This window comes from Hyperolius riggenbachi, chromosome 6 (assembly GCF_040937935.1).
Source record: "Hyperolius riggenbachi isolate aHypRig1 chromosome 6, aHypRig1.pri, whole genome shotgun sequence".
NCBI classification, from domain to species: Eukaryota; Metazoa; Chordata; class Amphibia; order Anura; family Hyperoliidae; genus Hyperolius; species Hyperolius riggenbachi.
In genome coordinates this window covers 280,197,443-280,341,621 of record NC_090651.1, presented here as the reverse complement: position 1 = coordinate 280,341,621, position 144,179 = coordinate 280,197,443, and the positions used below count along the sequence as shown (strand labels likewise).

General features: G+C 43.1%; 1 long non-coding RNA gene across 1 annotated transcript; it reads left to right on the top strand.

The window, feature by feature from the left end:
- The first annotated feature begins 94,333 nt into the window (after positions 1-94,333).
- On the top strand, positions 94,334-96,204 carry LOC137522764 (uncharacterized). The gene is made up of 2 exons (XR_011022435.1): positions 94,334-94,694; positions 96,046-96,204. It is a non-coding gene; the product is annotated as an uncharacterized lncRNA (long non-coding RNA).
- The last annotated feature ends 47,975 nt before the right edge of the window (positions 96,205-144,179 follow it).

The window sequence follows — 144,179 nt, the reverse complement described above, 5'->3', positions numbered from 1 at the left end:
AATGTTTGCGCATCTGAATCACCATTCATTTGTAAAATTGGAAAATTCAGATGCTGGGGTTCTGAGGTTTCTAGACAGGATTGCTGGGACTCGGAAACTGATGTAGTGCATCTATTGGCATCTGCTGGATCAGACAGGAGTTGAACTTTATTAACACAGGTAATTTCTGCAGAAGTGTTTGCAGAGGCAGGCAAGATTTTTCTGGTGTCTGTTTCACTGAACAAAGACTCATGAGTACTGGCTAGGCTGGACTCGGAAGTCAGCAGGACCTCTGGATTCTCTGCTGAGAAATTTGTGCAGGGCAAGGTTAAGAAAGTATCAGTGGCTTCTGTTTTACTGGGAAGTAACACTGAGTTATCCATGGTACAGGGTGGAATTGCAGGAACTTCAATTTCACACAAAAAGAGCTCCGAATCACCTGCTGAATCAGCGAAAGGTGCTGAAGCAGGCGGGTCAGAACGCCATATTTGCGAATTCGGAGTCACATAAAAATCATCCAAAATCAGTTCCCACACATCAATCAAAGGAGCCACACAGTCATACCTACACACACCATTCTCTATTAGGTTATAGGCTGACTTAATGCATGCATTCAATACCATTTCACTTTTTGCACTGTAAAATTGACAAAATGAACTTGAATCATTCTTCCATTCACAGACCAGGGCTTCCATCTCTCCCCTCTCGAATGGAGGATCCCATGCATACTTAACAGCGAAACATTTAGGCTGATCACAGTTGGCAGATATGATTGTGGCAGGCACATGTATAGGGTTAATTAGCAGGTGATTGGCAGATTCCTTATTCTTAAGAATCTCCAATACCTGTAGCAAGTGTTGAACTGTAGTGTATGCAAACTTCCCTTGGTTCACAAATAAGTTGATTTGTTCAATACTCTGTAATATCTCCTCATAATCATACTCAGATAATTCTTTTAAACAAAAATCTTTATTTTCCCTAGCCAGGGAGGAAAGTTCATTAGTAGTCTCATAAGTCCATTTAACTCCCCTGAAAGACAATTGCATTTCATTATCTGTTAATGGCAGAATCTCATTATAGGTCTCAGTCGCTAAGGATAACGACTCTGCAGATCGGACACGTTTCTTAGAACGTTTGCGTTTTGCCTTAGACCCTGCTGCCTTTGGTGATTTATTCAAAGCTGCAGGAAAATTATCAGGAACACTCTCTGCTTGCTGATCATTTTTGCAAACAATTGAAGGGGAAGCTGATTGGCCTGCTGCCAGGAGTTCATTTAGAGGAAAAGGCAATGGATCTATGCGCAACCAGTTATGGATCACAAACGCTAGAAATTCCAGCGGTCTCTCTTTCAAATCGGAATGATTGAGAACATCAAATGCCCACTGAAACAATTGCCCTTTAAACAAAATATAAACTAGCTGGAGTGCCCAGGTTGAAACAGGAGTCGCTTGGAGATCGGGATTGGCCAGGAACCTGGCACATTCAGAGAAAAACTCATTTTCTGTTTCAGAGTTAAGTTCTTCAAATTTCTTAAAAGAACAGGAACCATAATTAACAGTGTCATACTTTCTGGGAATCCCCCCCACAATGGGGATTGGTAATGGGGTTTTCATAATGTAAGGCTTGGTGGTGTATTCTCCACAGTCAGCATGCAACGCATGAGCTGACGTGGAGGAGGTACACACACTAGCACAAGGAAACAGGCTATCCCTAGTATAGTGGAGGGGAGGACTGACTCCAAAAGGAGATTGTGGCGCACAGAGCCGGTGCAGATCCGACAGCCACAAACAATACTTTTGCGATAACGTCTCAGCGCAAGGTAGCGCTGAGCGCATAAACCAGAACTGAGGAGATCAGGACAGGTAGACAGAATGAACGCTGGCTAGCTAGCCGCTACTTAGTGACAGCAAGCGTCCACAACAAGACAGACTGGAATGAGGCAGCCAATGCGTTTGCAGCGATGGCGTGCCTCACAAAGACAGGACAGGATAGTCAGGAAATAGCAGGATCAAGATAGATGAACACAGACAAAAATACAATAAGTATGTTTTCCTAGCGTATTACAATTACAGCTATCAATGAAACTATTTGTAACCTCTGACTAACATATGTATATATCGGCAATGAACCGATATATGACATAAGCAGGAACACTGACTTAGACTGGAGCAATACAGGGAACAGGACTCAGAAGGATTCGCTATCTCTTCGCAGAGATGAACGCAATCCACAAATGGTAACAGAACAGGATTCAGAAGGATTCGTTATCTCTTCGCAGAGATGAACGCAGTCCACAAACGGTAACAGAACAGGATTCAGAAGGATTCGTTATCTCTTCGCAGAGATGAACGCAATCCACAAACAGAACCAGGAGCAGGGTAACTACCTCAGCACGGGTGATCATGGTACGCGCAACCTACCAAAACGTGCTGGAAAGCTGACTAACTGCACACAGGATATAAACAGTTCGTGTACGTATACATCAGCGACACTGATGTATCAACGTAACACGAATACAAGGAAAATAATAAACGTGCTGGTATGCATATATATTGGCAATGAACCAATATATGATGCAAAGACCAGCAAAGTATCTTTAGAACAAGAAACACGATCGGGGGCTGAAGCGACAGCAAGACAGGCTTAAACTGAAGCTATGAAAACCTGAGGAGTCCTGCAGGAAGCAGATCTTTATACTGAGGTCATCCAATGGGAGCAGACATGTAGATTCCCACACAGGTGAATGATAATCAGTCACAAGCTGACAGCAGGGAAAGACAGACAAAGCTATGCAGCTTGCATGGAAAGAGATCAGAACTGCCTGAGCTGCAGCACTACTATTTCCAGCAATACCTGCTGCAGCAGCGATCATGACACTTAGTAATGCACATTTCTTTGTTTATTGTCCATTTGCACTTTTGCATCATCTATATTTAAATTACCTGGCTCACTTGCGCCATAGATTTCATGACCCCTACCTCTCCTACCTCTGCTGCTGGTAAGAGATTAAAGGGGCACTTAAGTCTGTGAAAAAAATGAGTTTTACTCACCTGGGGCTTCCAGCAGTCCTCTGCAGCTGTATTGTGCCCACGCCGACTTCATCAGATGCTCCTGGCACCGCCGGCAGCCATTTCCGGTTTCGGTGACAGGAACCGACAGGCTGGGAACGCGATTATTTGCGTTCCCGGCCACAATCGTGCCTCTGTGCTGCTATAGCATATAGCACATAGCATATAGCAGCATACAGGGCACTATTGTGGCTGGGAACGCGAAGAATTACTCGCGTTCTCGGCCTGTCGGCTCCTCTCACTGAAACCAGAAGTGGCTGCCGGCGGGGCCAGGAGCATCTGATGGAGTCGGCTTGGGCACAATACAGTTTCAGGGAGCTGCTGGAAGCCCCAGGTGAGTAAAACTTATTTTTTTTCCCAGACTTAAGTGCCCCTTTAACTCTTTGGTGTCAGCACTGCATCTACAACAGTCTCATGTCATGAATTTACTGTAGCTATAGTGCTGACCACAAAGAGTAAACCTCTAAGCAGGAAGAGGTGAGTGGTGTATGATCAGCAATGACAGCTACTTCCTAGCTAAGTACAGCCTTCTATCTGCACACTTTTGTGAATGGACTCTGGATCACATTACTGACTTTTCCAAAGGGAATGTCTCTTAAAAAAATTGCAGCAAATGCAAAAACTGTGTGAGCCAAGTGTAGCCTATTCATTGCAAAGAAAAACTAGGGAAGGCAAACTAAAGCCTTAAAGGACCACTGTCACAATTTAAAATATTTTTAAACACATTTAAATAAGAAGTACATTTCTTCCAGAGTAAAATGAGCCATACATCACTTTTCTCCTATGCTGCTGTCACTTACAGTAAGTAGTAGAATTTAGTAGTAGGAATTACCGACAAGTTTTAGGCTAGTCCATCTCTCCATAGAGGATTCTCAGCATGGCCTTTATTCTGTATAAAAACACTCCTTGAAAAAGATTTAAATAAAGATGCTGGCCACCCTCCCTGCTCACCTTACACTTGAGGAGATGGGCTAGTCCAAAACCTGTCGGTTCTGCCAGATTTCTACTACCTACTGTAAATGACAGCAACATAGGAGAAAAGTAATTTATGGCTCATTTTACTCTGGAAGAAATGTTCCTCTTATCTGTATATGGTTACATATATTTTAAATGTTAAGATTTTTGTGACAGTGTTTAACCATTTCAGCCCGCGGCGATTTTTCACCTTATGCATCAGAGCAATTTTCACCTCCCCTTCATTCGCTAATAACTTTATCACTACTTATCACAATTTATTGATCTATATCTTGTTTTTTTTTTTCTGTCACTAATTAGGCTTTCTTTGGGTGGTACATTTTGCTAAGAATAATTTTTTTATAAATGCATTTTAACAGGATTAATAAGAACAAAATGGAAAAAAATTCATTATTTCTCAGTTTTCGGCCATTATAGCTCTAAAATAATCCACGCTACCATAATTAACACCTATGTATTTTATTTGCCCGTTTGTCTCAGTTATGACACCATTTAAATTTTGTCCCTATCACAATGTATGGCGCCAATATTTTATTTGGAAATAAAGGTGCATTTTTTCCGTTTCGCGCCCATCACTATTTACAAGCTTATGATTTAAAAAAATGTTCGTAGTATACCCCCTTCAAATGCATATTTAAAAAGTTCAGACCCTTAGGTAACTATTTATGTCTTTTTTTTTTTTTAAATTGTAATTTTTTTTCCATTAAAAATTTTATTTGGGTAATATTTTGGCATGGGAAATAAACAGTTAATGTTTAATGTTATTATATGTGTAAATTGTAATGTAAAAAATATGTAGATGTAATTTTACTATTTGTCCACAAGATGAGTTTTTTTCCCTCCTTGTGCTTCTCGCTAAGTGGAAGCACAAGGGGAATGCGGACATTTTTACGTGCAGAAAGACTGAAGCCTCTTCTAAGAGCGCTTCGGTTTTTCTGCTGGGGATACGGATCGGTGATCGGGAACCATGTTCCTGTTCACTGATCCCAGGGATACCGGGGACACCATGGGGGCATGCCCGCGATCGTGCGCGGGAGCGGGCTGAAGCGCGGCACTGCAGAAGAGCAGCCGCCCGGACGTGAGCTTCACGTCCAGATGGCAGAAATAGTTAAAGAGAACCCAACGTGGGTTCTAAGAATGTTATCAGCACACAGAGGCTGGGTCTGCCTATACTGCCCAGCCTCTGATGCTATACCGATCCCCCCTAAGCCCCCCCACGCTCTGCTATGCCCCATAAATCAAATGCCGAGCTGTCGGCACACAGCGTGTCACAGCCAGCTGTTTACCTCTGTAAGTATCAGTCTCAGCTGTCTCCTCCATAGCTCCGGTCCCCGCCTGCGTCCCTTCCCTCCCTGCTGATTGGATAGCATATAATATTATTTAGTATTTATATAGCGCCGACATCTTATGCAGCACTGTACAGAGTATATATTGTCTAGTCACTTAACTGTCCCTCAGAGGGGCTCACAATCTAATTCCTACCATAGTCTTATGTCTATGTATAGTGTATGTAGTATTGCAGTCTAGGGCCAAATTAGGGGAGAAGCCAATTAACGTATCTGCATGTTTTGAGGTTGTGAGAGGAAACCGGATTGCCGATTGAAACCCATGCAGACACGGGGAGAACATACAAACTCCTTGCAGATGTTGACCTGGCTAGGAATCGAACCGGGAACCATGCCTAGCAAGGTGAGCGCACAAACCACTACGCCCATATTATATTATATACAAATGAGCCAGGCTATGGAGAATGCAGTATGTATTTTTTAAACTTCCTTAGATATTTTTCTCTTTCTTTCTTACACAAACAACTTTTCAGACAATGATTCATTTCTTGTGCTTTTAAAACCCATAAAACACACACTGCTAAATACACTTATCAGAAGGCAGTGTGAAAATCTCCCATTTTTCTTTGGTGTTTTTATCACATTGTAGTCAATGTGCAGTATTGATGCCATTAGTAGTGGAACATTTTGCTGTGCCAAAATGAAGCGCTCCAATTGATCTTTTATTGTATTTTTTTTGTTTCTGCAAGCTAATCTCTGCCCAAGGCATTACCCCTATCAATTGCACAGGACTTTAATGAGGACTATAAAAGGCAGTTGGTCAATCTAATCCCTGTAGTACTGTAGAACATTCATCACAATCCAACAAGCACTACATTTCTACAGTATAATCGTGTGCTTATTTATTTATTTATTTAGTGTGTTTTCCCCCCTATTCTATGAGTATGTTTTGCATTATTCAGAAATAACAGTTGTACAGTCACTACCCACAGGCTAACTTTCAGAATGTCATCATTGAAAATAAGAATGTCTTTTAAAATTCACGGAACACATTTGCATTCAGCCTCTCTAAAATAAAGATATTGTTTATTACAACTATGCCTGCAGGTGTGCCAGTTGTATTTCCTTTTTTACAAACAGTTAAGTACTCCTACATGAGAAACGTCTTTTTTGGAGGTAATTTTGTGGTTTCAAATAGAACTTCCAGTTAATTATAGTGCTGGTCTGGCAATGAAATTTCTTCTAACTGATCAAACTGATCACATGCTTCTTCGTGAGTTCTCCTAAGCATTGCCATCCCTATCTGCAGTGTCCTGAGATAGGAAGTGTGGCAGTGGCTCTCTACATATTAAACAGTTCCAAATAGATGCTCGTTCATTTAAAGTGTGATTAAAAGAAAAAGTTTTATACATACCTGGGTCTTCCTCCAGCCCCACCGCTCGGATCGTTCCCACGCTGCCATCCTCCACTGTCTGCAGCTCCGGTATCCGGACCCATCACTTCTGCCAGTTGACGCCAGTCTACGCAGAAGAAGTGCGCCCTCTATGTAGCTCTCCGGTGGCTGCTGGAGAGATACGCAAAGAGCACACTTCTCTTACGTCAGACTGGCCCCGACTGACAGAAGTGACTGGACCCGGATTGGTGCTGCAGACAGTGGAGAACGGTGGCGTGGGAGCGATCCGAGCGGTGGGGCTGGAGGAAGCCCCAGGTATGTATAAAACATTTTCTTTTAATTAGCTCTAGTTTCCTTTAAGCCAAGCAGTTGGGATTGGCCGGTTCTCAGGCTCCCCAACCTCATATACCGATAAGCACGCCATTATTGACTTAAAGCAAGCCTTAAATGAAAGTTAAAAGTTAATAATGATACACATGTCATACTTAACTCCCGTGTAGTCTACTCATCAATCTCTTTCTCCTCTCCTGCGTCCTGTTTGTTCACTGTGATCAATGAAATTATTATGCCACTAAAACAGCTTCTTAGTCAGCACACTGTTAAACTGTAATATCACCCATTTCAGCCATAGGGTAACATGGACATTACCTTTCTCATCAGTTGTCCTTTCAGTTGTAACTGACAGCAATTGATATATAACTGACAGCAACTGATATACCACAGTTCTTACAAAATCTTTTCACAAATGGAGGGATTCCTTGTTAGAAGAAAATGGTGAGCTTGTGAGAGGCACTGATGGCGAGGTTAGTATGTAATGTTCATTTGCAGGTACTGCATGTGTTTATTTTACATAATTTTACTTGTTTAAGGTTCACTTTAAGACAGCATCTCACTATACTAGCCACACAGCATGTGTTTTAACCTCTTGAGGACCGCGGTCTTAAACCCCCCTAGTGACCAGGCCATTTTTACTAAAATAGGCCACTGCAGCTTGAAGGCCTCGCTGCAGGGCCGCTCAACTCAGCACACAAGTGATTCCCCCCCTTTTCTGCCCACCAACAGAGCTCTCTGTTGAGGGGCTAAGAACGGTGCCAGGATGTTTGGTTGTTTTTTGTAAATATTTCTTTTATTTGTTTTTAAATAAAATGCCCTATTTTTTTATTATAATTATAATCTCCCTCCCTTCTCCCGCCAGCCAATCAGCATGATCGGCTGTCATAGGCTTCAGCCCATGACAGTGGATCACACTTTTGCCTCCTAGGGGGACAGCCGTGTCACATGGCTGTCCTCAGTACAGCGCTGCCTTAGATAGCAGCACTGTTCATGATTATTAGCGTTCTTATTAGTGGCATCTAACAGTCCCTAGCAGCAATCGCTGGCGGGAGACTGATGATGAAGTTCCACTCCGTCATTCAAGCAGGGATGCATGCGCATCAGTGTGTGTGATCCCGTGCTATCTCCAATCCCAGCCATTCACACCAATCCGTGTGGAGTGGTCCTGAGGCTGCCGCGCTGCTCATGTCAATCAGCGTGGAGCAGTCATTAGGCAGTTAAACTAGATACCCAGCATCTCCTCCCTAATTATCTCACATGTGACCTTCCTCCGGTTGCTGCTTGTAATGATACGCTCAGCTGGATGCACTGGCAGACAGCTGTTTGACCATTCCTCTAGTCTGTGGTCTGCAGGTCTCTGGAAGAGAGACCTGTCTGTCCATTACAAGTTTCTGGTCTGTTCTGCTGCTGAGGAATTTGCATACACTCGTTATGCAAATCTCCTACCTGCCTCCTTTGATGACTGGCAGTATAAAGAGCTATGTTTCCCAGAGTCCTCTGCTGGTCATAAGAGTTAGTTCCTGTGTAACACTCGCCTGGAGTGTCAGCCTTGCTCTTTGTTTGAGGATTAGCCTAGAGTAATTCCTGGAACTGCACTAGGCAGATTCCCTAGTGCAGTTAGGATTGCATATCTGTTTTGTTTGTCTGTTGTGATTGTCCTGTCCCAGCGGTGGTCGACAGGAAGTCGTTCTGATCTTTGTTCTTGGAGTATAGCTGGAGCAGCGGTTGCTACCAGCTATCTCATCTGATCTATCTTGCCAGGATCGCACTCACCTTGCGCTAGTGCTGTGGATCCTTCTGGTTTGCTACTCTCTTGCTATACTTGGATCGCTCTAGCTTCTTGCGCTAGTGCTGTGGATCCTTCTGCTCTGTCTTCCTGGATCGCACTAGCCTCTTGCGCTATTGCTGTGGATCCTATATCTCGCTTATTCCTGTTTTCGTGTATCTGTCTTGTTTGCTACGAACGCTTGCTGGAGGCTCGGTGAGGTAACCGTTAAGCAAGCGCTCGCGTCCTCTGTTTCATGTTTGTCTGTCCGTGGTTAGTTAGGCGTGCTTGTCTCTGTTGTGCTTAACACGCGGAGATCGCGCATAAACGCGTGCACTGTTGCGAATGAGTGCGGTGTTCGCGTTTAGCTAGCGTTTGTTATTTTCCTTATCTCCTTATTGTATGATTTGCTGTGCCTTTGTTACTCTCGTGCTCTGCCTTGCTGTAGCCTTGTGTCACCTCTCACAATCGCCTCTCTCGCGATTGCGTTCCTACTTCATATCTGCTGTTGTGTATGCACCGTCGCGGGTTGGCAACTAGTTTGGTGCACACACATACAATCTGTCCCTGTGCTCATTATCTTCCACAATCACTTCTCTTGCGATTGCGTTCTCACTTGGTTTCTTCTGTTGTGTGTCCACTGTCGCAGGTTGACGGCTAGATTGGTGGGCATACATACACTCCTCATCTGTGCTTATTTGGTCTTGTGTCGCTGTTAGCAATCGCCATCTCTGGCGATTGGCTTCTCACTTTGTCTTCATGTTGTGTTCATCGTCGCAGGGTGGTGACTAGTTTGGTGGACACACATACCCTCTGTCGCTTTGATCTCTCTCTTTCAGGGCTATCTTGCCTTGCGTTTCTTTCCTTCGTGCAATTCCTGTCTGGCGTGTGTGGCAGGGCAGAGGAGCTGTTCCTCTGCACTCCACAGCTCCATCTGTGTCTCCATCAGGAATTTCCCTCTACAGGTGCATTGCACCTTTGCTGGGTTCCCGCAAATTACATGCTTGTGGAGGATTTCCGCAGTGTCAGCGCACGTCTTGTGCGCTGATCACGGAGAGAATTCCACAATCGTTACACTGCTTTATCCCTTTAATGGAGCTGTGGTAGTAATGATGATCACCTCTATATGTGCTTTGAGTAGATATAGCCAGTGTTGGTGTTTAAATTTGGGTTATTGAAATTTGGAAACCATAAACATTAACAATCCATTACCATGGCCAGATTTACCATAAGGCACTGTAGGCACATGTCTACAGGCGCCTGGTGAGGGAAAGGCGACTCACTCCCCTCCCTGAGTGCCTCCCTCTCTCCTTTCTATGCAGAGTCCTGAGTGGAGTGTAAATGAGAGGTTGCTCACCCGACTCTCAGTCCATTGATGAGATCTATCTTTTTCTGGGGGCACCTCTAGCTACTTAATACTTTGGGTCACCTCTAGCTACTTAATACTGAGGGTACCTGTGGTCTACCTAATACTAGATGGCACCTGAAGCTACCTATGCAGGCAAGGGAGTAGGGGAGGTGCAGTTAGGAAGGGGTTTCTAAGTTCATGGTGGGCAAAGTCTAGGGTGCCATGACATCTGTGCCTGTAGGCTCATGTGATTTAAATCCAGGCATGTCCATTCCTTTTCATCTGCATTCCCCGATCTTGCATAGTGCTGGCCCGCATTATGCGATTATCATACGCACAGTACCGTAATGGGTAGCCTAGTGTAAAGTTTGCACTGGGGGACAGTCTCTTAAAGGGGAACTGAAGAGAGAGGTATATGGAGGCTGTCATGTTTATTTCCTTTTAGACAATACCAGTTGCCTGGCAGCCCTGCTGATCCTCTGCCTCTAATACTATTAGCCATAGCCCCTGAACAAGCATGCAGCAGATCAGGTGTTTCAGTGGTTCAGACTTATAAGTCTGATCTGACAAGACTAGCTGCATGCTTGTTTCTGGTTTTAATCAGATACTACTGCAGAGAAATAGACCAGCAGGGCTGCCAGGCAACTGGTATTGATTAAAAGGAAATAAACATGACAGCCTCCATATACCTCTCTCTTCAGTTCCCCTTTAAGCTATGCCACCGAGTCAAGGGATAGGAGTCACCCATCCTGGCAGAAAATAAATACCTATAGATAATTTAGATTGTTATTTTTATGTTTGATAACTGCACTATGGTGATGGTGTTTTCACAGCAGCTCTCCAATCTGCTCCTTTCAAGAAACTATGCATATTTTCTCCTTGAGATGACAAGGAATCATAAAAATCTCCAAGAAATGTTTCCAGCATATAACCTCTCCAGTTTGAGCAATTTATTTTTACTTTCCAAAGTAACATAACAAAAGGCTGATTACTCATTCGATAATTGAGTTCTTAAATGTCAAAAACAATACGGTATAAATATTCAACAGATCCTACTCTAAAGTAGCACGGAGCCTTAAATCACTTACCCCTATTGTTCGCTGCCTGAATTTATGTTAATCTAACTCTCTAAATGTGACGGATAAAGTATGCTTAAAAAAATATACTATACCGGCACAATAATGTAACATTTTTGTGTTAAATATGCATTTCATGGGAGTTTTCCCCAGAAATGGAATGTGACACAATGAAAAGCCATACGCTAACAAAATGAAGCTGCATTTAAAATTGTTTTTCATAAAGTCAATGAGAAATCTCTCTGTTTGCATTTAATTAGATTCATTAGAAGAATGGTAATCGCTGTGAAAGCCTTGTAGAGATTGCCGGGTAAACTGAATTGTGTCAATGCACCGTTGCAGATTCGTGGTAAAGAGCTAATTGTTGCATGTCACATTTGTTTGGTTTCCGAAGCAGAATCTGTGTGAGGTGCGCAGTAAATTAAAAGGAAAACGGCATTGCTTCAATAATGTTACATGATTGCTGTTTGCAAGCGCCCTATTATTCTGAGACCCACCGAGGATCTCTGGCTGATGAAAGTGCTTAGAACATACAGCAGAATGTAAAGGTAGCCACTTGTATTGAAGGGAAAAAAACAACATCATATAAGGGCTAAGACTGGAAAAATATACATATATATGTAAACAGAGCAAGTGGTGGACTCATTGTTTTGCATATAACTAAGCGAAGATATAAAAAAAAACAAGAATGATAACCATCCTTAAAATACCCATGAACTGAGTTCTCGGTTTACATGTTTAATAATGTTTTATGTGCGGTGCTGAAGACATATATCACAGCACCATCCTCACAGTCCTTCATGCCACAAGCCCCCTGTGGTCCCCGCACTGCTCTGTTGTATTCTACTCAGAGAAATGTTGATTATGGGTGGGAAGGAAGTGGCAGTTTTCCTTCTCTTAATCCATTACTAAGAATGAGCTCTGAACCTGTACACTATCTTTCCCAGGCTCCATGCTCAATCTCCCCAAGCCCACACATGTCACAGCTCTCCTGCACTCTATGCAGTGATACAGTAATATAGGAACGATAAATGGGGGAGAGAAAGGGGCGTACCTAGGGATAGACTAAGAGGAGGAGAACTACCACTTCCTTCCCACCCGTTATCAACATTCACAGCCCAAACACCAACCACAGGGGGCACTGGACAGCGAGGATGGTGCTGCAACAGCACCACACATAAAACATTATTATCCACTTCACCCCCAAGGGGTTTTTACCCTAAGGACCAGAGGAATTTTCACCTTTCAGTGGTCCTCCCTTTCATTTGCCAATAACTTTTTTACTGCTTATCAGAACAAAATGATCTACACCTTATTTTTTTCATCACCAATTAGGCTTTCTTTGGGCAGTACATTTTGCTAAGAATGATTTTATTTTAAATGCATTTTAACAAGAATGGTCATTGTTTCTCAGTTTAATTTTTAAATAAAACATGCTACTACCATAATTCAAACCCACATATTTTATTTGCCCATTTGTCCCGGTTATTACACCATTTAAATGTATGGCAACAGTATTTTTTTTTTTTTTGAAATATAGGTGTAAATTGTCTGTTTTTGTTTTTTATTTTTTTTTATTTTGTGTCCGTAATTACAAGACTTTACATAGTAAAATAACTGTATTATACCCTCATGACATACATATTAAAAAAGGAGTCCCTAATGTATTTTTAACTGTTTAAAAAAAAAAAAAACAAGTGTATTACACAGTGCGACTTTTTCTCAAAGTCAGCAGCTCCATTCAGCAGAAAAAGTCGCCCTGTGTAATACAATGTAACTATGGAAAGATGGATATCATTTTAAAGCTCTCTTTCTCCTCTTTCTGGCGACACCTACATCATCACCCTATGCCTTTTAGTTTTCTCTATTTTCATGATCGAAGTCGTGGTCGCATGTAATTTCAATCGCGAAAATAGCGAAAACTAAAAGGCGTAGAGTGGTGGTTTATATATCATTGGAAAGAGGAGAAAGAGAGCTTTAAAACTTTATGTATCTTTCCATAGTTTCTGCACTGCTCGGAGTCCCTTTAAAAAAACCTGGAAGAACACACAGCACAGATCTAGTAACAGGCACACAGGAACAGACTGGACAGCATCTGTATGTATAATTGAGCATGTGGCGACAGGCAGGCTGTTTTTTTTTCTTTTTGTGAACCACTCAGTATTTTCAACTATGTACCTGATTTTGAACATGCAATTACACACCCCTTCTATAACCATACTACTATAATCCTAACACAGCGAAAACTAAAAGGTGTAGGGCGGTGGTTTATACAGGATCTTCTCAAAAAATTAGCATATTGTGATAAAGTTCATTATTTTCTGTAATGTACTGATAAACATTAGACTTTAATATATTTTAGATTCAAATACACACAACTGAAGTAGTTCAAGCCTTTTATTGTTTTAATATTGATGATTTTGGCATACAGCTCATGAAAACCCAAATTTCATATCTCAAAAAACCTTCAAATAATTATGTTCAGTTATGCACTCAATACTTGGTCGGGAATCCTTTTGTAGAAAAGACTGCTTCAATGCGGCGTGGCATGGAGGCAATCAGCCTGTGGCACTGCTCAGGTGTTATGGAGGCCCAGGGTGCTTCGATAGCGGCCTTAAGCTCATCCAGAGTGTTGGGTCTTGTGTCTCTCTACTTTCTCTTAACAATATCCCACAGATTCTCTATGGGGTTCAGGTCAGGAGATTTGGCAGGCCAATTGAGCACAGTAATACCATGGTCAGTAAACCATTTACCAGTGGTTTTGGCACTGTGAGCAGGTGCCAGGTCGTGCTGAAAAATGAAATCTTCATCTCCATAAAGCTTTTTAGCAGATGGAAGCATGAAGTGCTCCAAAATCTCCTGATAGCTAGCTGCATTGACCCTGCCCTTGATAAAACACAGTGGACCAACACCAGCAGCTGGCATGGCACCCCAGACCATCACTGACTGTGGGTACTTGACACTGGACTTCAGGGTTTTTGGCATTTCCCTCTCCCCAGTCTTCCTCCAGACTCTGGCACCTTGATTTCCGAATGACATGTAAAAGTTGCTTTCATCCGAAAAAAAGTACTTTGGACCACTAAGCAACAGTTCAGTGCTGCTTCTCTGTAGCCCAGGTCAGGCGCTTCTGCCGCTGTTTCTGGTTCAAAAGTGGGTTCATGCTTCCATCTGCTGAAAAGCTTTATGGAAATGAAGATTTCATTTTTCAGCACGACCTGGCACCTGCTCACAGTGCCAAAACCACTGGTAAATGGTTTACTGACCATGGTATTACTGTGCTCAATTGGCCTGCCAACTCTCCTGACCTGACTACTTCAGTTGTGTGTATTTGAATCTAAAATATATTAAAGTTTAATGTTTATCAGTACATTACAGAAAATAATAAACTTTATCACAATATGATAATTTTTTGAGAAGATCCTGTATATCATTGGAAAGAGGAGAAAGAGAGCTTTAAAATGATATCCATCTTTCCATAGTTTCTGCACTGCTCGGAGTCCCTTTAAAGCCTTTATTGCCATATGGGTAATACACTCATATGGACATGCAGCACAGACTTTAATAAACCTGAGGAGCGCACACAAAGCACAGATTCAGTAACAGGCACACGGGGATGGGTTCTGTAATCATCCTCGTGACAGGTAGAATGGCCATTTTTTTGGGTGCCACCCTGCATGTGGACTTAATCCTTGCAATTTGTAGAGCAGAAAAAAAGGTGTGCCTATTTTTTAACAAAGTTGGAATTTCACTTGAATTAATTCAGTTAGTGGCTCATGGTAGAGAAACAGCTTAGAAAAGGGGGTAACTATAACCAAAGCAGCTATATACACATCCATGGGAACCAGAAGCAAAAAAGACCAGCATTTTTCTATAATGCTGATTCACACTTATGTTAGGAAATTGATATGTACTGAAAGATAGGGATGCACTTTGGATTTTGCAGAATTGAACTTTCCGCTTTTCTGATTGGAAATTGGCAAAAAGTCTCCTCGAAAATTGAAAAATGAAAATCAGATTTCTGTGGAAATACCGCATTACTGCAACTCGGAAATTTTAACCCAATCATAGAACTTGGAAACATTGGACTAATCAGAGATGCAGAGTCAACTGGGAAGTATTTGACCAATGAGAGAATGCATAAAATGGCAAAAAAAACCTCCTTGGAAATGTGAATAGCTGCAGAATCGTTCATCGGCCTTTCTGACCAACCCTACTGAAAGATTAAAACCTGCACAGCAGCTAAGTTTAATGGAAATCCGAGCCTGATCAGGTCCATGCTACTGCGCAGATGGCTTGCTCATGTGAAAAATCATAGACCCAGTTGGGCTTGGCTTTTAGCGAAGAACACAGAGCAGGCCTGTGCTAATGCATGCTCAAGTTGTTGACTACAGGTACACTTTAAAGGGATTCGGTAGGGGGGTCGGGGGAAAATGAGTTGAACTTACCCGGGGCTTCTAATGGTCCCCCACAGACATCCTGTGCCCGCGCAGCCACTCCCCAATGTTACGGCCCCGCCTCTGGTTCACTTTTGGAATTTCAGACTTTAAAGTCTGAAAACCACTGCGCCTGCATTGCCGTGTCCTCGATCCCACTGATGTCAACAGGAGCATACTGCGCAGGCCCAGTATGGCCTGTGCCTGCGCCGTGCGCTCCTGGTGACATCAGGGGAAGCGAAGACACGGCAACGCAGGCGCAGTGGTTTCAGACTTTAAAGTCTGAAATTCCAGAAGTGAACCGGAGGCGGGGCCGGAGCATCGGTGAGTTGCTGCGCAGGCACAGGATGTCTGTGGGGGACCATTAGAAGCCCCTGGTAACTTCAACTCATTTTCCCCCGACCCCCCTACAGTATCCCTTTAAGTCTGTTAAAGACCATATCATCTATCTGTTTAGAAGGTGATTTCCTAGGTAAAGTGCCACTACACTTCTAAATGGAATGTGTGCATGTTTTGTTGCCAGCCCTTTTTCACCACTATTTCCCTACAGAAAGTGAGCTGCTGATGCTTTTGGAAGTTTTACTATCTTTGCGTACTCACCTTTGACAGATGTCGCCCTTCGGGGATCAGGACATAATCCTCTTGGGTGACATTGCTGGGTTAGGCTGCACACACGTGCGTCAGCTGTGTAGCTGATGATGGCTGTGTTGCCATGTGGGGGAACGGAGGGAGGACGGAGGGACAATGACCCGGTCATGCATGATGTCACGTGGCGGGTGGGGGGGCAGCGCAAACAATGGGATTGGGGTCACTGGGGTGGATGGCTTGTAGGTTGTGGATCACCAGCTACCATACACACTGCCGATTATTTGCTGAGGCGGTCTTTATTGGCCACCTCAGCCGACCTAAGTCAGGCGTGTGTACAGGGCTTTAGTTTTGGACAGTAAAGTCTTTCGAGAAGAAGAATTGTGTAACTCCTCCCTTCCAATTACATTATTCCCTCACCAGTGTGTAGGGTGTATTTTATCCAGACATCTTGACTTTATTTCAAAGTAAAAACATAATGTTAATTTAAAATGTGTCCACCAAAGTTATGTGCAAGGATATTTAGCTATAGAAAGGACAATAAATTGGAGGCTTGTTCAGATGAATCAACTGTTATTAATGGTTTTATTGTTCCCTGCTAAGTGCTGCACTAAATATTGAGAAAAATAAAGAATACAATAAAAAATATTGTGTATTTTCACTCTGCATCACTCATTTGTGGGCGCTATCTATAAAATCGTAAAAGGAGTTAATAATATTGTTAACAAAGATAAGAGTAGCTAAATCAATGTCAATTCAGCTTATAAGTGCCTCTTAACGACAGCAGTGAAGTTCATCACCATTGATAAATATCCCACACAACTACATTAATTTTGACCTTTCCGATCACTTTAAGTCTATCCCTTGTGGTACTCACCGGTTTGGACAGCATGCAAATGAGAGAGCCTTTATGAATGCATAATTGCAGATCATACATCATTCCTAGTGATCATTGTGACCGCTGAATTACCTGTGACTACAATAGCTTACATAAGCTCCTTTTAAGCATCGAGACATTATACTACCTGCTTGTGAAATGTAAAGTATATGTTTAAATATTCTGTAAATTTTCATAGAAATATATTGCAGAGGAACAATCTGCAGCAGATCTAATCTTTTGGTATATTTGCATTTATTAACATACTTGGGGCTTCAGTGCTGCGTGTATTTAGTGCAGGTATAATTATGTGTAATTATATCATCACTATTAATTATGCAAGATGACAGTCAGTGGGGGTTCTTTCTTTATAAGTTTTCTTTACATGGTACATTATATATCTTAAAAAGGCAGGCTTTATTATACTTGTAAGCTGATAACGAGAAAAGCTACACTTATTGGTAAGAACAGAGGGGGAATGAACATGGTGTTTATAGATCTTTTTTGACCAACCAGGATTATGTTTTCTCTAGGCCAGGCATGGGCAAACTTGGCCCTCCAGCTGTTACGGAACTACAAGTCCCACAATGCATTGCAGGAGTCTGACAGCCACAGTCATGACTCATAAAGGCAAATGCATTGTGGCACTTGTAGTTCCGTAACAGCTGGAGGGCCAAGTTTGCCCATGCCTGCTCTAGGCAGATTGAGAATATGCAGAGGCCGGATAGGTTTCACAGCGCCCGGAGTGAAACCTGATTTTGGTAACCCCCCCATCCTCTTTGCACGTACACACACACCACACACACACCAGACACAGACAACACACACACAGAGAACACACACACACACCCATATGCAATTAACCTTTTCTCCTGAGTTACCTCCTAGGACAGTGGTTCTCAACCTTTTTGAAGTTGTGGCACATCACGCCAAACGTTCAGATCTCTGTGGTGATACATCACATATGTGTAATAGAAAATTACTAATAACCACAAAGTGGATGGAAAGAGTGCTTTATCCTGAATACACTTAAAAATGAAGGCTAGAAACTTTCAGGAATATTTCCAAATACAATCAGTGGGACAGTTAGGACCCCTCCCCCATTTTGAATGATAGCAGAGCACCGACAATTTTCACCACACGTTATAGCCGCAGTGCATGCCCCTCCCCCCAAAAAAAAAATGCCCTCAGACTCAGTATAGGTACGTAGCCAGGTATAGGTGCCCCCAGTATAGGATCTCATGTGTAGGTGCCCTCAATATAGGTAGCCAAGAATAGGTGCCCCCAGTATAGGATGTCAGGTGTAGGTCTCCCCCCATAGGTAGCCAGGCATCAGTGCCTCCAGTATTAGTAGACAGGTTTTGGTTCCCTCAGTATAGGTAGCCAGGAGTAGGTGCCCTACCTCCATTAGATAGCCAGCTCTAGGTGCCCCCTTGGAAGCCGGCACCCTGAGCGACTGCTCGGGTCGCTCAGGTCAAAGGCCGGCTATGACTTGAACAACTTTAGTCCATCAATCTAACAAAAAGACAAGACAAAAAGAAAGCTGTCATAATAGTTTTTTCTAAGCCTCTTACTGGGGGCGATACTCTATACTATCCTTGGTGTTCTCCATACAGATACTAGTTTTTATCTGGGGGACATTCTGCTGTCTGGTTACATATTTTAGGGGAAAAGGCTGCCTAACTGTTATTTGGAGATATGTTTGGCTTTTGCAACACTCCATTCTCACAGGCCTTGCTTAACTTCAAATTATACACATTTAATTTAGACTACATAAAATATTTAGAGGATGCATCCCCCCCTCCCCTTCCATGGGGGCAGATTTCAGTTTGCGATAGGTGCAGTTTTCCCTGGATACACCTCTGGACGTAGCATAGGGTGATGTGATGCTGTAAGTCTGCCTTCTGTATCACAGAGCCTCTAGACTTTGTCAGTGTCCAGTATGTAATGCAGGACCTGCATATTCAAAAGAATAAGTAGTCAGCATCCCTGCCACGTTGTTGCCCTTTGTGCAATGTGCACTAAAACGCAGGAGAAGAAATAATACTGTGGAAGATACCAATTTGAACAAACAACCCAGAAATACCAATTTATCAAAATGTATTAATCCAAAAAGTGTGCAATGTGAACTAAATTGTCACTGTTGCTATATAAGCTGGAGCTTAAGTAGGCCCTTTTACCAGAAAGCTGCATTGTAAATAGAGGTTCTGACAGGTCAGTAGCCTTTGTTCAAAATATGGCTGGTTTCTCCAAAATCATAACTGTGCGCCTCTGTGCATCCCCTAATACACCAGTGATGCCCTTTAACCCTAAACAACCGCCAATTATGTAGAGCAAGTCATAAGGGGTAAAAGGAGGAGATCTTGGGAGAGTCAGTCTCTCCTACTTTTACCAATAATAAATCATGCGCATAATATTTTTGAGAGAAATAGGGCACGAACATACAACATACAACACAGCCATATATCTGAGAGTCAGACATGTTCCTGATATCGTCAATCCCATTAGAAGATCAATAAGCATTAGGGTAGAGCCTCATTCATGCAAGCAGCTAACGGCAGTGAATTCATCGCCTGTCAACTGCTCCTGTTCAGTAGCCGGGCAATTGCTATCGCCCGTGGACAGGAAGTCCCCCCATCCCCCCATGGAGTTGCAGAAGAGCATGGCAGTTAACATCCTCAGACTAGGCGTGTCGCTAGGGGTTAGATCTGGGGCACTAACCCCAGACCTGTTATCATGGTGCTCCGTATGTTTATGCTTGGTTTTAGTGCCCTAAATGGCATCTTTGCTGAACAGCAGCAGCAGCAGCAGCAAACGGTTATGGGATATGGGCGCCATTGTTGCTCTCCGACTCTCAGCCAGCCAGCCTCACGCTTCTCCCAAGTTCCACTCACCACTGCCGCTATGCCCCCTACCAATTGCATCTGGCAGGGGGCTTATACTTAGATTATAGGCAGGTGGTTGGTGTACCTTTACACCCTGCTTGTGCACACTGTCAGTCACCATTATGTCCACCCACCAACGTCCTCCACACAGGCACCATTTTCGAAAACCTCCCCGGTGCCAAAGCTTCCCAGCAGAGTCCTGAACCAGGGCAGAAGCCAGCAAGCAGCACAAACAGACAGCCACTGGGCTTGCTCCACAAGCCAGCCAACTAGGAGGCAGCCAGGACAGCACAGCATCACCAGTCACACAAAGCTTCTCTCCCTAAAAGCTCTGCTGACATTTTATAAGCTGTCTTGAAAAAAGCCTTGCTGAAGGAGTTAAAACAGGTTTTGTTAACAGTACTGCTTGGATGGATATAATCAAAATTCTGATAACTAAAGCTTGTGGAATTCTGCTTTAGGGCCAAAATTCCACCTCTCCACTTCTTTGTCCTGCTAATAAGTAAGTTACCGATATTTTCAGCCTACAGTTAGTGACCTGCCTCCATCTATCAGTGGTTGCTGTGTTCTGATTACAAAAACTTGTCCTAGTAATGTACAGGACAAAGAGCAGGAGGTGGGAAGATGGCAGCAGTGACATATCCCTGCTCAACCACATAGAGCCAGTACAGTACAGCATCACCTGGATCGCCAGCCCGCACAGAATGGTATCGCCAAGGTGAATAGCCAGCACAGAATGGCATTACGAGGGTGAGCAGCCAGCACAAGATGTCATCACCATGGTGACCAGCCAGCACAGAACAGCATCACCAGGGTGACCAGCCAGCACAGCATTACCTGGAAGGCAGCCATGATGGTAAGTGAGGACAGCGCCACCACCAGAAGATGGCCAGCGCAGCATCACCAGGGTGGGCACCAGCACAGCACAGAATCATCATGGCGCCAGTCACGACGGTCATCCAGCACAGCAGAGAAGGCAGGTGAGTGTACTCTGCCTAGTTATGTTAAATGCAGCTCATTATCTATTTGTTTTCGTGGGGGACATGCTGCCTGCTTACGGATTACACGACATGCGCCGCAAATTCACTCCGACCTGGTGCCCTCCTAGCAATGCCTCTGGTTTAGACGTAACATGGGCTCGCTACATGATAGCCGCTGCCCAGCGGCATCCCCCCACCCACTCCACCCGCAAATCGGCCCACCAGGGCCTGAGAACTCCTCCTGCATGACATACCCCGAGCTCAGCTCGGGATTATCGCTCAGGAGGTTAAAGGGAACCTGAAGTGGGATGTTTATGGAGGCTGCCATACTTATTTCCTTTTAAACAATACCAGTTCCCTGGCAGTCCTGCTCATCTATTTGGCTGCTGTAGTGTCTGAATCACACCAGAAACAAGCATTCAGCTAATTCAGTCAGATTTTTGTCATACATCTGATTTGCATGCTTGTTCAGGGTCTATGGCCAAAAGCGTTAGAGGCAGAAGATCAGCAGCGGAATGCCAGGTTACTGGTATTGCTTAAAAGGAAATAAATATGGCAGCCTCCGTATACTTGTCACTTCAGGTGTCCTTTAACTAGTAATTTATTGCAATATATGATATGAATTATATCAGTATGAGCAACACCTTATCCTTTGCCAGTCACAGTTTGGAATAAATCCATACAGGACACCGTGTATTCTGGTACCACCGGTATTTCATCAATTTCACAACTTCCCAATTAACCTTTTGCACCATATATAAGTCTGCAGTATTTTATTGCACTGTTCAAATTAAAAAGGAAGCTTTGAATTAATATGAGCCTTGCCACTCTTGAGTATGCACCCAATAACAGCTCAAAATTCCAAAGAAAGGTCAGGAAACATGGGAATGCCAAAGCCTAGTTCGTACTTTTATGGGATCAATCTAAATATCATAACAAAGGCAAACAAACAGCAGTTCATTAAATAACCGTCCCTGATGTGCTAACATAATAAGTTATTAACCCTTAGTAAGTTAGAAATGACTTCCTAACAGTGACTTCCATTTTCACAGCTACATATTTATACTACTAGGGAAGCATAATGTGTGTTCATTAGTGGCTACTTTTGTTCCTAGACAAGGGTATGAAGTTCAGTTGTACATCATTTAGCTTATTGCTGCTCATTCACCTCAGTGTGCTGCAATGCAACACAACCTAATAATGATTCCTGCTGGATTGGTGTGCATTTTCAGATGACTTTAATACAGCATCAATTGGAGGGACCACAACATAATGCATAGCAATACGTGCTGCAAAATACTGCCAGGTGCCATGCTGTGCTGTTCACTGCATGGCCAGAAATAAGCTTTACTAACACAGCAGGTATCTTATAAGGTACATGCAGCACACTTGTTTCATAAACGCTATTTCTACTAGCCAAGCAATCTATTAAAGTTATCACAACCCCAAATGGGAAAACATGAGTTTGTGAGATTCAGGTTTTAAAGGAAGCTAAAGGAATGTAGATGTTGCAGTTATTAAGAGGACCTGTTACCTTGATGTTCTTTTGAATTCAGCAGTTTCTCATTTTATACACCAGCAATAAACATGCTGCCAGTGGTGACACCATGAAATCAAACCACCTGATCCTCATATTTCATTTGAGTTAATGATTTACAATTAGAGATGGTCAATGAAGGGCTAAGAATGTTTAACTGATGCAAATTTTATGTTAATTTTCTTGAAATGTATACATCTTGGAGCTGGACCAAAGAAGTAGCTGAGGATGAAGATGGGACACTGAATGCGGCAGAAAAAAAGCTGGGAGACACTACCTGGGAGAGAGAAAAGCTGGGACTCTACGGGTGATGGGGAAAAACTGGGACTCTTCGGATGATGGGGAAAAGCTGGAACTATAGGTGTGGTAGAGGAAAGTTGGAACTGTATGTGTTATAGAAAAAAGCTGGGACACGCTGCATGCAAAAGAATAAAGCTGGGGATGGGGAACGCTGCTTGTAACACAATTAAGCTAAATGTGATAGAGAAAAGCTGGGACACACCGCATGTGACAAAATAAAGCAGGCAGGGCCGGTTCTAGACTTTTTGCTGCCTGGGGCAAACTTGTAAAAATTCCCCCCCCCCCGTATAGGTATTAGTGTTACCCCAGTGTAGGTAGGTAGTATAGTTTCCCCAGTATAGGTAATATAGTTGCCCCCAAAATAGGTAGTGTAGTTGCCCCAGTATTGCGAGATGCCGCTCAAATGCGTCACTTGGCGTCATGGGCGGGGTGGCGCTGAAAGCTGGAACACGCTGTATTAGACAGAATAAAGTTTGGACACTCTGCATAAGACAGAATAAAGCTGGGGTGCACCATATGTGACATAATAAAGCTAAGACATGGCTCATGTGACTGACTCAAGCGAGGACAAGCTGCATGTGAGAGAATAATGAGACAGGATAAAGCTAGGACAAGCTGCATGTGAGAGAATAATGAGACAGGATAAAGCTAGGACAAGCTAGGACACATTGCTTGCGACAGGATAAAGCTGCGGTGCACTACATGTGACAGAATGAGACTGGAACAAACTGCATGTGACAGAAAAACCTGGGACACAATACATGTGATGTGACAGACTGAAGCTGGGACACACTGCACACGGGACACATATAGGTACATAACTATATAGATCCATATAGAACATGAACAAGACCTGAGAACAGTGCTTTAACTCATCAGGATAATTTAATAATAATATGTGATGACCAACATCTGCCATGGACTGGGCAAAGTGGAAACATTGCAAATGAATCTTATCATCTCAGAAATCTTCATAGGCCACATTAATAAGATTAAATGAAGTCACATTATTGTCTAAATCCCCTCTACCACCCTCTGACTGTTACAGTTTATCATATGCCTAAATGGATAACTGGAGCAAACTGTAAAATTAAATAGAAGAAACAAGGTGGATCGCTAGTCGGTGTCCTCTTCTTTACTATTTATTTAAATACAACTCAGCATCCTCTGCAAATTATGCAGAGAGCTGATTAGAATGTGTCTTAGACCATCATAGAGGAAACTAAGTATGCGTCACATTTGAAAAAAGTATGGTACCTGTTGAAAAGTGAGCAGGAAACAGCTGGTAGTAGAATATTGGTACATTTACCAATATTGTACTACTTCATTCACATAGTAAAAATATTGGTACTTAAAGGATACCCGAGGTGACATGTGACATGATGAGATAGACATGTGTATGTACAGTGCCTAGCACACAAATAACTATGCTGTGTTCCTTTTATTCTTTCTTTGCCTGAAAGAGTTAAACATCGGGTATGTTATTTGCAGTTTCTGTATGAGTGAGGACTGAGTCAGACTACAGTGTGACTCTTACTGAAATTACAACTATAAAACACTTTCATAGCAGAAAAAGGCATCTGAAAGCAGGAAAGAGATAAAAAGGGTCAATAGTTCATAGATTTTAGCTATGGCATACTTTAATGAATGTGTAAATGAGCAAAAACAATAAAACAGTAAAAACTAAAAAGTAGATTTATTTTAAATATAAAATAAAGCTGTGGAATATCTTAAAAAGTCATTTTTAGGAGAAGGAGGATCAATACAATTGTTTATTTCATTAGTTTATTTTCACCTCTGGTGTCCTTTAACTTTAGCGCTCCCCCAGGTCCTAAACTTAACTCTCCCCCCAGTGGATGCCCAACCTTATCCCCCCTTTTGAGCAACTAGCCTTAATCTTAACCCCCCTCCCCACCCCTCGTGGTTGCTTAACCTTAACCCCAAACATCCTGCTAAAAAGGGTGTCTGCTATGCAAACTGCAGTTCAGATAGTTGGCAGCCCTAGTGCCTGCTAGTATGACAGGCACATGGTAGGCGGGTCCCAATGCCCACTCATAGCATGCGCCCCTTTCAACAGGAGGCATATTGTGCCTTTTTAAACTAATCTGACTTAGTATGAATGTATGTTTACATTTGGTTTTGATATTTAAAAGGCCTATCCTTTCTAAAGATGTCCTGGAATTATCACCTAAAAGAGTAGTGTGGCATGTTGAAACTAAAAGTCATTTGTCCTCCAAGATCCATAGGGATTTTCTTAGATAGCAGTTATATTCAAGCATCACCTGAAATAAGTTTATTTTTAGCTTCTTTCTTATAGTACAAAGTCTTGAGGGTATCCTATAATAAATGTTTCATATAATCAAGTTGATATTTTTAATAACATATGGAGCAGAAAAGAATCACTCAATTTCCCTTGTATTTAACAGAACCAAATCAGGAGCCTTCACAAGCAGAGGGACAGAAAACCACCCACCTCCAGAGGTGCTCGGATACCCCCAATCATGAGTGATCATGAATTTTACTCCGCCCACTTGACTTGACTCGTGATCACGATTATGAGTAGAGAGTGATACCCGACTCGAGTGCGGTTTTTGAGTCTAATAACTGCATGTAATCATGAATCACAAGTGGTATTCATGATTAAAAACCTGCAGACTTTAACAGTTAATAGCAATGCCCCCTTACATGCTAGGAACACCAAATTAGCCAGATATGTTCAGAAGTACAACGGGAACAAGAGGACATTTTTTTTTTCAAAAAGCTACATAGGAGCTGGAAAAATACGATCACCTTCACTCCCAAGAACGTGCACACATGCACGGCAGCCACTACACACCACTACACAAAGACTGCCACTGAGAGGACTAACATTTATCTCCTGGAGGTGTCAACTAGTAAAAACAATGATTTGTCCACCTGAGGTTATCACTAAAGCTCTTAGCGGTTGTTTGTGGTCCATTTAACGTGGCGTTTTATCTGTAAGTGTGAACCGGATCTAACCCTTACACTATCTTATCGCCGTGAACTCATGCTGGACGTTTCAAAGCACTTAATTCCACACATTTAGGAATGTACTGTGATTTCTTCCCTTAAGAGATTAAAACACCACTTTTTGTGCATTCAGAACGACCTTCATGACGGATACATTGGCAGATAATTATTGTCAGCAGTGTGTAAAGAGCTATGAACAATTATTAAACAATATATCTGCAAAGTTTTTTAGAGGGGAACCAATTAACGTTTTTAATGTAAGAGTATTTAAAAGTACACAGTAAAAACCTACACACTTATAAGGGAGATATAACATATCTGTGCATATAGTGTCCTAGCCCGGATTTGAACCTATTAGCTTAGGTTTTCATAAATAATATAACATGGGAATTGTCATCCAGTTATTTAACAAATCAAACAAAATAAAGGAAACACTTTTATATTATAAAGTAGCAACACTAGTTCATCAATTAACAATTGTAATGGATCAAAAAAGGGAGTTCAAAGGATTTGTATAAGGGCCCTTTTCCACTAGCGGCGTTTGCGATGCTGAATCGCAAAATCGCAAACCGCTAGTGATTTTGAAATCGCTACGGTTTGCTTTTTAACATAGGAATCGCGGTAGGTAATTTCCACTACCGCGATTCGTTTTTGACTCAAACGTGATCGCACCGCGGAGCGATCTTTGCCGCGATTTTGCTATGCAGTGCATTGCATAGCAAAATCGTGGACGCAATCGCCGGGAAGTTTCCAGCACTTGCGATTCAGCAATCGCTAGCGTTTAGCGCGAACGCTAGCGATTGCTAGTGGAAAAGGGCCCTAAAAAGTCATTTTTTCTTAGTTGGATTGTGTTTGTGTAATATAAAACAAAACAGAGAAGAATGTAGCAAATATTATGTATACAAATTTTAAGAAAGTCTGAAGAACAAAAAAAGCAATCCATTACATCTTCCGCTCAGCAAGGTTCATTGAACTGTAATAAATCTATGCAGCAAGTTTCTACTCAGAGTAAATCTGCACAAGATAATAACCACAGGGCCATGTCCCTTAAATATATTTTAACAGTACCTGTTGTTCAAAAGTAATCTAGTTAACCAGCACAAAGTATATTCAAACCAAATAGAACTTTCTTGAAAAATATCTCCCATACATAATATGTTGCAGATCATTAAGTTTGGATTTTTCCACTAGGCCTCAGCTTTTCTGCCAAATCTTCATTCTGACTGGGCCACAGATCAATGGTGGCCTGCAGATAAGTAAAATCTACTGTAGCCTCAGAGGTGCATAAAACTAAGTTAAAAACAACGAAAATGGAAATAAAAAGGTATACCTCAAAAATGACAATGACAAATGGCATTGTGTTTTGTGGATTCATTTGAGCCCACTTCCACACACTTTATAGTCTTGTCACTCAGGCCTAGAACCTACAAGCAGTGCTTTTCTAAGCCTTTTGTTAGTGGTTGTGATTTGAAAAGCTCTTGGTCATGGAATGCAAAGGATGGGGTGTCAGGACACCCTGGAAAGAAGAGACAAAACAAAAATCGAGAGCCCAAATGGTGTAGTATGTCAGTAACACTGAAATCTTTATGATGCTAAAATGGCTACTCACAAAGGTCGGCTGCTGGGGGCAACCGACCACAGGAAGCAGGTGGAGATAATTAACCCGTCTCCACTCGAAGTGTCCCAGACTGGGACTGGTGGCGGCCGCTTCTTCTTTAAAAGACAATAAAGGCTTCAATCACAGCAGATGTGGGAGGGGTGAGTAAGCACAATGAGGGTAAAGAAGTGCCCTGGGGCTTATAAAACGGAGTTAAAAACAACAGTAAAAGTGATAAATAAAATGGCTTACCTCAATAGGGACATTCTCATAGGAAAAAAAAAGAGAATTTTATTTTTGCACAGGCAACGCGTTTTACGGGTCTAAGCCTGCTTCCTCAGGCCAATAAAAGTGCCGGAGTATGTAGAGCCAGCATGCATGGAGCGCTTCATGTATACTGGATCTGCATACTCTGTTTTTAACTCAGTTTTATAAACCCGTGGGTGTTTCTTTACCCTCATTTTGCTAATAGAATGCTATGGGTTTGACCCCACTTAAGGGATGTGATTTTTTAAAAATCCCCCATAGCATTACATTAGCAAGAGTTTTTCCAAACACAAGTACTTAAAAAAGCTCTGCTAGTGGGACCCTCATAGGGGCTCATAATCGAAATCACATATGGCCATCATACTCTAGGGCCAATTATTTTCCTTTCAGGGGTAAGCCAATTAACTTATCTGTATGTTTTTGGGATGTAAGAGGAAACCAGAGTAGTCAGAGGAAACCTACACAGACATGGGTAGAGCATGCAAACTTCTTGCAGATAGTCGATTCAAACTGGGGACCCAGTGCTGCTATTTGCTATAGTATCCACTACTACTTCTTATCACTTGGAATTGCATATGGCCCTTTGTGTATTTAAAACTGCAAGCTCTCAGGCTCCAGTCTCTTCACCACTGCACTGTTCACACTTAAAAAATAATCAGCCACCACTAGCACTGTTCTGGTGACTCTGATGGTGGCCAATAAGATCTTACATAGTTACATAGTTAGTTTGGTTGAAAAAAAGACATCCACCCAGAATTTTTTTTAATTAAATAAATAATAATAATCAATACATAAATAAAAGCAAACACTATGAACCTGCATATATCCCAGTTGATCCAGGGGAAGGTGAAAAAACTTTACAAGCCTAGGCCAATTAGTCATACAGTGAGATGCGAAAGTTTGGGCAACCTTGTTAATTATCATGATTTTCCTGTATAAATCGTTGGTTGTTACGATAAAAAAATGTCTGTTAAATATATAATATAGGAGACACACACACAGTGATATTTGAGAAGTGAAATTAAGTTTATTGTATTTAGAGAACATGTGCAATAATTGTTTAAAAAAAATTATGCAGGTGCATACATTTGGGCACTGATGTAATTTTATTGATCCCAAAACCTTTAGAACTAATTATTGGAACTCAAATTGGCTTGGTAACCTCAGTGACCCCTGACCTACATACAGAGGGGAATCCAATTATGAGAAAGAGTATTTAGGGGTCAATTGTAAGTTTCTCTCCTCTTTTAATTTTCTCTGAAGAGTAGCAACATGGGGGTCTCAAAACAACTCTCAAATGAGCAGAAGACAAAGATTGTTCACCATCATGGTTTAGGGGAAGGATTCAGAAAGCTGTCTCAGACATTTCAGCTGTCTGTTTCCACAGTTAGGAAGTAGGAACATACTGAGGCAATGGAGGACCACAGGCTCAGTTCAAGTTAAGGCTCCAAGTGACACACACAAAAAAATCTCGGCTAGACAGAAGCGACGAATGGTTAGAACAGTCAGAGTTAACCCACAGACCAGCACCAAAGACCTACAACATCATCTTGCTGCAGATGGAATCACTGTGCATCATTCAACCATTCAGCGCACTTTATACAAGGAGATGCTGTATGCAGAGGAAGCCTTTTTTCCACCCATAGCACAAACAGAGCCACTTGAGGTATGCTAAAGCACATTTGGACAAGCCAGCTTAATTTTGGAATAAGATGCTGTGGACTGATTAAACTAAAATTAAGTTATTTGTGCATAACAAGGGGAGTTATGCATGGAGGAAAAAGAACACAGCATTCCAAGAAAAACACCTGCTACCTAAAGTAAAAAATGGTGGTGTTTCCATAATTCTGTGGGGCTGTGTGGCCAGTGCAAGGACTGGGAATCTTGTCAAAGTTGAGGGATGCATGGATTCCACTCAGTATCAGCAGATTCTGGAGACCAATGTCCAGTAATCATTGACAAAGCTGAAGCTGTGCCGGGGCTGGATCTTTCAACAAGACAGCGATCCTAAACAATGCTCAAAATCCACTAAGGCGTTCATGCAGAGGAACAAGTACAATGGTCTGAAATGGCCACCTCAATCTCCAGACCTGAATTTAATTGAAAATCTGTGACGTGAGTTAAAGAGAGCTGTCCATGCTCGGAAGCTATCAAACCTGAATGAACTAGAAATGTTTTGTAAAGAGGAATGGTCCAAAATACCTTCAACTAAAATCCAGACTCTCATTGGAACCTATAGAAAGTGTTTAGAGGCTGTAATTTCTGCAAAAGGAGGATCTACTAAATATTGATTTCATTTCATCTTTGTGGTGCCCAAATGTATGCACCTGCCTAATTTCGTTTAAACAATTATAGTACACTTTCTGTACATCCAATAAACTTTTAACTTCTCAAATATCACTGTGTGTGTCTCCGATAAGATATATTTAACTGACATTTTTTATCGTAACAACTGATTTATACAGGAAAATCATGACAATTAACAAGGTTGCCCAAACTTTCGCATCCCACTGTAAAAGGGAAAATTCCTTCCTGACTCCAGATGGCAATCAGATAAATTGCTATATCCACTCCTGGGATTTACCTAAAAATATACCCTTGGGTGCCCATCAATGCAAGGAAAGCATCCATGCCCTCTTCAAATGCAGTTTGCCATAACTACTTCCTGAGGTAAGATGTTCTAGATTTTATCCACTCTCACTGTGAAGGACCCCTTTCTAAATAGATGGCAAAAAATGTTTTCCTCCAAATGCATATCATGTCCCCTTGTCTATCGTACATCCCTAGGGATAAAAAGCTCATCTGCCAAGCTTTTGTATTGACCTCTGATGTATTTATACATTTATTTATTTATTTACTTATTGTATTTATAAAGCGCCAACATATTACGCAGCGCTGGATACATGTTAGTTCCATTTATACAAGGAGTTCCATAACATAGGAGTTGCATGACAGAAGGCTCTGGGACCAAAAATTGGTATATGACTGGGTATGACTAGATTATTAGAACCTGTGGATCGGGGATTGCAGGGATTGCTGCACAGCTGTAACATTTCTTTCATGTATCCAGGCCCAAATTATGTAGTGATTTAAATGTCTGTAGGTCGATCTTGAATAGGATCCTCCATTTTACAAGTGGCCAGTGAATGGACTGCAGGACTGGTTTTATGTGGCAGTGATAGGGTTAGTTAGCAGTCTGGCAGCAGTATTCTGTTCAGCTGTAGGTGGTACAAGTCATGAACTAAGGTTAGCAGATCTTCTGGGAGGATGAGGTGCTTGATTTTTGTGATGTTCTTCAGGTGAAAATAGGATGATTTCACCACAGCATAATATATGTGAGTTCTGAAGCTTAAATCCCCATCAATTAGAACTCCCAGGCTACACACATGATCAGAGCTGCGTAGATCTGTGCCTCCTATTCCCAGTGGTAAAGACTGCAAGTGAAGTTGTGTTGTTGTCATGCACTGCCCACCAAGAAGGACTTCCGTGTTGTCTGCATTTAGTTTCAGCCAGTTGTCACTCATCCACTGCTGTAGTTCACCTAAGCAGGCGTTTATAGTTGGAGTTGGGTCTGTCACACCAGGCTTGAAGGAAAGATATTGTTGCATCAGCATAGCAGTGGTATGTCAGGTCGAGTTTTTGTATTCATTTCCCAAGCGGTAACATGTAAATTGTAAAAAGCAGGGGAGAGAGCCCTGTGGCACCCCATACTTAAAGAGACACTGAAGCGAAAAAAAATATATGATATAATGAATTGGTTGTGTACTATGAATAATTACTAGAAGATTAGCAGCAAAGAAAATATTCTCATATTTTTATTTTCAGGTATATAGTGTTTTTTCTAACATTACATCATTCTCTAATATGTGCAGATTACACAACACTCAGCATTCAAAATGATTCTTTCAGAGCAGTCTGTGAACTAATGACCTCTCCTCTGCCAGAGAAAAAGTAAATAGTTAACTAACAGTTGAGATGATAAAAGTCAGAAAACAGCCCTCTCCACGACTTTGAAAGTCGTAGAGATAATGGCTTTTTTGCTTAGAGATAACAACTGGAGTTTCTTAACTCTTCCTGTACTGGAAACAATTAGACTGATGTATCTGATCTTAATGTTTTATTTCTTAGCTGTACTACACATACAAATCATAATATCATAGTTTTTTTTTTGCTTCAGTGTCTCTTTAAGTGGTACTAATGTACCTTTTTTTATAAGACAGCATAGAGGAACATACTGTACATATAAAGGTTAATAAAGTGAGTCCTAACAAAAACTAGGATATTTTGGCATCTAATATTTTGCCATAATGTATCTGCTTGATAAGTGTTAAAAAAGACTGTAAGAGCGTTAGTCATCAACATATCAAAAAAAAAAAAAAAAAATAGTAGATGAGAACGCTCGCTTGGCAGTCATCAAAATAGGTAGACAAGGTGGCGTACACAGCAAACAATATCTTATTCAAAACACAAATTATCTTATGCAAACTCATTGTATCTAATGAAAACAGGATCTAAAATTAGAGTACAATGGGTTTGGTTTGTGTAGGTAGGGATTGAATAACAAATAGTGAAAACTGAAATAATCTCATAGCTCAGTCGAATTAGTCAACAACAATAGAAATCATAAAAAGTCTATGATCACTTCACTATAAATAACTGCAAATAACAAAAGAGGTAGAGAATCAAAACAGGTGGTGGCGGGGAGGGAGAGAAAGGGTCCATTACACTGAACATTGCTGGCACCATCATCTTATTGGTTAATTGCAGTGTGAAGGACTACCAAAATCCAAGTAAAGATGTCCCTTTGAAATTATTGGGACTCTCCCTCCCTTGAAGAACATTTATCTGAGCACATTTTTCAGAAGTACCAGAGGCCTTTACATTTCTCAGTAGAGTTATTACAGCCTCAGTAGAAGCACAGCCTTGTGCGAAACAACCGGCAGGCTCCTCCTGTACCCTGCACCCACCGCACCAACACGTGTTCCTGATCATCAATATGGTATGGTTTTGTTTCTATGTCACCATGGTTCCACCGCACTTTTGATGCACCTATGTATCCAATAAATGTTTGCAACTTTCAGCAGTGCCAGCTTTCCTCCTTCTACCAGGGATGAGCAGAAACTACGCCAGTGCGAATTTACGCATCATAGTTCACATCTACGCATCGCAGTTTGTAGGTGAAGTTTCAAAACTACGCTTACGAATTTACGCCTAGAGAAGTACCGCTATGCGTAGCTTACGTCCACTATGTGTAATTAACATGTGTATTGCATAGTGAACTATGAATGTGTTACTTGCGTCTAATTTTCCGCGTGCGATTGTATGCTTACAAATTTACGCATTGGAAAGGGGAATGTATGCATTTCTGGTATAAGCATTTAAATAGGTATTAATGCGTAACATTTTCTGCATATGGGCATAAGCATCCGCATACGTATTTTAACGCATAGTCTACAAAATGCATACGAAGCAAATATTTGAGTTTGAAGCCGTAGTTTTGCATAAAACTATGCGTAGTTCCAGCATAGCGAAGTTGGCTGACTACGACCATCCCTGCTTTCTACTGATGCTTGCCTACTGGTTTTCTTCTGCTAGAGCACGCTGTTGGCAATCATCATAGAAGACACGTGGTAAAACCTGTTTATTGTGCACAGCTCAACATGCAAGTCTTTCAACTGTAGTGCCAACCTGGTGCTACCTTCTGAGTTATTTATTCTAATTGTGAGATCTACAGTACTTACACCCATTATACATTGAACAGCAATATTTAAGCTATCCAGCACCTATGAAGTTTGGTATATGATAGATAAATGTAGTATGAGGTTCTATACACACACCATAAACTCTGTATTAATGTTGAAATACAGCAGTTAAAAACAAATGATGACAAATGAAGTCAATGTTAATGTAAAACAGTTTTATTTTTGTATAACATACTGTAAAAATTACTTTGTACATCCTGGAAGACCAGAATTGTTTTCTGGTTACTTGAGAGTTCTGGTTAGCTAGGTTCTAAAGATTTTTCTGTACCAGCATATTTTTGTCATTGGGTGTGAGGATCTCCATACCGATGCTATGTCCCTTTTAGCAGCTTATATAATGTATGATGTAAGTTTCTCGGCTTAGTGTAAAAAAGGGGCATGGCCATTTCTAGGAGTGGGAATGGCCATTTCTACGATCAGGCAGGGTGGGACATCGCTTGGGCACAGTGGCAGAATCAGGGGTGCTTGCAGAGTGTGCATCAGGAGCAGTTATGTTCATTCACCTCTCCAGGATCCACATGTGTTACCTCTCCTTCCTAGTACAAGGCGTCCCATCTCAAACATAACAGTGCACAGGTGATGACATCCACCCTAAACTTTGATCTGAAGTGGATGGTGCTGCAACACCTAGCAGTGCCCACTTTATTTTATATATGACTATTTCCGACCTTGGACCTATAGAGAAAAAAGTCAGTGTCGGACATACAGTGGTGTGAAAAACTATGTGCCCCCTTCCTGATTTCTTATTCTTTTGCATGTTTGTCACACTTAAATGTTTCTGCTCATCAAAAACCGTTAACTATTAGTCAAAGATAACATAATTGAACACAAAATGCAGTTTTAAATGATGGTTTTTATTATTTAGTGAGAAAAAAACCTCAAAACCTACATGGCCCTGTGTGAAAAAGAAATTGCCCCCTGAACCTAATAACTGGTTGGGCCACCCTTAGCAGCAATAACTGCAATCAAGCGTTTGCGATAACTTGCAAGTTGCAACGAGTCTTTTACAGCACTCTGGAGGAATTTTGGCCCACTCATCTTTGCAGAATTGTTGTAATTCAGCTTTATTTGGGGGTTTTCTAGCATGAACCGCCTTTTTAAGGTCATGCCACAACATCTCAATAGGATTCAGGGTCAGGACTTTGACTAGGCCACTCCAAAGTCTTCATTTTGTTTTTCTTCAGCCATTCAGAGGTGGATTTGCTGATGTGTTTTGGGTCATTGTCCTGCTGCAGCACCCAAGATCGCTTCAGCTTGAGTTGACGAACAGATGGCCGGACATTCTCCTTTAGCATTTTTTGGTAGGCAGTAGAAATCATGGTTCCATCTATCACAGCAAGCCTTCCAGGTCCTGAGGTCCTGAAGCAGCAAAACAACCCCAGACCATCACACTACCACCACCATATTTTACTGTTGGTATGATGTTCTTTTGCTGAAATGCTGTGTTACTTCTACGTCAGATGTAACGGGATACGCACCTTTCAAAAAGTTCAACTTTTGTCTCGTCGGTCCACAAGGTATTTTCCCAAAAGTCTTGGCAATCATTGAGATGTTTTTTAGCAAAGTTGAGACGAGCCTTAATGTTCTTTTTGCTTAAAAGTGGTTTGCGCCTTGGATATCTGCCATGCAGGCCGTTTTTGCCCAGTCTCTTTCTTATGGTGGAGTCGTGAACACTGACCTTAATTGAGGCAAGTGAGGCCTGCAGTTCTTTAGATGTTGTCCTGGGGTCTTTTGTGGCCTCTCGGATGAGTTTTCTCTGCGCTCTAGGGGTAATTTTGGTCAGCCGGCTGGCCACTCCTGGGAAGGTTCATCACTGTTCCATGTTTTTGCCATTTGTGGATAATGGCTCTCACTGTGATTCGCTGGAGTCCCAAAGCTTTAGAAATGGCTTTATAACCTTTACCAGGCTCATAGATCTCAATTACAGTACTTTTGTTCTCATTTGTTCCTGAATTTCTTTGGATCTTGTCATGATGTCTAGCTTTTGAGGTACTTTTGGTCTACTTCTCTGTGTCAGATAGCTCCTATTTAAGGGAGTTCTTGATTGAAACAGGTGTGGCAGAAATCAGGCCTGGGGGTGACTACAGAAATTGAACTCAAGTAGTGTGATAAACCACAGTTAAGTTATTTTTTAACAAGGGGGGCAAACACTTTTTCACACAGGGCCATGTAGATTTGGAGTTTTTTTTCTCACTAAATAATAAAAACCATCATTTAAAACTGCATTTTGTGTTCAATGATGTTATCTTTGACTAATAGTTAACGTTTTTTTGATGAGCAGAAACATTTAAGTGTGACAAACATGAAAAAGAATAAGAAATCAGGAAGGGGGCAAATAGTTTTTCACACCACTGTATTCCGACGTATCATTGGAATAGGTTACAATACCAAAGAAACTGACTGGAATAAGTACTAGTAAGTAGTAATCACACTGTGGGCTAGATTCACTAATCCATGATAACTCATATCACGGCCATTTTTGCGCGCATTTTTGCGTTTGCACGCAATCACGAATTTCTGTGCGAAAAGGATATCGTTTTTGCGTGAAAATTTGTGATTGCGCGTGATAATTCGCAATTGTGCGCAAACACAAAAATGCACACGAAAACGGCTGTGATATGAGTTATCATGGTTTAATGAATCAAGCCCTGTATGTGAGAGACCCTTTTGTGTGTGATGTGAAATAAAGAATCATTAAACCAAGTTTAAAACAACAATAATAATAATCAGCAACATTGTATGTTTGTCCAAATGGGGATGGTGTATGGTCTATGTATAGATAAGGTGGATAACAGTCCTGCTGTTACTCTCACATGTCCATCACCAAGCTCTGTGGACAGTGAAAGTAGTTGCTGTGAAGTTGTGGGAATTTTAGAAGACAAATCCACCCAATCTTTTTGAAAAGATCTGCCATATTTTTGTAAAGATGACAAGGTGAGACGAGGTGAGACCTACATTTACCAATAATGCATTTGCTTCCATTAGGTTTATTATAGAATGTAGTGTTGCTTCTTTATGGATATTAATTTTTTTTATGGAAACCACCAAAAATATGTTATTTTGTGTTTCTGCAATAAGGAGGTTACAGGCATGAATCTTTGGCCAGCAGATGGTGCAGGTATGTCACAGTAGTGCAATAGCTGCCATCAACTGGCCCAAGACAGATGCCAAAATAGAGGCCGACTTCTCTGGTTAAATAAAGGTTGTAGGAAGGGAAAGATGATATTATAATCTGCTGCTTGTGTAACATGGTAATCTGCAGCTAATATACACCTGTGGTTAGTTTTTCCACTTTAACTGCATTAATTTTACCTCCAGAATATTTATGGCTTTAGCATTTTTTTAACTCATGAATAAGGTCTGTATCAATAATTTTTTCACCATTTGTATAGTACAATACAAAAGAAAAAATATTTGTGCGTATTGTCAAATTAAAGATTACAAAGCATAAGAGCCTGTTTTCCAGCACAATATGTAATTAGCTGGAAAGATAAAAATGGTAAAAAACTGATAAATCCAGTGTGACTGTTTTTCTAAAAGCACAAGCAGCTGTCTATTATTCAGTAGTAAGTAACTGATACGCAAACTGTAGAAAATTAATTCAGTAACACCTGGTTTACAAAAAAAAAAATTACTGTACATTTTGCTACTTTACAATACAACATTGGCAATTATTTCAGACATTTTAAAGGACACCTGAAGTGAGATGGATGTGGAGGCTGTCATTATTATTACAATGCACAGTTGATCCTCAGACTTTAACCACTTCATCCATCACTGCAGTATATCTATGTCCTCTGTAACATTATCTAAGCCACAAGGGCGTAGATATAAGTTGTACCTGAAGCACAGCTGTGCATGGTTGGGCATTGTTCCTGTGCACACCTCTGGCACTATCTAATGAAGCACTTATTAGTGAAAAGGAATATATGTTCTGAGCCAATAAGATTGATTTTTACCATTAAAAATGCTTTTATATTCTTAATTCATAGTGAAAAATACACACTGTAGCATTATAATCTAAGTGTTGTGGTAACTGGTAGAAATAGCCAAACAGCCAAAGTTTTTTTTTCTCTGTTTTCAATTAAAATGCATAGAAAAGAAAATAGATCTAATGAAAAAATGCGCTACAATGAAAGCCTACTTTGTCTTGAAATAAGCAATATACATTTCATTTTGGTGTCATAAGTATGGATAAAGTTATTGCTGATTAAATAGGGACATAGCTAAAATGTCAAAACTTCTGTGGTCAATAAGGGGGAAACAAGATCTGGATGCAAAGTGGTTAATTCTTTTAGCCATTGACCCTGAATAGGCAGAGAGATGAAATGTTTCTGACAAGGATTAGCCACATGCTTGTTTCAGGTGTTTGATTCAGACACTACTGATGCCAAAATGGCAGGGCATTACACTTATTCATAGTGTGATTTAAATCATAGAAATGATCATTCATGGAATAGGAATAAGCATGCTTTCTAAGTGGTATAAGTTGAAAAGGACACCAGAGCCGACTGTGTAAAAGTGGTACCAGGGATGCTCGAATGTACCCAAATTCTACTCAAGTACATTGAAATTCAGATTCGGCCAGTTCGAATGGACTCGAATTTCGGTTCGGGTGGATTTGAATCCGGGTCAGGGGAAAATTCGGTCGTGATTCAAAACCCGCTGATTTTAAGGGTTAATTGCAAAGTCCCCTTAAATACCAGAATCGCCAAATTTGCAGGTTATGTTAAGAAGAAAAGTGGGAGCAACCGATCACCTGCCCAGACCCTCGATTGCCCTCAGACCCCCCTCCTGATTACATCCCCTGCGCATTGTTTACATCTGTCCTCCCCAGCAATCACTAACTGATCTTTGATCAGTAACCCGCTGTGTCTGCCTCTCATCAGATCAGGACTCAGTCTGCCCCGTGCGGGCTCCTGATCAACCCTCAACCCCCTCAAATCGCTCTCAGACCTCCCCCTAATCATCTTCCGAGTGCATTGTATTTGACTGTGCTGTGATTGTATTTGATTGTGCTGCGATTGTATTCGATTGTGCTGCAATTGTATTTGATTGTCCCGTGATCTGCTTTGATTGTACCGTGATTGTTTGATTGCCTCTGAGACCCCACTTCCCGCCACCCCAACCCCACCCTCCCCCCCACCACCTCCAACCACCACCTTCCGAGTGCATCAGATTTGCTTGTGCTGTGATTGGATTCGATTGTGCTGTAATTGTATTTGATTGTCCAGTGATCGGCTTTGATTGTCCCGTGATTGTTTGATTGCCTCTGAGACCCCACTTCCCACCACTCCCAACCCCACCCTCCCCCCCACCACCTCCAACCACCACCTTCCGAGTGCATCAGATTTGCTTGTGCTGTGATTTGATTCGATTGTGCTGTAATTGTATTTGATCGTCCCGTGATCGGCTTTGATTGTCCCATGATTGTTTGATTGCCTCTGAGACCCCACTTCCCGCCACCGCAACCCCCCTCCCCCCCCCCCCCCCCCCCCCCACCACCACCTCCAACCACCACCTTCCGAGTGCATCAGATTTGCTTGTGCTGTGATTGGATTCGATTGTGCTGTAATTGTATTTGATTGTCCCGTGATCGGCTTTGATTGTCCCGTGATTGTTTGATTGCCTCTGAGACCCCACTTGCCACCACCCCCAAACCCCCACCACCCCCAAACCCCCCCCCCCCCCCCCACCCCACCCCCAGATCATCCCCCTGTTACTATCCTAGTGATCTAAAAACAGTGATCAGTGAAAACTGACACTTTTTTAGTATCACTAGTGTTAGCAGTTAGGCCAGTTAGCTAGGCCCCTTTGTTAGGGTCAGTTAGTGCCCAGCCCACTGCACCGCATTCACCGATTAGTCGCCGATTAGCGCCATCACTGTCGCTAATCAGCATTGGTACTATATAGTATCTAGTGATCATTCCTGATCGGACAGATCTATAGCAGTACATTAGGGTCACCTTAGTGTAGGCTCCACTAAAAACGCAGTGTTTACCCGATCAGGCCTGATCGTTCGCCCGCACTTGCGTTCAGCCGCCCCACTGTAGTGACAGATTTTTTTTTCTGATCACTGCAAAAAACACTGTACACTAGCTGTGGCGCTGTAAAGATCAGTTTTGATTTTTTTTTTTATCAAAACTCAGTGACCACAGCTTTCTACCTCTCAAATACTCCCTTTTGCTAGGTAGGTGCTCTTTTTTTCTGGGTAGTCTCAGAGGAAAACCCCATAAATTTAACAGTCCACAATGGCAAGAAGGGGGATTTCCGATGAGGAGGTATACAGGTACATGGACCAGTCGGATGAGAGCGTTTGGGAAGACTCAGCCGACGAATCATCTGGGTCCAAATTTGAACCTGTGGAAAGCAGTGGTTCTCTGACCGAAAGTGATGACGAGGTTTTGGTCCCAGCTAGAGCCAGGCGTACCAGACCCCATGTTGTTAGACCGCAGGTGGCGCAGGATCCGCCTCAAGGGCAGCAGGGTGGTGCTAGCACTGATGAGAGTTTTCTTGGTGAGGCAGGCACCAGCAGCGCAGCATCTCCTGGACTTAGTACCAGTACTTCCGTAGACCCTGGTGAAGTGGTGAGCGCCAGCATGGAAGTTGAAACTGGTACGGTGGCACGTGCAGTAGTACCCCCGTCGCAGCCACCAAGAAGAAGACGGGCCCGTAGTACCCATAGACTCCCAGAGGTGCTGGCACATCCAGATTGGCAATCCCCTGATTCCGCCGCACCCGTAGTGCCCCCTTTCACCGCCCAGTCTGGAGTCCAGGTGGCGACAGCTCATCTAGGAATGGCCCTAGACTTTTTGCAGCTGTTCATCAACCAGGTTCTCTTGGACTTAATTGTGGTTGAGACCAACCGTAAAGCCACACAATTCATCACCGAGCACCCGGAGAGCAGCCTTTCCGGTGGAAACCAGTCCAAGTTTCCGAACTTAAAATCTTTTTGGCCCTTATGCTTCACTTGGGACTAATGAAACAGAATGTATTGCGGTCGTATTGGTCTACGAACCCAGTAAATCATGTTCCCTTGTACCCTGCTGCCATGTCCAGGACACGATTTGAGTCCATCCTGCGCTTCCTGCACTTCAATGACGACAGAACCTGTCATGAAAAGGACCATCCTGCTTATGACCGGCTCCACAAAATTTGGCCCCTCATAGACCACCTGTCATCAACATTTACAGATGCTTATACCCCTGAACAGAACATCTGCGTACACGAGTCCCTCTTACACTTTACCGGGCGCCTTGGCATCAAACAGTACATCCCAAGCAAGCGCGCCCAGTATGGGGTGAAACTGTATAAGCTCTGTGAAAGGGCCACAGGCTATACATGTCGTTTTAGGGTCTATGAGGGAAAAGACTCAAAATTGGAGCTGGTCGGATGCCCTGACTACCTGGGGAGCAGTGGAAAGGTTGTGTGGGACTTGGTGCCACCCTTGTTCCAGAAGGGGTACCATCTTTATGTGGACAACTATTACACAAGTGTGGCCCTCTTTCAGCACTTAAAGTTAGAAGGAATCTGATGCTGTGGCACTGCGCGGCCTAGTCGCCAGGGATTCCCCCCAATGGCTCGTTACCACCAGACTTGAACGGGGGCAGGAGGGCCGCCTTGCGTACTGACGACCTGCTCGTGGTGAAAATGGAGGGACAAGAGGGACGTTTACTTTCTGTCCACCATTCACACAGACACGGACAGTCCAAATTCAACGGGCAACTGAGGTCATTGAAAAGCCCCTTGTCGTCCACGAATATAATGTCAACATGGGAGGGGGTGGACTTCAATGACCAGAGGTTAGCGCCCTATTTAATTTCCCGGAAAACAAGACGCTGGTATAAGAAAGTGTCTTTTTATCTGATTCAATTGGCAGTTTACAACAGCTTTGTTCTCTACAGTAAGGCTGGGAGAAACTGGATCTTTCCTTCAATTTCAGGAACAGATTGATCTGAACCTCCTGTATCCAGGAGGTGCCAGCCCCCCCCCCCCCCCCCCCCCCCCCAGATGCAACTAGCCGACTGCATGGAAGGAATCACGGCCTATCAGCTTCCCAGTACCCCCAGGTCAACGCATCCGAAGAAAACGTTGTCGTGTCTGCAGCAGTGCTAGAAGAAGGACTGACGCCAGTTTTTACTGTCCCAAATGTCCTGACCAGCCTGGCCTATGCCTAGGGGAGTGTTTTGAGAGGTACCACGAGCAGGTACACTATTAGAACCTAGGGAACTCCAGACACAGGAGTAGGCACACACTCAGTGGTATTTCGCACATTGTCCCAGGGGGAGGAGCGGTAAGCTTGAAAACCAAACAAACAGGTAAGCATAAAAGTCGGAAGAAGGATCGGTTTCCATGCTTGATATTGCTGATCTGTGCTGGGTTGGCGATATAAGACGGCATGTTTGAATTTCCCTTGAGTGTGGACACCCCCGGTTTATATGTGATTTACTTTGGGCCTATGATGATACTTTAATGCCACACAGAGTCATCTATATTGGCAGGCATATTGCTGTATACTACAGGCATAATGCTGTATACTAAAGTTCTGAGGCCCAGTCACATAAGTTGGTGGCTCACCCTGAGTGCAGGGTGGCACGGTGTGTCTCTCTCCTGCGGTTATCACTGCCATTGATGTGGAGGAAGATCTGCCATTGATGTGGAGCAAGGTATGTTTGCAGTTCATTTTTCCTTTCAGCCCAGAGTGCATTACCCGTATACCCAATATAAGGAGTATAGCAGAAACTCCTAATACTGGCCATACATGTAATGATTGCAGAGACCCTAAAATGCCAGGACAGATTCCACAAATGACCCCATTTTGGAAAGAGGACACCCTAAAGTATTCTGTGAGGTGCATGGTGAGTTCATAGAAGATTTTAGTTTTTGTCACAAGTTAGCAGAATTTTTTTTTTCTTTTACAAGGTGTCATTTTCCGTTAACTTGTGACAAAAAATAAAATTTTCAATGACCTCACCATTCCCCTCATGGAATACCTTGTTGTGTATTCTTTCCAAAATGGGGTCATTTGTGGGGTTTGTTAACTGTCCTGGCAAGTGGGCGGGGTGCTAAATTTTGAGCACCCCTGTAAAGCCTAAAGGTACTCATTGGACTCTGGGCCCCTTAGCGCAGTTAGGGTGCAAAAAAGTGCCACACATGTGGTATCGCCGTACTCAGAAGTGGTATAATGTATTTAAAGGTGTATTTTTATATATACCCATGATGGGTGGGAGAAATACCTCTGTAAATGACAATCTTTTAATTTTTTTACACACAATTGTCCATTTACAGAGATATTTCTCCCACCCAGCATGGGTATGTGTAAAAATACACCTCAAAACACATTGTACTACTTCTCCCGAGTACGGCGATACCACATGTGTGGCACTTTTTTGCACCCTAACTGCGCTAAGGGGCCCAAAGTCCAATGAGTACCTTTAGGATTTCACAGGTCATTTTGCGACATTAGGTTTCCAGACTACTCCTCACGGTTTAGGGCCCCTAAAATGCCAGGGCAGTATAGGAACCCCACAAATGACCCCATTTTAGAAAGAAGACACCCCAAGGTATTCTGTTAGGACTATGGTAAGTTCATAGAAGATTTTATTTTTTGTCACAAGTTAACGGAAAGTGACACTTTGTGAAAAAAAACAATTAAAATCAATTTCCGCTAACTTGTGACAAAAAATAAAATCTTCTATGAACTCACCATACTCCTAACGGAATACCTTGGGGTGTCTTCTTTCTAAAATGGGGTCATGTGTGGGGTTCCTATACTGTCCTGGCATTTTAGGGGCCCTAAACCGTGAGCAGTAGTCTGGAAATCAAATGCCGCAAAATGACCCTTGAAATCCTAAAGGTACTCATTGGCCCCTTAGCGCAGTTAGGGTGCAAAAAAGTGCCACACATGTGGTATCGAAGGACGCACTTCGAATGCGTCCTGCCATCGCACAGCGCCAGCTCCCACTGTTCTCCCCGCCTCCTCACCTGTCACCCTCACCATGGGTGCACCGGGTGCCAGCCTAGGTGAGGGTGACAGGTGCAGCCAAGTGGGGAGAGACAGCGGGAGCCGGCAGCTATTGAATGAAATGAATCGGTTCAGAGCTGATTCATTCAATTCAATACAAAAAGAGCCGGTACTAAGCTATTGTAACCGGCTCATGAATGAGCCGGTTCTTTTTGTATTGAATTGAATGCACCGGCACTATGCATTGACAGGAAACATTCTAAGACAGTGTTCCCCAACCCTGTCCTCAAGGCCCACCAACAGTGCATGTTTGTGGAAATCCCCAGAGGTAGTTAATCAGCTCTGCTGCAACACTAATTACCCCACCTGTGAATGTTTGCGGTTTTCTACAAAACATGTACTGTTGGTGGGCCTTGAGGACAGGGTTGGGGAACTCTGTTCTAAGGTATAGTGTATAGCTAATTGCTGTGGGAGATCTTCAATCAAGGTAATTGAAGATGGCAAGATTGGAGCATACTGTATTGATGGGATCATTACCGAGGATACTGGTGTGGGAACATTTTTTTAAAGGTACAGGTAAGTATTTCTGGTTAATTAAGATTATTAAAGGACTTTTTTCATCGTCGTGTTTTTATTTCATTTAACCCTTTGTGGAAATGGGTAAGGGGTACTTTGTACCCCTATACTAATTTCTCCTGGGAGGGGGTGGGCATCTGGGGTCCCCTTCTTAAAGGGACTCCCAGATGCCACCATGATCCCCCCCAGGGAGTCATCGCCCCCACCTAATCCTGGGGCACTGCAGGTGGGGAAGAGCCCCTTGTCTATGGATTGGACAAGAGCTCAGGGGGAGAGGGGAAGGCTTGGCCACCCCTCTCCCCCGGAGCCCCCCATACCATGGACCATGCGGGCTGGTATAGCTCAGGGTGCAAAGCCCCAGTCAGCCGGGGCTCCGCATTGTGGCTATCCCAGCCTGCATGGGGGACAAGGGGTTACAGAGACTCGGGAAGGGAGACCCCAAGCCATTTTTTTTTCAGATTTACCACACTCAGAACATTCCCCGAAAATAAAAAATTTGATTTTTTTTTTAAATATTGTTTCCCACTATCTTTTTAACATATCCTGCAAATTTGGTGTTGCTAGGATGTAAGGGGCCTTTGCTATTAACTGCTGGGAAATATTTCCCACGATCTGTCATTGACCGGCATTTAAATGTATCTTTTTTTTCTTTGAACTTTTCAAATCGATTTTCTCAAAAAGTATAAGGTCTTTTTTGAAAAAAAAAAATGTCCCCTTGCTCCCACTTTTCTTCTTAACGTAACCTGCAAATTTGGTGATTCTGGCATTTAAGGGGGCTTTGCTATTAACCCTTAAATTCGGCGGGTTTTGGGCGACGGTAGCTGAATCCAAATTAGTGATCATGGGTTTAGCACCCGTGATCATGGCCGAATTTGAGTGTAAAATTCGGATACAATCAAATTCGAATTCGTGATCGGTATCGATCTTCAAATTCAAATTTGACTTCTGTATTCATAAAAAACTACCCGTGATCACGGGTAAATTTGATTTTGAGATCACTGGCGAGCACCCCTGAGTGGTACCATAGGGGGGGTTAGGATTAGGTGCCACCATGGCGGGTTAAGGTTAGGGTTATATTGTAATAGCGGCTACATTTGGCGCCTTCTGTAAATGAAATCACAACAGATGCTTTTTTATAAATTAACTGCTTGAGGACCACAGTGACAGAGCTGTCCCCCATACAGCGCTGCACTAGATCGCAGCACTGTACAACCACTTTCTGCATTTTTCTTATCTTAGTCTGCCAGTCTCAGCTAGCACTTGTAAAACAAAAACAGAGACCGAGAGCCAAATATAGTAATGTAACGTTTGTGATCCACAGTGGTGTAGTATAAGCAGTAGTAAATATACTCACAAATGTGGGTTACCAAACAGGTAACCACTCAAACGGCAGGTGGGGAGAATTATGACCTGACCCCCACCCAGGTTTTAAGAAGTTGTTCTCTGTAGGCAGGAATAATCAGGGATAACACTCTTCCACAAAGGATGGACTAGACGGAGTATAAAAGTTTGAACAGAGGCACCAGAATAGAATAAAAATGTCTAAAAACGTTTTAAAAGGGGGAAGTTGGTGGACTTACCTCCTTCGAAGAAAAACAGACAAAGATTTGTTATTTTTATCAGAGCTACAAATAAATGTTATTTTTTTGTGATTAAAAATAACGAATCTTTGTCTGTTTTTCCTCGAGGGAAGTAAGTCCACCAATTTCCCCCTTTTAAACTGTGTTTTTTATTCTATTCTGGCGCCTCTGTCAAACTTTTATATGCAGTCTCAACTGGCAGGTTCTTTATGGAGCTCCGCTCCATAAGTCAGTGGGGATGTGCAATCCCTGCTTATCTCCTCCCCAGGACTTGATGCCTATCGGCGTTAGGCAGTCCTGGGGGAGCCATCGTTCCGACGCCTATTGGCGTTAGGTGGTCAGGGAGGGCTTAAACCATGTTTATCGGCTACATCTGGCACCCTTTCATTAAAGAGAAAATGTTTATCTACATTTGGCATCCTTTTCCAGGCACCTTTTTTTACACGTACATTTTTAAGTACCTAGCGTTATTGCTTTGCAGCACTACGGTCATATCTGCTTTAATGAAGAGGGAAGGAAAGACAATGGAGCAGCTTCCTGAGGGCAAGGTGAGGAGGGGAACAATGTGCTTGGATGTTGTTGTCGTAATAGGTCTGAAATGCTGGATCTTAGGTGACCTTAAGGGATATCCATACACAGTAGATTTTCAGTCACTTTGGCAGAGTGTCATCTAGTGTTTGTGCCCAGCTTCCACAAACAACTGAATAAATGTCTTGTAATATGCTATCTATGTGAAGCTTGTTGCCATAGCTGCCGCAGATTAGAGGAAAACTTGCTTATTTATATAAGATCTTATCTGAGTGTGTCTGCATAATGTTTTATGAACACGATGAGCATTCAGTAATTTGTCAGCAGTCTTTTCTCAGCCTGATAAAAGTGTTTTGTCTTCTACTCATTTTTTTGGACCTCAGGCTGTATTCTACAAGCTGCTCAATAAGCTCAATTGGATAGATAAAAACTGTAGTTTCTTTAATATTGCAATGCAGGAAAATAGACAAGGGCCCATATGCAATTAACTTTTTATCTTAAGTTTTCTCTTAGGAGATAATTTTCATATTTTCTTTAAAATAACTTTTAAGCATTTTACAATTGAAAGAATACCTAACAGTAGGTGAAAAAAAAGCACTATCAAAATTATTTTGAGTACTTTTTTGCTTGCTGGTGGTTTAAAAGGCATTTTGGAACATATGCAATTCACTTTTTCTCCTGTGTTTTCTCCAAGGTGATATTTTTATACCTTGGAAATAAAACCCGCTTTAAGCCACCAGCAAGCATGACAAGGCTTTTTTTACCTACTTTTCATATTTGTTCAACAGTTGAATGCTAAAAAGTTATTTTAAACAAAAGATACAAACATTATCTCCTAGGAGAAAACTTGAAAAAAATGAAATAGGGAATTGCATATGGGTCAAGGACTTCAATCAGACAATGGCCCAGCCATATGCAATTCACTTTTTCTCCTAGGTGATCTTTTCACACCTTTTCACACCTAAAATGCATTTTAAACCATCAGAAAGCAAGAAAATACTCAAAATAATTTTGTTTATACCCTTTTACTTAGTTTTAGGAACTTTTACAACTGTAGAATGCTTAAATGTTATTTTAAAGTGAATCTGAAAATTATATCCAAGGAGATAACGCAGGAGAAAAAAATAATTGTATATGGGCCAATGTCTTAGCAGAACTAGTATTATTTGTACCTATGTTTATCTCATCATGTTACATGTCAGTTCAGGTACTATTTAAAGATAGAGTAAGGGCAGAAATTACATTGAAGACACTTCACATCAACAGTTATCTCTTTAGAACAGAGGAAAGGTCAAAGAATCACCGTACTTACAGAGACAGAGAACATTTTGAAAACATTACATTAATCATCATGGTATAAAGTCCAGTTCATTTTACTTACGTTATACTTTACTGGTAAAATGCAATCGGTATTAATAATGAAGCAAATTTGAAAGTGGACAGGGGTTTTGCTCTTTAAACAATATAAATATCTAATAATTGCTCTCTTTAACTGAAACATAATTTATCAGCAGATACGGTTCAATATGTTATGTTAAAATGTCTCTAACCAAGTTCTGTTTAAATACAATTTATTCAATATTATTCAGCTGATTCAAATTGTAATTTGGAAGGTTCTTTTGTCTGTCAGCTAAAAGTATTATGTGACTATAAATGTTTTTATTGTGAACAAAATATTTGGCTGGAAAAAAAAAGACTGTGATTTGTCATAAAAACTAGAACAGAAAATAAAAATCGATAAGCTTTCTTTATGACAAAAATGACTTTATACATATCATAAATACCAGCGGAGCAATAAAATGATGGTTAGCTGGCAGTTGACAGTGTGTCGTCTGCTTCTTTATCATTTATTTTTTCTTTTAAACCGTGAAGCCAAAATCATTTTACTGAGTTATTACTTTGTAAATACAAGCATTAAAAAAATATTACTAAAAACTGGGCTGTGATCTGGAAATTTCAGTACAAGTTTGAGTAGCTTGTGTTGTCTATAAGATAATATGAGGATCTGGTGGTCAGTCTGAATATCTTAATAGAAATATGTATATTTTGTTAAAGGACATCTGAGGTGAAAATAAACTAATGAGATAAAGTATCTGTATATGTCCCCCTCCTTCTTAAAATGACTTTTTAATTATCCCACAGTTTTATTTTCTTTTTAAATCTACTTTTTAAGTGTTTCCTGTCTCATGCCCTCTTTTCAATGACACATTTGTTCAACTATGCCAGAGCTAAAATCTATGAACTATTGACCCTTTTAATTATTTCCTGCTTTCAGAAGCTATTTACTGCCAGGAAAGTTTTATCTTTTTTTTTTGGGGGGGGGGGTGCAAAGTCCGGCACACCTGTGGCCCTCCCATTTCCCATACAGTATGCCTAGTCTGAAAAGAGAGATGGTTATTCATTTATTAATCAATTAGTTAACTATTTATTTGGATATTAATGGTTTGTTTTGGGGACTAATACCCTATACTTGAGCTCCCATCAATATGTGCTCATTATACATATTTCATCATTACGGGAATGTAATGTGTAAATGCATACATCTCTCTATATATTTGCTTACCTAGCTATTTCTATGCACATACGCATTGAAATACGTGGATGTGCATTATCATTTGCACAAGTTTTCTGTGTCCGAATACATTGCATTGAAATATATTCCTCTCGTCAACTACGAGATTTAGTAGCGCTTTTATTTGAGTGACCATTTGTCATAACTTTTTGTTTAAATACCCCCTGTGATGTATGCTTTTTATTCTTGCAAAATGTATTATTTTCCTGCATAGAGTGCTTGCTGTGATCTGCATGTTGTCTTGTGTTGATTTTAGCTTGCTGGGTTGAGGTGGAGTTTCTATTGTTCTATTGTCTGCTAGCAGACTTGTCCTTATCTGCTCATGTTTACCAATAGACAATGGTCTGACTCCTTTCTGCTGGACCACACAGCTCCTGGAGGAGGGGATTATCTGTATCTACTGAATAGTCTGAGAGCAAGGTGGCCACAGGTAGACAGGATCCTGGATCTGCAATATAAGGTCAGGTACTTGGGGCTGTTGGAGTGAGTCAGTGATGGAAACAGCAAGCTGTGGCACTAGTTCTCTAAACCCTTGGAACCAGTAGTTATGGGATTGAAGACGCTTCCTGAAGCATTGCATTGCCTGCATATGGAATACTGGACTAATTGCCTGGACTTTCTCCTTGGACTACTTGTAATGTATGGAGTTATCTGTGGACCCTACATATGCCTGTAGTTCTGCTTATGCTGCTGTTTTTTCAGTTCTGTTTTGCTGGAATATCGAGGTTGCAGAAATCCAAGTCGTTTTGGTGGAATAATAAAACACCTGAATCCTTTCCATATTAGCCTTTGCCAGTGTCCTATGTTACATATCATCACATCTGGTGGCAAGTGGTGGGAACTAGGACGCTGGTACTGCTAGAATATGGAGGATACACTACTTGAACTATGCTTGGGAACACTTCGTAAACTATGCAGGAATCGTGGACTGAACCCTGATGGATTGAAGAAAGCAGCCATGGTTCAGCTGTTACTGGAATCGGCTCAGAACCTCAATGAAAACCAGGATATTGTGAGTTTTTTGGCAGAGACAGTTGATGGAATTGATCGTTTAGCACAAAGTCCAGAAGTCCAGCAGGAGGCACAGCCAAGAGACCCTGCCACCTCTGAAAGGTATGAAAACCTCTTGCGACTAGTCAGTGACTTGGCAATGTGTCAACAAGGAGCATCGGGTCAGAGATTAATATCGGAACAGTATTTGGATATTATTAAGCTGTATACATTGTTTCCCATGTTCGATGAAAGTAAGGAGGAGATTGATGCATATTTACAAACCTTTGAACTAATATGTGAAACCCATGCTGTGCCAGTCCTGGAGTGGCATCGCATCCTCTTGGGAAAACTTACTGGCCGGGCCAGTGAAACATTTAGGTCACTGCCGCTTTCTGAAAGGATTAATTATCCTGAAGTGAAACGAGCCCTTCTTACTCGTTATGCTAAGACTCCAGAGATGTATCGTCAGTCCTTTCACCATTTAACTAAATTACCACAGGATTCCCACACAGAATTTGGAATGAAACTAGACCACGTTTTTAATCAATGGATTCAAGGTAGTGGAGTGCAATCTATGGAGAACTTAAAGGAACTGTTTCTTAAGGAGCAATTTCTAAATACCTGTGCCCCTGACATAAAATGTTGGGTTTTGGATCGTAATCCTAAGTCTATGAAGGAGGCTACACATTTGGCTGACCAGTTTCTAGAGATTCAAGCACAGATTCCAATAGTCGTTCCTTCCTTCCCCAGAGCAAGACCTACGGAACCCTCAAGAACTGCGGTAAGTGGGGGTCAATATCATCCGGTTTCCACCTCAAGATCTCCCAGTCAAAAATTGTGTTTTGGCTGTGGATCACGTGCACACCTGGTGGCCGCATGTCCTCAAATCACCACAGACAAGAAAGCTGCCAAATATGCTCAGCATGCTAGTGGGAGAAATGTCATGGTCGTTTCCTCAGATATTTCCCCAAACTTCAGTACCACCGTGGAGAGAGAGGATGCCTTGGGGATTAATTGCATTAGTTTGTCAAGTGGTGCATTGACTGGTGCCATGTCTGGAATGGAAAGGTCTGATAAAGTTCACAGGGCAGGATCCAAGGTCTATGTTGGAAACTTAGGAAACTGGGGCAACGAGCGGGAGTTGGGACAGGCGTTTGGCCGCTATGGACCTATACATCATGTTTGGGTTGCAAGAAGTCCACCTGGATTTGGTTTTGTAGACTTTGAGAATCCAGCAGATGCAGAAAGGGCCGTAGCTGGGCTGAGTGGACAGATCTTGTGCGGACGTCGTGTAAAAGTTAAACTGGCACGAACAAGGACCAGAAAAGTGAACTATGAACTCCCACCTAGACTAAGGAGTAATTATGCACATTTAACATGTACCTGTACCCCAGCTTCACCCAATTAAGGGTTCACCTGGGGGTACATGGAAGTATGGGGGGAGGAATGTGATGTATGCTTTTTATTCTTGCAAAATGTATTATTTTCCTGCATAGAGTGCTTGCTGTGATCTGCATGTTGTCTTGTGTTGATTTTAGCTTGCTGGGTTGAGGTGGAGTTTCTATTGTTCTATTGTCTGCTAGCAGACTTGTCCTTATCTGCTCATGTTTACCAATAGACAATGGTCTGACTCCTTTCTGCTGGACCACACAGCTCCTGGAGGAGGGGATTATCTGTATCTACTGAATAGTCTGAGAGCAAGGTGGCCACAGGTAGACAGGATCCTGGATCTGCAATATAAGGTCAGGTACTTGGGGCTGTTGGAGTGAGTCAGTGATGGAAACAGCAAGCTGTGGCACTAGTTCTCTAAACCCTTGGAACCAGTAGTTATGGGATTGAAGACGCTTCCTGAAGCATTGCATTGCCTGCATATGGAATACTGGACTAATTGCCTGGACTTTCTCCTTGGACTACTTGTAATGTATGGAGTTATCTGTGGACCCTACATATGCCTGTAGTTCTGCTTATGCTGCTGTTTTTTCAGTTCTGTTTTGCTGGAATATCGAAGTTGCAGAAATCCAAGTCGTTTTGGTGGAATAATAAAACACCTGAATCCTTTCCATATTAGCCTTTGCCAGTGTCCTATGTTACATATCCCCTGCAAACCAGTTCATAGCAATTCTACGAACTATATATCAGCTACTTTTTGATCGCATAGACTTGTGTGCATCCATTGTATCCTCATGTTTTATTGTCACATTAATTTTTCTACTTGCAATTTTTGTTTTTTATTTATATATTATATACGTATTTATTAACCTATATGTTTGTTATAATGCTAAACTGTAGCACTAAGCGCCTCTCTTGATGGTTTTAGAAACTTTATTTGGCCTGTGGAAGAGGGCAAGTTCCCACGAAACGCGTTGCATGTGCTTTTTTTTACCAATAAATATCCAATCATATATGGGTGTGTCATCATTGAGGTAAGCTATCTCAATTATTTTTATTTTAGTTGCTTTTAATGTATTTTATTCACTTTGGGTGCCTCTTTACCCCTTTTTCCTGTCTCACGCCATCCGTGGGGAGCTCCTACACCTGACCACTGGTGGTTTTTTCAAGAGAGCGACCATCGCAAGGTCTCCTGGTATTCCTAGTGGAGTTGGGTTTGTGCATCTCCACCTGCCTGCAGTGGTCGGTTGCCATTCTGCAACCCACCTTTGTGAGTATTACAATTTAATTTAATTTATTCATCAATCTCTGTGACGTACTGCACCATCTGGGCTCCTGTTGTCTCTGTGTTTCTTTCCATAGGGTGCATATACTCACCCTCAACCTCCTAGTATAGTGATGACATCACCGGAGTAGCAATAGCCCCGTGCAACCCCTGCAGTCACAGGGTGACCAGGAGAGGGGGTGGTTCAATGCATAATTAAAGCAGAGCAGTCAGTGCAACGGAGCATTAAACATATACCATAATGCACATCTCCACTTCCTGTTTAGTTTGCCTATGCCACCAGTCAATCACCATGCGGCTTCAGCTCCCACATTGTGATTGGCTGGCTGCACGGCACTTGCAAAATAAACAGGAAGTGGAGGAGATATGTATTACACCAGGAGCAGGTATGTATATTGCTCCGTTGTGCTGCCTGCTCTGCACTTATTATGTACAGGACTGGGCTACCCTAACTCCTGGCCTTTTGGGATGCTGATATTCATGGGCTGATATTCACGGGCTGAAGTCCTCACATATTTTTGGAACAGCTCAAATTAATTGATGGGACTGAATCAGGAAAGGTGTGGTTCATCAAGTAGAACACATTTCTCCATTTCTCTGTTTATCTTAAACACTGGCATGGATCTGGCCCTGGAGCTGAACATCCCTGCTCTAAACAGGAATGTGTCCCGTTTGTGTAACTGAAATGCTATGGAAAACCTTGGTTTCATTACTATACAAAAACAAAATGTATTTTTTTTCCGCTCATCAAATGACAGACTGTTGTCATGTTTTGAAAGATTTGCAAGGTAACTTTTAGGACATGTCTAGAAAATCATAGCTAGAGGTACAATGAAATAGAAAGGTAATTTTGAACAATATTTAAGAATTTCCATTAAGTTTTATTGGACTGGGCAAGTAAGGTATGGTCCAGTGATAGTCCTGAAACAGATATGTCAAATCAAACCAATAAATGTGCAGGTACAGGCCATTTGGAGTCCAACACTGCTACACAGGAGATCAGGGCTCCACTGAGGTAGGAAGACAGTGCGCTGATCGGGAAACATTTGGCCTCGCTGGATGCCAGCTCCGCCCATTCATCTATTCATCCATCAGCTGCTGCTGCGCCACCACAGCAGGGACCCCTCTGGCTCAGCCCCTCCATGATGTCAACCACTAAACCAGAAGTAAAGTCTGCCAGAGCCAGATGCTTCTGTGACAAGCAGATTATTTTGACTAGCCCTGCTAAATGCTGCCCAGGAATCGGGACCCATCACAGAAATAAACACTACTGCAACTTCTGAACTGGAACACCTTGGCCAGCACTGCTAGATGTCAGCAATCAGGATCCTTAGCATTATCAGCCATGATGAACCGACTCATCACTGCTGAACCTTTGCATCCCTCCCCCCATGTCTCCTTAGGGATGACAGATGATTGCCAAGTCTGAATGGTGGCACTGTAGTATGGCAGCTTTGGCTTTTGGCTTTTGGATATTATCCCTCCTTATCCTTCCAGAACCTGTATGAGCAAAAACCAATTCCATTTACAATCCCCCATTTGTACTTGGCGAAATAATTGATTTTGATTCGAAATCTAAAATGTTGATTCAGGTAACAGCTTTAATGACTAACTTTACTTAGTTTTCTTGCCAATTTTTAAAACAATTCTTCTTCAGGCATGGTACAGAACTGGATAAGAACTGTACAGAAAAGACTGTAATATTGTCTCCATCATTTGCAGGTTAACATCAGATGAAATTGTTGTGTGTGACAATCAGTGTTGCTTGCGAATTTTCACCAAAGTCATTTTCGCATCGAAAATCCTCTTTTCGAATTCAGCGAATTTTCACAAAAATCTTCAGAAATATTCGCATTTTTTTCAACCAGCATCGAAAATTGAAGGAACTTCACTATATACGGATGCTTATGCCTTTATGTGGAAAAATGTCCGCATTAATACGCAAGAAACTTCGTTGTATGCGGACGCTTATGCCCTTATGCAGAAAAATGTCCACAATAATCTGCAAGAAACGTCACTGTATGCGGATGCTTATGCCCTTATGTGGAAAAATGTCCACAATAATCTGCGAATACATACGTATAGACGCGTTACCACACGCGTACGGTACTATGACTACACGGAAATACGTATGCGATGAACTACGAATTTAACGTGAAAATAACAGGCATTAGGCGAAAATTAACGTGAACATATTTGATCGAAAATTCGCCTGTCGAAATGAAATTAGGCGAAAATTCTGTAAAAATTCGGCTAAAAGAATTTTTGCGTTTTCGCTCATCACTGGTGACAATGAACCTTAAGACAGGTATCAATGATCTGGTGAAGATCTGTAGTTTCTTAGCCACCATACCCTGGGAATATAAAACAGCCAACATGAATCCTACTGGGGAGGAAACCCACTTTGAACAGCTTTGTACCCTGGCATCCACACTTAGAAATACCGACCAGGCCCAGCATGAGATTCACCAAGTAGAGGAAAACCTTCAGAATTTGCAAGCACCTCTTGCTCCTGTTTCCTCATTAGCCCCAGAATCTGCCTCTGTACCAGAATCTAGGATGCCTCTCCTAGACCATTTCCCTGATAGCTACAGTAACTTTAGAGCATTCAAGAGTGCCCGTTTCACTGGCGTAACAATAGGGGATGCGACCCCTGCCCCCGGGGCTGGAGGGGTCGCAGCATGAGGGGAAAGCCATGCTCACAGTCGGCGGGGAGGGGGGATGGTCCCCCCTCCCTCACCTCGGGGCTCTCCCCTTTGCGCTCCCCGCCAGCTTAATGAGTGTCCGGGCAGCGGCGGGCAGCGGCAGGCAGCAGCTGATACATACCTTCCATCTCCCATGCGCTCCAACATGCGTTCCTTACTCTAGTCCCTGACATGACTTCCTGTATAAAACAGGACACTCATTAAGCTGGAGGGGAGCGCAGAGGGGAGAGCCCCGAGGTGAGGGTGGGGGGCGTCCGCCCTCCCCGCCGACTGTGGGCATGGCTTTCCCCTCATGCTGCGACCCCTAAAGCCCCCCAAAACGGCCCTGAACAGGCCCAGGGGTGCCCCGATCAGAATTTCTGGGGGGGGCCCACTCAGAATTCTGCAGGGGGCACGGTGGGGCCTAGTTACGCCCCTGGCCCCAATTCCATATATTTTTTTATGTTAAAGGCTTTAAGCAATTAATTATCACAATTATAGATACTTTTCAAGCTCTTTTTAAGCTCTTCTAAAAATTATTCTTTCAAAATATAGTCATTTTAAAAGGTAAGCTGTTAACCTCCCTGGCGGTTTGTTAAAATCCGCCAGGGGGCAGCAAATACCTTTTTTTTTATTATTTTTTTTCATGTAGCGAGACAATGTCTCGCTACATGATAGCCGCTGCTGAGCGGCATCCCCCCAGCCCCTCCGATCGCCGCCGGCGAATGGAGATCAAGAGATCCCGTTCAAAGAACGGGATCTCTTGGAGGGCTTCCCCCGTCGCCATGGCGACGGGGCGGGATGACGTCACCGACGTCATCGACGTCGTGACGTCAAAGGGGAATCCGATCCACCCCACAGCGCTGCCTGGCACTGATTTGCCAGGCAGCGCACGGGGTCTGGGGGGGGCGACTGCGGCGACGGGTATAGCGGCGGATCGGCGGGTAGCGGCGGCGATCGGAGGTTACACGCAGCTAGCAAAGTGCTAGCTGCGTGTAACAAAAAAAAATTATGCAAATCGGCCCAGTGGGGCCTGAGTGGTGCCTCCCGGCGGCATAGCCCGAGCTCAGCTCGGGCTTACCGCCAGGGAGGTTAAAGTGTACCTGAGATAAAAGAAAGGCAAGCATTTATACATACCCGAGGTTTCCTTCAGTCCCCTGTGGGCCATGGGTTTCCTCTACATCCTCCCGCACTGCTCCGTTGTCCCATAGTCAGCTCTGTAAAATTTCCCAGTCGCCTTCAGTCATGTTACACAGCACATGCACAATTCACTTGACCTAGTTCTGGTTTAGAACCCTGATGATGCTCAAGGTGAACTTTTGTAAAATAATACCTTTTAACATTGAACTGTACATCTGTCCAAATGAAACAGACTATTGAATATTTTACGTACACATTAATGTATGAGTGACAGAGCACACACAGAGATCATATGGTCTGAATTCCAAAAGTGACACGACATCAAAGTCTATCATTAACTCATAGAAAAGTTTCCCCTTGGTTTTAAAAACAATCAATCAGAGTGCGAAATGACTTTTAAAATTGAGTTTAGAATAATCTGTGTTTTATTCAGCGTTAACAGCTTGGATTTGGCATGTTAAGCTTAAATAAGAAATATAGGCAAATGTGTTTACATGAAATAACAGCACTAAAAATATTAGCAAATGGTACAATTTGGCAAAGTAAACATTGTTTTGAGAGAGACGCCTGATGACACCGACAGACTACAGCAGATTTTTTAATTTGCTAAAAAGAAATAAATACATTCAGAACCTTGTTCAAACCTAATTTATCAGTGAGTTTAGAATGTAGCTTTTATTAAAGTGATGGAAAAACCTAAATAGAGGAATTAAAAAAAATAAATGTTGACAGATGCAATTTTTAGTTTTTCCTATTTTTTTTATATAATTTCATAAATTTACAAAGTGCTTATAGTTTTTTCAGCAGTTTCATACAAAGAAATGGATTGAAAATCATTTAGTGTCCTTTTATGGGACTGACAATCTAAAACTTACACGCTTTAGAAATAAGTAGAAAACCAATTAATATATTAATAAGTCTTAGGCATGTATGAGAAGACAGGAGTGTCTTCAAGAGGCTGTGGTACATGGAAAGCACATACAAGCACGCGTGCATGGGGATTTTGGGTGCCATGGAAAATCAGGCACTGGATCAGTGGTGATAGTAGAATATTGGTATACTTACAGATACTCTACTATTTAAAGTGTTACTTTTCATTAGTAAAATATCAGTAATTATCTATATATATAATAGGGTAAGTGCCTCAACCTTCAAGCAAGAAGAAGAAGTAGCGCCCTGCCCCCAGGGCCGGTCCAAGCAAGAAGAACGGGCTGGTCCAAGCAAGAAGAAGTAGTGTCATATCAAACCAAGGGCAAAGAGGGATAATTTGCATATTCAGTAGCAGTGAAAAAATTACACCAAACTTTGTTTTTTTTAGTAGGAGGGCTTTTTGGTCTTTTTTATCCTCCTATACATTCTTAGTAGTTTGGGTCACCCTGAGCTGCTAGGTTACTCTGTTGTACTGGTCCAAGCCCTATCTCATACAGCCTTATCAATCCCTGTTATGTACTAATGAGGACCAAATGGCTGAAATAGGCTGTCACATGTAGGATTGATATGACTGTGTAAAACTTATTTGACTTACCAAGGGTGAAAAGGAATAATTTGCATATTCAGTAGCAGTGCATTGTGGGTAATCACAAATGTTCACTTATAGCTGAATTATTGCAGATTTCCTTCTGTTTTGAGAAGGCAAATTACACCAAGCTTTGATTTTTTTTTAGTAGAAGGTCTTTTTGGTCCCTTTTATCCACCTATGCATTCCGAGTGGTTTGGGTCACCCTGAGCTGATTGGTTACTCTGTTGTACTGATCCAAGCCCTATCTCATACAGCCATATCAATCCTTGCCATTTACAGATGAGGACCAAAAGTCTGAAACAGGCTGTCACATGTGGGTTTGATCTGGCTGTGTAAAATTTAAAGCTATAGGCTTGCTATACACCAGTGGTTCTGGATGCTTGCTTGGCTTACTAAGGGTGAAAAGGAATTATTTGCATATTTAGTAGCAGTGCATTGTGGGTAACCACAAATGTTCACTTATAGCTGAATTATTGCATATTTCCTTCTGTTTTAGGAAGGCAAATTACACCAAGCTTTGCTTTTTTTTAGTAGGAGGTCTTTTTGGTCCCTTTTATCCCCCTATACATTCCGAGTGGTTTGGGTCACCCTGAGCTGCTTGGTTACTCTGTTGTACTGGTCCAAGCCCTATCTCATACAGCTGTATCAATCCCTGCCATGTACTGATGAGGACCAAAAGTCTGCAACAGGCTGTCTACATGTGGGTTTGATATGATTGTGTAAAATTGAAAGCTATATGCTTGCTGTACACCAGTGGTTCTGGATGCTTGCTTGGCTTACCAAGGGGGGAAAGGGGCAAGTTGCATATTTAGTACCAGTGCATTGTGGGTAGCCACAAATGTTCAATTATAGCTGAATTATTGCAGATTTCCTTTTGTTTTAAAAAGGCAAATTACACCAATACAGTGTGCGGCATTGCAGGAAATGACGATAGTGGAACGCACGATGGAACACGGAAGAGGTGAGTAATCCCTGCCCGCTGCCTCTTACTAATAGTGGTGGCTGCTACTGTGCTTAAGCAGGAGGGGGAGGGGGGGGTGTCCTGCTGAGCTTAAGCTGCAGGGGGAGTGCACATGGGGGACCCAGGTGAGGGGGGGTTCCTGCTCAGCTTAAGCTGGAGGTAGAGCACACATGAGGGACCCAGTTGAGGGGGGGTCCAAGCCCCCTCCCCGCCTCTGTGCCCAATACCTAGAGTTGAGCTGAAATTTTCGTAATTTCGCATTACTATAATTACGCATGCGAAATTTGCGATTACGATGCGAAATTAGCGTAGCGAAATTGCCATTAAAATCGTAATTGAAAATACCGTAAGCGTAATTTTCAACGCGAAATTTCGCGTTTCGTTCATGCCGTAATTTCGCATTAAATGCTACCGTAATTTCGCGTTAAACCGTAACGCTCCGTATAATATAAAAAAGCCGCCGACTTTAAGGGTTAATAGCAAAGCCCCCTTACATGCTAAGAGCCTCAAATTTGGAGAATATATTTAGGAGATCAGGAGGAATAAGAGGAAAATTTTTTTTTCAAAAAGACCTTATAGTTTTTGAGAAAATCGATGTTAAAGTTTCAAAGGAAAAATGTAAACATTTAAAAAACCGCCAACTTTAACGGTTAATAGCAAAGCCTGCTTAAAGTTTAGGAACACCAAATTCCCAGGGTATATTAAGGGGATCAGTGGGAATAAGAGGAAAAAAATTTTTTTCAAAAAGACCTTATAGTTTTTGAGAAAATCGATTTTTAAGTTTCAAGGGCGAAAATGTCTTTTAAATGCGGAAAATGTCAGTTTTTTTTGCACAGGTAACAATAGTGTATTATTTTCATAGATTCCCCCAAGTGGGAAGAGTTTTACTTACTTCGTTCTGAGTGTGGGAAATATAAAAAAAAAAATGACGTGGGGTCCCCCCTCCCAGACCTCTTTAACCCCTTGTCCCCCATGCAGGCTGGGATAGCCAGAATGCGGAGCACCGGCCGCGTGGGGCTCCGCACCCTGACTATACCAGCCCGCATGGTCCATGGATTGGGGGGTCTCGGAAGGGGAGGGGCAGCCAAGCTTTCCCCTCCCCCTCCGAGCCCTTGTCCAATCCAAGGACAAGGGGCTCTTCTCCACCTCCGATGGGCGGTGGAGGTGGAGGCCGCGATTTCCTGGGTGGGGGGTTCATGGTGGAATCTGGGAGTCCCCTTTAAAAAGGGGTCCCCCAGATGCCCACCCCCCTCCCAGGAGAAATGAGTATAGAGGTACTTGTAGTACCCCTTACCCATTTCCTTTAAGAGTTAAAAGTAAATAAACACACAAACACATAGAAAAAGTATTTTAATTGAACAAAAAACATAACCACGAAAAAAGTCCTTTAATATTCTTAATTAACCATTAATACTTACCTGTCCCTTTAAATAAATGATCCCACGCAATATCCTCGGAAATGTTCTATCAGTTACAATGTAACAAAGTTATTATGTAACAACTTTGTTACATTGTAACTACGCCGCACCCGACGCCACTCGCCGCTCAGCCGCCGCATACGCGTCCGTGCAGGACGCTAAGTCCCCGCAGCTCCCGCTGTCCACCCCGCCCACATCTGTCACCCACATGTCACCCACATGTGGGTGACATGTGGGTGACATGTGGGAGAGGCGGGGAGGGCAGCGGAGCCGGCGGGGACTTAGCGTCCTGCACGGACCCGACAGAGCTCTGAGCTATATAGCTCAGAGCTCTGAGAAGCATCTTTGTATTTGGGCTCCAAGGAGCCCCATTGGTCCTTAGCAGACCAATGGGGTTCCTTCAAATCAGAAGGAACCCAATTGGTCTGCTAAGGACCAATGGGGCTCCTTGGAGCCCAAATACAAAGATGCTTTCGAGAGCTCTGAGCTATAGCTCAGAGCTCTGTCGGGTCCTGCAGCGCAGACGCGGCGGCGGCGGCGGTGAGTGACGTCGGGTGCGGCGTAGTTACAATGTAACAAAGTTGTTATATTGTAATAACTTTGTTACATTGTAACTGATAGAACATTTCCGAGGATATTGCGTGGGATCATTTATTTAAAGGGACAGGTAAGTATTAATGGTTAATTAAGAATATTAAAGGACTTTTTTCGTGGTTATGTTTTTTGTTCAATTAAAATACTTTTTCTATGTGTTTGTGTGTTTATTTACTTTTAACTCTTAAAGGAAATGGGTAAGGGGTACTACAAGTACCTCTATACTCATTTCTCCTGGGAGGGGGGTGGGCATCTGGGGGACCCCTTTTTAAAGGGGACTCCCAGATTCCACCATGAACCCCCCACCCAGGAAATCGCGGCCTCCACCTCCACCGCCCATCGGAGGTGGAGAAGAGCCCCTTGTCCTTGGATTGGACAAGGGCTCGGAGGGGGAGGGGAAAGCTTGGCTGCCCCTCCCCTTCCGAGACCCCCCAATCCATGGACCATGCGGGCTGGTATAGTCAGGGTGCGGAGCCCCACGCGGCCGGTGCTCCGCATTCTGGCTATCCCAGCCTGCATGGGGGACAAGGGGTTAAAGAGGTCTGGGAGGGGGGACCCCACGTCGTTTTTTTTTTTATATTTCCCACACTCAGAACGAAGTAAGTAAAACTCTTCCCACTTGGGGGAATCTATGAAAATAATACACTATTGTTACCTGTGCAAAAAAACCTGACATTTTCCGCATTTAAAAGACATTTTCGCCCTTGAAACTTAAAAATCGATTTTCTCAAAAACTATAAGGTCTTTTTGAAAAAAAAAATTTTTCCTCTTATTCCCACTAATCCCCTTAATATACCCTGGGAATTTGGTGTTCCTAAACTTTAAGCAGGCTTTGCTATTAACCGTTAAAGTCGGCGGGTTTTTAAATGTTTACATTTTTCCTTTGAAACTTTAACATCGATTTTCTCAAAAACTATAAGGTCTTTTTGAAAAAAAAATGTTTCCTCTTATTCCTCCTGATCTCCTTAATATATTCTCCAAATTTGAGGCTCTTAGCATTTAAGGGGGCTTTGCTATTAACCCTTAAAGTCGGCGGCTTTTTTATATTATACGGAGCGTTACGGTTTAACGCGAAATTACGGTAGCGTTTAATGCGAAATTACGGCATGATACGACTGTAATGCGAAAATTACGCGAAAATTACGCTTACGCGAAATTTCGCGAAATCCTTCTTCATTACGATTATGTACTTACGGCCATAATCGTAATTACACTAATTACGCGAAATTTCGCAAAATCGTAATTAGGTCATTACGCTCATCTCTACCAATACCCCCTTCCTGCCCTCTACCCTCTTATGCGGCGTATGGTACGCCGCGGGTCGGCTAGTTACCAATATTTTACTATAGCTAAACCTAACCCTACTCTTACATTGAACCCTCCACTACCGATGCCTAACCACAAGACGGTGGTGCCTAACCCTAAGATTCCCCCTGGTGGTGCCTAACAGCTCACCTGCAAAAAAGACCCTACCTGACGCCTATTCCCAACCAACATACAGTTATTAAGTTACATTAGTTATGTTAATTAAAATAGAGTCTTACCCACCCTGTTTTAAAACAACAGGCAAATGTTTGTGATTTCATAAGGGCAGACATCTTTTTGGTTTAAAGGAGGTGTCAGGGAGCATGAGACACAGTTCTAACTGTCCTGTGTCCTGATCACTTCTCCCAGCTGCGCACCCTTGGCTTCAAATCTCAAATTCAAAATTTGAACAAAAAATGGGCACCAGTGCAGCGAAAAATGAGGCTTGTGTAAGAAAAACAAAGTTCTGAAACTATTAGTATTAAAGGAATTCTATCAAAGATGACATTTTTGAGAAAACATCTTTAATCAATGTAAAATAAATGTAAATAAAGAAGACAGCATATATTTTTTGTGTGCTGTATGTTTTTTCAACATGTGTGTGTAAGACAGTGTGCCCTGAGGACACACTGACGGCGATGGGGCACTGAAATAGTTCATGTTGATAGGGGTCGCTAATTGTAAAACCGAGCATTGCAGGCCATTTCCCTAGCTCCCCCACCCCTGGCCGCCGCAGTAACGAGCCATCCGTTCTGCTCAGTTTATCCCCGGACAATAGTATGTGAGGGCGCACTTCTATATGCGCATTGATCAGTGTCCCCGTCCGGGCGAGTCAGTGGATGTTTGTTATTGAGGCAAAGGAGGGCGGAAGTGTTCCGTTCTGACAGAGCGCTATAATACAAATGTATTATGTATTACAGTGCTCTGTCAGAACGGAACACTTCCGCCCTCCTTTGCCTCAATAACAAACATCCACTGACTCGCCCGGACGGGGACACTGATCAATGCGCATATGGAAGTGCGCCCTCACATACTATTGTCCGGGGATAAACTGAGCAGAACGGATGGCTCGTTACTGCGGCGGCCACGGGTGGGGGAGCTAGGGAAACGGCCTGCAATGCTCGGTTTTACAATTAGCAACCCCTATCAACATGGACTATTCCAGTGCCCTGTCGCCGTCAGTGTGTCCTCAGGGCACACTGTCTTACACACACATGTTGAAAAAATATACAGGACACAAAAATATATGCTGACTTCTTTTTTTACATGTATTTTACATTGATTAAAGATGTTTTCTCAAAAATGTCATCTTTGATAGAATTCCTTTAAAGAAACACCAAGCCATTTCAGTGCTGCTGAGTAGATTTTTATTCTGGAGGTTCCCTTTAATCTGAACCCATTCTTAAAGTGAACCTAAACCATAGTCAATAAAAAGAGTTTCACCTGGGGTTTCTACCAGAAAACCGCAACTGTCCTATGCCTGCGCTGGTCCTCAATGATCCTCCATTTTCCTGACTAATTAGTCTACTGCGCCAGCTAGGGGGTTGGTAGAAACCCTAAGGTAAGTGAAACTCTTTTTATTGACTACAGTTTAGGTTCAGAACACTGGGCCCTCTCTGTTCCACGTGCCTCCAGTGTCCCCCTCTGTGTCATCTCTGCCCTCGTCTGTGCCTCCTAACGTCCCCCTTCTGCCTCCTATGTTCCCCTACAGAGGCGGGGCAAGGTTCTCCAGCACCCAAGGCTAAGACACCAAAGTGTGCCCTTCTATCCCTCCCACCCAAGCCATCACACACTGATTGCTATTAGAGTTAGAGGAGCTCCAGCCCACCCCCCCTCACCCCCCGCCTTGGCCCGGCCCTGTTCCCCTGTGCCTCCGATGTCCCCCTTGTGCCTTGTATGTCCCCCTTGTGCTTCATGTTCCACAGCGCCTCATGTCCCCCTTGTACCCCTATAACTGTTATGCCCTCAAGCTTCTTGTTATGCCCTATGCTCCTAGTGTCATCTTCTCTGGATCGGGTCTTTACACGAAGCAAGAGAAACAGGCATAGGGAACAGTGAAGAGAGAGAGGACATTACTGATCTTTGCAGCCACCCATGGAGCAGGTGAGACACACACTGCTGCTTCCACTGCACCCGTTATGATAAAGGAATGGGGCTGATGGAGCACAGGAGAGGTAGTCCCTGAGTTTGTGATGTCACCCCAACTCATCTGCAGGCATTCTTATCGGCAGGTAATTCATATGCCAGGTGTTTGTAAGTCGGGGACGCCCTGTAAACATCAGAAATGTCAATGTAGTACACTTTTCAAACGCAGAATACCAAACAACATATGCAGGAACTAACAATGCTTAGAAAAAAATACAATAGAGGTGCTCATGCTTGCTACACAGCCATAGCAGTTAATGCATAACTGCAAGATGATAAATTCTTGAAGTCTATAAATACATATTGAAAGAAAAAGCGTAATCTGCTGGTCTGTGCTGGGTCAGCCAGACAATCTGGTGAGAAGCTTGAATTCGTTTTTTGGTGGAGGTTGGTGGATAGTGTGCTGGTTAAGCCACCGCCTTTGACTTGGGAGACCAGGGTTCAAATCCTGCCTAGTGTCAGTACCTATCCAGTAAGAAGTCCTTAGGCAAGACTTCCTAACACTGCAGGGTGGCCTCTTGAGCATGTCCCAGTGGCTGCAGCTCTTGAGTGCTTTGAATCTAACAGCAGAAAAGCGCAATATAAATGTTTGAATTATTAATATTAATTATTCATTAATTATTAATATATGCGGGAGCACTGTAGGTGATTGCAACCTGTGTGAACATACTACATCATAGATGTTTATTTTCCTTTTTCCATTGCGAGTCTATGAAGATTCCAGATTCCTGATTGAAGGGAGGATCAGACTGGCTGGGCCAAATGTGTACTTGCTAATCTGTATATGGTTAGCCTGGAACTCTGGTGAGCTCAATCTGTTTATATGAACTGTTGGATTGGTGATTGAAGATTAAGGTTATTGGAAATGGTTCAGTGGGAGGATATGTATAGAATTTTGAAGTAAAATACTGACGGACATTTGTGTTGAGCGCCAGACTATCCTGAGATTATTGAAGAAAAAAAATAAACTCCATACATTCCCAATGGTGCATTCCAAGGCAGACTTCCCTAGTGCAGAAACTGTCAGCACATGTGCAATCACCTCACAGTGCATGAGTCATACTAATTCAGTGAACATGATCATTATTCAGTCACTGAAGATATATATATATATATATATATATATATATATATATATATATATATATATATATATATCAGCCAAAACATTAAAATTACTGATGGATCCCTAGCAGGTGATGTGAATAACATTGATAATCTCAAATTAGACAGCAAGTGTACAGTTACTTTTTGCAGTCAATATGTTGGAAGCAAGAAAGATGTTCAAGCATGAGTGAATTGACAAGAGAGAAATTGTGATGGCTAGATGACTGAGTCAGAGAATCTCTGAAAATATCAGCACTTAAAAAATTTAAAATACATGTAAACACATATACTGTAGATAAGAATTATGTTTCTTCCAGAGTAAAATGAGCCATAAATCACTTTTCTCCTATGTTGCTGTCACTTACAGTAGGTAGTAGAAATCTGACAGAACCGACAGGTTTTGGACTAGTCCATCTTTTTCATGTTGGATTCTCAGCATGGCCTTTATTCTTTATAAAGACACTGTAATGATCTGCTCAGCTGGCTGTACAGGCAGACAGCTGTTTGACCATTCCTCTAGTCTGTGGGCTGCAGGTCTCTGGAAGAGAGACCTGTCTTTCCTTTGCAAGTTTCTGACCTGCACTGCTGCTGAGGAATTTGCATACATTTGTTATGCAAATCACCTAGTTGCCTCCTTCACAGAATCCTTTGCTGGTCATCCTTTCATGGTTTGTTACTGAGAAACACTCCTTGAGTGTCAGCCTTCCCTGTTGGTTTGTTAAAGTTATCTTAGAGTAATTCTTGGGACTGCACTAGGCAGCATCTCTAGTGCAGTTAGGTTGCTTATCTGTTTTGTCAGTGTTGCCTCTCTGCTGCGATTGTCCTGTCGCCAGCGGTGGTCGTCAGGAAATCGTTCTGTCTGTCTGGGGTGCTAACCAGAGCAGCGGTTGCTACTGGTAGCCCCTTCTGTTCATCTGTCTGTCTTGTTTGGATCGCACTAGCCTCTAGCGATAGCGACTGTGGATCCTTCTGATCTATGTTCCTGGAGTGTAAGCTGGAGCAGCGGTTGTTACTGGCTACCTCATCTGTCTGTTTGTTTGGATCGCACTAGCCTCTAGCGGTAGCGGCTGTGGATCCTTCTGATCTGTCTTCCTGTTCCTGAACCCGGATAGCACTCGCTCTGGCGGAAAGAGCAGTGGATCTTTCCCATTCTGTCCCTGAACCCGGATCGCACTCGCTCTGGCGGAAAGAGCAGTGGATTTTTCCTATCCTGTTCCTGAACCCGGATCACACTCGCTCTGGCGGGAAGAGCAGTGGATCTTTCCTATCCTGTTCCTGAACTCGGATCGCACTCGCTCTGGCAGAAGAGCGGTGGATCTTATCTCTCGTATTCCCGTTTTCCGCTTGTCTGTCTTGTCTGATTCGAACGCTTGCTGTAGGCTCGGTGAGGTAACCGTTTAGCAAGCGTTCACGTTCTCTCTTTTCGTGTTTGTCTGTCATTGGTTAGTCAGGGTGGCGTGCTTGTCTCTGTTGCACTTTTTGTGCGGAGACTGCGCCATAAACGCGTTCGCTGTTGCGAATGAGTGCGGTGTTCGCGATTAGCTAGCGTTTGTTGTTTTCATTATCTTCTTATTGTTTTGCCGTGCCTTTGCTATTCTCGTGCTCTGTTCTGCTCTGCCTTTCTGTCACTTTTGGCAATTGCATCTCTTGCGATTGCGTTCTTGACACTGCGTTACAGACACTACCCAAAAAGGATTTATATAAAGATGTAGACCGCTCCCTACCTGTTTGCACACTTTGTTGGCAGTAGGGTGGAGCATCTGCCATTCACTAAGTGCTTTTGAAAATAAAGAAAACCCAGAGAATCCCCCATAAGGAGCTGGGCTAGTCCAAAATTTGTCATTTCTGTCAGATTTATACTACCTACTGTAAGTGACAGCAACATAGGAGAAAAGTCATTTATGGCTCATTTTACTCTGGAAGAAACTACTTATTTGTATGTGTTTACGTTATTCAAAATTTTTACTATTTTTGTGATAGTGGTCCTTTAAAGCACACCTAACTCGACGCAACACTACTTACATTACAGAATTTCTGAGGTGAGAAAATATGTACAGGTATTGCATATATACCTTTCATCCTCAAGCCATCCAGATGCCAACTGCGTCCTTGGTTCCCCCTTGCACTGCTTTTTTTAGCTGCAATATGGCCCGTATTAGGCTGCCCACCATCGGGTCGGGACTTGTGTAGTTCTCTTCATGCTTGCACAGATCGCTGCAAATATGAACTGCGCATGCGCAGTATGGATGGCTTGACACTGTGGCCATGCTCCCGGCAACCTCCTGAGTGTGCATTCATGTTGTGAACGGGGAGAACTTATTCCGGGTCCCAAGTCCCGACCCAATGGGGGTTGGGCTAGTACAGGCCATATTACAGCTAAAAAGAGCAGCGCGGAGGGGATACGTGGACACAGTCGGCATCAGGATGGCATTAGGATGACAGGTATATGCAATACCTGTATATATTTTCTCAACCTCGGAGGTCCTTTAATGTAGGTGGTGTTGCCTCAGGTCAGGTGTGCTTTAAGTCCTGTTATTTCAGAGATGCTCTGACTCATCTGTCTAGCCATCACAATTTCTCTTTTGTCAAATTTAAAGAGGAACTTAAATCCAGGATTGAACTTCATCCCAATTAGTAGCTGATACCCCCTTTCCCACAAGAAATGTTTTCTTTTTCTCAAATAGATCATCAGGGGGATCTGTGTGGCTGATATTGTGATGAAACTCCTCCCACACTGTGATGTCATGACCATGGTCTTGACAGTTTGTTGTCTGTGAACTTCATTGCACTCTTGGATATAACAGATTTTTCCAACTGCCAAGCAAGCAATAACTCCCTCTGTGCATAGAACTCTCAGTAAAGAACATTCCGTACAGATTACCTGGCAGGACTAAAGATGTCACCCACAGTGATACATGTCAGAATGTAAATCAGGGAGAAGAAAGATTTTACAATGAGCAAACACTGACTAAATAATCTATAAATTAATATTGTAAAAAATAAGCAATTTTATTAATTATGTTATTTTCACTACTGTTCCTCTTTAAAGAGAAACCATAACCAAGAACTGAACTTCATCCCAATCAGTAGCTGATACCCCCTTTCCCATGAGAAATCTATGCTTTTTCTGAAACGGATCATCAGGGGGCTTTGTATGACTGATTTTGTGGTGAACCCCCTCCCACAGTGTGATGTCAGCTCCTCACAGCACTGAGGTATTGACATCAAACTGTGGGAGCCTTGTTGCATTGTGGGAAATAGCAGCTGTTTACAACTGCCAAAAAAGCAAGCAGCATCTCCTTCAAGTGACATCACCTGCCAGCAGTAAAAATGTCACCACCATGTGATAAATGTCAGAAGGTGAATCTAATTGTGTGGTAATTTGGCAGTGAGGTTAAGGGGTCCCTCACTGCAATTAAGGAAGCAGCAGGTGGAAGGATTGTCTTTATACAAATATAAATATTAATAGAACTAAGTCAAGCAGCGCCATCTAGTATATTATATGCCATTCACTAAGTGTATTTAAAAATAAAGAAAACCTTGAGAACCCCCCATGAGAAGACGGGCTAGTCCAAAATCTGTCGGTAATGTCAGATTTCTACTACTTACTGTAAGTGACAGCAACATAGGAGAAAAGTAATTTATGGTTCATTTTACTCTGGAAGAAATGGACTTCTTATTTTTATGTGTTTACAAGTATTTTAAATGTTACGATTTTCACAACAGAGGTCCGTTAAGAAGAGGAAACGATAGGGTAATAGGAGCAAGCCGGCCTCTTCTTGACGGAAAATTTGTCCGTAATAATAATAAGCCAAAAGTGAAACATTTCAAGGAGTGATTAGATCACAGAAAATAAATATAAAAATTGGTTTGAAAAAATATTTGTACATGGGGTGGATTATTTCCGATTGTTAAAATCGAGTTACACTTTAATGAACTAGACTGATGTGGGTTGGACCTAGGAAAAATCTGTGCTGGAAACCATTTAAGATAATTTCTGTATCCCATCCATTTCTCTATCCCATTTTTTTTTTTGGGGGGGGGGTTGTTTGTTTGTTTCTTGTGTTTTTGCATTATGTTGGATAGATCATCATGTTTATCCCAATAGTTTTACAAAGCACATCTTATTATGTTTATTAACAGCATGTTGAAGTCCTATTGGGTTTGGCTGACATGCCCAAACCTACACTTCTTACGCAAACAGGAGAGAATAAAAAAAAAAAAAAAAGAAGAAGAAGTTCTAGCAGCACAATATTACCCGTAATTTCCAATCTTAGCATATGAATAGGGGCTTTCTTTCTACCGAGGAATTAATTAGCGAATATGTCTGAGAATGATTCAGACCATAATTGTAAGCCGGTGTGATAAATTTGTTGTGAGCACTGACTAGTAAGAACACGTCATGATGATAATTGTATTGTGATACGCTCTGAAACATGACAAAAAAAATTATTTAAAGGAGGATCTGCAGTGTCACTATGTATTACTGCGCCCTTTGATAGTGCCATAAGATGGAGTATGAACATCTTCATAATATTGATTGAAGGGAAGTGCTGTGTTGAGTTAATAAACAGAAATGAGCGTTACATGATTAGGTCTTCGTGAATCAATAGGGGAAGTTTGCATTTTCAAAGCAGCTGTGAAATAAATTGCTCTCCTTTCTCAGAGGAAGGTTTGTCCTTGAGTGCACGGTCGGCAAAGTTATTGAGTTGTCCATGGAGGAATCTTAATAGTAATTCTTGAGTTCCGGATCTCTGAGTTATTTTAACCTGTCAGTAATAAGTAATTTCCATAAAAAAAAGCTTTAAATGATTACCATGGTTAGTATATCTTTTCTCAGTGTGAGTTCTCATTTAGATATTAGACCATAATTCTTAGGTCATTATTTAAAGCTTAGCAGGCTGTGCAAGTTATTCTAGAATATTTTTTTTTCAGTGAAATCCAAAAACGCAATGTAAATAACTCAGAGGCAAAGTACAGCTCTTTTTTTAATATGGATTTGTATTTGTTTATTATGTTTAGTAGGAAAAATATATGTTTTTAACTTTTTAATTAGGGAAACAGGAAACATTATCTGTAAATATCTGACATTTACTACTTGCAGTCAGCAGCAGAATCTTCAGTGTTAGGAGCTCGAAACAGTCTGTGCTTTGCATGGTGTTGCTCAGTAATCAGATTATACGGACTCAACACTGAGTCACACAAGATTGACATATCACTCCTACTCTACACCTCACACAATTCAATATGCCTGATATACGAATGAATCTCCAGAAAGCTCTGAGCATCTCTACTGAGGCTATCATAAGTGATTCAGCAAACCTGGAGTGGACTGATAAAAAAATGACTCCTTAAAGGACCACTATTACGAAAAAGTGTAAAATGTAACCAGTTTACGCAGAGCCGGTCCGCCCATAAGGTGAGGCGGGTTCTTCAGGCAGCAGATACGGGGGCGGCACCTGCCTGGCCATGGGTGGAGGGACTGCCGAGCTGGAGGAGGTAGCAAGCAGGAAGGGGGTATTGGGCACAGTGGCGGACTGTACTGTAAGTGGACAGCATTGCAGAAAGAGACGAGAGTGGAACGCATGCTGTAACGCGGAAGAGGTGAGTGAATCCCTGCCCTCTGCCTGACAATATAAGCTTGCTGCTGCATTTAATAGCCATAGGGGGAGTGCAGATCTGGCTACTCAGGTGAGGGAGGTGGGATCCAACACCTCTCCCCACCACTGTGCCTAATACCCCCTTCCTGCTCGCTACCCCATCCAGGCTACCTATTTGGGGGAGGGGTTATTATACTGGGGGGTGGCTTTTTTTCACAAGTTTAGCACAGGCAGCAATAAGTCTAGAATCGTCCCTGAGTTCACCACTGAGGGGTTTTTCCCCTTATGGACCAGAACAATTTTCACATTTCAGCGCTCCTCCTTTTCATTCGCCAATAACTTTACAGCTACTTATCACTACAAAATGATCTATACCTTGTTTTTTTCTCCACCAATTAGGCTTTCTTTTAGTGGTACATTTTGCTAAGAATTGTTTTATTCTAAAGGCATTTTAATAGCATTAAAAGGAAAACATTGAAAAAAAATGATTATTTCTCAGTTTTCGGCCATTAGATTCTTAAAATAATATGTGCTACCTTCATTAAAACCCATGTGTTGTATTTGCCCATTTGTCCCGGTTATTGCAATGTTTAAATTATGTCCCTAGGCTATCACAATGTATGGCACCAATATTTTATTTGGAAATTAAGGTACATTTTTTCAGTTTTATGCCTGTCACAAATTACAAGCCCTTTTTTTGCAAAGCTAACAGTAATATACCCGAATGACATACATATTAAAAAAGTTGAGTCCCTAAGGTAACTATTTATGTATGTTTTATGTATTTTTTTTAATTAAAGTGTTTTATTTTGCTAACTATGAGAGGGGAGGTAAGGGGTTAATAAATGTGTATTTTATTTAATGAGATGTGTATGAGATGTGTCCCTTCTGCCAAAATTGTGAGCAAAAAGGTAGGGGGCATCCTGCAACTTTGTGTACATCCTTTCCAGGAAGTGCTTTTATAATGAATAAACTAAATATTGAGAATCCCCTATGAAGAGATGGACTAGTCAAAAATCTGTCAGTTCTGTCAGATTTCTACTAAATACTGTAAGTGCCAGCAACATAGGAGAAAAGTAATTTATAGTTCATTTTACTCTGAAAGAAACATACTTCTTATTTGTATACGTTTACATGTAATTTAAGTTTACAATGTTTTTCTATGGTGGTCCTGGGTGGTGACTGGGATTTTTCAGTATCATATAAGAATATAATTAGCGTTCATAATGAATTTGGGAATTAGTAGCATAGGGCCTGATACAGTAACTTGTTGTAATATTGCCATACACAGACAGCACACTGCAATATTACCTAGTACTGGAAGTTACCAAATCAATTGATTGAATCAATAGCAGTGCCTAATAGTGCTTGCAGCCACAAATAATGTGACTCTTGTCTTGCGGCTATTTGGCCTGAGGAAGTGGGTATGCACCCACAAAATGCGTTGCCAGTGCAATAAAATTCTATTAATACATGAATTTGTCTTCATTGTCTTCATTGAGGTAAGCCACCTCACTTTTTTTCATTTGATTTGTTTTTAACATATTTTATCTTCTCTGGGCGCCTCTTTTCCCCATATCCTGTGCCTTCACCCTCCCTTTGGAGGGGAATCAACCCTCTTTGACCAATTTAGGTCATTTGAGGTTTGCTTTTTATTAAGAGTGCGACCATCACCAACTCCGTCTGGTCACCCGAGTGGAGTCGGGGTTATACATCTCCACCTGCTTCTAGTGGTCGGTTGCCGTTCTGCAACCCACCTTTGTGAGTATAATCCATACGCATATTTTACATACTTTTGGTACTGTGACATACTGCACCATTTGGGCTCCTATTGTCTCTGTGTTTTCTTTCTGCAGGGTGCAATTTTTATTATCCCTACTTTTTGCCCTCAGTTCATAGCTTCTGGTGCATTCAGATTGCAGCATAGTCAAATTATTTTTGGGGATTTAAATCAGCAAAGCAGAGGTTATTAAAATTGGCAAAAAGTCACAAGTGCGGAAAAGGTCTGATTGATGAGTAAGAAATGGAGTGGTAGAAAGCCATCACACAAATATGTTAGAGCCAAATCAACTCCATCAAAGGAAATTACTGGGACATGTATATTAACCACTTGAGGACCACAGTCTTTTCGCCCCTTAAGGACCAGAGCCTTTTTTTCCATTCAGACCACTGCAGCTTTCACGGTTTATTGCTCGGTCATACAACCTACCACCTAAATTAATTTTACCTCCTTTTCTTGTCACTAATACAGCTTTCTTTGGGTGCTATTTAATTGCTGCTGCGAGTTTTACTTTTTATTATATTCATCAAAAAAGACATGAATTTTGTCAAAAAAATGATTTTTTTTTTTACTTTCTGTGCTGACATTTTTCAAATAAAGTAAAATTTCTGTATACATGCAGCACGGAAAATGTGGACAAACATGTTTTTGATAAAAAAAAAACCATTCAGTGTATATTTATTGGATTGGGTAAAAGTTATAGCGTTTACAAACTATGGTGCAAAAAGTGAATTTTCCCATTTGGAAGCATCTCTGACTTTTCTGAGCACCTATCATGTTTCATGAGGGGCTAAAATTCCAGGATAGTATAGATACCCCCCAAATGACAACATTTTGGAAAGAAGACATCCCAAAGTATTCACTGAGAGGCATGGTGAGTTCATAGAAGATTTTATTTTTTGTCACAAGTTAGCGGAAAATGACACTTTGTGACAAAAAAAACCCAAAAAGTTTCCATTTCTTCTAACGTGCGACAAAAAAAAAAAGAAATCTGCCACGGACTCGCTATGCTCCCCTCTGAATACCTTGAAGTGTCTACTTTCCAAAATGGGGTCATTTGTGGGGTGTGTTCACTGTCCTGGCATTTTGGGGGTGCCTAATTGTAAGCACCCCTGTAAAACCTAAAGATGCTCATTGGACTTTGGGCCCCTTAGCGCAGTTAGGCTGCAAAAAAGTGCCACACATGTGGTATTGCCGTACTCAGGAGAAGTAGTATAATGTGTTTTGGGGTGTATTTTTACACATACCCATGCTGGGTGGGAGAAATATCTCCATAAATGACAATTTTTTGATTTTTTTTTTACACACAATTGTCCATTTACAGAGATCTTTCTCCCACTCAGCATGGGTATGTGTAAAAATACACCCCAAAACACATTATACTACTTCTCCTGAGTACGGCGATACCACATGTGTGGCACTTTTTTGCACCCTAACTGCGCTAAGGGGCCCAAAGTCCAATGAGCACCTTTAGGATTTCACGGGTCATTTTGCGACATTTGGTTTCAAGACTACTCCTCATGGTTTAGGGCCCCTAAAATGCCAGGGCAGTATAGGAACCCCACAAATGACCCCATTTTAGAAAGAAGACACCCCAAGGTATTCCGTTAGGAGTATGGTGAGTTCATAGAAGATTTTCTTTTTTGTCACAAGTTAGCGGGAAATTGATTTTAATTGTTTTTTTTTCACAAAGTGTCATTTTTCACTAACTTGTGACATAAAATAAAATCTTCTATGAACTCACCATACTCCTAACGGAATACCTTTGGGTGTCTTCTTTCTAAAATGGGGTCATTTGTGGGGTTCCTATACTGCCCTGGCATTTTAGGGGCCCTAAACCGTGAGGAGTAGTCTTGAAACCAAATATCACAAAATGACCTGTGAAATCCTAAAGGTACTCATTGGACTTTGGGCCCCTTAGCGCACTTAGGGTGCAAAAAAGTGCCACACATGTGGTACCGCCGTACTCAGGAGAAGTAGTATAATGTGTTTTGTGGTGTATTTTTACACATACAGATGCTGGGGGGGAGAAATATCTCTGTAAATGACAATTATTTGATTGTTTTTACACACAATTGTCCATGTACAGAGAGATTTCTCCCACCCAGCATGGGTATGTATAAAAATACACCCCAAAACACATTATACTACTTCTTCTGAGTACGGCGATACCACGTGTGACACTTTTTTGCAACCTAGGTGCGCTAAGGGGCCTAACGTCCTATTCACAGGTCATTTTGAGGCATTTGGATTCTAGACTACTCATCACGGTTTAGGGCCCCTAAAATGCCAGGGCAGTATAGGAACCCCACAAGTGACCCCATTTTAGAAAGAAGACACCCAAAGGTATTCCGTTAGGAGTATGGTGAGTTCAAATAAGATTTTATTTTTTGTCACAAGTTAGCGGAAAATGACACTTTGTGAAAAAAACAATTGAAATCAATTTCCGCTAACTTGTGACAAATAAAAATCTTGTATGAACTCACCATACTCCTAACGGAATACCTTGGGGTGTCTTCTTTCTAAAATGGGGTCATTTGTGGGGTTCCTATACTGCCCTGGCGTTTTAGGGGCCCTAAACCGTGAGTAGTCGTCTTGAAACCAAATGTCGCAAAATGACCTGTGAAATCCTAAAGGTACTCATTGGACTTTGGGCCCCTTAGCGCACTTAGGGTGCAAAAAAATGCCACACATGTGGTACTGCCGTACTCAGGAGACATAGTATAATGTGTTTCGTGGTGTATTTTTACACATACAGATGCTGGGTGGGAGAAATATCTCTGTAAATGACAATTATTTGATTTTTTTTACACACAATTGTCCATGTACAGAGAGATTTCTCCCACCCAGCATGGGTATGTGTAAAAATACACCACAAAACACATTATACTACTTCTCCTGAGTACGGCGATACCACATGTGTGACACTTTTTTGCAGCCTAGATGCGCTAAGGGGCCCAACGTCCTATTCACAGGTCATTTTGAGGCATTTGTTTTCTAGACTACTCCTCACTGTTTAGGGCCCCTAAAATGCCAGGGCAGTATAGGAACCCCACAAGTGACCCCATTTTAGAAAGAAGACACCACAAGGTATTCTGTTAGGTGTATGGTGAGTTCATAGAAGATTTTATTTTTTGTCACAAGTTAGTGAAAAATGACACTTGGTGAAAAAAACAATAAACATCAATTTCCGCTAACTTTTGACAAAAAAATAAAATCTTCTATGAACTCGTCATACACCTAACAGAATACCTTAGGGTGTCTTTTTTCTAAAATGGGGTCACTTGTGGGGTTCCTATACTGCCCTGGCATTTTACGGGCCCTAAACCGTGAGTAGTCTGGAAACCAAATTTCTCAAAATGACTCTTCAGGGGTATAAGCATCTGCAAATTTTGATGACAGGTGGTCTATGAGGGGGCAAATTTTGTGGAACCGGTCATAAGCAGGGTGGCCTCTTAGATGACAGGTTGTATTGGGCCTGATCTGATGGATAGGAGTGCTAGGGGGGTGACAGGAGGTGATTGATGGGTGTCTCAGGGGGTGGTTAGAGGGGAAAATAGATGCAATCAATGCACTGGGGAGGTGATCAGAAGGGGGTCTGAGGGGGATCTGAGGGTTTGGCCGAGTGATCAGGAGCCCACACGGGGCAAATTAGGGCCTGGTCTGATGAGCAGGTGTGCTAGGGGGTGACAGGTGGTGACAGGAGGTGATTGATGGGTGTCTCAAGGTGTGATAAGAGGGGGAAATAGATGCAAGCAATGCACTGGCGAGGTGATCAGGGCTGGGGTCTGAGGGCGTTCTGAGGGTGTGGGCAGGTGATTGGGTGCCCTAGGGGCAGATTAGGGTCTAATCTGATGGGTAACAGTGACAGGTGGTGATAGGGGGTGATTGATGGGTGATTAATGGGTAATTAGTGGGTGTTTAGGGTAGAGAACAGATGTAAACACTGCACTTGGGAGGTGATCTGATGTCGGATCTGCGGGCGATCTATTGGTGTGGGTGGATGATCAGATTGCCCGCAAGGGGCAGGTTAGGGGCAGATTGATGGGTGGCAGTGACAGGGGTTGATTGATGGGTGGCAGTGACAGGGGGTGATTGATGGGTGATTGACAGGTGATCAGTGGGTTATTACAGGGAAGAACAGTTGTAAATATTGCACTGGCGAATTGATAAGGGGGGGGGGTCTGAGGGCAATCTGAGCGTGTAGGCGGGTGATTGGGTGCCCGCAAGGGGCAGATTAGGGTCTGATCTGATGGGTAACAGTGACAGGTGGTGATAGGGGGTGATTGATGGGTGATTGATGGGTAATTAGTGGGTGTTTAGGGTAGAGAACAGATGTAAACACTGCACTTGGGAGGTGATCTGACGTCGGATCTGCGGGCAATCTATTGGTGTGGGTGGGTGATCAGATTGCCCGCAAGGGGCAGGTTAGGGGCTGATTGATGGGTGGCAGTGACAGGGGGTGATTGATGGGTGGCAGTGACAGGGGGTGATTGATGGGTGATTGACAGGTGATCAGTGAGTTATTACAGGGAAGAACAGATGTAAATATTGCACTGGTGAATTGATAAGGGGGGGGTCTGAGGGCAATCTGAGCGTGTAGGTGGGTGATTGGGTGCCCGCAAGGGGCAGATTAGGGTCTGATCTGATGGGTAACAGTGACAGGTGGTGATAGGGGGTGATTGATGGGTGATTGATGGGTAATTAGTGGGTGTTTAGGGTAGAGAACAGATGTAAACACTGCACTTGGGAGGTGATCTGACGTCGGATCTGCGGGCAATCTATTGGTGTGGGTGGGTAATCAGATTGCCCGCAAGGGGCAGCTTAGGGGCTGATTGATGGGTGGCAGTGACAGGGGGTGATTGATGGGTGGCAGTGACAGGGGGTGATTGATGGGTGATTGACAGGTGATCAGTGAGTTATTACAGGGAAGAACAGATGTAAATATTGCACTGGCGAATTGATAAGGGGGGGTCTGAGGGCAATCTGAGCGTGTAGGCGGGTGATTGGGTGCCCGCAAAGGGCAGATTAGGGTCTGATCCTATGGGTAACAGTGACAGGTGGTGATAGGGGGTGATTGATGGGTGATTGATGGGTAATTAGTGGGTGTTTAGGGTAGAGAACAGATGTAAACACTGCACTTGGGAGGTGATCTGACGTCGGATCTGCGGGCGATCTATTGGTGTGGGTGGGTGATCAGATTGCCTGCAAGGGGAAGGTTAGGGGCTGATTGATGGGTGGCAGTGACAGGGGGTGATTGATGGGTGATTGACAGGTGATTGACAGGTGATCAGTGGGTTATTACAGGGGGGATAGAGGTATACAGTACACAGAGGGGGGTCTGGGGGGGGGGGTCTGGGGAGAATCTGAGGGGTGGGGGGTGATCAGGAGGGAGCAGGGGGCAGTTTGGGGTTAAAAAAAATAGCGTTGACAGATAGTGACAGGGAGTGATTGATGGGTGATTACAGGGGTGATTGGGTGTAAACATGGGTCTGGGAGGTGGGCAGGGGGGGGTCTGAGGGGTGCTGAGGGTGATCAGGGGGCAGGGGGGGGGGAATCAGTGTGCTTGGGTGCAGACTAGGGTGGCTGCAGCCTGCCCTGGTGGTCCCTCGGACACTGGGACCACCAGGGCAGGAGGCAGGCTGTATAATAGGCTTTGTATACATTACAAAGCCTATTATACACTTTCTGTGCGGCGATCGGGGTGCTAGAATGGCCGACGGGTTACAGCGTGGGGGGGCGGAGCCAGTTGCCGGCGGCTGATCGCGTCACGAATTACGCGATCGCCGCATAACCACGCCCGCCGCCGCCACCGCTGATGGGCGTATTGCGGTCGTTTGGGCCCAGCCCTTGCCGCCGCCCATCGGCTTAAGGCGGTCGGCAAGTGGTTAAATGGAAAACAAAAAGTTAATGTTTTTGTTTTTCATTCTGATTGGCATTTGTATTATGCCAAATTTATCAAAGGGCAATCAGATTTATTATAGCGTTGTTCAATGCTTTGGTTGCTGTACCATAATTAACCTAAATTGGCAATCAGCAGCTTCATTCACTTGAAATTAGTAAATGATCTCCAAAAGGTACAGTTACTTTTTCCCAAAAAGGAAAGTAGCAGAGCCCACTAACTGGCATTGCAGTCATGCGCTTAAAGTGGAAAACTGCTGCAAACTGGTACACAGGGTGTTTGCAAGAAACGTCATTGATTTCCATTGTAGCCCAGGGCATTCTCTAGATTCAAAGTGGAGTATAAATCTGATGATCTATAAAGTGGCAGTTAGACTGATAAACATTTTATGTTGATAATAAGTTTACCCATGAACTTTTGCAGAAAAATGCAAAATATGCAAAAGTATGGCTGAAGCTCAAGTGGTGATCTTTTCTCTTTTTTTTTTTTTAAATCTGCCTTTTTTTAACTGATGATCTGTAGATGCAATTATTTCTGCAGAAATAATAGCACTTTTCTGGTAAATTTCCTGTTTGTCCTTCATACAAACATGTCCATTTGCCTATACAGTAGATCTGGCATAAGACAAATGTATATAGTATTAGAGTAAAGTGTGCACTACTTACTTGTGCAGCTTCAGCTACCCTTACAAGAGTAAACATGAATGACTGGCCAAGCCCAATGTTCTTGTTTATTTTTGGAGCCATTTTCCACTCAGTGCATGATCTCAAAATGTTAAGTACACTATGAACATTATTATTTAGTATTTATATAATGCCAACATCCTGCACAGTGCTGTACAATGTATATAGTCTTGCAGAGCAGGGACAAGGTCCTCCAGCACCCAAGGCTGAGACAGCAAAGTGCGCCCCTCCATCCCTCCCACCCCAGCCATCACACACTGATTGCTATTAGACTAAGAGGGCCACAGGGCCCACAACCTCCCCAACACCTTAATATCTAGTTATCTGGCTTGCAGTCACTGCTATGTATCCCCTTTTCTTATTTCTTTCTGCTTCATACACAATTAGGAATGACAGCTGAATGAATTGTGCACCCCCTCCTACACTGCACCCTGAGGCTGGAGCCTCTCCAGCCTATGCCTCGGCCCTCGCCCTGTAGTCTGGGAGGTGGGCAGGGGGGGGTCTGAGGGGTGCTGAGGGTGATCAGGGGGCAGGGGGGGGGGGAATCAGTGTGCTTGGGTGCAGACTAGGGTGGCTGCAGCCTGCCCTGGTGGTCCCTCGGACACTGGGACCACCAGGGCAGGAGGCAGCCTGTATAATAGGCTTTGTATACATTACAAAGCCTATTATACACTTTCTGTGCGGCGATCGGGGTGCTAGAATGGCCGACGGGTTACAGCGTGGGGGGGGCGGAGCCAGTTGCCGGCGGCTGATCGCGTCACGAATTACGCGATCGCCGCATAACCACGCCCGCCGCCGCCACCGCTGATGGGCGTATTGCGGTCGTTTGGACCCAGCCCTTGCCGCCGCCCATCGGCTTAAGGCGGTCGGCAAGTGGTTAAATGGAAAACAAAAAGTTAATGTTTTTGTTTTTCATTCTGATTGGCATTTGTATTATGCCAAATTTATCAAAGGGCAATCAGATTTATTATAGCGTTGTTCAATGCTTTGGTTGCTGTACCATAATTAACCTAAATTGGCAATCAGCAGCTTCATTCACTTGAAATTAGTAAATGATCTCCAAAAGGTACAGTTACTTTTTCCCAAAAAGGAAAGTAGCAGAGCCCACTAACTGGCATTGCAGTCATGCGCTTAAAGTGGAAAACTGCTGCAAACTGGTACACAGGGTGTTTGCAAGAAACGTCATTGATTTCCATTGTAGCCCAGGGCATTCTCTAGATTCAAAGTGGAGTATAAATCTGATGATCTATAAAGTGGCAGTTAGACTGATAACCATTTTATGTTAATAAGTTTACTCATGAACTTTTGCAGAAAAATGCAAATTACGCAAAAGTATGGCTGAAGCTAAAGTGGTGATCTTTTCTCTTTTTTTTTTTTCAAATCTGCCTTTTTTTAACTGATGATCTGTAGATGCAATTATTTCTGCAGAAATAATAGCACTTTTCTGGTAAATTTCCTGTTTGTCCTTCATACAAACATGTCCATTTGCATATACAGTAGATCTGGCATAAGACAAATGTATATAGTATTAGAGTAAAGTGTGCACTACTTACTTGTGCAGCTTCAGCTACCCTTACAAGAGTAAACATGAATGACTGGTCAAGCCCAATTTTCTTGTTTATTTTTGGAGCCATTTTCCACTCAGTGCATGATCTCAAAATGCTAAGTACACTATGGACATTATTATTTAGTATTTGTATAATGCCAACATCCTGCACAGTGCTGTACAATGTACATAGTCTTGTCACACACTTAACTTTCCCTCAGAGGGGCTCACAATCTAATCCCTACCATAGTCATATGTATGTATCATATAGTGCATGAAATAATCTACAGTCAATTTAGGAGGAAAACAACTTATCTGTATGTTTTTGGGATGTGGAAGGTAAGCAGAGGGCCCAGAGGAAACTCACACAGACAGGGGGAGAACATACAAACTCTGTGTAGATAGTACCCTGGCTGGCATTGTAACCAGGGAATTAGCGTTGCAAGGTGAGAGTGCTAACCACTATGCCACCATGCTGCCCTGACATGGACATTAGACATTAAACTTAGACATGTTTCCTTTAGTGCACTGCATTTGCAATGCATTTTTTCCTGATCAAAATTGTCATGACTGCTGCATTTTTCATGTGATTGGCCCTTTATACAAAGTATAGGGAGTGCAGGAAAATCACAGAGCTATTGCACCACTTAGCATTTTTTCCATGTATCAGCAATTTCCACACCCTTTTTTTTCTCCCATTGCAAATTAGAACTGCACCACAATCGCACCAACACACCCATCCAATGAGGCCAGAATCAAATTGCAATTACTTTAGGGGAAAATGTGAGAAGCGCTTGTGATCCCGTTTCTCAGTGGAAAACAGCCCTTAGTTAGCTTCTGAGATGCTCCAAGGACAGTTCTCACTTTCCAGTTTTAGTTTTTTTTTTTATTAAATGTCAAAAATAGAAAATACAAATTTTGTGCTTTAATATATTTTATATATGGACTGAGTATAAGTTAGTCTTAAGATCCGTACACACGCCGGACTGGAGTCAACGACGGGTCCGTCGTCACCTCCCGCTGGGTGGGCGTTCCAGAGACAGTCTGGCGTGTGTACAGTCTGTCTGCAGACTGATACAGCTGTTTCTGAGCGATCCGCCGGACTGTCGCTGGAACGCCCACCCAGCGGGAGGTGACGATGAACCCGTTGTTGCCTCCAGTCCGGCGTGTGTACGGACCTTTAGCTTGTCTGACATAGCAAGTCAGAGTTAAGAGTTTACTATGGAACGACAGTGAACAGTGAATGCAACCTTTGTTTACACATCCAACCACATACAGAGTCATTTAAAAACATAGATCTTTTCCCTGCACATGACCGAATGCTTGACTAAAACACAGCTTCATCTCATTGCACTTTCCTACATTTTCCCTAAACCAAGTCTTCTGGAAAGGTAGTAGTTATTTAAAGGCAACTAGACATGAGTGTGAGGCATCATTATTTGCTATGACCTTCTGAAAGAATTCCAGCTGCCTATGCCTAGCTGTCGTACTGATCTTTTCCTCTTTTAACAGTTTCTGAGTTACACACTTGCAATAAGCTTATAGTCAATATTATGAGAATGGAGTCAGTTGACCTGATCTGCAAACTCATTCTGATTCAGTGGCTCTCGATTTTTGGCAATTAGCACAACAGCCAAGCCAGCAGTAGCTTAAAAAGTATGGTAATGGTTCCCTCTATATTCCTCTCATTTAAGGTTTCCGGTAACTTGAATGTGTCCTTTGCAAGACTTGACCCTGAAAAGGGCAGGATTCTTGTTTTTGTTTTGTTTTTTTGCTTTTTTTTTTAGAGTGGGAAACAAAATTCTCTATTACAATCAGATTCTTTTCATTGGGCAATCAATCACTATGCAAAGGGATGATAAGAATTACAGCTGGAGATGCAATTAATTGTACATAAAGCCTTCAATCCATTTTAATTAAGTTAATGGATCTGCCATGACAACTTCCCTTAGGACAGAATTCCAAACTGACAGGTCCACCTGCATATGTCACTTTGAAAGGCCTGTTGAATCAATTATTTTACTCCGCATGTATATTAATATATACTGAACTGACCGGAAATTTCCATTTTCACATAGCAACCATTTCATAGCTGCTAAAAAGTGTTCATTGTCCATTTTCTATGAAACACAGAGAGTAAAAACCAAACTATTGTTTTTTTTTTATCTATTTGCTATATGCAACAAGCAAAGCTGTTGTGGGCTAAGCTGATTCATACATTCCATTAGTGTTACCTTCTTGTCAGTTGCCCATCCATTGAGATTATGCTGAGCATCACAACCTTTGGGGATGGAGAATAAAGTGTGGCTAAATATGAGAAGGGGAGTTTACTGTGTACTTTATAAATAAACAGCAAATAACTCACATATAAAGAGAAACAAAATTTTATTTGTGTAAAGAATTTATATTAATACATGGTTCTCACTGTGAAGTCTCTTAACCTGCTGGGCGGTCTGGACGAGCTCAGCTCATCCAGTACCACCGGAGCCTGCCCCTTAGGCCCTGCTGGGCCGATTTGGCTCAAATAAAAAGCAGCACACGCAGCCGGCACTTTGCCAGCCGCGTGTGCTGCCTGATCGCCGCCGCGGCGCGGCGATCCGCCGCGAGCAGCGGCGAAAGAGGGTCCCCCCAGCCGCCTGAGCCCAGCGTAGCCGTAACAAAAAGTTCCGGCCAGCGCTAAGGGCTGGATCGAAGGCGGCTGACGTCAGGACGTCGGCTGACGTCGATGACGTCACTCCGCTCGTCGCTATGGCGACGATGTAAGCAAAACAAGGAAGGCTGCTCATTGCGGCCTTCCTTGTTTATTCTGGGCGCCGGAGGCGATCGGAAGAACGCCTCCGGAGCGCCCTCTAGTGGGCTTTCATGCAGCCAACTTTCAGTTGGCTGCATGAAATAGTTTTTTTTTTATTAAAAAAAACCCTCCCGCAGCCTGCCTGGCGATCTTAATAGAACGCCAGGCAGGTTAAGGGCCCTTTCACACTGGTGCGGTGTGTATTGGGATTTTGCAGCAGCCTAAAGCTAGGGCAATGAACGTCTATGGGGTAGTTCATATTGCATGCAGTGCGGTGCTCCAGAAGTACCCTATTGAACGTGAGCGCATACCTACATTACCGGTTGTCTCCTGTGGTGACCTGCGGTGATGTGCAGTGGACCGTAAGTCATGTAAGTTTATGGTGATGCACGTGTTTTTAAACAACCACCGCAAGTTTTACATGTCGCTCATGCGGGGAAGCATATTTTAGCAATAAGCTTCCGCATACGCCATTGATTCAGCCACACGAAGTTAGCATCACTTCCTGTTTGGCCTGCTGCAAGACGGGGATTACCGCATACTAACACGGGAATCCCCGATGGCCTGCTTTTTGGTGGTGCACACCGCTACCGCCAATATTCAGTGTGAAACTGGCCTAAAGAGGCACTGTAGTGGCATATAGTAGAATGTAGTAAATTATTTAGGATACCCACTTTTACTTTAAATATTCTGGTTTCAGCATCAGAAACCATTCTATAGCTATATATTGCTATATAGTGGTATGTAGCCCACCCTCGAACTGAGGCTTAGCCTAAGCTGTTTATTATGCGGAATTCCCACCCCCAAGCGTTCTGGGAGACAAGAGATATTTTCTTGTGGCTTTAGAACTCTCAGTAAATTGATATTTTCCAGAGATCACCTGCCAGTACTAAATATATTACTGTTTGTGATAAATTTTGGAATATAAATCAGGGAGAGGAAAGATTTTACAATGGGAAAACACCTACTAAATAATTTATAAATTAATACTGTAAAAAAAAAAAAATAAGCAATTTTATGTATTATGTTATTTTGATTTCCTGTTCCTCTTTAATGTTCTAACTAGATAGATTTGGAACATTATTTTCATTATTTCACCAATGCTGAGTTTACTCATCCCTAGCACTTGTTTTGTAACTGATAGAGGAACTGATAATTACTCATAAAGGAAAATGGAAAGTTAGTACACTTAACAGAAACACACTGCCATAGTTGCAAGGGAGTACCATTTGAACCTATGGTTTTGGAATACGGGGGTGTGCATGCCGGCCCGCACATGTGCAATGAAGGACAACTGAGCCAAGTTACCGGTCAGTAAGTGGATGAACTGAGTGGCCCAGGGAGATAGTGAGGGAGCTCACAGCCTGGGCTGTAGGAAGGCCCAGGTAAGTATCAATTATTTTACTAGGTTTGTCTCACGTTTCCCTTTTTTCAGCAAGACCCGTACTGTTAGTTATCAAAAGAACATCCCAGAGAGGCTGAATATCTCAGAAACAAAGATGGGCATGAGTATATATCAGGGATGAGCAGAAAGTACGCCAGTGCGAATTTACGCATCATAGTTCGCATCTACGCATTGTAGTTCGTAGGTGAAGTTTCAAAACTATGCTTACGAATTTACACGTAGCGAAGTACCGCTATGCCTAGCTTACGCCAACTATGCGTAGTTAACATGTGTATTGCGTAGTGAAGTACGAATGTGTTACTCGTGTCTAATTTTCCACGTGCGATTTTATGCTTACAAATTTACGCATTGGAAAGGGGAATGTGCGCATAGAAGAGTTCCCAGCATAAGCAATAAAGAGAAATTAATGCGTAACATTTTTTCTGCATACGGGCATGAGTATCGGCATACATTGCATATTTTAACGCGTAGTCTACGAAATGTATACACAGCAAATATTTGATTTCAAAGCCGTAGTTACTTTGGTGAAGCGTAATTGCGTAAAACTACGCGTAGTTCCAGTGCAGCGAAGTTGGCTGACTACGATCATCCCTGGTATATATGAGTGGGGGACAGACCAGGGGGATAGACCCTCGTTTCTTCTCTTTTTCTTTTTTAGTTTACTCTCCCTTCTACTTGAGCTCATCAATATAGGTATTGTGTCCCTAGAATAGCTCCATGGGTTTGCTTTCTGACTTTGGTTTTATTTGGGCCTGGATCACCCATGCTTTCCTTTCTTCACTGATGTGATTATCGTTCTAACATGATGTTACATCGGAAGCTATACATTTGCATTTTTTAGTATTGTAAGTGACTGTTTGCATAAACTTTTTTTATTTTTTGGATTTATTTGCTGCTCTTTTATATGGTGCTCTTTCCTTGATTTCTATTTCTGTATGAGCAAAATTTTTCACTTTGATAAAAACTGTGTTACCAGAAAAAAAAAATGGGCATGAGTACAACACTTGTAACCGGTTTATCCATTAGCACTGGGCTCCGGCTGAGAGGAACCACCAGACACTGACTCAGTTGAAATTATCAAAGATTTATTTGCGACCTAACGGTGGTCACTGGTAGCTGTAAGATCCTTAGAGGGTCTTGCAAGGTATGGCCCTTATTTTAGTCAAGCTGAACATTGTTTCAGTCAAAGATTGTATGCAGAGTTCTCTCTCAATACAGATTCTAGGAGGCCCGGATGTTGAATATAATAGGGAACATTACAGGGAACATCAAAGGTCAGAATGCAGCATTATCTATTCTATTTGATGTGCAGACTGGCTGTCTAATGCTTAAAATACACGGGTCGATCCGGCGGCCAATTAGCCACCAGATCTACTACCGCCGCGTCCCCGCTCGTCCGCGCGTGCGCGTGGATCGATTACCGCTTGTCCCCGCCGGCGCTCCTTATCAGCTGCTCGATTCAGTGCCATTGTCCGCCGGCGGGGATCGAGCGGGCAGGGGTCGAGCAGCGTGATCGGACCAGCTGAATATTATCAGCTGGCCGGATCAGCTGCTCGATACATGGTACAGAAATGTACCGTGTATCCCCAGCATTAGCCTGGGATGGCCAAGTCCAAACAATGACTTGTGTTCCTAAACAAAGGCTTCTAGGTATTTGGAGTACAGGGCATAGGTTTCGCTCCTGCGCACTAGACGGATGTCAATCACAGGGTTCTATAAGTCAATAGCAAGTGTTTAATAGGGGTGACACCTGGAACCCACCAATATCCCACCTTCGGGGGCATGTGGTTAGTTAACACTTGTGGATCTGGAGGTTTTGCCATATATAAGGTTGATCCCTAAATGTCTGTGCTAGTGCACTCATATTAATCTTAGCTTTGCTCAATATCCGTATTGTTACATTCTGATGCTTGTTTTGCTTCGTGTGTTTTGAGCTAATGTAATGCCATATTCAAGATAAGCTTTGTAATCAAGATTGCACCGAGTATCCCTGTTGGATACAATAAAAACTCTTAACTGCTCTGGTGTTCCAATTCTGTGGAAATCTGCTAACGGCTGTATACTTTTCGAAGGTGATAAGGACAAGCACTGATGCTGAAAGGTAGTCACACACAGAGACTAAATATAAGATTCTTACAGTAGCTTCAATCAACCTGTAACGCTTCAACAACACAATACCCCTCCCTTGCACATCACCGGTCAAAATACACAATCTCTTAGTCTTCACAGCCGGTGCACTGGTACTACATATACACATTATATATGAAATGTAAAACAAAAGTTTGCTTTCCTAAAACAGAAAGAATTTGCGATAATTCAGGTTGGAGTGAGCTCGAGATGTCTCCCAGGCACCACTGCTGAATATATGCAAATTAACCATTGTATGAAATGTGAGCTACCAAGGTCTTCTTGTACAACAATCAATCACTTTACAGCATGTTTACATCACAGTACCGTTGTTGGGGTGTGGGCTGGGGAAGGGGATGGTCTACTGAGCAATTCAGTTCCTAAACAGTGCTCAGTCCCTTGCAACCAAATACAAGCTATATTTCTCAGCAAAACTTTGGGGGAACTCATGACAGTTCTCAGAAGATCTCTTAAACTCTTTACCCTTGGTAATATCTCACCAAGCCCACTTTACACTTAGCACCACCTGTCTGGATAGGGCCTCCTCCCAAAATAACAAATGAAATAAAATATAAATCAAATAATCAAAAAGAGTTAGAAAAATAAAAGTAAACAAAATAAAATATAAAAGTGACCATTGCACCTAGCTATACCACCAGAATCACCCTCCCACGATATAACTCTCTTTTTGTGCACTTTGACTTTTAGGCTGAATGAGCTCTAATTTAGAGTTGTTGCAAAACTTGTACTCCAAGTAAGTGGACTCTGTATCTTGGTCAGAGGTCAGTTCACTCCTCACTGTAGCACAATTTTAGTATCACAAAACACAATGCAACTCCTTCTCTTTCACTTATCTTCTTTTATACTGACAGGTTCTCTTTACCCTCATGGGCTCAGTTATCTCCTCTTTCTTTAGGACCGTTTATTTAAGTAATATGCATAAATCACACTTTGGTTCACTTCTTGTATCACTCTCTTAGCAACACTTCAGAACATAGCACAGAAGAACACATGACCTTTAACTCTTCTTGACTTGAAATGGACTTGACAGAAACAATGTCTCTAGGTCAGGACCTAAGCAAGCAGGGGCTGTGTCAGCTCTGCGGGGTACTCATGGAGGCTGTTAATGTCTCTTAGTGACAGCAAGGCCTGTACACTCAATAAACTTCGAACAGTCAGCAGTAGATTACTTTATCTTAATTAGGTAGTTCTGTCTTTAAGCTTCGCATACAAACAATATCTAGTAACAGCACTTTGGAACAGAATTGGCCACTTCAGGTTCTAGGTTGCTATATTTCTATCTCAGCAAGCCTCCGCTGAACACCGGCTACTAACTGAACACACACTGTAACTTGTAGTTGGCTCTAGGGCCTATACTCATCTGGCTGCCTGGGTTTCTTGCTGTCCGGGCTGGCTCGGATGTACTTTGTGCACACTGCCTCTGGCCTCTGGTCACTGTCTGGCCAGGTTGCTGCTGCCTTTCTTGCTCTCTGTAGTCTCTGCATGGCCGCCGGGTCCCCTTCTAACCTCCGGGGTGACAGCTGTGGCCTTCCTCTCTCGTAGCCTCCTCTCCCGCTCCCAACTGCCGCCTCCTGTCTTCTCCTAAGTTCCACTCTCTCTGCCTCTCTGGCCCGCTCTGACTGGTTCCAGCCAGTTCCCTCCGGCTAAACCCTTCTAGCTCTGCCCCTCCGCGCCTGCGCTGTTGCTTCCGACAGGCTGCGCAGGGCCTCTGGAAAGTTCCACTGCTCTGTGTGCTTTGGTCACCTAGCAACAGTCTATGCGACCATTACAGCGCCTCCACTCCTCTCCCATTAGCCGTTTTAGTTCCACAGGGGAACATCTAAGGCGAAATTTTGCCTTAGATGCTAAAGTTACCTTGCACATAGAAATGTATTGGCAAAAACTTGGGACCCTCTTTTACAGGGTTACACACTCTGTACAATACTGCATGGGATAACATTTTTAGAATGAGGGACAGAGAATTTCATCAATCACAGTGGACAAAAAGGACACGGGAGAGATTGAAGAGGTAATTATGATGTGCGTATGTTTATTTTGACTTCCTACGTGGCAGTGGCAGACGTAAATGAATGGATAGAAACTTTACTTTAGTTCATATAAATGTAAGACAACACAGAGCAATGCGCTGTGATAAAGGAAACTTCTTAACATAGATGCAACGTGCATGGGAAATGTGAACTCTTCTTGATAATTTACAAACCTTTTAAGCTGTTTCCAATATTTTCCTCTGACTATATCTGATTGTCCTCTCTGACAAACGCTGATCTTGATATCTGTCTGGATTGATGGATAAAGTTAGGAAAGAGCAATCACTGATCATGTCTCTTTCTTGAACACCACGTTCAGAGCAGCATCACACTTTATATAAATCATACCATTAAGTGTGCTCTGCTACTCAGTCTGAAGGAGGTGACATAAAGATATGGGAGTCAAGGAAGCAGCAGTTTAAAATTTGTGTAGACATTTTGAACACAAATACTTTTTGCAATGATTTGAAGGAAACCGACGTAAGAGGAATGTGGGGGCTGCCAGCTCTCCTGTCTGAAAAGTGTGACTTGCCTAGTTTTTATTTTGCTTTTCCAGCTTTAAAAATTACAAAACTGAAATGAGAGGACAATGGAAGGCAAGGGCAAATTCCCCACATATTGTACTGTATATGTATTCTACTACTTATTTCACATTAACAGAATACCCAAGCAGCTTGGGGTGACCCCAAACCACTAGGAAAGTGTAGGGGACTTAACCTCCTTGCCGGTTATCCCAAGCTAAGCTCGGGGTAACCTGCGCAGGAGGATTACTCAGGCCCGCTGGTCCGATTTTCACAATTTTTTTTATTGCACGCAACTAGCACTTTGCTAGCTGCCTGCATAACTCGATCGCCGCTGCTTGCCGCCGATTTGCCGCTACCCGTCGCGCCGCGCCGCCCCAGACCCCTTGCGCAGCCTGGCCAATCAGTGCCAGGCAGCGCTGAGGGGTGGATCGGGACTCCTTCTGACGTCCCAACGTCCGTGACGTCATCCCGCCCCGTCGCCATGGCGACGGGGAGGCCATGCAGGACATCCCATTCTGAACGGGATTTCCTCCCTGCGCAGATCGCTGGAGGCGATCGGAGTGGGTGGGGGATGCCGCTGCTCAGCGGCTATCATGTAGCTAGCACTAGGCTAGCTACATGATTTAAATTTTTTTTTTTAAAGTGCTGCGCTGCCCCCTTGCCACAGTAATTGGAATGGCAAGGGGGTTAAAGAGACCGAAAGCTCCTCCTACTAAAAAAGCCATGCGTATTGGGATATCATATGCCTTCTTAAAACAGAAGTTATTTGCGATAATTCAGCTTTAAGTGAACAACTGTGGTTACCCACAATGCAATGCTACTGAATATGCACAATACCTCCCCTGAAGCCAGGCTTACATCCCGAAACAGTCCGTCTGCATGTTGGGTTGATGTGGCTCTGTAAAATATATAAGCTATAGGCTTGCTATACACCAGCAGTTCTGGATGTAAGCCTGGCTCCAGGGGCATAAAGAGATAATTTGCATATTCATTAGCGGTGCATTGTGAGTACTCACAGTTGTTCACTTAAAGCTGAATTAGCACAAATACCTTCTGTTTTAAGAAGGCAAATCACAATAATTATTTCACATTATTTCACATTAATTGTTATGCCTGCTTAGAATCTCCCAATTTGTCAGAGATATCAGCACTAAGCATGCAATATAGTTACATAGTTACATAGTTATTTTGGTTGAAAAAAGACATACGTCCATCGAGTTCAACCATTACAAAGTACAACTCCAGCCCGTCCTCCACATACCCCTGTTGATCCAGAGGAAGGCGAAAAAACCCCCACAAGGCATGGTCCAATTAGCCCCAAAAGGGAAAAATTGCTTCCCGACTCCAGATGGCAATCAGATAAAATCCCTGGATCAGCATCATTAGGCATAACCTAGTAATTGTAGCCATGGATGTCTTTCAACGCAAGGAAAGCATCTAAGCCCCCTTTAAATGCAGGTATAGAGTTTGCCATAACGACTTCCTGTGGCAATGCATTCCACATCTTAATCACTCTTACTGTAAAGAACCCTTTCCTAAATAAATGGCTAAAACGTTTTTCCTCCATGCACAGATCATGTCCTCTAGTCCTTTGAGAAGGCCTAGGGACAAAAAGCTCATCCGCCAAGCTATTATATTGCCCTCTGATGTATTTATACATGTTAATTAGATCTCCTCTAAGGCGTCTTTTCTCTAGACTAAATAAACCCAGTTTATCTAATCTTTCTTGGTAAGCGAGACCTTCCATCCCACGTATCAATTTTGTTGCTCGTCTCGGCACCTGCTCTAAAACTGCAATATCTTTTTTGTAATGTGGTGCCCAGAACTGAATTACATATTCCAGATGTGGCCTTACTAGAGAGTTAAACAGGGGCAATATTATGCTAGCATCTCGAGTTTTTATTTCCCTTTTAATGCATCCCAAAATTTTGTTAGCTTTAGCTGCAGCGGCTTGGCATTGAGTACGATTATTTAACTTGTTGTCGATGAGTACTCCTAAGTCCTTCTCCAAGTTTGATGTTACCAACTGTATCCCATTTATTTTGTATGGTGCTAGACCATTGGTACGACCAAAATGCATGACTTTACATTTGTCAACATTGAACGTCATCTGCCATGTATGTGCCCATATAGCCATCCTATCCAGATCCTGTTGCAATATGACACTATCTTCCTGAGAGTTGATGATTCTGCACAATTTTGTATCATCTGGAAAATGATCTGTGGATTGAGCTTGTTGTGCACAATTGCCATATTTTTCAGACTGTAAGACACTCAGGACCATAAGACGCACCTAGGTTTAGAGGACAAAAACCAGGGATTTTAAAAATATACTAAACCCGGGTGCATACATAGTGAAAGGGTGTCTTGCGGAGCTATTCCCTCCAAGATGTCTCTATCTAAGCTACTCTACCCAGCTACACTGACCCCTGCTGCCCCACCAGCTAGAATATGCACACTACACACATTTGACGGGGTCATGAGAAGGAACCACTAAACAAGGAAGTACAGAGGCATCAGGACTCATTACAGTGCCTGCTGATAGTGCTGGGATCACCCCTTTTCTTCCCCGCTGCAAGTAACAAGGAAGTTCAAAAGGCTCATTACAGTATTACAGCTGCCAATGGGATGCTGGCATTGCACTGCTGCTATCCCACTGCAGAGTCACCATGGATTCTGCACCAAGAAACAGAACAAAGGTAACAATGGCCTGATGACCTTGGTGGACATCTGTTCTAGCACTACCCTCTCGACTGATATCGGCCCGTTAGGGCCGGTTCTAGACTTTTTGCTGCCTGAGGCAAACTTGTGAGGAAGCACCCCCTGCCCCCCTCCCACCCTCCGAATTGGAATGATCGCACAGCACCCGACAATTTACTCTGCTTCATTTAATGTTCTCACATGACATGCTGCAGCTCAACACAATAGCACACTGGCTGGCTGTGAGTCTGTTACAAACAAGCTGCTCACCCTCGACTACTCCATTCCTCCTCAGTCAGGACAGCATTGCCACCTCCTCCCTTCTACTGTGCAAGTCAAATGAAACACTGCTGCTCTTCTGCCTCCTCACTCACTGTCAGACTCCTCACACAGCACAACAAGCTTTTTTTCCCCAATGATGACCTCTTCACTTCGCTCGCTCTCCTCTCATTTCTCCTCCTACTCTGACTGCATGCTGTTAGTGTAAACACATTATAAACAAGCTGCTCCTGTAATCTCTGTGCCTGATGCAAATGGATCACCTTGCATCATTAGAGAACCGGCCCTTCGGCCCATTCTCATCCAATAAAAAGCAAAGAGTTCAGTCAAAGGCTCAAAGCACTTTTTATCCTTTTCTGTTGTGATTCAATGCCTTAGAAATTAACATTAAGATCTTGATATTAGATGTATGTCCACTCCATGGAGAGGGCTTTAGTGTAGTTTATTAAAAGATAAAAAAGAAGCCAGATTCATTTCATATTATACAATTCTTAGTGAACCTTAAAGAAAATCTGTAACAAAAAAAACTCCCCTGGGGGTACTCACCTCGGGTGGGGGAAGCCTCCAGATCCTATTGAGGCTTCCCCCGTCCTCATCGGTCCCACGGCGGCGGAGAAAATCCTTCCAGAGCGGCGGCAACGTAAATATTTACCTTTTGGCTCCAGCACAGGCGCAGTACCCGCTCCTTCCCATGGAGATAGGCAGAAATAGCCGATCTCCGTCGGGCCGCTCTACTGCACAGGCGCAAGTCTCCTGTGCCTGCGCAGTAGAGTGGACCCGACGGAGATCGGCTATTTCCGCCTATCTCTGTCAGAAGAGCTGCAACAGCGCCCCCGCTGGAGCCTGGAAAGGTAAATATTGAACAGGCAGTCGGGTCTGTCGGGCCGCTGTTCGGAGGGCTCCAGCGAGACCCCTGTGGGACAGAGGAGGAAGGGGGAAACCTCATTAGGATCCGGAGGCTTCCCCCTCCCGAGGTGAGTACTCCCCAGGGGACGTTTTTGGTTTTACAGTGTCTCTTTAAGTGAAAGTAAACTGATGATATACACAAATATATATATCCTCCAACTCCTAAAAATAACTTTTTTTTTAGATATCTAGAGTTTTATGTTGTTTTTGAAACTTAAAATAAAGTAGATGTATTTTTTTTGTTTCTGTTCAATGAAACAGTGTTTCTAAAATATATGAACTATTGACCTTTTGTATCTATCCTCTGCCAGAAAATTTGCTGTCCCATTTCTGTGCCAGAAAATTGTTTTATGGCAGTAATTCCTTATCATTGAGGGTTAATCTATAGTCCAACTGGGTCCCAAAAGGGAGAGAAACTGTCCATGCCATGATTGAATATGAATTCTCTCAGACCGAAAAAAATAAAAGGAACACAGCATAGTTATTTGTATGATTGCCACTGTACATACACATTTCTATTTTATCATGTCACATTGTCACTTAAGGTTCCTTTTAAAGGGAACCTAAACTGAGAAGGATATGGATTTGTCCTTTTGGATAATCTCCTACTCCATGTCATACCAATCAATGAAGAGTGAATTGTATATAAATCCATCTCACTTGTAAAAATATTTTAGCCTGATGAAAGAGGGTTTAGCCCTCTGAAACGCATTGCTTAGATACAATAAAAGTTTCACTTTTGTCCATACAGCAGCAGCTGTTTTTTTCCTACTTGCAGACACTTGCACTGGCAAATTGCTTAACTGCTCCCGCTGGCTGTGCCCTGCTTGTTTAGGTTCCACAGACTAGTGCAGAGCCTCCTCTGACAGTTACATCACCAAGGAGCATCTCAGCTCCTGCTCCAGCCATCTGTGATCTGATTATCTCACCTCAGCAGAGTGACGTGGAGCCAAGAGCAGCTTTAGCCATCATACACACTCTTCCCACCCACGACTGCCTGACAGTGAAGCCGCCTATAGCAGCATCACAGCACTCTGGCTAGGTGGATAATATACCAAAGCAGCAGCCTGCCAGTACAGCTCTGAAGGAAGCTATCGTCTGCATGCCTTGTGGAGGAGGACTTCTGCCAAGACTTGGTCCCGGGTCCAAGTGGGTCAATGCCTTTCTGCTTGCCACCCCATATGGGACAGTCAGCCACAGATCCAGGTGAGAATATTCCTCGGCCGGCTAGCCATTTTTATTGAATGACAACCTGAGTGTGCTCTCCCTCCACCCCTTGTTTTTCCACCCATTCCCCACATCCCACTGTCTACTGCAGATTGTATACCACCTAGAGTGGCACCCAAGAGAGCAGCACCATATGAGAACAACTACACAGACGTACACAGTATTGTCCAGATCGCTTCCTCTATCCAGCACAGGAGTTTAGGCTCCTTTCCTTTTCACAACACACACACACACACACACACACACACACACACACACACACACACACACACACACACACACACAAACACACACGGGCGCACGCACACACACACACACACACACACACACACACACACACACACACACACACACACACACACACACACACACACACACACACACACACACACACACACACACACACCTTTCCCTGCCTCCCTTTTGATTAGATTAGTGTATTGTTCTAGGTCATGATTAGAGTGCAGGATGGTTATATTACTCCTCAGACTATACTTACTATGCAATTTTACTCTTTGGGGAAAAAAAAAAAGATTATACAAATTACAGAATTTGTCTGATTTAAAATCAGCAATTGAGCTAAATTTCTCTATGCATGAAAAGCCTCCATCACAAAGTGCCTGCTAGGCTTATTTTACTCTTAAAGGTTTGTCTCAGGCCAAGTATTTATGCTCCTGTATTTTAGATCTCCGTATTTTAATCCGTCCTTTATTATTAACTAAATTGATTTTATTATGTGTTTAATGTAATTACATTCTTTTTAATATTACCAGAGAGTCATGGAAAATGACTTCAGCAGGATACCGAAAGTTGTTACTTTGAAGACAAAATGAAACATATCCACTACATGCATTTTCACTAGCACTAGCCCTCATAATCCATCAATTGGTTGATTAAACAATGTCAGCAATAGCTAATTATGCTCACAGCCGCAAAACAAGTATCGGTGAGTTTTCTTTAGCTGGCAAAGGCCAAAAGTAGGCATAAAGCACAGATGTTCCAGCCAAGGCCACATGCAAAAATCAGAACAAATTCACAGGTCAAATCAACTTTAGCGTTGAATTACAATTTTAACTTTGTTTCAGAAAAATCTATATTTTTTTTAGGCTAGCTCCAAACAATGAACAAGCTGACACACACCACAATATAAAAGATTGTTGATTACATATATCTTTTGATACCAATCTCATTATGGGTTCCATACAATTACAACAAGAAATGCACCCACAATGGGATATATATCTGGGTGGATAAACCTTGTGTAGAATCAGCAATCACTGTATGCTTTGGTGTTGTCCTTTTATTTCACCTTATTTTTTTTAATTTCCAGATCAGGAGATTCCAGGCAACAATGTAGCCCAGGGATCACCAGTGGAGTCTTCAAATTACTGGGAGTCAGGTCTTGGCAACATTTATCAACAAGGCAGAAGAAGAACCTTGTGACTCCTTGCTGCAGACGATCAGATAAAGCCAAAATATTATGAATGTACATTATGGCATGGGACACTTTGTACTTAGGTTTAAGTATTTTTATTAGTTTGAATAAGTGAGAGGCATGTAAAAGATTTCTGCCAAACATGTTGCTAATCAGATTTCAGCAATGCAGCTCAGTGTGTGATACACAGCGACATCAAAGAGCACATAGTCTTGCAGCTGCATTCCGACAACTGGAAAATAAATTCCAAGAACTCAGGCCTTGCCTCTTAAAGATGCAGATAAACGCTGTATGCAAATTTATGCATCTTAAAATCCACCAATTGAATCCTGCCAAGGCGGAATTGGATTGGTCCATTTTCAAGCTGCTTGAATTTGCATACAGCATTTGCATAATCTTGCATGAACTCTATTTCATCTCATTGACCATCTCTACTCAAGACAGATTAATGATTGTTGAAGCTAGCATATTTATAGACCTGAAATCTTGCTTGCATGACTTACAGTATATATCTCACATCTCATGAAATAGTGCTACATCTGATCTCTGTCACTGGTCTCAGAAAACGTTAAAACATTACTTGTAGGATTTTTTCATATCCTAAAAAAACCTTATTAGTTACAGACTAAGAATCTATATAGAGTCTTGGTCATTCAATCAAGAAACAGCGCTTTAAGATTTTGATCATTTGTTATAACAACTGATTTTGAATGCCCTTATCTAAAAAAAGTACTTTTTCAGCCTTTATCAAAGATACATTAAGAAGCCATTTCATCCTGAAAGTTTAAGAAAAACAGGTCCTGATCCAATTACCTTTTTCACCAAAAGTTGTCTCCTAGGCGACAGTTTACATCTTATCAATAAAAATGCCTTTTAAGCCACCAGCAAGCAGGAAAATACTCCGAATAATTGCGAGGGGACTTTTTCACCTACTTTTTGTACTTTTTTAATAGCAGAATGCAAAAGTTATTTTAAACAGAAGATAAAACTAATCTCCTAGAAGTCTCTTAAATCTAAACTCACATCGCAAATTAACACAACACACTGTTGCTTTCATTTCTGTGTGTACTACTACCACTGTGCTGTCCAATTTACGTTTAATGAATGAGGTCAGTACTGAAACATAGGGGCTGTGCATTTCTGTTACATGCAAGGCCACCCACATTGTGCAGCAACACAAGTATGTGCCTGGACCATAAGACTATTTGGTCTCCCACATTATGGGGTACACCAGTGCCGGTTGCTAGTCTGCATTTTGTACTATTGCATTACAAAAGTGAAGGATCTTCTGACTTCCTCTTTCAATGTAACCCTTATGTGGGATGGCATGGTTTCATGGGGCAAAGGATAGGGATAGGGAATGCTTACTTCCATTTTGTTCTGATTCTATGCTGATCATCAATGTGTATGGCCATGGGGTTGGTTGGAATCCCGGATATTTTTTTAACTTCAAAAATAATAGAAACGTATTATCTATAAAAATATTAAATCATTAAGTAGAAATGTACTGTTGTACTCAATTCAAAATTGAGATTGCTCATATTATAAGAATGGGGTTTGGTGCTGATTACTACTGCAATAGTGCACTTATTTCTCATGACTACCAAGCACTTGCTTTCATAGATTACTTGGCCATTTTTTGACACATTTCTCATAAAGAGTTGAACTACTAAATCACTGTTTGATTATGTCTCATCTAAACTGGCAGATCTGTGGTACCATGCAGGTGTCTATCACCATAAAATAAATTCATGACACCGCCAGACCATAAAGGTCGATTCACACCCAGTACATATTTTCAGTTTACACAGTTCTTTAACTACTGTAAATCAGAAAATGTTTCACCAAAGCCCATCCATTACACATTTTATCTAAAAACTAGCCGACCCGCGGCGTAGCATACGCTGCATAAGAGGGTAGAGGGCAGGAAGGGGGTCTTGGGCACAGCGGCAGGAGGGGGGTTGGACCCCCCCTTCAACTGGGTCCCCCATGTGTGCTCTACCTCCAGCTTAAGCTCAGCAGGAAACCCCCACCCCTCACCTGGCTCCCCCATGTGCGCTCCCCCTCATGCTTAAGCACAGTAGCAGCCGCCACTATTAGTAAGAGGCAGCGGGCGGGGATGACTCACCTCTTCCGTGTTCCATCGTGCGTTCCACTGTCGTCACTTCCTGCAATGCTGCACACTGTATTGGTGTAATTTGCCTTTTTAAAACAGAAGGAAATCTGCAATAATTCAGCTATAAGTGAACATATGTGGTTACCCACAATGCACTGCTACTAAATATACAAATGACTCCTTTTCCCCCTTGATAAGCCAAGCAAGCATCCAGAGCCACTGGTGTATAGCAAGCATACAGCTTTAAATTTCACACAGTCGTATCAAACCCACATGTGGACAGCCTGTTTCAGACTTTAGTCCTCATCTGTACATGGCAAGGATTGATATGGCTGTATGAGATAGGGCTTGGACCAGTACAACAGAGTAACCAAGCAGCTCAGGGTGACCCAAACCACTCAGAATGTATAGGGGGATAAAGGGGACCAAAAAGACCTCCTACTAAAAAAAAGCAAAGCTTGGTGTACTTTGCCTTTTTAAAACAGAAGGAAATCTGCAATAATTCAGCTATAAGTGAACATTTGTGGTTACCCACAATGCACTGCTACTAAATATGCAAATAATTCCTTTTCATCCTTAGTAAGCCAAGCAAGCATCCAGAATCACTGGTGTATAGCAAGCCTATAGCTTTAAATTTTACACAGCCATATTAAACCCACATGTGACAGCCTGTTTCAGACTTTTGGTCCTCATCTGTACATGGCAAGGATTGATATGGCTGTATGAGATAGGGCTTGGACCAGTACAACAGAGTAACCAAGCAGCTCAGGTTGACCCATATGGGGCCTCAGTGTAGTTAGCCAGGTATATGGGCCCTCAGTGTAGTTAGCCAGGTATATGGGCCCCCAGTGTTGGTTAGCCAGGTATATGGGCCCCCAGTGTAAGTTAGCCAGGTATATGGGCCCTCCAGGTATATGTACCTGCAGCGTAGGTTAGCAGGCAGGCAGAGGAGAAGAGGCGGCGAGGAGAAACTCTGGCAGGCCAATGGGATGCAGGAGAGAAGCGGCGGCGAAGAGAGAGGCAGCGCGGCCACTACGTCATGGCTGGGGGCGGCGCCGGGCACGTTACAAGAACGCACGTTGCATGGCTGCCCGTCACCACCCCCAGCCATGAAGTAGCGGCCACGCCGCCTCTCTCCTCCCTCCCTCCTCGCCTGCATCGTTATTGGCCAGCAGCTAAACACGATGAGCTGCTGGCCGCAACAAACTTTTACAAGACACGGCCGAGAGGCGCGATCTACCGGTAGATCGCAATCGACTTATTGGGCAGCCCTGGTATAGGTGGATAAAAGGGACCAAAAAGACCCTCTACTAAAAAAAATCAAAGCTTGGTGTAATTTGCCTTCTTAAAACAGAAGAAAATCTGCAATAATTCAGCTATAAGTGAAGATTTGTGATTACCCACAATACACTGCTACTAAATATGCAAATTATTCCTTTTCACCCTTGGTAAGTCAAGCAAGCCTATAGCATTAAGTTTTACACAGTCATATCAAACCCATATGTGACAGCCTATTTCAGCCATTTGGTCCTCATCAAAACATAGCAGGGATTGCTAATGCTGTATGAGATAGGGCTTGGACCAGTACAACAGAGTAACCAAGCAGCTCAGGGTGACCCAAACTACTAAGAATGTATAGGAGGATAAAAGAGACCAAACAGCCCTCCTACTAAAAAAAGCAAAGCTTGGTGTAATGTTCCTTCTTAAAACAGAAGCAAATCTGCAATAATTCAGCTATAAGTGAACAGTTGTGGTTACTCACAATGCACTGCTACTGAATATGCAAATTATCCCTCTTTGCCCTTGGTTTGATATGACACTACTTCTTCTTCTTCTTGCTTGGACCAGCCCCTTCTTCTTGCTTGGACCGGCCCTGGGGGTAGGGCACTACTTCTTCTTCTTGTTTGAAGGTTGAGGCACTTACTCTATTGTATATATTGATAAGAGTAACTGGGTTCAGATAGTGTAGTTTACAGTAAAAAACATGGCACCATTACCTATTTAAGGTGATAAGTAGCTTGCAGATGCGATCTACTTATCACCTTGCCATTGCACAAGGATTATCGCAAATCCTATTGCCAGTTTACTTTACGTGATATCTGATTGTTAATGTGCATTACTCAGGCAAAAGCCTGAGCGATGCACCCATATCCCAGGTGATGGAGAGTAAGGTTTTACGCTGTGGTGCTGTCCTTCAGCACCACGGCACTGCTGCTTCACTCCCCAGAGATGCGCACTCACCCACCAAACATCCGCCGCCATCTTCCGCCGCTGCATCTTCCGGGGCTCCCCATTGATCCACTGTCTGGAGCAATGAAAATGCTTATTTACTAAGGGGTAACGGAGGCAGCTGTGTGGGGCTTCAGCGATGTGCGGCAGCCCAACAGAGAGCTCTGAGGGTCTCCTTATTAAAGGAGACCCCCAGATGAAGTGACAACAACGTGTGTTAGCTGGTTAAGATCTGCTCTTTGCCGGTCTAAGCTGACGTTCATGTCTGATGAGAAGCATCACTTTCTGGCAGCATGAAATCACTACCAGAATAAATGGAAAGAGCTCGCTGAGCAATGCTATTGCCCAAGTGAGTTCTTTACCACCCGGGATGGTGTTAAGTTTCATTGGATTAGGCGATGTTCCCATTGCCTAATTTAAGAACTTCCCACCCCAGCTGGCGGGTTGGGCAAAAGTACTAACAAACAGAAGATAGATGTACTTGCACACATGCAGTAAAGGTGCACGTAAAAATGAGCGCCATGAAATACCAATAGTAGAATCACTCATTCACTAATTTGGGCGCCATCAAAAAATGGAGCTCATATCACTATAAAAACAGTGCAATACAACCCCCAGCATCAACTGGCAGAAAAATTACAACTTACCTCAGCGTCCACGGTGGCCTGGAAGAGGGTGATCAGTTTTTCAGCTTTACCCTGGGCCCAAATTTCCTAGTGCCTCAAAACTTTTCTGCACTTTATTGTTGCCCTACTGCTGTTTGTGTCATAGTTGGTAATACTTTTGGTACAATTTAGAAGTTTGCTGCACTTTCAGACCAAGATTTTTCACTTTCTTCACTTCATAAACATGGGAAAGTACCATATATACTCGAGCATAAGCCGACCCGAGTATAAGCCAACACCCTAACTTTCACCTTAAAAAATCTGGAAAAATGATTGACTCGAGTATAAGCTGGGAGCTACAGGTGATTGTTAATCGTCAAAATGAATGTCAGAAGGATAAGCACAGAATGTACCAACCCGTACTGGCCAGCTGCTGTTTACAGTTGTGTGGGTGGTATCCATCTTCCCCTGCCAGAGGCGAAGCAGCATGTATACGTAACGGGCTGCCCCCTCCTTCCCAAGTTTACTGTGACTCCTGTCCAGCATATTCAGAGAAGATTAATAAATATGTGACGCTTTAATAAGTGAAACTGTACACAACCTGTGCTGACATGTGTACCAATAAAAGTTAAAATGTGATGGAGACATGTTGATTGTGGAAGTAAGCTGAAAGTAAACCTGAATTCTTGCACAGGACAGAAGGAAAACAGAGAAATGTCCCCTGTATGTATTAAAAGAATTTAGCTTGTCTAATTCCTCCTCATCTGTGTCTAATCACAAATTGTAATTTGATTTCTCCTCTCTGTCGCCTGACTGCCAAAGCAGATTAGTTCATTTGAAAGCACAGGATGTTAACAATATGTCTGCTCCCATGTATCAGGAAGTAGAAACACTAAAGATTTATTTTAGGGTTTGTATCAGCTGCAACAAAGCTGCTTTTCTTTAGAGGTTATTATGCTGTTGACTATTCAGAAAGTGTGGCAGTGGCAGAAAATATTTTTCTTTCAGGCAGGGCGTACACTCCCAGACAATCACCAGAAACAACTATTGATTGTGATAATCGTATCAAAATTTATTAATCCAAAACATATTCCTATGTATAGTGAAATACTAAAAAACACATGGGATGGCCACCCCGTCACGCTACATCCACCTCACTCACCACTCATCTCAGCATGCACACGCCGGCATCTAGAGCTAGATAGAATAAGCATTGATGCACTCCAGCAGTGTTAGTAGAAGCTTGGATATAAATGTTGCAATTGCCATGCAGCAAGCAGGTCACCATTAAGAGAGCAATGTAGCACAGAGCATAGCACAGAGGCAGGGAAAACAGTCCAGCGATCCACGTCTCACATTGATTCCACTGGTAAATACTGTTAACTGTTTTTTTAGACAGCCTGATTATCACACGCACACTACTGCCTTCGAATCAGCTTGAAAATCTCACCCAAATGCTACCAACAGTGACTGCATGGATATCTCATCTCCATCACATTGTCCCTCAAAGGGTATATTCAACATAGCGCAGTTCATCTCACCATGCCTCTGGGTAAAGGGTGAAGTGCTGGTCCTGGCTGGTCCTGGCGTCAGGCTGTCCTGCAAATTCCACAGTGTATGTCCTGCGTGAGTCTCCTGTGCATGCTGGGGCTTCCCCAAAGATCTCCTTCCCCTGCTCCCTGTGTGAAGTGGCAGGCGGTGCCGCTGGAGGAGACTGATGGCAAAAAGTCTCAGAGTGATGCCTGGGTGGAGAGCGGGGAGGCGTGGCGTCCCATGCAGGCGGGTAGTTTCCCCGACGTTTCGCCGGCTTCCGGCTTTCTTATGCTGTTGCTTATCTTTTAGAGAAGAGAGGACATTCTGAGTTCAGGTCCACTTTCTGATTGAAAGCATGCTGTGTGTAGTGAGGTGCACCCCCACCGCCAGCTGAGCAGTGACTGCTTTTGTGAATAAAGATTGATTTTCTGTGTGCCGCCGTCCAGTCCAAGCAGAGCAGAGCAGCATGTATAAATGCTATGTTGAGCAGCTCTCGGCATGTACTGAGCTGAAGCCTATCCGCATTGCCCTCACCTGCTGACTGCTGCCAGAGCCTCGGTAAGTATGGTGAGTGCTTCCTCCGCTCTTCCTCTGCCCCTCATGCCGCTCTCCTCTTCAGTCAGTGGTTTGGAGTTCAAGACACACAACACGCGGCAAGGAATCCCCTATAACTGCTGGTCATAACGTAGTCTTATTGCTATGGTGCCCTCTAGTGCCCTCTAAAGAGCAAATGCCAATACAGAATATGAATACACATTCCTAAACTTTATAAGCATGCCTCATATCCTAATAAGAAAATATTTTAGGTACATTTCAATAAGGCACAAAAAGACATGCACCTAAACAATCCAACTAAGGCTAACTAGTTTTGTTATCTCGAAGTCAGAGTATTTTTCAGTCACTGTGCGTTAGAGAGTGAATGTGTGTGTATATATATGTGTGTGTGTGTATACTGTATGTGTGTGTGTGTGTGTGTGCGTGTGTGTGTGTGTGTGTGTGTGTGTGCGTGCGTGCGTGCGCGCGCACACAGTCATCTGTGCATCAGGAGAGTTAAAATAACGCTGTACAGGAAAGAAGATTTTCACTTGCTCGTAAATATAATGTAATTACAACTAAGCTAAACAGTTTATTTCCCACATGTTCCCTTTCCCGTGTTATGATATATTAAATCACACCTTAGCTCTCCTCATTACAGGCATAATAGAAGTGCAACACAGTAAAGCACTGGCAATTGGGGGTGACTGGAATCACTCCAAAACTTGCCTTTTTATCCTTTCCAGGATTAAAGTGATATAGGGCCAGAATTACTAAGCTATCTTCAGAATAGTGTATCTCCAGTTATAATACAATAAGTGAATAAGCAGGCTTGGGCACCACTAATTGGAAAAATACCTGCTACTAAGTGTTTTCTACTCTTTTGATTTTCTACCCTCGTCTGGATCATATGAGATCATAGCCTTGGTTCCTGAGGAGCTTGCCAATTAGTAGTTGTGTAATTCCTGTTGTATACTACATTTGCAATGTAAGGTTTTTAATTATTATTTTTCCTTAATTGCTAATCTGCTAATTTATTCCTCTAGGCAAGAGCAGTATTCTTTCATCACATAACAGCAGACATGTTTTGTATTTCTGCACCAGTTTATGACATTATATGATATTTTCACTGGAGAGGCTTTGACAATGCTTCATTGCTTATTAAATCCTACATAGGGCCCTATGCAATTCACACACTCACCAGCAATAAGCGCTGGTGAGTTCTAAAATTAGCCGACAATTCCATTGCATTTAGCACCCGACTGGGTGGTAATGAACTCGTTTGGGCAATGTAATCGCCTAGTGGGTTCTTTTCCTCCTATGCACTTAAAGATATCACCCTCCTGAAAGGGATGCTTCCTGTCAAACATGGGTGAGAACTTTTCACCTCCTTAATCCCTTCTCACCCATGAAGGTTGGTGTAATCAGGATGGCTGAGTTAGTCTGCATGGGGCTCCACCATTCTAGCCATACCAGCCTGCATGGTACATAATATGGGGGCTCCTTAAGAAAGGGGTGGTAGAGGCCTTGTCTAAATCATGCATCAGTCCTGGGTGCTTATGCTGGAATCTGGGGGCCTCATTTAATAATGGGATGCCCAATATCTGGGCTCCTTCCAGGTAAATAAGTATAGAGGGTCACTTTTGAGCCTATATGTAAGGCTTGGTGGTGTATTCTCCACAGTCAGCATGCAACGCATGAGCTGACGTGGAGGAGGTACACACACTAGCACAAGGAAACAGGCTATCCCTAGTATAGTGGAGGGGAGGACTGACTCCAATAGGAGATTGTGGCGCACAGAGCCGGTGCAGATCTGACAGCCACAAACAATGCTTTCGTTATAACGTCTCAGTGCAAAGTAGCGCTGAGCGCATAAACCAGAACTGAGGAGATCAGGACAGGTAAACAGAATGAACGCTTGCTAAACTAGCCACTACTTAGTGACAGCAAGCGTCCACAATAACACAGACTGGAATGAGGCAGCCAATGCGTTGCGGCGATGGCGTGCCTCACAAAGACAGGACAGGATAGTCAGGAAATAGCAGGATCAAGATAGATGAACGTAACACAGACAAATATACAAAAGTATGTTTTCCTAGCGTATTACAATTACAGCTATCAATGAAACTATTTGTAACGTCTGACTAACATATGTATATATCGGCAATGAACCGATATATGACATAAGCAGGAACGCTGACAAGGACTGGAGTAATACAGGGAACAGGACTCAGAAGGATTCGCTATCTCTTCGCAGAGATGAACGCAATTCACAAACTGTAACAGAACAGGATTCAGAAGGATTCGTTATCTCTTCGCAGAGATGAACGCAATCCACAAACAGTAACAGAACAGGATTCAGAAGGATTCGTTATCTCTTCGCAGAGATGAACGCAATCCACAAACGGAACAGGATTCAGAAGGATTCGTTATCTCTTCGCAGAGATGAACGCAATCCACAAACAGAACCAGGAGCAGGGTAACTACCTCAGCACGAGTGATCACGGTACGCGCAAACTACCAAAACGTGCTGGAAAACTGACTAACTGAACACAGGATATAAACAGTTCGTGTACGTATATATCAGCGACACTGATGTATCAACGTAACACGAATACAAGGAAAATAATAAACGTGCTGGTATGCATATATATTGGCAATGAACCAATATATGATGCAAAGACCAGCAAAGTATCTTTAGAACAAGAAACACGATCGGGGGCCAAAGCGACAGCAAGACAGGCTTAAACTGAAGCTATGAAAACCCAAGGAAACCCTGCAGGAAGCAGATCTTTATACTGAGGTCATCCAATGGGAGCAGACATGCAGATTCCCACACAGGTGAATGATAATCAGTCACAAGCTGACAGCAGGGAAAGGCAGACAAAGCTATGCAGCTTGCATGGAAAGAGATCAGAACTGCCTGAGCTGCAGCACTACTACTTCCAGCAACACCTGCTGCAGCAGCGATCATTACAGTACCCCCGCCCTTAAAAGCAGATTCCAGACGCTTTTCAAAACTGAAATTCCCAACAAAACAGTCTGACTGATAATTCATGATGACCGGGACAGCCCGGCAAGACCGAATTCCAGAATCAGTCCCCACAAGACTGGACCCATCAGAACCAGAACCTACAGAACCATGCCCATCAGTACTACAAGGCCCAGTGTGACACCCATCAGAACCATGATTTCCAGAAGAAAGCCCTCCGAAACTCCCTGAGCGATACCCACCGCCTTCCAGGAACCGTTCAAAAACGCCAAAGCCTTTGCAATGCCCACCGGGACTGTCTTTACCAACACAAAACCCACTGTTGAACCAGTCCAAGGCACCAGGACAAGTTTTCTCAGAGACCTCCCAGAACACCTTGAAGCTCCAAAGAGATCCCCATAGGTCAGAACGCCCCTTAGGCTCACATGGAGAACTATCAAGAACCCCTATGGAACCTAGGGCAATTCCCGAGTCAGGGCCACAAGGACAAACATCAAGATCAGGGCTTTCAGGGACCAGAACCATCTCTGGGCATGCAGGCAGACTGGCAACATCAGAACATGTTCCCACTAAGGAAGCATCAGAGCACGCTAACACCTTAGACACACTTGGGCATTCTGGCACACAAAGAACATCTGGGCACACTGGCACAAGAGAAACCTCTGGGCATGTCAAGGAACTGTGAGCCTCAGGGTCAGCCAAGACAGGACCAAAACCAGGACTGGCCAAAAAAAAATCATCATGACTAGACTTCGCAACTACTGGACTTTTACACGAGAATGCAGGATCAGACTTAGATGTCGCTGATTCCAGCAAAGTCAGTAACAAATCAGATTCAGGGGCACTAACAAGACAGGACAAATCTTCTGATGTATGCACTGAACCAGATAGGGACTCCACAACTACCTCTGGACTGGACAGAGACTCATCTAATACACTGGATTGGAGCTCATGAGGTGCTGCAGAACAAGTCAGTATTGCAGCAGCCCCCACTGGACTAGGCAAAACTGAGGAATTCCCTGGACAGGAAGGGGACTCTGGAACCTCTGCCACAGCGGCCAGAGAACCAGAATCTTTCAGGATACAGGGCTGGGTTTCAGGAACACTCATCAGACCGGACTGAAATTCTGAGATTTCTATTATTTTGACCAGAGAATCAGAATTATCCATGTTACAGGGCAAGACTTCTGAAACATTCAGAGGACAGGGCTGGAGTTCCTCGGCTGTTACAACACTGGAGAGGGACTCAACAACATTGGTTAAATCAGACTGTATACAGGGCAAGGCATCTAACACACTTGCTGACGAGGACAGTATTTTAATGGCTTCTGCTTTGCTGGGCAGAAATTCATCAAGTTTTATTAGAGCAGACTGTAATTCCAAAACAGCTGCTAGACAAGTGAATATTACTGCAACACCAACTGAGGTAAGCAGTGCCTCAGACTCCTCTGCTAGAGGGTTTGAAGTATCCAAAGTACTGGATGAAGCATAAGACTCTGCGACCACAGCTTCACTGGACAGGATCACTGAACAGTCCATATTGCAGGGCAAAACCATGGAAGCACCTGCTGGACAGCATAATGATTCTGTGACCTGAGTTTCATTTGAGAGATCTACTGCACAATTCATGGTACAGGGCAAATTTACTGGAACATTTTCTGAACAAGGTAATAATTCTGCGATTTCAGGTTCACATAGCAGATGCTCTGAGCTATTCACTGAACTAGAGCGAGGTGTAGAAACAGGAAGATCAAGACACAATGTTTGCGCATCTGAATCACCATTCATTTGTAAAATTGGAAAATTCAGATGCTGGGGTTCTGAGGTTTCTAGACAGGATTGCTGGGACTCGGAAACTGATGTAGTGCATCTATTGGCATCTGCTGGATCAGACAGGAGTTGAACTTTATTAACACAGGTAATTTCTGCAGAAGTGTTTGCAGAGGCAGGCAAGATTTTTCTGGTGTCTGTTTCACTGAACAAAGAGTCATGAGTACTGGCTAGGCTGGACTCAGAAGTCAGCAGGACCTCTGGATTCTCTGCTGAGAAATTTGCGCAGGGCAAGGTTAAGAATGTATCAGTGGCTTCTGTTTTACTGGTAAGTAACACTGAGTTATCCATGGTACAGGGTGGAATTGCAGGAACTTCAATTTCACACAAAAAGAGCTCCGAATCACCTGCTGAATCAGCCAAAGGTGCTGAAGCAGGCGGGTCAGAACGCCAAATTTGCGAATTCGGAGTCACATAAAAATCATCCAAAATCAGTTCCCACACATCAATCAATGGAGCCACAAAGTCATACCCACACACACCAGTTTTTATTAGGTTATAGGCAGACTTAATGCATGCATTCAATACTAATTCACTTTTTGCACTGTAAAATTGACAAAATGAACTTGAATCATTCTTCCATTAATTGACCAGAGCTTCCATCTCTCCTTTCTCAAATGGAGGATTCCAAGCATACTTAACAGGCAGATCATGGTTTGCAGATATGATTGTAGCAGGGACATATATTGGGTTAATTAGCAGGTGATTGGCAGATTCCTTATTCCTAAGAATCTCCAATACCTGTAGCAAGTGCTGAACTGTAGTGTATGCAAACTTTCCTTGCTTCACAAATAAGTTGATTTGTTCAATACTCTGTAATATCTCCTCATAATCATACTCAGATAATTCTTTTAAACAAAAATCTTTATTTTCCCTAGCCAGGGAGGAAAGTTCATTAGTAGTTTCATAAGTCCATTTAACTCCCCTGAAAGACAATTGCATTTCATTATCTGTTAATGGCAGAATCTCATTATAGGTCTCAGTCGCTAAGGATAACGACTCTGCAGATCAGACACGTTTCTTAGAACGTTTGCGTTTGGCCTTAGACCCTGCTGTTTTTGGTGATTTATTCAAGGCTGCAGGAAAATTATCAGTAACACTTTCTGCTTGCTGAACATTTTTGCAAGCAATTGAAGGAGTAGCTGATTGGCCTGCTGCCAGGAGTTCATTAAGAGGAAAAGGCAATGGATCTATGCGCAACCAGTTATGGATCACAAATGCTAGAAATTCCAGCGGTCTCTCTTTCAAATCGGAATGATTGAGAACATCAAATGCCCACTGGAATAATTCCCCTTTAAACAAAATATAACTTAGTTGGAGTGCCCAGGTTGAAACAGGAGTCGCTTGGAGATCAGGATTGGCCAGGAACCTGGCACATTCAGAGAAAAACTCATTTTCAGAGCTAAGTTCTTCAAATTTCTTAAAGGAACAGGAACCATAATTAACAGTGTCATACTTTCTGGGAATCCCCCCCACAATGGGGATTGGTAATGGGGTTTTCATAATGTAAGGCTTGGTGGTGTATTCTCCACAGTCAGCATGCAACGCATGAGCTGACGTGGAGGAGGTACACACACTAGCACAAGGAAACAGGCTATCCCTAGTATAGTGGAGGGGAGGACTGACTCCAATAGGAGATTGTGGCGCACAGAGCCAGTGCAGATCTGACAGCCACAAACAATGCTTTCGTTATAACGTCTCAGTGCAAAGTAGCGCTGAGCGCATAAACCAGAACTGAGGAGATCAGGACAGGTAAACAGAATGAACGCTTGCTAAACTAGCCACTACTTAGTGACAGCAAGCGTCCACAATAACACAGACTGGAATGAGGCAGCCAATGCGTTGCGGCGATGGCGTGCCTCACAAAGACAGGACAGGATAGTCAGGAAATAGCAGGATCAAGATAGATGAACGTAACACAGACAAATATACAAAAGTATGTTTTCCTAGCGTATTACAATTACAGCTATCAATGAAACTATTTGTAACGTCTGACTAACATATGTATATATCGGCAATGAACCGATATATGACATAAGCAGGAACGCTGACAAGGACTGGAGTAATACAGGGAACAGGACTCAGAAGGATTCGCTATCTCTTCGCAGAGATGAACGCAATCCACAAACGGTAACAGAACAGGATTCAGAAGGATTCGTTATCTCTTCGCAGAGATGAACGCAATCCACAAACAGTAACAGAACAGGATTCAGAAGGATTCGTTATCTCTTCGCAGAGATGAACGCAATCCACAAACGGAACAGGATTCAGAAGGATTCGTTATCTCTTCGCAGAGATGAACGCAATCCACAAACAGAACCAGGAGCAGGGTAACTACCTCAGCACGGGTGATCACGGTACGCGCAAACTACCAAAACGTGCTGGAAAACTGACTAACTGAACACAGGATATAAACAGTTCGTGTACGTATATATCAGCGACACTGATGTATCATTGTAACACGAATACAAGGAAAATAATAAACGTGCTGGTATGCATATATATTGGCAATGAACCAATATATGATGCAAAGACCAGCAAAGTATCTTTAGAACAAGAAACACGATCGGGGGCCGAAGCGACAGCAAGACAGGCTTAAACTGAAGCTATGAAAACCCAAGGAAACCCTGCAGGAAGAAGATCTTTATACTGAGGTCATCCAATGGGAGCAGACATGCAGATTCCCACACAGGTGAATGATAATCAGTCACAAGCTGACAGCAGGGAAAGGCAGACAAAGCTATGCAGCTTGCATGGAAAGAGATCAGAACTGCCTGAGCTGCAGCACTACTACTTCCAGCAACACCTGCTGCAGCAGCGATCATTACACTATACCTATTTATTGTTAAGAAATGCGAGGAAAGCCTGGACATTTGGTGCATGTGCATCTCCCAGCCAAACGAGGCAGCAGTGCTGTGGTGCTGAAGGACAGCTCCTTGGCACAAATACCTCTCTCCCCATCATTCAGCATCAAACAAGACACAGAAGCATTGCTCAGGTGAATAGCTACTATTTGCATGTTTCTTTACAGTATGCTCTTTATGTCCGGGCATCACTCAGATGAAGCCAGCAATTGAATTTGCTGGAAAATCCTGATTGATGTTAGGTGATAAGAAGCTTGCATGTTTTTAGCTTTTTATTACCTCAGATTGCATACTGCTCATGAGGCCTTATTCAATAAAAATTTTCTTTTGGGTTTTCTATTGAGATACTTTTTAATTTTGTCTTTGAAAAGGTACTAAAAAGCGGGTTAAAGAGTACTATTAATAGTTTTCAGTATGTTCTTGCTTGCTGGTGGGTTAAAGAGCATTTTATTTACAAGATGTGAAAATATCCCCAATCAGAAAACTTAGGAGGAAAACTGAATTGAATAATGGCCATAAGATTCCATCTGGACTTCCTTTTCCGGGGTGTCATTAGTCCTGGTGTGGTAGGGTAAATATTCTGCATATCACTGAAAGAAGAAAGGTTACTGGAGAGTAACTGTGCCTGTTTAGGTAATCAGGGCAGGAAAGAAAACCTGGGGAATCAAGTTAAAATATGTTGAAACCGGAGTCAATGATGCATAGTAGATTTTAGTGGGGATTTAACGCTTACATTTTCCATAACTGTAATATCAGTTTTTCTTTTTTTTTCTTTTTAAGTAAATCAAAAGTCCATCTTTGTGGCACACTATAAAGCAACACAACTGTACACCAATAATAAAAAAGACACAATTAGGTTACATGATAAGCATACTTTTGAAAAACTTTTTTATATATACTTTCTATTTTGGAAAAATCAGTCTTAAAAATAAGCCTTTTAATGTTTCCATATTTTTACAAAAACATATGTAGTACAGTATATCTTTAAAACATCTGTAGACGTCCACAGTGCTGGGTTCTCACTGATGCACTGGATACTCCGTATACCCTTCCTATACCCTCCTCACCCAGCCCCCCATACTGTCACTTTATATACTCCACACCCTTTTGGACTGTAAACCCCAACCCCCTTTGCCCTTCCCTTATACCCACAACCACCCCCTCCCATGCTAATACTAATGTTTTGCTTTGGCAGTGCTAAATGTATTTGGTCCTGCCAATAGAACTTTTTTGGATTTGGATTTTGCAAACACCCTGCTATGTTGTGATCTCTATCTCCTGACATTGTGATCTTGTAATTTAACTGATCATTTTATAAATTACTCAGCTCATCTACGGGGGTTTAAAAACATCTGGCATTTTGGTGTATTAGAATATTAAATGACAGAGCCATGCAGTGATCTAATGTAGCTCTGCCTCTTTCTGAGTAAGTTTTGATGACCCTGTTTACATTCCAATCTTTATATTGGAGATGCACAAGGTCATTGAAGCATTTGGTGGCCCGTCAACAGCCCAAATAACAATGATCTGGATTCTGGGTGGGTAGGGAATTAATAAAGAATTACCCAAAAGAGCTAAAGGAAAATATGTTGACTCCTGGGCCCATATGCAATTACGTTTTTTCCTGAGTCATCTCCTAGGAGATAATTTTCATATTCTCTTTAAAATAACTTTTACGCATTTTACAATTGAAAAAGTACCTAAAAGTTGGTGAAAAAGTACTATTAAAATATTTTGAGTATTTTCTTATTTGTTGGGGGTTTAAAAAGAACCCGAGGTGGCTCTTCGGGGGGAAGATGGGACATTGAGCTATGTTCTCAGCCCTGCGGATCAGGTAGCCTACTTTTTTTTATTTTTTGTGCTAATAGTAGGAAAATAAAGCATGGAGTTGGGCCATAAGGCTAAGTAGCCACAATGCAATTTTTGCATCAGATCAATGGAAATTTCCCCTCGTTTAATAATTTCCAACATGTCCGATCTCCGTCCGATCAAGAAAGGGATTGGTTTTGAGATCAGTACTGTTCACTATCTTTTCTATATCCAAAGCTAATCGTTGGAATTTATTAAGCAATGGGAAATTTTCAGTCGATTTGATGGAGAAATTGCATGATGATGTGTACCTAGCCTAAAGCATAAAATAAGCCACCACATACAGTAAAAATTCATTAGAAAGAACTTGTAACGATAGATGTCAGCTGAACAGATTTTCTGATTATTCGTGATCTGCAGAATCACCAATAATACAAGTATAGCAAAGCACAAGCTAATGTAGTATAAAGTTTGGTGTAACAGTAATAAGGATGAGCGGGTTTACCCGAGGAGCGGGTGACCCAGACAGTACTGTAGTACTATTGGGCAGGGGAGTCAGACCGTGCTGCAGCCGAGAGTGTTGGAAGCACCAACGCAAGTGGAAGATAATACAACCAGAGCTTGAACTACTGATAACCTGTGGAGCAGGTGATTCAGGTAGTACTGCAGCCTAGTAGTGTTGGCAATACAGACAGTACTGCAGCGTAGGAGTAGGTGATACAGACAGTACTGCAGCCTAGGAGTTGGTGATACAGACAGCAATTTCCCTCACCAGTGGCTAAGCCCACTGGTGCGGGTAGCGAGGTCAGACAGGCAGAGTGGGCAACGAGCGGACAGGTACAGTACAGAAACGGAAGACTGATTCAGCATCAATAACAAGCAGGGTTGGCAACGTGAATCAGATGGCTGAGGCACAGAATCGACACACAGGAGGATAGTCAGAGGAAGCAGAAAGTCATAACAAATAAACGATAGCATTTGCAACAGCAGACGAGGAGCTACTGACAGGCCTGTCCTATATATACCCAACCATGCTCCACAGCGCCGCCCCAGTCACTCAGCCAATCTGAACACTGGCTGGAATCAGCTGACCGCGTGTCAGCTGACTCCCCTCCTAGATGCATAAAGGTCCTGTCGCTCGGCTCGTGCGCGTGTAGCCCTTAACCTGTGAGCAATAGAAGGACCAGGCAAAGTCTCAGCATGTAACCGCACAGCAGAGGCCGCTGGCTGATACGCGGAGATAGCCGCCATGCCGCTTGTCTCTGCGGCGGTATCTCCGCTATTTATTACAGAACTCAAAGGAGACCATGTACAAAAACATTCAGAGCACTACTGCTACACCCTAACCTCCCACACCCTTCCCTTATCCCCCCCTCCCCCCATGTTAATGCTAATGTTTTTCTTTGGCAATTCTAAATGTAGGCTGGCGGCCTGCTACTTTTATTTCCTTTTAAACAATACCAGTTGCCTGGCAGCCCTGATGATCTATTTGAACAACACTAGAAACAACCATGTGGCTATACTCATCAGATCTGATAATAATGTTAGAAACACCTGATTTGCTGCATGCTTATTCAGAGTCTATGGCTAAAGGTGTTAGGACTCAGGAGGCAGAGGAGCAGCTGGATAGCCAGGCAACTGGTATTGTTTAAAAGGAAATACATGTGGTAGCCTCCATATCCCTCTCATTACAGTTATCTCTTAAGAGAATGTATTGGTGTTCACGCTTATAGATGCATTTTTCTCTATCCAAATGCATTTCAAAATGCTACACAATGTTTCTACTCAGTGGAAAGGTAAGGATAATGTCCAGTTCATGATCTGAACTGCATTGATGCTGTGGTCTATTAGCTCTATAACATAGCGGTAGCCAGTATTTTTCTTTCTTTTTTTAAAGGTACCATTTAGTTTATCTCTGTTGTCAACCCTAGATACAGCCTTTCCATTTAAAAAATAAATAAAAGGGTCTGGGGGAAAAACAAAACAAAACAACAAAATACTACCTTTGTGGCGCCTAGCAACAGAGAAAGGCACAGCTCCAATTCTGTGCATAGTAATTCTGCATACTACCTTCAGTCTGTTCATAGCTGAAGCCTGTGGAGTGTCTGCACCTTAAACTGCCATAAAAGCAATAAACCACTAGCAGACCGAGCATATGAAGACGACTGGCCTTTTTTTCCATTTTTTAATTACAGAAAGTTAATCAATCATAAAAGAATGTAAATCTGTATAAAGCCTTTGATGAGTAGGAGCTGTGACTTTAATCGAAGTTTATGTTGCGAAAACAGTATAAGATGCAAACACTATGATGAGCTACGCAGAGATTCTAATATTTGTTTCCTACATGTGGCTACCTGCTGCAGAGTCCCTGTTCTGACCCCCTGAATTACTTCTAGAGAGAAGTGCGTCCTGGCTGCAGTTTCTCACTTACCTGTGAGCAGATTGATGGGCACTGTGTGATCTGCTTCTATTAACATTTAAAAGCAATTAGACTCTGGGAGAGCCAGCTTGCGCCAACACTGAGAGCTGTCATTATACAGCAGAGTGAGAAAATAAGGCTATTAAGCTTGCAAGATAACGAGTGTATTTGTAATGTTCTTAAATGATTTTCCTTTTTGGCTAATGTCTTTCACCTGTAGTGCTGAAACTTAAGTTGCACTCCTTGGGCCATCCAAAAATGTTATTCCCTCTGTGCATCTTGGCTAAACAAATATGATTTTAATGGTTTAGTTAGAAATGAATGTAGGAAAACTCCCTGATCCATTTTGAAATCTCAGTGGGGGTGATATACTAAAGGACAAGTGCAGTGAAGTGTAGTCGAGTTCAAGATAAAAAAAAGGAAATTCTCACCCTGTGATTAGATATATGAAGCAAACAGGATGGCACACTGAACACACACATTACAATTATTTTGACCATTGAAGATTCTCTGCTGCAGTACAGAAGTTCTTGTTTATTTATAGCCACTTCCTGTTTACATTAGGGTGGGCTGGACCATGGGAGGGCAAGTGTAACGATTGGTGTCAACACGCAGAGAGAATCTGATTATTGGCGATCTGCAGTATCACCAAGAATGCAGATATATACCCGATTATTGATGATCTGCAGTATCACCGATAATCCGATATATTGCTAACCTCTGGACACCAGCAAAGAACACAATAAAGACAGTAATATATCACGGAAGTGTGGAAATATACACCACACGGCAATTCCTCAGAGGCGTTGTTACCTCTGAATGGGAACCCCATGAGTGAGATCCTCTATCCAGGCAGAGTGAGGAATCTCGACCCCTAGCAGTAATCGTCTGCTTGGGGCAGGTGTCTCGGAGAGGCAAGCCTCAGAGATAACCCTCCAGTGGGAGACGTTCCACTGAAGGGAGAAAGGTCAGACAGGCAAGGGTTCAGCAACAGAGATGACGGCAGTAGTACAGGAATGGAAGGCAGAAGAGTAATCGGGAATCAGGCAGAGGTCGGCAACAAGAATCAGATAGGCAAAGGTACAATAACGTAGAGCGAGAGAGTGGTCAAGGATAGCTGAACTTAAAACACAGATACAATATCAAAATACAATCCTAACTAAGGTGTGAAATCCTTAGTATCAACACCAGGGCACTGAGCTAAGGTCTGAGCGCTAACACAACAGTGTATTCACGACAGCAGACAAGGAGCAACTGACAGACAGCTCCTTTTATGCTGGGGAACGCTCTAGCAGCGTCCCCCAGCCACCCAGCCAATCCTCAGCACTGTTGGAGTCAGCTGACCAGCCTGGTCAGCTGACTCCCCTTCGGGAACGATAAAGTTCCTGTCTCCTTGCGCGCTCGCGTGTTACCCGGAGACACTGAGCCGGCGAGAGGGCGGGGAACCTTCTGGGCAGCAAGCGTGCGGCGGTGTCCGTCGGACTTACGGACTCCGCCGCCTGCCCCATTGCCCCGCCGGCAGCAGAGCGGAATCCCCCTGGGATGCGGAGTCCGATGCCACGTGTGTTCCGGCGGCGGCTCCATCATCTCTTACAGCAAGTGCATACAATGTGTGATTATACCTTAACCACATGCAAACGAATAAATAAAACACTGACACCTTTCTTTGGATAAAATAGGCCGCGGGTGGTTTATTGGTGGATTTAAATATTTAAATTGAAAACCTTTAATAATGATAAATAAATAATTACATAAATAACCAAAATTCAGAATCTTTATTGAATAATAATATTTTTTAATAAGCACAACACAAAGCCAACCCACATTAGTGGGTGACTTTTACCCAAACAACATGGTCATAGACACATGCCGAATAACCGTAAGGAAAAGAAGACAGAAGGAATGACTTACAGAACCAGGCCCGGGTAACACCGACTTTTCCTAGAACCTCCAAAAACTCTTACCCATGACAAGTGGGGAGGGGGGGCGAGAGAGACACAATCTTCAGGCTGTCCTGAGGTGAGTGACAGGACAGCCCCTTCTACAGTCTTTTTATAGAAACAGTGTCTCTAATGATTGGCTAGCTGCTTCCCGCACATTTTGGCCCACAGCCAATCAACACTTGGGGCAGAATACAATGTCCAGGTAACAGGTACTACATACTATCACACAACATTTTTTTTTATTTTCTTCTCCTTCACAGCAGCACCTGCAAAAAACACAAATAAAGCAGCAGAACCACAGCAGAGGAACATTTTATACAGACACATTCCACATATTTTTAATAAAGTTCATCTAGCCTGCCTACATAAACAGAACCCATTTTAGTTGGACCAATTGATGCTCTGCCCACCCATGCAGGGCCGCCATCAGAAATTTTGGGGCCCCTCACACAACATCAAGCCTGGGCCCCCCTACAGACTGCTGTGCACGCCCAGTACAGTGCCCCAGTATAGCCAGTACAGTGCCCCAGTATAGCCAGTACAGTGCCCCAGTATAGCCAGTATAGTGCCCCAGTATAGCCAGTATAGTGCCCCAGTATAGCTAGTATAGTGCCCCAGTATAGCTAGTATAGTTGCCCCCACTATTGTGCCCCAGTATAGCTAGTACAGTGCCCCAGTATAGCCAGTACAGTGCCCCAGTATAGCCAGTATAGTGCCCCAGTATAGCCAGTATAGTGCCCCAGTATAGCTAGTATAGTTGCCCCCACTATTGTGCCCCAGTATAGCTAGTATAGTGCCCCAGTATAGCTAGTACAGGGCCCCAGTATAGCCAGTATAGTGCCCCAGTATAGCCAGTATAGTGCCCCAGTATAGCCAGTATAGTGCCCCAGTATAGCCAGTATAGTGCCCCAGTATAGTTAGTACAGTGCCCCAGTATAGCCAGTACAGTACCCCAGTATAGCCAGTACAGTGCCCCAGTATAGCCAGTACAGTGCCCCAGTATAGCCAGTACAGTTCCCCAGTATAGCCAGTATAGTGCCCCAGTATAGCTAGTATAGTTGCCCCCACTATTGTGCCCCAGTATAGCTAGTATAGTGCCCCAGTATAGCTAGTACAGGGCCCCAGTATAGCCAGTATAGTGCCCCAGTATAGCCAGTATAGTGCCCCAGTATAGCCAGTATAGTGCCCCAGTATAGCCAGTATAGTGCCCCAGTATAGCTAGTACAGTGCCCCAGTATAGCCAGTACAGTACCCCAGTATAGCCAGTACAGTGCCCCAGTATAGCCAGTACAGTTCCCCAGTATAGCCAGTATAGTGCCCCAGTATAGCCATTATAGTGCCCCAGTATAGCTAGTATAGGGCCCCAGTATAGCTAGTATAGTTGCCCCCAGTATAGCTAGTATAGTGCCCCAGTATAGCTAGTATAGTACCCCAGTATAGCCAGTATAGTGCCCCAGTATAGCTAGTATAGGGCCCCAGTATAGCTAGTATAGTTGCCCCCACTATTGTGCCCCAGTATAGCCAGTACAGTGCCCCAGTATAGCGCCCCAGTATAGCCAGTGTAGTGCCCCAGTATAGCCAGTATAGTGCCCCAGTATAGTTCCCCAGTATGGGTAGGTGGTGCCCCCCGCTCGCCCCCGCCGCTGTTACCTTCACAGCGGCCGCTCTCCCCTCTCCGGCGCCTGTACTTTCCAGCAGCATCTCTCGGCTGCTGTGTGTGATGATGCAGCAGGAAGCAGAGCAGCGGCTTCCTGTAACGGCGATGTGTATCGCCGTTACTATGGGAACCGAGCCATGCTTCCTGTCGCATCATCACACACACAGCAGCCGAGAGATGCTGCTGGAAAGTACAGGCGCCGGAGAGGGGAGAGCGGCCGCTGTGAAGGTATTAACAGCGACGGCCGCTGGGGGAGGGGGGGCCAGAAGAGACAGCAGGTTGATGCCTGGCGGGGGGGCCCGAGGCTGCGGGCCCTGGGCCCGGCCCGGGCCCGTGACGGAAGTCACGGTTGTACCCCCCTGATGGCCGGCCTGCACCCATGTAGCCACATTTTTATTAATGTGGCTTTCCATGGGAGGGCAAGTGCATACAATGTGTGATTATACCTTAACCACATGCAAACGAATAAATAAAATACTGACACCTTTCTTTGGATAAAATAGGCCGCGGGTGGTTTATTGGTGGATTTAAATATTTAAATTGAAAACCTTTAATAACGATAAATAAATAATTGCATAAATAACCAAAATGCAGAATCTTTATTGAATAATAATATTTTTCAATAAGCACAACACAAAGCCCACCCACATTAGTGGGTGACTTTTACCCAACAGCCGGGCGTAGCTCGGCCCCACCCCACCCGCATCCTAACTCAATTGCTGACTGGAAACCGTTGTTAAAGATGTCTACACCTATATCTGAAAGGTGGACCCAATCCCTTCTATATAATCCGGCAATGCCGCCCTCCAAGTCAACGTGGCGAAAGGAGAAGCCTTGCACCACATGTATGAATTTTGAGATTTCAAAATTCACCCTTTTCCTGATAGACTCCATAAAACGCAAATCGGCATTTCTCAGCCACACTAAGCGAGGGATAATTTCAGAAAATATGATCACCGCATTGGGCATAATTTTGGTGAAGCTGAATAATGTCCTCCTTTATGCGGTGCATCAAAAACCTGGCATTACGTTTTCCTATATCGTTCCCCCCCAAATGTAGGATCAATATGTTGGCCAGGAAGAAATGCTTTTTGAAACTTTCTCTATTAAATTAAACTATGACATACCCCTCTGTCCTAGCCATGGAATAAATCTACATCCATTCCTAGATTCAAAGTATAAGGGCGGATGGCTGCCCTGTGCTTGGCCCAGTGTATAAAGGAAAGTCCTATCAACCAAACAATCCTCTTCTGGCCTAGAAATACATACAAATGAAGTTATTAAACAGACAAGTTTTGGCGAATGTATAACTTAAAACGCCCAGAGTCCCATCTACCAATCCGTTTAATTATATCTTGCGACAGGCCAAGGCGGGCCGCCTCCGTTGCAGCCCCAATGCGGAAAGAATGTGAAGTGATCCTGAGCCCCTGTAAACCCAACTTCGCTAAACATTGCTTCAAAACAGCCTGGAAATGAAAAACCGACAAAGCCGATCCATCCCCATGGCATAAAAACGAGACAGAATGGGACCTATCTTGCTTAAATTGGCGCACATTAAGAACTGGGCAGGAAGCTGCACCTGGCAGGCTAGAAAGATGAACCCAGACACCCTTCCCGGACCGATCGGTTTTCGAATGCCGAAGCAAAAAGTACACCTCGTTGTCGCCTAGAACAACATCCTGGTCCAATAAGCCAGTATCCACTGATTTCTTTTGCAACACTAGCTCCGAAATCCGCAGCGCCCCATAGAGTGCCAGAGCAAAAGCAGCCCGGAATAACCTGATCTCGTAATTGGAAGTACAGATACAACCCGAGATCCCAGCTAAATCCTCTAACATATGAAAACTAATTGGTCTACGCTGATCCCAAGAAGGTGACTTTTTTAGTAAGCCCTTCATGAACTAATTCACTACAAATGAATTTCTGCAGGTACTACCACCATGTAATTTTTTGAAGAACGACACCCCAGCCAGCGCTTTTTGGACAGAAGCCATCAACCTGCCCTCCTGGATCATGTCGCAAATAAAAATTAGCACTAGTTCCTCAGACTCGTCAATCGCTGAGACTCCCAGCTTCAACATAAAATGCACCCAACTCTCCCATGCAGCCGAGTAGTCGGCCCACGTTCTAGCGGACAGAGAATGCTGAATGTAATTGGTAATCAAAGTGTTATAATTTGCCACAAGTGTTCTGGGCAATCCAGCCCGGCTACATCCGCCTCTGGTGCTGCCTCCCTGAAAAGGTTGAAGCGCTGTCGGGACAAGGCATCAGCTATAATTTTTTTGTTCACCAGGCAGATGCACAGCTTTTAGCCAAATATTATAACACAAACAATGCAGCACTAAATGTCACAATAAAGACACTACCAAGCCTGACTTTGAAGACAAGCAATTGACTGCGAAAAGAACACCTTTGTTATCCGTCTGGAGCAGTATCCGTTTGTTCCTAAAGTGTTCGCCCCATAACACCACCGCAGTGAGTACCGGAAACAGCTCCAGCAGGACGATGTTCAAACCATTAAGGACCCAAGAAGACAGCCAGACCCCCGCACACCACTGGCCATTAAAATAGGCACCGTAACCAATCGAACCCGAAGCGTTCGTTAAAAATTGCAAATCGGATGAAGCAACGAAGTCAGATCGCCAAAACGAACAACCAATATAAACCTGCAGAAAACGGTACCATACCAGCAAATCCTCCTTCATCTCCCTAGTGATGCGTATATGTAACCTAGGAGCTGGTTTTCCTGCAATCGCCATGGCAATTCTCCTAGAGAACACGCGTCCCATCGACATAACACGACCTGCAAAGGCTAGTAAGCACAACAGGGACTGAATCTCACCCACGGTAGCTTTTGCATTACCCAGTAATTCGTTCAAAGAATACTTCAACTTATCAATTTTGTCTCGCGGAAGTCGAAATTCCATTGCTATGGAATCGATCTCAATGCCCAAAAAGGTCAGTGATGTGCAAGGGGCGACCGTCTTCTCCGGTGCCAGAGGAACCCCAAAATGCTCCATTAATTGAACAAAAGACTTTAAAATGGTTGCACACTCAGAGGTATCAGGCTTTCCTACAAATAAGAAATCATCTAGATAGTGACCCACCATACCTACTGTACAAATGGATCTGGTGGCCCATTCAAGAAAGGACGCAAATGTTTCAAAATAAAAACAAGACAAAGCAAAACCCATTGGCAAAGCCTTGTCAAAATAATAAGAACCCCTAAATTGAAAACCCAGTGAGTTGAAACCCACTGGGTTAACCTGCAATAGACGAAACGCCGCCTTGATATCAGACTTCATCAATAGGGCGCCCCGCCCGCACAATCTGATCATTTGCAATGCCTGATCAAACATTAAATACTTAACCGAACACAGATCAGCATTTATCGATTCATTCAGAGAACCTCCCTTGGGGAAGGAGAGGTGATGGACTAGTCTATACTCATTCGGTTCTCTTTTAGGAACTACCCCAAGGGGAGATAATCTGAAGTTCTCAAAGGGGGCACCGAAAAGGGGCCCTCGACCCTGCCTGCAGCAACTTCCTTTAACCTCCTTGCCGGTTATCCCGAGCTCAGCTCGGGGTAACCTGCGTAGGAGGATTTCTCAGGCCCCACTGGGCCGATTTTCAATATTTTTTTCCCTACACGCTGCGTGTCGTACGCGATCGCCGCCGCTACCCGTAGATTCGCCGCTACCCGCTGCACCGAGCCGCCCCCCCCCCAGATCCCTGCGAAGCCTGGCCAATCAGTGCCAGGCAGCGCTGAGGGGTGGATCGGGATTCCCTTTGACATCCCGACGTCCATGATGTCGGTGACGTCATCCCGCCCCATCGCCATGGCGACCGGGGAAGCCCAGCAGGAAATCCCATTCTGTACGGGATTGCCTGCTCACTCTGATTGCCGGAGGCGATCGGAGTGGGTGAGGAGATGCCGCTGCTCAGCGGCTACCATGTAGCGAGCCCTGGGCTCGTTACATGATTTAAAAAAAAAAAGTGCTCTGCTGCCCCCTTGCCGTGGGTATTGGACCGGCAAGGGAGTTAAAATCTTTTGTTCTGCTACCCATGGTAACAATGAAACCGATCGTAGGTTATCGACCCAGTTGCAACCCACCCCTTCAAACGGGGGAATATAAAAACCATTGACAAAACCTTCAATTAGCAAGTCCCTGATCTCCGCCCTTGGCAGAAGGTCTAGCCATGGCTGCATGTTTTGCAGCTTCACTGGCGTCCGTGCCTTTAAGAAAAATCTCCCAAGTAGAAGACTGAACCTGGGAGCTAGCTTTTTTGAAACGAGATGCTGAGTGCGTGCCTGAGCAAAAGGAGCACTCGTGTTTGTAGCAACAGTTTGCGAGAAATTTACAGGTTGACTCAGTGTACGCAAAACAAATACCCTTCTTGAAAGGCACTGATGCTTGTGAAGTGCCTGCCTGTGGCCTAGCGGACTGAACCCCTTGAGGTAACATCAAAGCTAACCAAAGACCCACATCCTTGGAGCTCCACTTTAAGGATGGTTAAACTGATAACTTCTGACGAAATTCCTCATCATAATTACACCAGGCGTAACTGCCAAACTGCCTGTGAGCTTCAAGGATGGTGTCCTGATAGCGAAACAAACTGACTGCCAACTCTGGGGATTTCTCACACAAAACACTGGTAAAAATGCCAAACGCTTGCAACCAGTTGTTAATGGTTTTAGAAACCGGCCTGCGCCTATCTTCCTCAGCGTCCTTTTCTTTTTTTTTCTTTTTGCAAATACTCCTTTTTAAAAGGCAGTAGAGAAAGAATGTCAGCAAATTATTTTCTCCAAATATTTTCCTTCACTGCCATTGGCAGATGGTAGCCAGAGGAGAAAACTCACATGTCAAAGCCTCTTTATAGGAGTGTTCAGAGACACCCTGTTTAATAATGGGTGCAGCTAAATTGCTATCTGAAAAAAGATTACTCAACAAGGGTGCATTAGGAACAGTTGAAGCAGCTGCCGCCGGGAGATTCCAGACCGCAGCTGGTGACAAAGCAGTAATAGAAGAAGCTGAAGAAAACGGAGTAAGGAGAGCAGAAGGGGAAATAGGATTAGTGGCTGCAGAGGGGGGAGAAACAACTGTAGCAGGAAAGGGGGGGAAAACTGTAGCAGGAGAGGGGGAAACAACTGCAGCAGGAGAAGGAGAAGCCATTGCAGTATGAGAGGGAGAAGGAGCAGCTGGCATCCTAGCTAAAAAATCCTTCATGCAATCAAATAACATGGACATCCTATCTAAAATAACATCCCCCCTGGCACCCCCCTTGCTCACCCATGACGGTGTGAAGGTCCTCCGGATCCCTCCTGGAACTCCTGGCACCTGGCACCTGGATCCTGGTCACCCGAAGGGGCACCATTCGCCGCTGCAGAGCTCGGACGCTGCTGCAGATCCCATCTTGCCTGTTGGCTGGTGCTCGGCCTCTCGTCCTCCCAGCCGGGCACATCACTGGAGGGTCCTCCTTGGCTGCCACCGGCACATCCTGTGAGAAGATCCCCTGGGCCAGGCCAATCAGCAACAGCAGCAACATTCCAGGCAGACCTCAGACCATCTTGGCTTCCCGGAGCGCCGATTGTGCCCCATCCCATCACTTCCTGGATCCGAAGCGCAGACCTCACTTCCGGTTCCGGCGGCGTCACATCCGGTTGTGGAGAGTGCAGGCGCGCGGCATCCGAAGGAAGGGGTGGCGTCTAAGGCCTCTTATTGCGCCTGGCCCTCTTAGCAGGCAAAGTCTTGAGCCCAGCATCCTCGCGCGAGACTTGGAGGTACTGGTCCCCGGAACGGGATGAAGTGCCTGATCCTTTCTTCTTCTGCAGGGCCTCTTCGATTTACTCCCGGCCGGCTCCGCAACTCCCGAGGGGATCCAGTCACCAAACCCACCCCATCAGATGGCAAGCAATGGGCAGAAGCCCCCGAGGCAACTCCAGGCATCACAGCTGCAGAGCGCACAGCCGCAGCTTTCCTCAAGCACTCCTGGATGAGCTCTGGGCCACCGTCAGAGGCAGCCAGAGCCATTATTTGATCAGCCAATTGATCCATGAAGAACAGCAGAGGTGACAAGAGACACAATCTTCAGGCTGTCCTGAGGTGAGTGACAGGACAGCCCCTTTTACAGTCTTTTTATAGAAACAGTGTCTCTAATGATTGTCTAGCTGCATCCCGCACATTTTGGCCCACAGCCAATCAACTCTTGGGGCAGAATACAATGTCCAGGTAACAGGTACTACATACTATCACACAACATTTTTTTTTCTTTTCTTCTCCTTCACAGCAGCACCTGCAAAAAACACAAATAAAGCAGCAGAACCACAGCAGAGGAACATTTTATACAGACACATTACACATATTTTTAATAAAGTTCATCTATCCTCCCTACATAAACAGAACCCATTTTAGTTGGACCAATTGATGCTCTGCCCACCCATATAGCCACATTTTATTAATGTGGCTTTCCAGAGAGCCATCAAACAACAGCTTGGGGCCTGACCCTCTGCAGGGGCTTTCCATGCTGGGCTGCCCTGTGCTGTGCCCCACCATCACTCACAGATTGTGTGTGATGGGGGGGCACAAGCAAATTACAGGGCAGCCCAGCACAGGAGTAACTGTCAGACCTAAAGATCAGCAGTGATGGGAAGAACTGCAAGTACTTCAGATGCGGAAGTGACACTGGCCATTTTCTGTATTTGAAGTGTTGCGCAGCTACTGTGCACCGCTCTCCCCTTGGGTCGCAGTTGATCTTGAGGTTTGATACAGTAAGTAATGGGGACTCAGAGGAGTACTAGAAAAAGGAGAGACAACTCTGGCTACCTATAGTGGGAGAACACCTTTCACTGCCTGGGGGAGTGCATACCTAAACAGGGACAGACCTTTGGCTATCTATGGGGGGGGGGCACACACCTAAGGCACATGCCTATTGGGGGGCTACATATATTGGGGGACCCCTTTTGCTACATATGGGGGGACTATCTATACTGGAGGACACCTTTGGTTATCTATTGGTGGAAACTACCTACACTGAGGGACACATTTGGCTGCCTAGGGGGTACCTATACTGGGGGACACCTTTGGCTACATATTGGCGAGGGGAACTATCTATACGGGGGAACACCTTTGGCTACCTATGGGTGAGGGCTATTTATACTGGCTACCCATAGGTGGCTGGCTACCTACACTGGAGGAAGACACCTCTGTCTACCTTATATTGGTGGACAACTTTGGATACCTACACTGGGGGGACTATCTACACTGTGGGGGGCATATTTGGCCAGGGCCGGAGCTACCATAGGAAAAAATGGGCAATTGCCCCAGGGCCCCAAAGCCTGTAGGGGCCCCCAAGGTGTCCCTCCCTATCTTAACTGTTGCTCCCCAGGGACTCTGCAGAGTCTGTTAAGTTGGGAGGTGATTGGGGGAGGGTCAGCAGCCAGCTCAGGGGCCCAGGAGGGAAATTTGGCTACAACAAAGGGCCTCCAATGACGCTTTTTGGTTCGGGGGGTATCTGTTGGGGGGCCCCCAGGCTAATTTTGCCCTAGGGCCCAATTGTTAATTGAACCGGCCCTGTATTTGGCTACCGATACTGGGGAGGCTACCTATACTTGAGAGACACATTTGGCTCCATATACCTATGCAGGAAAAAGGTTGCCACATTTTATATGAAAAGTAATGTTTGCCACATTTGTATATAGGGTAAAGGTATCCACATTTGATCTGTAGGGTAAGGTTTGCCACATTTTATTTGTAGGGTAATGTTTGCAACATTTTATATGTAGGGTAACATTTGACGCATTTCATGTGTGGGGTAACATATACTGCATTTCATAACTGGGGTAATGTTTGCTGCATTTTATATGTAACGTCATTTCCTGTACACATTGTTTGTTATCGGTGCGGTTTGACATACAGTGAAGCATTGAGTACATACAATGTGTGCTTCACTGCAAATGTTAACGTGCACTTTATGCAGTACCGCACCCCATGCATCTTGTTATGCACCATTATGAATATACTATTACCATAGAATTACCATATTCTGGTAGAAAATGGTTATCATCATTGGGGGCTGTTCACACTTGTCCATGCGTTTAATGCATGAGATTTTATGCATGCACATTAGCATAACTGCTTTCTCGTTTTTTGTATTTTTTTCTGAATGAACATTTGTGTACGTTTGTTTCCAAATTTAAATACATTTGTATGCAAAAGATTTTTAAGTGAATACCAATTTAGTTAATTTACATCAAAGATACATCTGATTAGTTTTCACATCGCATTTGATTTTTTTGTGTAAAATGCCAAATTTCTGCAATTTTTCCCATTGATTTACATTGAAACAAGATTTGAACATTGCATACAAAAATAAGTAGACCTGCCATCTGAACCTTAAATACAGGAAAAATGTGAATGCAAATTCGTATGCAAACACAAAAAAATGCAATACCATTAAAATACATGACATATGCAGCAATCACATTTTTGAAAAATGGCAATGTGAATTTTATGTGTGAGCCCTGCCTAATAGAGCAAAATGTGTAAAACGCCAAGTAAAATTGTTGCCTTTTAAAAGACATCTGAAGTTTAGGGATACGGAGGTTCCCATATTTATTTCCTTTTAAACAATGCAAGTTGCATGGCTTTCCTGTTGATTATCTTCTGCCTGATGTTTGACTGACATTTGAAGGGATTTACTGCATGCATGTTTCAGGTGGGTGATTCAGACACTACTGATGAAAGAAAGATCAAAAGAATACCAGGCAACTAGCATTTTTTAAAAGAAAACAAATATTTTTAAACAATAGTGATTTTAAAAAGCTCTTGATAATGCAATGCTTTAAAACACATCAATACACTATTGCACAATAACCAGTAAAGTGCCAAGTGCTGAGAAAGTCACCAGACTGTATTTCAGAGAATGCCCGTTCTCCTTCTTGACCAGGTTTCGGCCTTCTGCCGTCATCAGTTTATTGATGCGTTTTAAAGCAAAAGGGTCCAGTGTGCATGGACCCACAATGTGAGTTTGTGTTTTATTTTATTGACTGAGTTGTTGCAATAAAGTGTACTCCCATGTATGAACTTAGCCCTGACTCCTGCATATATATGTTTTGGGGTGACGGTCACTGTCTACAGTATTGAGCACAGGCTTCACAGTGTGCCAGCGTGCAATAGAGAGCGCTGATGTTTATTGTTTATCATTGACATACTGTTCCATGGTGGATTGGATTACCTCTGGGCTCTGGCTGCTGATTGTTTATATCAATACACTGCCCTTATATTACATCTACATACTCCTAGGATAACTTAAGCAAGAGCTTTTAAAATCACGAAGAGCTTAGAAAAGCTCTTGAGGTGTAAACAAACCATTAAAGCTGATCATAAGCAAAAAAAAGATATTCAGAAGTGAGGGCTGGTGCACACCTAAAAGCGCTAGAAGAATCACAAACGCTAAGCGTTTTTGCAAGCGATTTTTCAGAGCAATTTCAGGCATGTGCTTAGCGATTTTCTAGGTATGCCTAGGGATTTTTCGCGCGTTTTGGTGTAGCAATTTTTAATTTTTTGTACAGTTTGAGGAGCAGGAAGTGAACAGCTTTTCCAAAAATAAACTTGGAAAATCGCTCTTCTAGCAATTGTTAGCGCGATTTTCCACCTTTCCTGTACTTAACATTGAGGCTGAATTGCCTAGAAAATGCTGCGGGACCCGCGTTTGCATTTGGGAAAAATCACATCGCTCTGGTGTGATCGATCCCATTCTAATACTTTAGCCAAGCACTTTTCAAAGTGCTAGCCTTTTTAAAATTGCTCAGAAGCGCTCCTGGTGCGCACCAGCCCTAAGTTGCAAAAATGTTATCACTAGGGGATGCATTTAATGAACACATTGAGGAGTTTAATTTCAACTATGAGGGCCCTTTCACACCAGAGGACTTTTTCGGCGTTTTAACGCCACAGCTGAAGTTGGCGTTTTCTAAGGGGTCTTTCACACTAGAGGCTGCGGTAGAAAAGGCTGAAAGTCAGCCTTTTGCTTAATGCCAATACATAGCGTTTTCAAAGCGTTTTCAAAGCATTTTGAAAGCGTTTTACAGCTCATATGAAAACATCCTTTTTTTTTTTCTTCTATAAAAATAAGTGAACAAGTCAGCTGTAAAACGGTTTGAAAACGCTTTGAAAACGCTGAAGTTGGCGTTTTCCATTGACTATCATTGAAACGCCAACAGCCAACTTCGGCTGTAAACAGCCCTGAAAAAGCTCCTGGGAGCATTGAAACGCAACGCTCCAAAACGCCGAGTTAGATGTGAAAGGTAAAACGAAAGTCTATGGACTTTCATTTTACCTTAGAAAACGCCAACTTCGGCTGTGGCGTTAAAACGCCGATAAAGTCCTCTGGTGTGAAAGGGCCCTAAGGTAAAATGAAAGTCCAAATGCATTGCATTGCATGCAGCTTTAATAAAAAAAAAGTCAGAAATTTTATTTGAAAAAAAATCTTTGTAAAATTGCAAACAGGAAAAAATACTATGTAAAAAAAACGACTTTGATGAACAGATTCCCTTAACTTGGTGCTCTGCTGCTGTAAAATAAAATGGAGAACTTGGAAAGAATGAAACTCTATATTTAGGATGAGTTTCAGAAACGCTTGCAGGATAATATCAGGGACTGCAGGTTCTGAGGAATTGGGAAGTTCTGTCAATTGTAAACTAGGTGAGCAGCAAAATGGCTGAAACCATTTCAAAGATTTTAGTCTACAAGCATTAAAATGAGCGACTCTTTTGAATTCTCAGTCGGCAACAAACTAAAAGCAAAAAGCAAAAAAAAAAAGGGAGACAAAATAAAAGGGACCACATGAAACTGTCTGGATTCAACAAAAAAGATAATGCATACCCCTTTCTGGGAAGCAGGATTGCAGTGTTAACTCTTAGCAATTTTCAATTGTTCGACTGTTACAAAAGAATGTGTGCTGCTCGATGACATTCAAAGGATGAAATATAAATTGACCAGGTGTTTGCCAGATTCAAAAAAGACTTAGTAAACATTATTCTCTTTTTTCCATTAATATAAATACGTGTGCAGAACAAAGATAAGATGAAAAGGAAAAAAAAATTCTGCAAAGAATATTTTGGTACTTTAACATAACCCCGAGTCAGAAGTCTTTCATTTGGATGTTAAAGCCAAACCTAAAGTAAAAAGAATTGTTCTGGCTCTTTGCCCCGCCCTTACCTTATATGCACATCCAAACATATTTATCAAAGGCTCAAGACTTAGTATTTCCAGATGTGAGTTTCCTACAGAGCAATTTCTGGTACATTGTTATGTTGTTATTTGCTACAAACAAGGTAAATCTTTGTATATGGAAATCTTTTTTTAAAGCGTAAAATAAATGAAATGGGAAAATGGTTTCAAGTAAGATGAAAAGACAATAAAAGCAAATGATTCAGTTTATCCTATCTATTAGAAAGGCTTAAAAAACAATTGTGAAGGTGATTCTTTGGGGGGTTGATAATGCTGTGATCGAATCCTCAAAAGTCACCAATCGAGCTTGTCATTGGCTGTATTTTGTACACAATCTTTTACATGCCAATATATATAAAAAATAGTAAATGGCATTTCATTGTTCCCATATATTTTTTAATCCCTAGAATATACAGTATATTTTTGACAGGCGGATGGAACTGCAAAGAGGTTATTTGCTGAAATATTCCTCTGACCTCCCTTCAATAGTTATTTATGTGTAGGGAAGAATAATGCAGATCAGTTCATTTCGGCGCAGGTCTGAGAGCCGAGCGCCAAAACTGGGCACCGTCATAGCAGCAATGCTATGATGCGAGCCCCACATAGCAGTAATTCGGGGCTCTGGCAGCTGCCAGACCCCGAATTACATCTCCCTCCGAGTTGCGACAACTCGGAGGGGGAATAGTATTTAACGCCGCCTCGGAGTTTAGCGGAAGTGGGGAAAGCCGTCTTTTGGCTCTCCCAGCGCCGAACTGAGCGGTGCCGACATAATATGCACCCGAATTATGTTTCATAGAATATTAGTAGACAGAAACAATATGTTAACCACTTTCAGACCGCTCTGATTAAAATTTATGCCCTGTTTGGCACCTGTTATCTTTGCCTGGGTGTAAATTTCAATCATCCCGCCGCACGCTTACCAATGTCACACCTCACTGACACACCGCTACCACCGAACATGCCGATCTCCAATGGTCACAGGCGATGACGGCATTGCTATGATGGCCGATTTCATTGGCTCCTGACCCCGTGATCAGTCAATGTGATCCAATCCCATCACAGTAATTTCAGGCATAGAAACAAAATCAAAACTATCTCCTGACATAATTCCTTTTAGAACATACCGTATATACTTGCATATAAGCCAAATTTTTCAGCACAAAAATTGTACTGAAAAGTCACCCCCTCACTTATATGCAAGGCACTGTGTGTACTCTGCAGTCAAACGTGGCAGAATGTGCTGTAGTGTGGTAGTGTGTGTAATTAGGCTGTGGCCCCCTATGCCTTTGCTGTCCGCATGTGCCTGCATCCCACTCGCAATAGATAGAGTGGTAGTTTGTGTAATTAGGCAGCCTGTGAACCTGGATGCCTTTGTTGTCGGCGTGTGCCCGTGTCCCAGGGGAGGACTGGGACCTTTTGGCCTGGGGGGGGGGGAAACACAACCCAGAGGCCCTTGGGGGGGGGGGGGGTTTACAACAGCGAGGCGAACAACAAAAATGGGATTGACCGTGACATGATGTGGGCGGAGCTAACTGCATGACACTATCATGTCAGTATGGACCAAAAATCTCTGAGGAATGCCTTAAAGAATTAAGGCAGTTCTGATGGCAAAAAAAATCATATTCAGTACTAGCAAAACATACCTAATAAAGTGGCTAACGAAATACAGGTAGTCTCTGGTTAATGAAGGAGATAGAGAATGTGGGTTCATTCTTAATCTGAATCCATTCTTAAGTCAGAACACTCATTTCTGTGCCTCTTCTTTTCCCCTCTATGTCATCTGTTCCCCGTGCCTTTTTTGTCCCCCTCTGTGTTACCCGTGTGTCTCTTGTCTCCCTCTGTGTCACCTCATGTCCCGTTCCTTTTTTCCTCAGTGTCAACTTTGCTCCCCTGTGCCTTTTTTGTCCCTGTGTCACCTCTGTTCCCCTTCTCTTTTGTCCCCCCATGTTACATCTGTTCCACGTGTCACCTCTGTTCCACCCTCTGTTACCTCATGTCCCCCTGTGCCTTTTTTGTCCCCCAATCTCTTTTGTTCCCTCGTGTTACATCTCTTCTTCCCCCTCTGTTCTCACTGTGCCTCTTTTGTCCTCGTGTGTCACCTCATGTCCCTGTGTCACCTGTCCTGTCTCTGAGATGTGGTGTATTTATACTTACCCGGGGTTTCCTCCAGCTCCATGAGGTGCGTAGGCTCCCTCGCCACCCTCTCTGTTGTGTTGTAGTCCCCCATGGTAATCTGGCTGACCGCATTCTTCTGCCCAGGTACGGCTCAAATGCATGTTCACCCCCATCATGCTCACACAGCTGAGAGCATTCTGTGCCTGTGCACTGTGCAGGTGCAGAGTACTTGTGCGTGGCAGGGCATTGTAGAAGCGCATGACTGGCTGCTACTGGCCAGATTACTGGGAGGGGTTGTGTAATATTACAACAAAGTGGGCAGAGAGGACAGCAAGGGAGCACCTCATGGGGCTGGAGGAAGCCACGGGTAAGTATAAATACACCAGTACACAACTCAGGTAGACTTTAACGTTTCCTTTAAAGGACTTCCGATGCATCATCCAGTTGTACTAATACCTTGTACTTAATAAAGCCTTAACCTATTTTAGTTCCTGGACGTAGAAACTACATCCAGGAACCATGAGTGCTACCGCGTGCTCCCGCGGCCGATCGAGCGCGTGCACGCGCGCTCCTGGCCCGTGGTTCGTTAGCCAGGCAATCAGTGAATTGGGCTATCGTGCCCAATCACTGATTCCACTCCCCCGCTGAAAAAGCGACAGCTTCTCTCGGAAGCTTCGCTTTTTCTGGCTGTAACGTACCCCATGCATCGCTCTAAGCGTGTGTTATGCTTAGAGTGATGTCATGTAAACAAACTCTTGGCCGCCATCTTGTGGCCAAAAAGTAAAACTACAACTAAAAGTAAAAAAAATTAAATTCAAACACACATTTACATTATAAATCACTTGTTTACATCCCACCCTCCCAAAACTACTCAAATAAAATGTTTAATATAAAAAAAAAAAAAATTACAATAAAAAAAAAAACGTAAATATTTACCTAAGGGTCTAAACTTTTTAAATATCAATGTAAAGATGCACCTTTATTTCCAAATAAAATATTGTCGCCATACATTGTGATAAGGACATAATTTTAACGCTGTAATAACCGGGACATATGGGCAAATACAATACGTGAGTTTTAATTATGGAGGCATGTATTATTTTAAAACTATAATGGCTGAAAACTGATAAATAATGATTTTTTTTCCGTATTTTTCTTATTCTTCCTGTTAAAATATATTTACAGTAAAGTGGCTCTTAGAAAAATGTACCCCCCAAAGAAAGCCTAATTGGTGGCGGAAAAAACAAGATATAGATCAGTTCATTGTGATAAGTAGTGATAAAGTTATAGGCTAATGAATGGGAGGTGAACATTTCTCAAGTGAAAACGACGGAACGCGAATGGGTTTATAAAGGACTTACGATGCAAAGTAAAAAAATCTATTTTTTACTCACCTGGGGCTTCTTCCATCCCCGAGCAGCCATCTCAGCCCCTCGCTGCAGCCCCGGTCCTCCTTGGTGTCCCCTCTGGCTGTCCGCAATAATGGCGACTCGCTGGTGGGGTCGGCTCTTCTGTGGCTGCACATTTATGTAATCTCACGCATACTGCACTTGCGCAAAACTACTGCACAGGCACAATATGCGCCAGATGATGTGGACACGCAGGCGCAGAAGAGCTGACTCCAGCAGCGGGTCGCCATCATTGCGGACAGCAAGCGGGGACACGAAAGAGGACCAGGGCTGCGGCGAGGGACTGAGACAGTTGCTCAGGGATGGAAGAAGCCCCAGGTGAGTAAAAAATAGATTTTCTACTTCACATCAGAAGTCCTTTAAGTCAAGAGGTAAGTGCATTGAGGTAGTACAATATATCAGTATGCAGCCAAAATAGTATATATAAGTATGCATGACTTAAATAGAAAGTGCTTCAAAAAGCTATTTCAGCTAATACCAGCAGGCAGCAGCGAAAGGGTTACATGAATACATCAGACAGAGGGATGCCTGGCTAGTGTGTTCCGAACTGGCCTGTTCAAAGCATAACAAACAAAGAGCAGAGGAGGTGTCGGCTTACAAAGTGTCTGGTCTGTAGCAGATGTCTGCTGCCGTCAGTGTCCTTGTCCATCCCTTCCAGCTACAAGACGCAGGTGGCTGGAATTGAGGGAGACACTCGGCAGGGAGACATCAGGCAGCACTGGAATACTCGAGCTGTCTCTGCCTTCTCAAATGACGCGCTGGAGGCGCGGCTGCTCTCTTCTCTTCACTGGCTGGCTGTGTCTGCAGGCAAGGGGTGGGATCTCTGTTGCCTAGCAGCCACACTTAGCAGCATTCGGAATAGGTAGCAGGAGGCAAGTGCAGCTGCAAGACAGACAGCGGGGGTGGATGGTAACTCTGCGTTTGGGAGAAGGGCCACCCGCTTCAGCAAATGTACAATCCTGGCCCTGGGCGGCCCTGATGCAAGGACAGGAGGCAGCCCGGGGGGGGGGGGGGGAATCGCCCCCCCCCTCCCCGGGCCAGTCCGCCACTGCTGTGCCCTCCCTGCAATAGTTAGAGTGGCAGTGTCTGTAATTAGGCTGCCTGTGACCCCCGATGCCTTTGTTGTCCGCATCCCCCTGCAAAGTTTACTCTGGTAGTGTGTATTATAAAGCTTCCTGTGACCCCCAGGCTTGAGACGCGCTCCATGTAGCAGTTTGTCAGTGCCAGTCTTCATCTGGGATTCCTTCTAGCCACTCTGTACTACTCGCTGTTTCATATCCATGATGTCATCCAGTGGCGTCTTGAAACACAGCAAGCTGTACAGAGCAGCTAGAAGAAATCCCCGATGAAGACCGGCACTGACAAACTGCTGCACGGCGTGCGTCTCAAGTCTGGGGGTCACAGGTAACCTTATAATACACACTTCCACAATTGCAGTGAGGACGTGAGCACAGCAGTAAAACAAATGCATCGGGGGTCCCAGGCAGCCTAATTACACACACCGCCTGCCACTCTAACTATTGCGGGGGACACAGACACATGCGGAAAGCAAAGACATCAGGGGTCCCAGGCAGCCTAATTACACACACCGCCTGCCACTCTAACTATTGCGGGGGACACAGGCACAGCAGACAGCAAAGACATGGGGGGGGGGGTCACAGGAAGCCTGATTACAGACACTGCCCCTCTAACTATTGCGGGGGACACAGGCTGCAGCACAGCAGACACCACTATGGGGAGAGGGGCTATCTAACACCTTGGGACACATCTGGCTTTAGGGAGGAGGGGCTGCCTCAAACTAAGGAACACAACTGTCTAATAATACTGGGTATGGAGATGCCTCATACTGTAGGGGCACATCTGGCTATTTACCGTATACCATGGAGGTCAATATACTGGGGAGGGGGCTTATATGCAAGTCAATCACGTTTTCCTGGTTTGTGGGGGAAAAGTGGGTACCTCGGCTTGTATGCGAGTATATATACAGTAATATAATTAATATACAGGTTCACATATTTGCACATAGCCTTCTTATACTTCTACATACATCTATATATGACCCATCACTCTATGAGTGACCATAATAGGGGATTTTATTAATATAGAATTGATAAAAGATAGGCTGCATGACAAACAAAATACTAATGTTGATTAAATGGTGGTTATTGATTTTTTTGTGCTATAATGACATAATTGATTAAGCGTGCTGTGATTATGTGTGGTACACTTACATAATAGGGATGTTTTAATGTATCTACTTGATTACTCATCATGTGTTAAGCATGTTTTAATGTTGGAAATTACAGTGGCCCTGAGTATTTATTTAAGTTTTTAAAAGCACGTTTAATGACCTGATGAAGCAGTTTTTACTGCGAAACATGTTGTCCTAAGTGCAAATAAGGAGAAAAGTATTTTTATACGTTTGCTGTGAAGCTCTTTCTTTAAGGAAGGCGCTATTTACCATTATATCATATATAGAGTAATATGTTGGAACATCTTTTTTTTTCATTTTGGGAGCCTCCAGCTATCTCCTAGTTTGCCATAGTAACCCTATAGAGGGAACTCACCTCAAAAGCACATTGTGGAGTAAAACATTTTAGTGGAGCTGCAACCACCATATCCTCCAATCCAAATGCTGAGTGGGGACGGTACATCCCCACATGCCCATATGAGTGGTTGCCTCCTGGAGCAACACACACTTGTGAGTATACCATTTCAGCTATTATAGCATTACCCATTATCCAGCTCAATTACACCAGATTGGGCTCCTTGTGTCCGTGTCTTCTTTTTGTTTCCACAAGTCTTGCTTTTGAATCACTTCCACTTAGAAAAGCACTCATAGTATGGATCACCCCTGATTCTACAACACACGCTACCTTGCCAGTTTACAACTGCAACTTTAATAAACATCTTGTGCATATGCTCCATGTTCTCAACACTGCATGCTATCACTATCAAACACTCTTTATGCAGGTACACTATGTTAGACACTTGTCTTATTTACCATAAGACTGCCCTTTGTCTGAGTCTAAATTTCGGATCCCATACAATTCTAGCAAATTAATGTCTTATTCACATATAAAATTATCAACCGACCAGTTTTCCAAAGTTTTAAAAAGGACGTTTTACAAAAGAAATGTGCCAAAATGTATATTTGTGGACATTGGATTTTGTTGCCTATTGCTAATGAAACAGTAAAAAATATAGTATTTAGTCCTACAGCCTAAACCAGAATGTAGACTTTTGTAATTACTCATTATCTTTGTATAGATCCTTTCCAGTGAGTGCTTTTGTAAAGAATAAAGGTTATACCGAGAATCCCCCATGAGGGGATGGGCTAGTCTAAAATCTGTCACATTTGTCAGGTTTTTACTATCTACTGTAAGGGACGGCAAGATATGGGGAAAAATTTATGTTGTGTGAGGATCCGCTCGGCTGCCTGCGCAGGCAGGCAGCCTTTTGACCACTGTTCAGGTCTGCATTCTGCAGGTCTCTGGAAGAGAGACCTTTTGTCAGTTTGGCAGCTTGCTGCTGAGGAATTTGCATACGTGTGTCATGCAGATTGCCTAGCCACATCTTTTGTAGGCTTGCTCTATATATACCATGTGATATCACAGATCTGGGCTGGTCATAAGGGTTAGTCCTGTGAAACACTCTTGGAGTGTCAGCCTTGCTCTTTGTTTGAAGATTAGCCTAGAGTTATTCCTGGGACTGCACTAGGCAGGTTCCCTAGTGCAGTTAGGATTGCATATCTGTTTTGTTTGTCTGTTGCGATTGTCCTGTCCCAGCGGTGGTCGACAGGAAGTCGTTCCGATCTTTGTTCTTGGAGTATAGCTGGAGCAGAGGTTGCTACCAGCTATCTCATCTGATCTGTCTTGCCAGGATCGCACTCGCCTTGCGCTAGTGCTGTGGATCCGTCTGATCTCCATCTCTCTTTCTATACTTGGATCACACTCGCCTTGCGCTAGTGCTGTGGATCCTTCTGTTCTGTCTTCCTGGATTGCACTAGCCTCTTGCGCTAGTGCTGTGGATCCTATCTCTCACTTATTCCTGTTTTCGTGTATCTGTCTTGTCTGTTACGACTGCTTGCTGGAGGCTCGGTGAGGTAACCGTTAAGCGCTCACGTCCTCTGTTTCATGTTTGTCAGTCGGTGGTTAGTTAGGCGTGCTTGTTTCTGTTGTGCTTAACACGCGGAGACCGCGCATAAACGCGTGCACTGTTGTGAATGAGTGCAGTGTTCGCGTTTAGCTAGCGTTTGTTATTTTCCTTATCTTCTCATTGTATGATTTGCTGTGCCTTTGCTACTCTCGTGCTCTGCCTTGCTGTAACCTTGTGTCACCTCTGGCAGTCGCCTCTCTCGCGATTGCGTTCCTACTTCATATCTGCTGTTGTGTATGCACCGTCGCGGGTTGTCGACTAGTTTGGTGCACACACATACAATCTGTCCCTGTGCTCTCTCTCCTTTAGGGCTATCTTGCCCTGCGTTTCTTCCCTTCGTGCAATTCCTGTCTTGCATCTGTGGCAGGGCAGAGGAGCTGTTCCTCTGCACTCCACAGCTCCACCTGCCGACAGGAATTTCCCTCTACAGGTGCATTGCACCTTTTGCTGGGTTCCCTCAAATTACACGCTTGTGGAGGATTTCCGCAGTGTCAGCGCACGTCTTGTGCGCTGATCACGGAGAGAATTCCACAATCGTTACAGTATGACCAGCCAAACCGAAATTCCTAGTGTAGAGGGAATTTCCGATTTGTACGACTTGGTCAAATATAGGTCCTGTATCTTTAAAAGGTTTAAGATACTGGACTCTGAAACCAGAGATGAATTTATATCAGAATGTTCCAGATTCTTGGCAAATCCTGAATTTCAGGCCACCAATACTTCCACTTGGAGTGGTCAGATTGCTTACAATCTTTTCCAAGGGGATCTGTTTGTGTTGGCTGATGAGTATGCCAGACACATTACTTTCTCAAAAAGATGAGCCCAACACTCACTGTCTAGTTCAATCTACTGACAGCCATGTCCTGTAAGGAACATACATTTGTCGTTAGGGACTAGGATCAACGATCCAAGACTTATAAAATTACAAACAAAGAAGAAAAAGTAGTCCCCTTAATATCACTGATAAATATGATACTCAAGCCAGGGTAGTGCAAAATATATATATAAAGTTCCTTTATTTAAACAATGTCATAATTAAAAACAATTAAAAACATAAGGATCCCTTGGCCTCTTGCCATCCATATATACCTTTGTACTGTAATACAATAACATAGTAGATCCGCTCAGAGAAAGTAGGTCCCAAGGTTGTCGGTACACCAAACCAAAATACTAATAAATAAACAGCTGCTACTCAGTTGTCAGTAGCAAAAAATAGGGTAATGGTGTGATAATCGGTGTTGCCGACAAGTCAGGGAGCCACATGAACAGATACCTTTTAAATAGTTACTGCTGGTTTAGACATGTGCAAAATACAAGTGAATATGGTACTACATAGTACAATCCATAGAGTCATTCCATAGTACAGAAAGTGCATATGCAATATATACGTGCCATCAATTGGTAAAGTGCAAAAACAAGGTCCAAACAGGACTCAAAAATAGTCATCCATGGTGCATACAGAAAAAATATATAAAGAACCAGACCCAGTGTGAAAAAAGGAGGAAGGAATCAAGGTGATCATGGACAATAAAGAAGAAAGAAAAAAACAGAGGAAAAACCACGTGTGTTAGGCCAAAACCAGCACAGAATGAATAGGTAGTGGATAAGTCATGTAAGAATGACCAGGTTCACATGACGCCCGAGCAGAGCTTACCCTTGTGGAAGGAAAGAGATGGGGCCGTGGGGATCCGGATCCTACCGGTTATGCCAGAAGCTACCTCAGGGATATCGTCTACTTCCTGATCGTGTGCTTAAATACTAAACTTCCGCTATGTACGCGGCCGCGTCATCGGCGTGACCAGGCGTGCCGTCACCATAGCGACGGCGCTGCCGTGTCCGCCCCTGCAAACTACGGTGGCTGATTAAAAACAAAAAGACTCGTTGGTGACAATGAGATCTCCGTCATGGTCTCGTTAGAAACATCTAGTGGTGAAAGAGGATATTACAGAAGTATCAGCATAGAGAGGGGAAAAAGGTAAACAGACAAGATAAGTTTACTGGGGACATCTAGTGGTATATTCATAAACAACATCCAGTCAGGATACATATAGAGCTGGAATTTACATGTCCAAAAAAATACAACGATAACAGTAAGTCAAGAAAAATTATATAAAAAAACTTTTTTTGTGGTTTTAGCAAACAACTCCATCGGACATAAAAAGAATCCCAAAGTGGCATTCCATGTAGATAATTTACAAATATACGAGCACATTCATAAATATTGATATTCAAATTAGAACATTAAGGCACATTCGGGAACAGTGTGTCTCTTCAGCCTTCCAGCCCGATGGCTTTCAGGAGGACCAATCCATATTCTTGTAAGGATAGCCATCCAGATAGTATATGCCACAGGGCCCTATAAACCAAATCAGACGGGGACAGAGACAATATTAGTACTCATCCATTAGGAAGGCACATCTAATGAACCAATATACCTCCCCGGTGTATGAAGTCAGACCGTCTTACCTCACGGTCTTAGAAGAGAAGAGACACACACAAAAAACCCTAAGAATACTGGCCTAAGGAGGAACTCATAAGTCAGACCCTCTCACCTCAGGGTCTTAAGAAACATGATTAATATTCATCAAGAAAGTCAGACCTCCTCACCTTGAGATCCTAGAGCAGTGAGACAATAATACAGAAATATATAGATATGTGTAAATGTATAGAAATATTCCTTCCCTACAATATTATAGAAGGTGGTAAAGTCCGGAAAAACGTGGTGCCCATGTCATACGCAGGGTGACCCCAATCCCACATGCTGTTTATCATATACCAAGGCTCACAATGATGGTAAGAAACACCCAAACCCAAATTCCTCATTAAGGCCTACAGGGCATCTTGTACCTAATCTGTGGATCCACTTTAGCTCCAGCTGCAATAATTTTATTGTGTGATTGCCACCTCTGTTGTTAAGCAGTAGTTTTTTCACTCCGTAGACCTTTCATTCATCCATTTTCCCAGGTGTGCAAAGTAGGGAATGTGCCGCTACCGTAGTGAGTACCTTTCCCTCCAGATTATCTCTAGGGGCCAATTTTATTGTGGATCGATGCTTCTGTATTCTAATTTTCAAGGGGTTTTGGGTTTGCCCTACATATCTCTTTCCACATTTGCATTCAAGCATGTATATCACCCAGGGAGTTTGGCAATTTATAAAATCCTGCAGATAGATTCTTTTGTCATCCCTGTTGTTTATTATAAACTTGGTTGGAGGCATTAGATTACAGATGGAACAATGTCCGCACGGGTGGCTCCCCTTGGTACTTAAAGTCCTTCTGGGTAACATGTAGTGACTATGGCATAGTTGATCACGTGGAGTAGGCGCCCTCTTTGCTGTTATTGATGCCTTCTTTGTTAGATATTGTCCAAGAATAGGATCGCTTTGTAGGATGCCCCAATGATTTTGCATAATACTATATATTTCATCCCATTTATCATTGTATTTCGTTGTTAGTCTGACTGTCTGATCACTCCTAGTTGTTTTCTTTTTGTTACTGGAGGGTTGTAACAGGTTTTCCCTATCTGTAAATCTAGCTCTTCTCCATGCCTTTCTTACATACTTGTTGGGGTATCCCCGTTCACGAAATCTGTTTGCTAGTTTTTCTGCCTCCTCCTCGAATGCCTGTAGCGTTGAGCAGTTCAGCCTCAACCTCAGGAACTGTCCCACCGGTATATTTCTTCTTGTCGTGGGCGTATGGTAAGAGGAAAAGTGCAGTAAACTGTTGACAGCGGTATTCTTCCGGTGCAGTGTTGTATTTAATTGTCCATCTTTATCTTTCACGATATGTAAATCCAAAAAATTAACTGTTGTGGAGGAGATATCAAATGTTAGAAAGATGTTTATGTCATTGGTATTTAACAGATTCAAAAATCGTTGTAGATCCTCTGAGGGACCTTGCCATAGTATAAAGATGTCGTCTATGAAACGATGCCACCCCGCAATGGCGGGATGGAATCGTTCCAGAGACGACACCCACACACATTCTCTCTCCCACCATCCTAAAAACAGATTTGCCACAGATGGAGCAGATGTTATTGATGCCTTCTTTGTTAGATATTGTCCAAGAATAGTGGGCACACACAGTGCCATGTGGGCACTTTGCCCACATGGCTACGCCCCTAATCTGCAAATAGTAAATGTTGTTGAACAAGAAGAAATTGTGTTTCAGAATAAACTCCAGTAATTGTAGTAGCCAAAGGTTACTACAATATTAGTACTCATCCATTAGGAAGGCACATCTAATGAACCAATATACCTCCCCGGTGTATGAAGTCAGACCGTCTTACCTCACGGTCTTAGAAGAGAAGAGACACACACAAAAAACCCTAAGAATACTGGCCTAAGGAGGAACTCATAAGTCAGACCCTCTCACCTCAGGGTCTTAAGAAACATGATTAATATTCATCAAGAAAGTCAGACCTCCTCACCTTGAGATCTTAGAGCAGTGAGACAATAATACAGAAATATATAGATATGTGTAAATGTATAGAAATATTCCTTCCCTACAATATTATAGAAGGTGGTAAAGTCCGGAAAAACGTGGTGCCCATGTCATACGCAGGGTGACCCCAATCCCACATGCTGTTTATCATATACCAAGGCTCACAATGATGGTAAGAAACACCCAAACCCAAATTCCTCATTAAGGCCTACAGGGCATCTTGTACCTAATCTGTGGATCCACTTTAGCTCCAGCTGCAATAATTTTATTGTGTGATTGCCACCTCTGTTGTTAAGCAGTAGTTTTTTCACTCCGTAGACCTTTCATTCATCCATTTTCCCAGGTGTGCAAAGTAGGGAATGTGCCGCTACCGTAGTGAGTACCTTTCCCTCCAGATTATCTCTAGGGGCCAATTTTATTGTGGATCGATGCTTCTGTATTCTAATTTTCAAGGGGTTTTGGGTTTGCCCTACATATCTCTTTCCACATTTGCATTCAAGCATGTATATCACCCAGGGAGTTTGGCAATTTATAAAATCCTGCAGATAGATTCTTTTGTCATCCCTGTTGTTTATTATAAACTTGGTTGGAGGCATTAGATTACAGATGGAACAATGTCCGCACGGGTGGCTCCCCTTGGTACTTAAAGTCCTTCTGGGTAACATGTAGTGACTATGGCATAGTTGATCACGTGGAGTAGGCGCCCTCTTTGCTGTTATTGATGCCTTCTTTGTTAGATATTGTCCAAGAATAGGATCGCTTTGTAGGATGCCCCAATGATTTTGCATAATACTATATATTTCATCCCATTTATCATTGTATTTCGTTGTTAGTCTGACTGTCTGATCACTCCTAGTTGTTTTCTTTTTGTTACTGGAGGGTTGTAACAGGTTTTCCCTATCTGTAAATCTAGCTCTTCTCCATGCCTTTCTTACATACTTGTTGGGGTATCCCCGTTCACGAAATCTGTTTGCTAGTTTTTCTGCCTCCTCCTCGAATGCCTGTAGCGTTGAGCAGTTCAGCCTCAACCTCAGGAACTGTCCCACCGGTATATTTCTTCTTGTCGTGGGCGTATGGTAAGAGGAAAAGTGCAGTAAACTGTTGACAGCGGTATTCTTCCGGTGCAGTGTTGTATTTAATTGTCCATCTTTATCTTTCACGATATGTAAATCCAAAAAATTAACTGTTGTGGAGGAGATATCAAATGTTAGAAAGATGTTTATGTCATTGGTATTTAACAGATTCAAAAATCGTTGTAGATCCTCTGAGGGACCTTGCCATAGTATGAGGATGTCGTCTATGAAACGATGCCACCCCGCAATGGCGGGATGGAATCGTTCCAGAGACGACACCCACACACATTCTCTCTCCCACCATCCTAAAAACAGATTTGCCACAGATGGAGCGCACTTTGCCCACATGGCTACGCCCCTAATCTGCAAATAGTAAATGTTGTTGAACAAGAAGAAATTGTGTTTCAGAATAAACTCCAGTAATTGTAGTAGCCAAAGGTTTCTTTTTTGGTTCTCTAAGGTCTCCATATCAAAAAAATATTTCACAGCCTGGATTCCGTGATCATGTGATATGTTAGCGTATAAACTCTCCACATCACAAGTTCACATCCTGAATTTTCGTCAAAATGTCCATGGAGTCACGGACGTATGACTCAAGGGAGACAACGTGGGGCTGGAGAAAAAAAAGTCCAAAAATGAGCAGCATTTCTCACTGAGGCTTCCAATACCCGACACGATTGGTCGTCCCGGGGGGTTGTTTTTATCTTTATGTACTTTGGGGAGTACATAGAAAGTTGGTGTTACCGGTGTCTCTACCCATAGATATTTATATTCTTTATTGGTAATTATCTGTTCAGATAGGCCTTCTTCCAGAAGGATCTTCAGCTCTCTCTGGAAGCACTCAGTGGGATTCCCTGGAAGTTTTCTATAAAAATCTGTGTTGTTCAATTGTCTATATATCTCTCTTTCATATTGCTCCCTTGGCCAAACGACCACGTTGCCTCCCTTATCTGCCTCCCTAATAATAATATCTGTTCTCCTTGACAAATCCCCTAGAGCTTTTCATTCCTGATGTGTCAAATTATCAAGGCTTCTCTCTTTATTATCTATAATTTGTTGAATTTTTGAGGATA